At 35.1% G+C, this 118,662-nt stretch overlaps 1 protein-coding gene across 2 annotated transcripts; it reads left to right on the top strand.

The window, feature by feature from the left end:
* The first annotated feature begins 7,523 nt into the window (after positions 1-7,523).
* LOC145693317 (alpha-tocopherol transfer protein-like) lies at positions 7,524-112,564 on the top strand. Of its 2 annotated transcripts, none has more exons than XM_081769196.1 (8): positions 7,524-7,761; positions 68,174-68,340; positions 72,337-72,431; positions 101,198-101,351; positions 105,169-105,362; positions 105,777-105,887; positions 107,478-107,628; positions 111,921-112,564. In XM_081769196.1, exons 2-8 carry the CDS (start codon positions 68,181-68,183, stop codon positions 111,953-111,955), a joined length of 900 nt encoding a protein of 299 aa, XP_081625322.1. In that variant the 5' UTR covers positions 7,524-7,761; positions 68,174-68,180; the 3' UTR covers positions 111,956-112,564. The 2 variants fall into 2 exon arrangements, with proteins under 2 accessions (XP_081625322.1, XP_081625323.1); XM_081769197.1 differs by lacking the exon at positions 7,524-7,761 and adding an exon at positions 55,937-56,080.
* Positions 112,565-118,662: the final 6,098 nt, after the last annotated feature.

Here is a 118,662-nt window from a genome sequence, read left to right on the forward strand (position 1 = left end):
AAAAAGAATTCTCAGACCTCGTTTCCGCAGATTCGAAGACATGTTTCTCAAGATTTTCGATAAATACATATTTTCTGCAAACATGCCCATCTACTTGGAAAGAAGATGTGAACTTTCAACGTGGGTTGAATATATTGAAAAACATTGTGGTGGTGAATGATGTTGCAGAGAGAGGTGTGAAACTGATACAAGAACACGGGAACATTTTAAGAAAGGGCGAAAAAGAGAAACAATACATATTGCAGATAGTGAACACAGAAAAAAGTATAAAGATGCTACAAAAATTGACTTAATAATGCAGTAGAATTCGGCTAGTTATCCACAGCCTTCAGCTTTCTTTTATCATCATTTTAAACATTCATTATACTATATTATTTATGTAATTTCATTTCATATAAATAATTTCAATATAGGCTGGTGTGTATTTCGACGGGATGTAATTATATAACAACGTATATAATTATTTCCTTATTACATGTATGTAATAGTTTATTAATATTTCAGTAACCTATAAAGAAAAAAAAAACAATATTGAAACATAATAAACTATTATTTCAAAGCTAAAAAGAATTAAATGACCAGAGATAAGTTGAAAATATAGGAAGATATGTTTTTATAATGAAAGGTTACCCAAAAACAATGTCACAAAACATCATTTCCATTTAAAATTTTGGGTCCGAATACAAAATTGTGGACTTCAAAATGGCCGCCATCATGCTATTTCTCAGGGTCAGATGTGGATTACTTCCAATCCCTGTATCCAAGGTTTGGTCCCTTTCCCTTCAGCCGCTTTAAAGTAAGAAGGGTTTATTTCAGACTTTTCCTATATATTAACATATTGGATATGCATTCAAACTTTAGGTCGCTTGAGGGTCGGTTGAATATTCTTCGATTGAGCCCATTTTATTCATGGATAAATTGGGTCCGACATGGAACCAATTTAAGGGTTGGGAGCAAAGAAATTCGGGAAAAAAATTTCGCCATTTAATTAAGGACCACCCTAATATATAATGTCGGCTAATCCACAGGAAAATTCCCAAAATTAAATATTTTTTTTATTTTTTAGGGGGTTGTAAAGGGGAGATGAAGAAACTCTCCATGCTATTTAAATGGACCTTTTTTGGGGTCTATTGTATAATCTCATATTTTAGGTGCTCGGAATTGGAACAAAAACTTTAAATTCGGTATGCTTGTACGTTTTCGTTATCGTTACCTAAGTAAATCACTAAAAATTAAAGTCCAACTGTAGAGTGGTTTTATGGGAAACCGAAAAATCTTTCCCATGTTATTTATATGGGACATCTTCTACACCCCAAAATATTTAGGCACTTTCGGCAGGATTAGCGTGATGAAATTTGGCATGATTGTAACCTTCTGGAACTAACATACAAAAAAAAATTGCTAAAAGTGAATATTTTTATTTTTTAAGATGTCTAAAGAGGGATGAAGAAATTCCCATGTTATTTAAATGGGCGTTTTCTTGGGATACAAAATCTTATGTTTTAGATACTTGAAATACGAAAAGAAACTTGAAATTTGGTAGAGGTACGAGGCCATAGACCGAGTAAACGTGGAGGCAGAGCCCAATTCAAGAAATGTTAAGTGTAAATGCACGAAATTCATTCTTAATGCAAATGTTGATACATAAGATACGCGAGGCCGTAGGACGAGCAAACGCGGGGGTCTGGGGGCGGAGCCTCCAGCTAGCCAAAAGCTAGGCCTAAAATATAATTACAAATGATTTACTAAAACGTCTATGCCCATTTTAAGCATGGTGATATATAATGCAAAACAGGACTGGAATCCATTCTAAACTGTTCTTTGAAAGATAGTTCATGGTTACAAGCTTCCTTACCGGTAAAGAATGGAGGCCTTGGGATTCGTCGAGCCATGGATATCGCCATACCTTCTTTCCTCGCATCATTCTATGGCTCACGAGAACTAATTGGATCTCTTCTTCAACAGGAGGTTGACTTAGACTCGATTCGAGATGTACAAGAATGCATCGATAAATAGACTAGTCTGGTTGGAACGGATCCCCCACCTAACGACAAAAGACGTGTTCAGTCTGTTTGGGGTGAACCTATAGTCAAGCTTCGTTTATCTTCACTCCTATCATCAACCAATAACCCAGATGACAAAGCCAGGCTGTTAGCTGTCTGCTCCTCCAAAAACGGAGCATGGCTTCAAGCCCTACCTTCTCACACACTCGGCCTACACCTTTCTAATGAGAGCTTTCGTATTGCTACAGCTCTGCGCTTAGGTGCTAATATTTGTGAGCCTCACTTTTGTCCTGCTTGCAACGCGCATGTTGATAATAAAGGATTACATGGTATTTCAGGTAAAAAAAAAAAAAAAAAAAAGTGCGGGAAGACAATCTCGACATCATATTGTAAACGACATTATTTGTAGAGCCCTCGTTTCAGCGGGAGTTCCTTCAATGAAAGAACCAAATGGTTGTTGCCGCTCTGATGGTAAAAGGCCTGATGGCATGACCTTGGTACCGTGGAAAAATGGAAAAGCACTAGTCTGGGATTTCACATGTTCCGATACGTTTGCTCCTTCCAACTTATCCCATTCTTCAATTCAGGCAGGTCTCGTCGCCGCTCACAGAGAATCAGACAAAAGACTAAAATACTCAAACCTATTGGACAAATATTGGTTTGTAACAGTAGCAATAGAAACCAGTGGGTCTTGGGGTCACGAAGGATCTAATTTCATTAATGAAGTTGGTCATCGAATAGCAATCAAAACTGGTGACCCCTGAGTTACTGCATTCCTTTTCCAACCAACGTATCAGCATCGCCATCCAGCGCGGGAATGTGTCATCGATCTTAGGCACATTACCTCCTGGTAAGGAACTGGACGAGATTTTTCTTCTATAACACACAATAAGACGGAAGTAGAGACATCCTAGGAGGCTGACAACCACTTTGACTATGTTCATGAAGAATGTTTTGAATCCAGTTTGGATAAATATAAATTCTTGGAAGTTATGGCTAATACCGGTAAATTTGGGAGTGGTAGCAACATTATCTACATATTTTACTTTGTTGCTCAAAATCGTTAAAGACCCGAAAGATACTGTTGTCAAGCTGTCCGATGTTTATTTTGGAACAAATATGCTTTAACTAATGTTGAAAAATGTATTTATCACTAGTTTGAGTAATAAAAAATATATATATACGTCAAATAAAATGTATGTATAATTAAAAAAATGCAAAACTATGAAAATTGAAACAAATATTTATATTACGAAAACAGGCTGATGAATTGAAATAAATGTTGTATGGTAAATTTGAATCAAAAATTAAATATTGTGTAACGGTCTGAAAATGGAAAGCACTCGACATTTAACGGAATATTCCCATATTTTTTATAAAAAATACCTAGGTGTAAATCAAACCTGTTGTTTCGTCTACTGTAATAGGGTCTAATAAATGACTGCATGTGTAATCTCTTTAAACTAATCAAACTGTTCGGTTAGAATCAATTATTGTGCACCCAAGATACGTATATATCTTGTTCTTGTAGTACACCCAGCAAAAGGAATCCAATGGTACAAAAATATCTAAAACCGGAGATTAGGAACTTAGAAAATATTGAAAGCAAAATTTTCATTTAAAATTTACATTAAATCTGTGGTTTGCTAGCAAGCTGGGAAGGAATCCGAGAATAGGAAAGATTCCGAGAAAGATTCCGTCCCGTGCAGATCTCTAGCGTGTTGTGCTCTCTTTCGCACGCACAAATGATAAATTTTGTTGTTCTGGTTAACAAGGCCATCATCTCTCGTAGTGTGAAACAATGATGTAAAAGTTAGCCACCTGACTTTTGCCAAAGCGCATTTAAGGCATGGAAAGAATATTAGACGAGATGCGTCACAGCAGATGGAGGCTACATTGAGTAATATGATGGTATAGCCAAAGGATCAAAGTTTTCATCTAAAATTCCATAGTCATATTATCGTAACTAATAACAATATTATAACCATCTGCACAAAACTTATTGGACTCCCCTTGTAAAATCAATAAATAATTGATATTCCAGGTTATTGTATTCCCATTCCTTTTCGACTATTTGTCAAATGGTAAATACTTTGTAGATAGTTGACTATTTTCGCCTGAATCCACACTGATACCTTTCAATAATTTCAGTCTTGCTAACACAATGTTTGAGAGGATTTTATAGGATGTTAACAGAAGAGAAATGCCTCGATAATTTTTACGATCAGTTTTGTCCCTTTCTTGTGAATTGGAACAGTGATAGATTGTTTCCACTTATGTGGCAATTCCTCCATGTGCCAGATAAGGAGAATGAGTTTTGGTACCCTGTTCTACAATTCTTCCCCCTCCAACTAAAATTAACTCAGTCGGAATTTCATTTACACTGGAAGATCAGTGCTTTTTTAATTACGTTATAGCAATTTTATTTCTGTTCGGTTAATCTCTGGAATATACGGTTCTGCTGTGTGCATTTCCCTTTCTCCACGAACATTAGTCTTTGGATACATGTTAAACAAATTGTCAAAGAATTCGTTCCATCTATTCAACATGTTATTTGTATTTGTATGAATTCTTCAATGGGCTTGCTTTAATATATGATGGCGAGAACTATATTATTCCTTAAATTCATTAATAGCCTTTACTATTATCTACAAGTTCATTAATTTTAGCTTTCAAAAATTTTCACCTAAGCTGGCGTCTGTGTCTCAATTCATCTCTACCAAATTCAACCTAATTGAATCCAACACAGACACTAACACAGGTACCTCGGAAACATTAAAAAATCGACTGCACTTTAGTGGGACTAGAACTAACGATTAATTGCTTTCTCCAATAAATATCGGAACGCTTCACACCACTCGACTACGTCACCGACTAGCAATTGGATCAAGCATATATGAGTAGTATCTCTTGCTACAGAATGAAATGTGTTCCTGTATTAATTTTAAACCTAATTCGTTCTGGCGTAATAACTCTATTCTACTTTTGGTGACGAATTCTAGCTATTTGATGTTGATACCTGTTCTACTTTATACTTGTTCATCAGTGTTGCACTAATTATTATGATTATATAGAATGTCTTACTGAAATTCGCCGTTATTTAGGTGCATGCGGAGTGAAAACAGGCCACTTTACTGAGACTTCTAAACTTATACAAGCCACAATACGAAATAGCTCGCCTTAAAGGTTGTTGTAAACTGTCTACTGCTTTACGTTGAGAAATCAGAGACCGAGCCAGTTGTGTAAAAATAAATAAACTAATTAAAAATAAATAAATAAATAATAATAATATTTAATTTACTATTTTAATGCATAAAAATGATCAACTATTTTTGTATATCAATAACCTGTATGACAATGAAACCCTAAGTAGGGGGAAAAGTAATGGCATTTAGGAAATCAATTATTAATTTGGGTTATTCCATACATTGCCTAAGCTAGTAGCTATTTTTTAGAGGTACTGTACATAAAAAGCTTTATTAACTGTTGATTATGTTATGACTTTAAGATAGGGTAATTGGAATCACACAGTTCGCAAATTGAACCTTGAACAAAAATTGAACAAAAATTAAACAAAAAATGAAATAACTTAGATTCCCTCAAGGTTCACTTTGTAACTTCATAGTCAAATGGTTCTCGGGTGTTTTATTTTGTCCTAAGACAAACACTATTTTCTTCGCCATTTCGGGGCCGCGGTGGCTCAGTGGTAGAGCGTTCACCTCTGGTGCTTGGGGTCCCGGGTTCGATCCCAGCCCCGCCAAGTGAACTTTGTGGTGGACAAACACCGTGTGCGTGGGTTTTCTCGGTGGCTCTCCCGTTTCCTCCCACTTTCTTCATTCCATCATTTCATTTATTACTCATCATCACCGTCTCCTTTAGCCTAACCGGCATAATCGTGGGACGTAAATCTCAAAGATTTAATTTCATTTCATTTCGCCATTTCAATGAATGGATATTTATTACTGAATTATCAATATGTAAGATTACAAAAGAAGCGTTCTGTCATGAAGGAACTGTATTATTATTATTATTATTTAAAATATTCAACTTCGGTAATAAATTATCATCATCATAGGTATTCTGCCTTTATTGGCAGGTCACTTGCCGCAGCGGACAAGCTTCCATGCTTCACGGTCCTCCGCTAACTTCTTCGTGTGATCTTTCTGTTTTTATATCATCCATTAATTGTAGTCTCCTTCGCCCCCTCCCTCTCTTTCCCGCCATCATACCCTCTAGGATGTCCCTCATGATACAATCTCTTCTTAGGCAATGTCCCAACCAGTTTCTCTTCCCTTCCTAATAATATCTAGAAGTGTTCTTTTCTCACCCGCCATTTCTAACACTCTCTCATTCGCTTTCCGCTCTACCCAACTAATTCTTTCCATTCTTCTCCACACCCACATTCCGAAGGCTTCCAGTCGATTTTCGTCACCTTTACGTAATGTCCACGTTTCCGCCCCATACGGTATAACACTCCACAAGAAGCATTTTATGAGTCTTTTTCTCAACTCTTTATTCAAGGTCCCACAAAACAGACTTTTCTTCCTCCTAAAGGCTTCTTTCGCCATTCCTATCCTTGCTTTTATTTCACGTTCGCACTTCATGTTATTACTAAGAATACTACCTAGATATCGAAAACTATTCACTTGTTCTATTTTCTCCCCTCGTACTTTTATATTTGTCACAGACTCCTTCGTTCCAATCACCATGGCTTTTGTCCTTCTAACATTTATTTTCATCCCATATTCTTCAAACCCCTTTCTCATTCTTTCTAACATTTTATTGATTTTCTTTTCAGATTCTGCAAGAAGCGCCATATCGTCTGGAAATCTTATGCATCTAATCATTCTACCTCCTACATTCTACCTATAAATAATGATCATAAATATATCGCATTTTGAGTTCTAATTTTTCCGTTGCATTGGAGGAAACAGTGGTTCAGTACTAGAGCGCTTATCTCTGGTGCATGGGGTCCCTGGTTCGATCCCCGGCGAAGTAAGCTTGTGATGGACAACATAGGGTTTTCTGGGGGTACCTCCGCTTCCTTCCACTTTCTCATTCCACCATTTCTTTCATCAAGGTTCACTTGCTTTAATCATCGTCTCCCTTAGCCTAAAGGGCATAACGTGGGACGTTAAACTTAAATATTTCATTTGACAATGACCTGTAATAGTATTTGAAAAAAGAATTGGAAGTGATACATCGCGTAAAGAACAAGAAATTATAATCATAGTTACTGTATGTAATAGGGATTCCCAGATGAGTAATCACTGTAAAGAAAACTACTATGTTGTAGCGGAAATATGAGGAGAAGTAATTTGTCGTAGTAGGACAGGTCTTGATAAAGAATACAGATGAATAAATTTTTAAAAAATAAATACAATAATTAAAAGGGATAAAAAAAATGAAACGAGAAATAAGAAGGAAAAACACGCTGACATTACATCATTAATGACGTTGCAAGCAGGTCTAACTCTTTTTTTCCTTTCTGTGTTTATGCCTGGAAGACATGTGCTCAGTTTGCCGGGCCATGATCTTTCTTTCTCCGGCTGCGCTATGTTCCAAGGTCAGCTGGTTGAGTTTATCTGTAGCTGATTTTACTCTTTGGACGGTCAAATTGCAAACAGCTCTCACCTGAGACGGAGCGATTGGTTTTGGTTTAAAACGTGTCTATTTACTGTTGATTCTAGTTGTGAAGTTTTATTGTTGTGTTAGTTCAGCGAAGAGAAGTTGTCTCCTCAGGTTGATATCGGTACAGGTAAGTTTTTACTGAGTTATTCTTTCGAGTAATTAATGTAAAATTGATTTCATCTTTGATTAATGAAAGCTACAAAGGAAAGTACAAATAGGTTCCCGTCCCCATATGTATGGAAATGAGATGGGACTGTACTCCTCTCATGGGAAATTTACAGACAGTAAGTAAGAATAAAGTGAACGGTAAGATACGACAGATTTAAGGAAGTTCGCTTTCTCTCATACGTAAACTTTCACTTTTTCCAACTTCTTATTTTCTGTGGACTTTATCTTTTGTTTATAAAGGTATCAGCACTTTATACAACAAGAGCTGAGTTTATTTTAACACCCCTTTGAGGAGCGAGGCTATATGAGACGAGACCTACTGATTAACGTGGAATCCGTATCACATGAGCTCCCGCCGGGAATCGAACCCGCGTCTCCCCAGCAAAGGCACAATTTATATACAACAAGAGTAGTTTGATTACTATTACGAAATACAATTGACAGTCAACTTTTGAGTGTTCGTATAACCCAACTAAATTAAGTTTAGTAATTTAAGGCAGGTGGGCCCAGTGGCGGATCTAGAAGGTGAAAACTGGGGGGAGCAGCCAGAACCCAGGCTATGATAGGTATATCATGAGTTTAGTTTAACTTTCAAAAATATATAAATAACAGGGTAATAGTTAAGAACAGCTACTTCTCATCTCCCGTGCACGAGGATACATCTTACTGTTGCACTACCTAAACACCCTAAGTACAAGGGCAAGAACTCAGTCTATTACCTACTTTTTAACATCCTAGATAGTCAATGAATAATGCCTGAAAGTATGGCGTTTCTCGTCCTTCCCTAAATGGGAAGTACGGCTCCTTAACTATAACCAATAAGAGCTTAAATTATTTTTGTTACCCAAAATACTGGGGAGGCCTAGCCTCCTGGTCCGGGTCCATAATGGCTTTTATAGTTCTGTATTTTTTCTATTTATACTTTTATTGATTTATATACGCCCTTCTAACTTTTAAACTAATAGACAAAAAAGTACCTAAATTTTGTACCATGCAAATATCGTCAGGAGGACATTGATTGGCAAACGCTATGATTCCATTAGGTTAACAGTGTTGCCAACACAATATAGTTATATTTTAAAAAAAAAGTAACACTACGTCACGTTATTGTATATTTCAGATCTACATGTTAAACAGTATCGGATTAATTATTCATTGTTGCCAACTAAAGTCGCTACAATATCTTAAATTTATAAATTTTGGTGCCCTCTATAACAATAACAACCCACATGAGACGGAGGGGCAATAGTCATCAAATGTACTCTAGTGTCAGGTGCTGTGATCATGATATGACTGACTTCGAATGAATAGAAACGAAGGTACAAGGGATTCAAAATTTGACTTGTTTCAAAAGTCTTTATTTTGTAAAACTGCTTAGATAAATACTACATTCAATTGCATCGATGGCTTTCAATAGATGAGATCATAATGCTGTTTAGAGTAACTTGATATCTCAAACAGTTCTGGAGATTTAGTAAAGATATTTGTCAAGGTTTCAATGCTGCTTAAAGTTATGTAATTCCGAAAACTTATCACACCTACCAAATAATATTGTTGTAATGCCATACAAACAAAATAAATCAAAAAGATTTTTTTTTTTTTTTAGTTACAAAAATACGCTATTTTAACAAATACGTTTATCAAATTTTACCATTTTTTCTTATCCCCAGAATGGTTTGAGACAACAAATTGCTGTAAACGGCATTATGATACTTATGCTTATTGAAACCCAGCTACATAATTGGATGTGACTTTTATCTCAAACCTTTCCTGAAATTAAGCTCTCGTGCAGTTTTGCTATGCGGATCCATAGTATAAGTAGTAGTAGGAGGAAGAATAGTAGTAGTAGGAACGGGTTAGATGCTCCGCAGGGATTCGTTGAGTTCTGTTCTCGACATAAACTGGGCCAAATTAAATACTTCCTCAAATTTTTCCGCACATTTTACAATATGTGGATCTGTATAGTAAAACTGCACCGAAGCTCTTTGAAAAAGGGTCAAATTATCAATTCCTTGTAACTTTGTTTCCACTAAATACATCATATGATGACCGTAAGACTTTGGGTATGCATTATCCCGCCCATGTCACTTGGCGTGATCACTGTTGTAGAACCCTTCAAAATTTGGTTGATTCTCGATGTTTATGATAACTAGTGCCCTTAGTGTGCAACACCTTTAGTTTGCAATAAATATGAAATTGTATGGTTTCGTTTTCATGTTGGAAATATGTAATAACCTGATATAGTGCCGTTTGAAAAATACTACTTTGATTTGACAACATTGTTAATTTGGTGGTTTAGCAGGGTGTGTGAAACAAAGTCCCCTGTTGATGTTTGCTTGTACCAACTTACTTCGTTGGAGAATCACCACTTCTTTCTTCTAGTAGAAAAAGATTTATAAATAGTTTTGACCATGCATTGTTTAATACTGCTGTAAAAATTGCGTTCGGGTTGCTGTTTGTATACACCTCCGTTTGTTTTTTCTTATGCTTATTTTCATTCCTTTTACTGTGATTTATTTCTTGTTTCAATCTGTTTAAGAGATAGGCCTATAGGATGAATTTCCACTAGTTTTGTGACAGGAAGCTACTTTGTGCAGCAAAAAATTAATATGAGTACTTATAGCTACAACTGAGGAGAGTAGTAACAACGGTTTCATGCGTGTAACCTTCGTCTTCTAATGGTAAATACAGCTTCCTTACAATGTGCAGAAAGACAGCGCCATTGGATATATATATATATAATATCATACATTTCTGTTTCATACATAGCCCCTCATTCTAACGCTAAATTCTCTCTTCTAAAGACAGTAGAAATGATAAAGTTTGGTGAAGCAATTTCACATTATTTTTATGTTAGTAGCAGTTAAGTAGCTTTTGTTTTATACGTATCCTACTATTTTCACTTTTTTCATAACCCAAACTAGTTATTGATAACTGCCTACACAAGGCTAAGTCTTTTGTTCGGAAAATATATGATACACTTATTTGTTTAGTCCTTCCCGCTGGTCTTGACCCGACTACGGTAAGTCCCATAATTTTGGAGCTATGAACCTTCATATTTCATTTTCTCATGTTTTCGGTAGCCTATAACTCCGAAAGGAAGCATTTGTGGTCCCAGGTTGGTCTATTTTTTCGTCTTATCTTGGTGTCAGAAATCACCTCCCAAACGTTGTCGATGTTGTTTTGAAACACCCTATATATATATATAATTCAACACATAAGAAACCCAGATCATGTTGCATTCACACTCCAATATGGAGTGAGAATGCAACGTGATCTAGGTTTCTTATGTGTTATATTACCACTTGTACATCAAATAGAATCAATTTTGTAGCTAGTGCAACAGTAAGAAGTATCGTCGTGCACGAAATATGCGTTCAATTGCCTAAGTACAAGGGCACTACACAAACATATATTATTAAGAACAAGGGCACTACACAAACGTATATATTAAGTACAAGGGCCACATTTAGAAATGCAACGAAAAGGAGAATAACGCCCAGGAAGCATTCATTTTCACATACCTCAAATGATTGGAGGATATAATCTACCCACTTCCAACAGGAAGTTGTGAAACCGCGTTGTGGGGGGATACTTTTTTTTGAAAAGAAAGGAGGCCAGATGTCCCACGAAATGGTGTCTTTTGTTTCCATATCGCGGAATGCTGTCCTTCGCGTCTCGCCACAACCGCTCGATATTTTGCGTATGAGCGCCAGTTTCAGGATCTACGAAATTCAAGCTATGATTCACGCTGAAGTGCTGAAATCCAACCTCAGTCAACCTATCGTATGACTTCCAGCAGTCGCTATGAATGGTTGTACCAGGTTTCACCCACTGTTGAAGAACGCTTAACAGCTCTTCAGCACTTCGGTTCTTGACGACACACATGAATACATTGCCAGAACCAACCTCATAACCTCCAAAAACCCATGTGCCATCGATCACACGACCGCAGTGATTTTTGCGTTTCCCGAACTTGGACTCATCTATCTGAACTGTTATTCCTGGACCCCCAAGTTTAGTAGAGGAATCCATAGCCCAGCAAACACAAACCTCACGACAAAAGCTAAACCAATCGACACATGTGGGTTTGGAAATATTCAGATTCATAGTAGCATTACTGATGTTTGGACGACTATTCAAACACCAGTAACCCATAAGGCGCGTCACCGTTAAAAAATCGAGTTTAGCCCTAGAAAAAAACGTTCCCTTGAAAAGTGAAGAGGAAAAGGAGCACTTCGTCTTCCTCTTCGAATTTCCAATGAAACGTGTTTTCTGACAACGAAACACATTCCTTTCCTTACAAAAAACCGCATCCCTACAACATTTGGAACATAACTTACCTAAAGGAAGTACGCCATGGTGCTGCAAAAGTTTTATACACTCATCTATCCTTTGTTTGACAGTAATTTCCACTATGGCATACTCTGAGAAGGAGCATTCAGAGCACGCCGGCATGCACATGAGGATACCACCCGCCATTTCCTTTGTCTTCTTGCTCTTCTTCTTACAGACTACACCTGTCGCCACCTACATCAATGCGCACACGCACAGTTCCATTCATGACGTGGCATCGAACATTTGAAAAGCGCAAAACGCCTATGTAAACACAGAACGTTGACAACACAACGAGAGCGGAATACACACACGTCTTCTTTAATTTCAAATCACTCATTAACTAATTAAAATTGGGTATATTACCAACTTTTTAAGTAGGTAGATATTCAATGAATAATTCCTGAAAGTATGGCGTTTCTCGTCCTTCCCTAAATGGGAAGTACGGCTCCTTAACTATAACCAATTTTTCGTACGCCACTACCACATTAGGTTCCGTCTAATAAAAAATCAGTAATGAAAAGGAATGTTAAATCCAATCAGTTTAATCAAATGTAATGGTGCAGCAGACATTTGCTATTTCTGTGAGGTTCTTTGTGATTATATTCTGACCACATGATTGTATTAAGTTCTCACAAATTTAATTTTTGAGGTAAATGAAGTAGAGAATGTGTATGGGAATTGAAATGTTGTTGCAAGATTGGAAGGAAAACGGATTAATAAGAGTGAATGTAAAGTTGATTGCAAAATATGACCCCAAGTATAGAAGGGATATCATATAGTATCAAGTATACTAGTAAAGTATGAGAGGTTTAGCTTATGAATTACAAGAACATGTCTTATCAGAATTGTAAACACTTCACGTAACGCGTACAATTTAAATAATAAAATGTTTTATGGTGCATGTAATAATAAACAGTAGTCAATATTATAGAAAAAATAATGTATTATGTTTTTATTTTTATCTTACATGTTTGTAATTTGTTTTAAATGGTTTCCAAGCAAGTTGAAATACACGATAATATCAATGAAGCTAAGAAAACTACATGAAATGCTTTTCAATCATGTATGACATTTATGTTTCATGGGAAGTTTTATTGACTATATGACTATGTAGCTAGGCGTGAAAAAGTTGTGAAGACAACACATAGCTTCAAGTATGACAAAAAGTATGTCAATATTTTGTCGCCCACCATAATGCCTCAGCGAGAAAAAAATCACAATTTGCATATTAAACATTTTCATTCTGGCAATTTTCTACTTTGACGTGGTTTATTGGCCGTTATCAACAAACAATTATTGGTTTTACCAATAGATTTCATAGTGCGAATATGCAAGGGTATCCACAAGAAAATGGAGGAATATTTTATGAAATTACTAGAGGAAATACTTAAACATTAGAAAACAAAAAATTTGCATAAAAAACGTGTAATTGATCATCAATAATATGTTTTCACTAAGTCTGTACGTAGAGAGAAAGATGTAGATCAAAACCAACCTCTGAGCAAGTTTAAAGTACCATTCTGACCAGTGTAATGCGTAATGTGCATCTTGAGAGAACTTACACCCATGGCATATACCTGTTGTGTTCTCATTCTGAATAAATCAGTGCTGCTGAATAAGGTTCGGCTAAATTCATTACTTTACTCATCCCTAATTAATCTCTTCAGTGAATTTCGAATGCTGTAAATTTAAAATCTTCTCACATCTTTTTTTCTTTTTTAAGCAACCAGTTTGTAAAAATTAATAAGGAAATTTATATTTGTAACTTGTATGAAATCACTCTTACCCGGGATGTACTTGAACCTGAACCCACAAAGTGGGGGTGATGTATATATTTCTTGAAAGCTTGGAACTAGGTAAGATCAAAACCGGTTATCAAAATTAGAGAGGTCTCATGCATTCCGCTTGGGGGCAGCACTTTATTCACTTTTATTAAAATCTTTAAGCGTATCTATAAAGTCTGTTGTCACCCCGAAAAATCTGAAATAGTGAGACAGATATGAAAACTGAAAAACATATCTTTCATCATTTCAAAAGTACAGCGTTATCAAGGTAAAATAAATAAATGGTCCCAGGGTCCCCCACAGAGTCTCAGACGGGGTCCAACTCAAAATTTTTAAATGGAAAAGGGGGTCAACTTCCATATCGTATGAAAGTTGGTATTGAATGAAAGAAGATAAATCAAGTCTCCACTTTCTACGATAAGCCTGTGCAAAATAGCGGTGGGTCAAAATATCAACACAATCTTCATTGCAGTCTATGGCCACTGATATGAATCTGAAACGGTGGGATAGGTGAAAAAAACAAAAACACGGATATGTTATTATTTCAAACGTATAATTATTCAAAATAATAAAAAAAATGTTCCAGGTTCCCTCGCAGGGTCCCGGACGGGGTCCAATTCAAAATGTTGAAATGGGAAAGGGGTTCAAGTTAAGTATCGTATGAAAAGCCGATGTGAAGTGAAAGATGAAAGAAGTCTCGACTCTTGATGATAAGCCTGTGCAAAATGGCAGTGAGTCAAAATGTCAACATAAGTGTCCTTAAAAAGGCTATGCCCATTGCTATTAATCTGAAACGGTGAGACAGGTGTAAAACAAACAAACAAACTATAATGTTTCAACACGCTTGTGTTGACATTTTTCACCCACTGCCATTTTGCACAGGCTTATTATCAAGAGTCGAGACTTCTTTCACCTTTCACTCCACATCGGCTTTTCATACGATACTCAACTTGAACCCCTTTCCCATTTCAACATTTTGAGTTGGACCCCGTCTGGGACCCTGCGAGAGAACCTGGAACTTTTTTTTTTACTTTGAATCATTATACATTTTAAATAATAACATATCCGTGTTTGTTTTTTTCACCTATCCCACCGTTTCAGATTAATATCATTTGCCACAGACATTGCAATGAAAATTGTGTTGATATTTTGACCCACCGCTATTTTGCACAGCCTTATCGTAGAGAGTCGAGACTTGATTTATCTTCTTTCATTCAATACCAACTTTCATACGATATGGAAGTTGAACTCCCTTTCCATTTAAAAATTTTGAGTTGGACCCCGTCTGAGACTCTGTGGGGGACCCTGGGACCATTTATTTATTTTACCTTGATAACGTTGTACTTTTGAAATGATGAAAGATATGTTTTTCAGTTTTCATATCTGTCTCACTATTTCAGATTTTTCGGGGTGACAACGAACTTGATAGACACGCTTCAAGATCTTAATAAAAATGAATAAAGTGCTGCCCCCAAGCGGAATGCATGAGACCTCTCCAATTTTGGTAACCGGTTTTGATCTCACCATGACCCAAGCTTTCAAGAAATATATACATCACCCCCACTTTGTGGGTTCAGGTTCAAGTACATCCCTAGTTAGTGATACTTCCACTTGAAAGGAAAAGATAATAGGATAGATAGTTTACAAAAAAAAAAAAAAAAGTTAGGGCAGTGTCTGAAAATAAATTGTATTCTCTTAGATAATAATACAAGATAAAGGTGGAAACTGAAATTAAGAGAAGTAACTTGTAACTCAAAAGTGAACACCAGTAAGTAAAATGAGAGAGAGTAAAAATGAAGAAGTAAAGTGATATTAACAATAACTTATCCATTAAAGAATATTACTTTTTCAACAACACAGTGCTGTCTGAAATTGTAATGCTATCTTAGTTGAACATATTATTATTATTATTATTATTATTAATAATAATAATAATAATAATAGATGACAAGTAGTAAATATTAAAGATAGGAAGGGTTAGATTAGGAAACCCTAAGATTTGGAAGCAGAAAAGGGAACATTTAACTAGGGATGGCTACAAAGTTCCGGTTCCGACGGAACCGGTTCCGCGAGGAACCGGTTCTCGGAGATCCGGTTTTCAGAACCGGTTTCGGACCTGGATCCGAAAACCCGGTTCCGGAACCGTATCTTAGGAACCGGTTCCAGACCTGGATCCGAAAACCCGGTTCCAGAACCGGATCTTAAGAACCGGTTCCAGATCTGGATCTGAAAACCCGGTTCCAGAACCGGATCTTAGGAACCGGTTCCACATCTGGTTCTGAAAACCCGGTTCCAGAACCGGATCTTAGGAACCGGTTCCAGACCTGGATCCGAAAGCCCCCAAAGACCCGTAAAGGAGACATAAAGTTCACCTTCAAAAACAATGCAAAGAGGACCATGCGCTTGTGCCTTCCCCGCCCAGACCCGTTTGTGCCCCCAGAAAAAATTTTTGGTCCACTAGTGGGTGTTTAGCCAAATGAGTTGGCCAGTTTGCCTGTTTAACCAATGAGTTTGCCAGTTACCCAGTTTATTTAGCCAAATGAGATAAGCTGCCGCCGCCTGGGCGCCTGCCTGTCGCTTCCACCATTTCATCTAGCATACTGTTCACAGCTTGCCAGCAGCTCGGGTTTAGCGTAGGGATGGTCACAAAGTTTCTGTTCCAGCGGAACCGGTTCCACGAGGAACCGGTTCTAGACCTGGATCCGAAGAACCGGTTCTAGACCTGGATCCGAAAAACCGGTTCCAGACCTGGATCCGAAAAACCGGTTCCGGAACCGGATCTTCTAGAACCGGATTCGTTCAGACCCGAAAACCGGTTCCACCAGGAACCGGTTCTGGCCATCCCTACATTTTACACGGAACACAAGCAGAGTGTCGGGGCTACGGTGGCTCAGTGGTTGAACTTTCATCTCTGGTGCATGGGGTCCTCGGTTCGGTCCCAGATCGCACCAAGTGAACTTTGTGGTGGACAAACACCGTATACGTGGGTTTTCTCGGGGTTCTCCCGTTTCCTCCCACTTTCTTCATTCCACCATCTCATTTCTCGTCACCGTCTCCTTTGGCCTAGCCGGCATAATCGTGGGACGTGAAACTTAGTGATTTCATTTCATTTTACAAGCACTCTCTCGATTTTAAAAGTTAATTTATAGTTGGTACATTATAACCTGCAACCTAGCCAACTCTTAATCAGTACCTGACACAATCTAAGTGAAGTGTCTGCTCAACCTGACAAACCAGAAGAATTGAAATTTGAGAGGGGCTTCTGGAACCCGGCACTTCATGATTGTACATGTTTTTTTTTTTTTTTTCCCTCAACATTCGCTGTAAATTGGGACTTCAAGATAACCTAGCCTTTCTTATGAATAACGCATAAATAACGCATTGTGAAAATTGCGCAACAGTTACTGACTTGAAGTGACGGTATCGAAACTTATATATTTAAAAAAAAAGTTATTTTTTTATTTTGTATTTGTGACTGAATTTGCATTTTAAATACAAATCAAGAACAAAATGAAGCAGTTAATATAAATATAAGCAGTTTGAATATAAACATTTTGTAGATGAGTTAAAATATTCAGAGAAGTGATTTAGAACCAGGATTCTTGCATTAAGAAATAGTAGTTAATGTTTATAGACATGGTTCAAGAACTTTTCTTCGAGACAGTGGGGATTTAATATACTTTTACGTTGAGTCTATCAGCATTAAAGAGTAATACTATATTTCTTGTAGTATCTAATCGTTCAAACGCCACATTAATTTTTCTGAGAATAAAACCTCCCACTTAGACACATTTTATTATGTACAATTCAAAGGAAAATAATAATGTAAAGCATTATTTTAAATAATAGCATAACACTAAACATTAATAACGTTTAAAAAATATCCCACAACGTTTTATTCATAGTCTGCTTTTGTTTCAGGATACAACGTTTTATATTTTCATTACGTTTCCATACATAAGACGCTACTTTTTCACTCCCTTCAATGTTTAGGAAAGTTATTATTATTATCATTATTATTATTATTATTATTATTATTATTATTATTATTATTATTATTATTATTATTATTATTACAATTAGATCATGCATTTTCTATTGAATGAAAAACAAAATGCCAACTTCCGAAATAGACCGGAAGAAATATATACCTAGGTACGTATAGTATATGTAATAGCCCACATTTAAAAATACTTCATAATTATCATTTTTTCCACTGTAAATACAAGCAGTGGATTAGTGTTGCCACGAGACGAGACATTTCTCGTGTCTCGTCTCGTCTCGTAAACGAGACGAGACACGAGACGGGACAGAACCCTCTTAGACGAGACACGAGACGAGACAGACTACTTGTCCCGTCTCGAAAACGAGACGAGACGGGACGTCTCGTAAAATGTCTCGTCTCGTCTCGTGTCTCGAAAATGAAAACGCTGGCGGGAATGGCCAAGATTGAAATTGCCAATGGTCATATAGATTGCAAAAGGAAAATCCCCTTTGTGAGAAAACATGTTGAAAAGCCTTCATAGAAAAGTGTCCTCTGGCTATTGAATGAAACAATCGTGATACATGAGCTTCCAGGAATATCATCCTTAATGTCTTGTCCCCAATTCCCCTTGCTGTAAACTGAGGAATTCTCGTTTTTTTTTTTTTTTTTTCTATTTCTGGCTGGAATGATGACAAACAAAATCAAAGACAGGGAAGATTTTTATAAGGTCAAGAAACCGAACTACCACCACCATCTATTCAATTTGAAAACTGGGTAAGGTCTACACTTGTCTTTATTCTCTGGTGGCGGTATTCTTTTTGCTATATGAACCGAAAACGGCAATTGAAGTATGTCATCTTGTAACTAAAATTTTGTCTTCTCTCTCTCTCTCTCTCTCTCTCTCACACACACACACACATACACACACACACACACACACACACATAAAAACACACTTTTGCCATTTTACCAATCGCTCGCTTATTATACAGCAGTCATGTTGTAAAATTCACCTCTTCGTTTGGAAGGCGGGAGGACGACAAAGGAAGCAAAGATATTATCGACGAACCCTTCAAATTCTTTGCTTTCAGCAAATTTATGATACTAATAGTAACACTTTAGGTAAAGAAGTTTTACAGGGGGACCTTCGTTTGGTTAGGCGGAAATGTTTGATCTGACCAGAGTGCGAAATTGCCCTCTGCTTCCGTGTTGAAAGGAGGGGAATACTTCCCTTTCCTAGTGAATAATATTCATTAGGACCTGAATTATCTTCAGAAATTGTTTCTTACAGGCGCATAAAACCTCTCGAACTTGATAAGTGTAAAGAACATTTGGTATAATATTCATGGAACTCCGTTGAAAGCAGAAAATATCATGAGAATGATCAAAATTCGAACATTGAAGAACATAATTAACAGAAAAGAAATAGGATACCCAAACCATATTTTTAAACCTGCTATAAAATGTATATCCTATATTTTTACTAATTCCTTACTCCCATGAAAGTATCCTGGGGAGGATATTCTCTCCATTTTTTTCAGACTGAAATCCTTTTATCCCGTAGGCCTACGATTTCCCCCCCTGACACAGTACGAAAAAACAAATGTTGTTAAAATCCATACACATGACCCTTCCGGGACTCAACCCGGGGCCTTCAAGCCGATGGTCTATTGCCGCAGACCGCTCGGCTTGGTATAAAGATGTACGTTGTATGATTGCGAATAGATCCCGACAATATAAGGAACTTTAATCCAAAATGGCCACCCAAAAATCAACTTTTTTTTTTTTTTTTTTTTTTTTTTTTTTTTTTTTAGTCATTAGCTAATCTGGGTGTACTGTCATGAGTTTGTTACACAAACGGGGCAAGCACCACATAGTAGCACACACCCCGCGGTTATGGGAACAGATTTGAACCATGGAGGTGAAGACTGGCCCCAAGCATTCTTTCGTCCGATGTGTCGTTCAGCTCCCATTACTATGGCACTTTAAGTAGACCTTAGTGTGCAGTAACATATAAAATTTCAATCAAATACTTTCCATTACTCAAATTATTTGGTTCCGAGCTTTTTTTTTTTTTTTAAATAATAATTGCAACAAATCTAAATATGCTAAAATTGAAAGTAGTTTTTGGATTGTTATGGGTTAACACTGTGAAACCTAAAGGCTGGAATATATGAAATCAAAGTGTAGACACATATCTATCTCTGTATTTATCTATACATCTTTCCATCTCTCTCTCTGTATATATATATATATATATATATATATATATATATATACAGACAGTATAAAGCAAGTGGGCTGATAGTATACGATAGTGTCGGGGATGATGACACCTTTACATCGAACTTTGCTTGTCGTGTAAACATTATTTAACATTAGTGTCTTCATCTTCGACGTACCTATATGAGCAATTTACTGTATATTCATGTATTGAAACTGGTGAAACAAATTTCAATGTTTTAGAATGTAAAAAAAAAAGAAGCCAGGGTCGGGAAGCCTCAGACAACTAACAGCAGAGATATATTATCTTCTAAACTATTTGTCCTTGCCTTGTGAGCTTATTTGAATTTATTTTTAAGACCTTTAGGCAACTTTGGCCGAATGGATAATGATGGGAAAATTAGTGGAATGAAGAAAGTGGTAGGATACTAGACAACTTCGAGAAAACACACACATTCAAAAAATGAAATGAAATGAAATGAAGTGAAATCTTTGAGTTTTACGTCCCACGATTATGCCGGTTAGGCTAAAGGAGACAGTGATGATGAGTAATAAATGAAATGGTGGAATGAAAAAGTGGGAGGAAACGGGAGAACCCCGAGAAAACCCACGCACACGGTGTTTGTCCACCACAAAGTTCACCTGGCGGGACTGGGATCGAACCCGAGACCCCAAGCACAAGAGGTGAACGCTCTTCCACTGAGCCACCGCGGTCCCCACACACATTCAATGTTTGTCCACCACAAAGCTCCCATGGCACTAACCGAGATCGAACCGACTACCACATACACCAGAGGTGAAGGCTTCATGGTGTAGCTACCGTGACATTTCTTGTCTTGTGTGTTCTGGGTAATACTTGTAACTTACAAGGGAAGAGAGGGAGATTATATATCGAAGTGGAAGATGGTTTATATACCAATGGGAAGCACTAATGACGCCTATTACAGAACTGTAATAAAAATTTTCCGAATGCATATACTATGCGAGTTATATGGATATATAGAGTGTCCAGATAATCCGTTACCACCCCTTGAAATCGCAAACGATAAGACAGATGCCAAAATTGGAAAACATGTGTTTGATCATTTTAAAAGTACAACGTATCAAAGCAAAAATTCTTGTCACAAGTCCACCCGCAGTGTACTGGGCGGGATCCAACTCAAATATTACAAAAGGTAAGGGGGTCAAGTAGCATATCGTTCGAAACTTCTTGGGAAATGAAAGAAGACGGAACAAGTCTCAATACTCTAAAATTACCTTGTGCAAAATGGCGGCCGGTCAAACTGTCAGCAAAAACGTCATTGTAAAGTCGATGGCCACCCCCAAAAAAATGGTGAGGCAAATGTCAAAACAGGAAAACATGTGTTTCATCATTTCAAAAGTACAATGATTGGAAGTAAAAATATTTGTCTCAGGGTCCTCCACAGTGTTCCAGGCGGGGTCATGTTCAAATTGTTCAAATGGCAAGGGAGGTCAAGTAGCACATCGTTTAAAGCTGTTATTAAATGAAAGCAGATAGAACAAGCATGGACGCTCTACGATAATACTGTGCAAACATCTTGCATTTTAGTTGTTCTTTCTGTAACCGGGTTTTAGTTTATTTTCACTTTAATTCTTGTACTCAACGGAAAGAAAGGAAATGCCCCTACTGTGAGATTCTGCTCTTTGAGCCCAATAATATCTAAATAAAAAAAATAATAAAATAAAAGCAAATTAAGACATAAAGAAAAGAAACGACAACATTTGACATCTTTGAGTATAGAACTGACTAGTTAACATATAATGTACTTCCACGAACATAAATAAGTAGAGGTTGGAGCCATCAGAAGTAAAGACTCTTACCTCTACTTATTTATGTTTATGACTGCACAACAGTGGTACTTATGCTCGTTATCTGGTTTATCAATTATAAAATGATTCAAACGAAAGAATTCCTTGCACCAGGAAGAGTAAATACGTACAAATGTCTCAGAATGAAAACAAGTGCCGATTGCAAAATGGAAAGTGAACGTGCTCAGAAAATCGAAATGAAGATGTACATTTTGACCGGCCGCCATTTTACACAGGGTAATTTTAGAGGATCGAGACTTGTTCCGTATTCTTTTATTTCTCAACAGCTTTATTTGACCATATTTGCCATTTGAAAATTTTGAGTAGGACCCCGTCTGGAACCTTGTGGAGGACCCTGGGACAAACATTTTTACTTTCAATTATTGTACTTTTGAAAAGATGACACACATCTTTTTCTTTTTTGACATCTGTCTTACCGCTTCAGTTTTTTTTCTTTCTTTGAAGGGTGGCCATAGACTTTACAATGACGTTTTTGCTGACAGTTTGACCGGCCGCCATTTTGCACAGGGTAATTTTAGAGAGTTGGGACTTGTTCATCTTCTTTCATTTCCCAAGAAGTTTCGAACGATATACTAATTCACCCCCTTACCTTTTGTAATTTTTGAGTTGGATCCCGCCTGGGACTGCCTGGCCCTGGGACAACAATGTTTGCTCTGATACATTGTACTTTTATAATGATCAAAAACGTGTTTTCTAGTTTTGGCATCTGTCTCATCGTTTGCGATTTCAAGGGGTGGAAATGGATTTTCTGGACACCCTGTATATTCATATAGCTCGCACAGTATATGCATTCGGAAAATTTTTATTACAGTTTTGTAATAGGCGTCATTAGTGCTTTCGATTGGTATATAAACCATCTTCCACTTCGATATATAATCTCCCTCTCTTCCCTTGTTAGTTGTATCTTGATTAGCATGGTACAGCCTGCTACATTTTACATTCGTTCCCATGGCATGCTGCCATATTTTTACGAAACAAGACGAGACAGACGAGACGAGACGGGACGGGACGGGACAGAACCTCTCGAGACGAGACATGAGACGGGACGAGCACATTTTTTCGAGACGAGACACGAGACGGGACATGCTTTGCACGAGACGAGACAGCCTAAAGTCTCGTCTCGTCTCGTCTCGTGGCAACACTACAGTGGATCTAGAAGGTAATAACTGGGAGGCCAGCCAGAATTCAGAGTATAATAAGTATAACATGAGTACTATAAACTTTCAAAAGTATATACATAATAGCTTCAATTGTTTTCGTCACTCAAAAAAACTAGGGGAGGCTAGCCCCCTCCCCGACCCCAGGATAAATCCGCCACTGATTGTGACAAAATAGTATTATTTTCCTCGTGTGATATGAACTGCATTCCGAATAGCTGAAACTAAAGAATGAACTACTTCCAATTGTAACTTGCCGCGTAAGTAAAGACTATGTTTCACTATGTTTTTTTGAACACTACAGTTGTCCATTTTATCCTTTTCGTAGAACTATCTTTATTATTGAGCATAATTTACCCAAGCAAAAAAGATTCTTGGTGTTGTAAATACAACGTGTTTCGATTTCACAATAAAGACCATGGGTGGAGAGGTATTTTTCTTCGAATCGATTTGAAAATGTTTTTTTTTTTTTAATTATTTGCTAGTCAACATTTTCTTACTAACATTAGGTGAACTCTTTGTGTACCGGTACTCAATCACAATATATATATATATATATATATATATATATAATAACAGCACAACCAGTTTCGTTAGTGTGGTGAAATCCTTTCATTATATGGTTACAACTTGAAACCTTGAACGAGTTCAACTGGCAAGTTTTAACTTCTTTTGCTCCTAGTGCTTCCCAGGCCTTATTCTATGCAAGCCTTCGCAAGAATGAATATATATATATATATATATATATATATATATATATATATATATATATATATATATACGGATCATTACATGCTAAAATCGCTTTTAATTAGTACACCGTTTATCGCAAACTAAAACTTACATATTGTGTTGCGTTGACACAAACCACGGAATTCCCAATAGCTACTTATTTCATTGAGCTAAAAGCTAAGTTCATAACCTTTAAATGCGTTATATGACATCTCACTTGTTTCGATCACCCCGATTATGAGCTTGCTTTTCATTAGCCTTGTACTATATATAGGTTTGTTTATTTTCAATATTACGTAATCATTATTATACTATGTAAGTTCTGGAATTCGAATTTGAACTGTGTTAGTTAGATTTTACACTTGTCCTTACATAATAAAGCTAAGAATATTATTACTAGCCCAAAGAATAATAGCATTACTGAAAGACAGATGGAACAAATTTGTGTCCTCCCTGTTACGTTAGTTAAGGTGTTAGGTTGGCTATGGCAAGCAGAATCGACTACAGCGAGACAGAATCGAGTCTCGCCTCATGTTGGCCATGAGTACATTTTATTCTATAATTAATCTCATCTCATTATCATTATCTCATTATTATATACATACAGAGCCATAGCTAGAGATTTCAGCGCCCTGGGCAAAGTAGAATTCGTCGTCCACTTACACACACACACACACCAAGCATCTTCTTCCTCCTTTCTCCTCTTTGCATTTGTTATGTTATGTTGAGTTTTTATCAAGCTGCTTGGACAGACCATTGCAACAGCCGAAAGTGATCGATAGGTATTCTTTTACAAATAAGAGCTGTTATCAAGAGGCGTACTTTGGACTTTTTGTTAAACTTGACGAAACTACCTTTGGTTGGTATACAGATCCGCTTGGAAACACAATTATGAAAATTTACAGTACAACTATTTGTAACGTTTCATACTATCGATAAGAAATGAAATTTCAATACATTAAGAACTATGTGCTTTTAAAATGTTCAAAACGGGTAACAGTCTTAATTTCCAGTAATAATTGTAAACTTTTGTAATTTTATTCTATACCACACAAATAGCATTTAATTTCGATTCTTTTAATATCAACAATTTAAACGGCTTGAATTTGTTAATTATAAACTTTCTTTTATTACTCTTAAGGGTCGGTGGTGTGCTATTGTTGTTTTAAATGTACATTTCCCAATAGAAGATAAGAATGACGATATAAAAGACACTTTTTAAGAAGCATCATCACGGGTATTCGACAAAGTCCTCGCGATACCATATGCAAATTCTATTGGAGGATTTCAATGCGAAAATTGGGCGACAGGATATTTTCAAACCTGTTAGGGAAAGAAAATCTGCGTAAGGAAAGTAATGACGGCGTTATTTTTGTGAACTTTGGAACATACAAAACCCTTATCGTGAAGAACACAAAACTCCCACATTGCGACGTTCATCAATACACATGGATCACGGTAGATAGAATAACACACAATCAAATTGGTCACGTTTAGTAGATAGAAGACAGTCTAGCATTCGCGATGTTCGCTCTTTCAGAGGACCCGACTAAGACACTGATCATTATCTGGTAACAGCGATAATAAGAGAGATTGTCGTTAAATAAAGAGAATATTCAACATCTGAAAATGGAGAGAATTAGTTTAAAGAAATTAGAGGAGAATCAGGCGCGAGAAGAATATCAGATTAAAGTGTAATAGATTCTCGTTTTTGGAAGGTTTTGAGAGCACTAATGTTGAGGATACTTGGGTACAAATTAAGGATAGCATTGAAATCTCATCAAGAGAAAAATCGGGGCACGCGAAAATACGTAGGAGCAAACCACGGTTCGACCAGGAATGCAAAAAACTAACAGAGAAGGGAAAATACGCGAAACTGAGTTGGCTACAAAATCCGAACGATATAACTACGCTAAATTTCGTTGACATCAAACGAAAAACTTCCAAAATGTTTAGAAGAGAGAAACAGATTTTTTGAAAATTTAAATTAATGAACTTGAAGATCTAGTAAAAGAAAAAATTCGAGACATGTTCAAGGGCATCAACGAATTTAAGAAAGGGTATCAATCTTGCGCGTGTATATTAAAGAGCGACGACGGAACAATTCTTACTGATACAGACAACATCTTGAATAGATGGAAAAATTTCTTTGACGATTTCTTAATACACAGCCAAAAACTAACGTTCGTGGAGAAAGGGAAATGCACAGCAGAATCATGTTTAAGAACCTAGCCGAACAGAAGTAGAAATTGCTATAAAGAAATTAAAGAAACACAAATCTCCGAGAGTAGACGAAATTTCGGCTGAGTTAATTTTCGCTAGGGAACAAAATTGTGGAACGAGATACACAAACTCATTCTCCTTATCTGGAACAAGGAGGAATTACCACAAGAGTGGAAAGAATGAATTAATGTTCCAATTCACAAGAAAGGCGACAAAGCAGATTGTAGTGATTATTAACACATCTCTCAAACATTTTATTAGCAAGATTGATCTCATACGCTGACGAAATTATTGGAGATTATCAGTGTGGATTTAGACGAAATCAATCAACTATGGACCACATATTCACCATTCGACAAATTTTTAAAAATAAATGGTAATACAATACCCCGGTACATCAATTAATTATTGATTTTAGAAAGATTTATGATTTTATTAGGTAATAAATATTATAAAACATTCTTGCGGAATTTGAAATTACGAGAAAGCTTGTTAAATTAATTACAATCTGTTTAAACGAATCCTAAAATGAAGTCCGAGTAGGAAAATTGTTGTTCACGAGTTTCCTCGCCGAGAATAACCTTAAACAAGGAGATGCGTTGCTGATATTATTATTCAACTTCATTCTGGAGTACGCTATAAGGAAAATCAAAGATAGCAACGAGGGTCTAAAGCCGAATGGTATTCACCAGGCTATGGCGTATGCTGATGATGTAAATCTGATAGGAGAACATTAGAAAGAAATGCAGATATTATTAAATGGTTGCAGATTTGGAAGTAAATGCAGAAAAAACTAAATGCATGGAAGGTAATTGGGATGGTAATAATGCAAATTATGGATGCGTTAAAGTATCAAATAATGCTTTCGATAAAGTGGATACTTTCAAGCATGTAGGATCAATATTAACAGACCAAAATTATATCCACGAAGAAATTAAATTTCGACTGAAAGCAGGGAATACGTATTATACAATTCACAATCTTTTGTCGTCGCGAATTCTGTCACGGACTTTGAAGCTCAAAATATATAGAACGATAATAATGCCTGTATTGTTGCAAATATCTGAGAATAAAATCCTGAGACGAATATTCGGACCAAGAAGAACGGCAATCGGAAATGGCGGAAACTTCATAACGAGGAACTGCACGGGGCGCTGTGTTTTTTATTATTTTCCGGCACCTATTCTTTCTTGTTGCTCGTTCGGCACCCCCTTGCTATCCTACGTCCGGGGCCACCGCCCCGCTCGCCTCCCTCTAGCTACGGCTCATATATATATATATACAGTATTTATTTATTCATTTATTTATTATAGTGATTAGCGCAAGAGTCTTGCACAAGTACCGGCACTACTTGAATTCTTTTATAGAATTTAAAAAGTAAAGGGAAAAAATCACTTGAATTGCTTGGCCTCAAGATTATAATTTCTTGGCTTCAAGATTACAGAATTTCTTGGCTTCGTAATCTTTCACTTGAATTCCTTGGCTTTAGTAAAAATGCCACTGGAGTGAATGTGTTCCCAGTAGTTTATGCAATCCGTGTGAATCGATCTGCCCCTGTTTGCATATAGCTACAGTATGCCATTTTCTGAATGGGTTGTTTACGTTTTCTGTGGTTATTACTAGTTTTCAAGTCACACAGGTGTCATTTTGCGGCATTTTGTGTGTGTGTGTGTGGACAGACAGTGTGCGTGGGTTATCTCGGTGTTTTCCTGTTTCCTCCTACTTTCTTCAGTCCACCACTTCATTCATTTCCCATCATCGCCGTCTCCCTTAGCCTTGGTGCATAACTTGAAACGTTGAACTAGATATTTTCTTTTAGAAACTAAAGGGAATGTAGTATTGAACATCGGTAATTCCGGACCCGATAGGTGTCAACTACATGCCATTCTGTCATTATTGGCAGGTCACTTGCTGCAACTGAGAAGCTCCGATGTACGGTGGTCCTCAGCTAGTCTCTTCGTCTTGACGTAGCAATTTTCTGTTTTAATACCTTCCTTCAACTGCAGTCTCCTTTGTCCCCTCAATCTCTTTCCTTCCACCATGCACTCTAGCACGAGCCTCATAATGCAGTTCCTCCTCAGTTAATGTCCCAACCAGTTCCTCTTCCTCGTTTTAATTACATCTAAAATTCTTTTCTCCCCTACTGCTACTATTTCTAACAACTTTTCATTCTTTTTCCGTTCAATCCAGCTAATTCCTCCTCAGTCAATGTCCCAACCAGTTCCTTTTCCTCGTTTTAATTACATCTAAAATTCTTTTCCCCCCTACTGCTACTATTTCTAACAACTTTTCATTCTTTTTCCATTCAATCCAGCTAATTCCTCCTCAGTCAATGTCCCAACCAGTTCCTTTTCCTCGTTTTAATTACATCTAAAATTCTTTTCTCCCCTACTGCTACTATTTCTAACAACTTCTCATTCTTTTTCCATTCAATCCAGCTAATTCTCTACTTTTTCCCACCTCTATGCATACGTTTCGAAAGCGTCAGAGTTTTTCATTGCTTTTGCGTAATGTCCATGTTTCTCCCCATAGAGTGCATATTCGAATCAGTTTAATAAAATCTCAATATTTAATTGGACATTTGTACAATACAGAGATTAGCTAATCGTGTTTGAAAAGAAAAAAAAAAGTCTGACGCCTTTAGAATGTAAAAATAATTTTGCAATTCATAGTCTTTCAGTAATCTGTGCTGTCTTGATTTTCTTTCGTACGTCTGACGGGTATCCTCCTCAGTTTGGGAACAAGTGAAGTATTGGATCTGTTTAAAGATATTAAAAAATATTACGAAACGTTGTGTTTTATCTTATAAGTAGTGAAAGGTGGGCACCCATTAAAAAAAAAAAAAAAATATAGATCACCGGCTACGTTGTACACTATCATTATACTTACACGAAGGTAAACTATATTACATTTAGAAACATACATTGTCTTTCCGTTACTATTTTCGCAGAATTTGTTATCCTTATATCCAGAGTAAAATTTACCTATGAAAGCATAAAATTTCTTAAAAGCAAGACTTGCAAGACTTGCATTTGTTCATCTCTCTCTCTCTCTCTCTCTCTCTCTCTATATATATATATATATATATATATATATATATATATATATATATATATATATATATATCTTTTACACACTAGAGATCATAACTCTGACAAGGGAACATCTTATATTGATAGTAGCATTGCCCAATCAAAAAAGTCCAATCGATAGAGGAGTGAAGAAAAATGAGAAATCCAAAGCTTTACCCAGAAACACAGGAGATACAGAGGAAAGAAGAATCTAGAATCATGTGAAGATAGCAATGCAAAAGATACACTGATGTAGAAAGAACTTCAAAATGATTAAAGTAATCAAAATTACATTTACACAACAATATAGTAAACAAACATTGTACCCATAGACATGCTCAACATCATCATATGTAATGCAGTGTTGCCAACTGAACACAAAATGAAGTTTTGTTAAATGGCAAGGAACGCAAATTATAACATCTTGAAAATCGACACTGTGGTTCGTCCCTATTTTCGAACTTGATTACATTCTTGTTTGTGGGCTCATATTTTGGTTCTAACTAGTTCGAATCGTGTACTGTATGTCTCTTCTACATCCAAAATTCATATAGGAATTCATATAAGCCTATCCTCAAACGTTGGCAACACAGTACATCAAGACTTCACAAGTATGATTCTACTCGTAATTAGATTTTCCAGATGTTATAATTTGTGTTCCGCACCATTTAACAAAACTTCATTTTGTGCTCAGTTGGCAACACTACATTACATATGATGATATTGAGCATGTCTGTGCGTACAATGTTTGTTTACTATACTGTTATGTAAATGTAATTTTGATTTCTTTAATCATTTTGAAGTTCTTTCTGTGTCAGTGTATCTTTTGCGTTGCTTTCTTCACATTATTCTATATCCTTCTTTCCCCTGTATCTCCTGTGTTTCTGGGTGTTGGCCCGTAAAACTTTGGATTTCTCACTTTTCTTCATTCCTCTATCAATTGGGCAATGCTACTATCAATATAAGATGTTTCCTTGTGAGACATAAATAGCTTCATCATAAACAATTAAGGTTCCTGAACAATCCAAATGGTTTACTGTTTTGGCAATCCTCATATATCTCACAAGTCCACTTCCACTTCTTCAAGCACACATTTCCGCTCCTATTCAGATCTATTTGTCGTGTGACGCCAGCATCACTATTTATTCATTGAAACTGAGACCACAGAACTCAGATCTACCACATCATAAATATTTAGTTTTCGTCGGAAATCAAATTGGAGCAGCTTGGAAGAAATTATTTTTCGAAAATATTCTTGAAGTGAGTTTCACATGAACTACATAAACATGTTCTATATATACAGCAAATGTGATAATTGGTGTCATTTATCGTACTGTTCTGCAGGCCGGTAGCCAGCCCAAAAATATAGTGGGGTCGTTAGAAGTTATGGGACACCCGATCCAACCACATTATAGTTCATCACCATATTTTACTTCATTTGCAAGCCTACTGTCAAATTTTAGGAAGACAGTAAATTTTTAGAGGGGGTGGCCCTCTAGACCCCCGTGGATACGGACCTGCTGCTCTGCTTGTAATTGTACAGATAATTTATACTGGAATTATAAGATCATCCGTTTTTATGTATGTCCTATCGCGGCTACCTGAACTTGTGAAATTTTGGTTGGTTGATTTGGAAGTTAGTGTTCCGTTCACCATCAAGACTATGTGAGACGTTGATCTACATCTTAACAAGGAATCCCGACTACACAGATCCCATCGGGAATCGAACCCAGATCTCTCACCCCGAAAGCGCGTACGATAACTGTAAGCCACGAGGGAGATAAAATTTTGTAATATGTAAATTTTGTCTCACACAGCTTGACACTGCGCAACTCTTAATGGTAGCAAAATTCATCTATTGTGCGAATATGTGAAACCATTCCTTTTGATTCGCGACTGGTGTTAGTATGACCCTGTGGACAGATCAGTATGCTGATGAACAGGATCAGACATGTCTATCGCTAGATCTAAGCCATGTATGTTTGTTCGAACCGAGGGTTGATAGCGTGATTGAGCTCTTAATCACTTAACTACAGGGTCCCTGCAGTTCGTATACTTCTTTAAGTGAATATAAGGCATAAAGTTATGATAAATTGACACGGGAAGGTCCCACAAGTTGTCGCTAAAATCTGATTGCCACACAGCACATCTGAGAAAGCATCATGGGAAATGAAAATGAGCAAAATTTAAGGTGCTACGGACCAAAAGGATAGGAGCTCACAGGGGTTCAAAATTTGAATATCCAAAAAATTATATCATGGAATTATGTACATTTAAAGTAAATATCTTAAAAACCGTTAAAGCAATCAGAACAAAAGGTGCACAATATAATGAGAACAAAATGCCCTATCGAAAACCATAAGCAGTGTTGCAATAGGTGAAACAGTGTTGTCAATTCAGAATAAAAATATTTTGTTTGAAATAGCACTATATACAAGTGTGCACACATTTAAAATGGACTATTATCGCTAAATATAATAGTGAAGTGTAGTGGTACAGTGTTGCACACGGTTGGAGCTACATGTGCTGAAATACAATGGAGAAGTCTGATAATGGCAACAGATGGTAATAAAGGAATCTGGGTCTCATGTTATAAATTTAGTTCAAATGCATAACACCGATAGTATAACATAGTAAAATGTTAGCAGTGTCACAAAATATTGATGCATTTGAAAAACGAAATTGAGTGATGCCAATTTTACGTCAGCTACGAAGCTATTTAGGACGGGATTTATAGTGTAAAGTGGGATCCGGACCACTATGAAAGAGTAAGATAACAATAAAATGTAAGGTGAAAAGTACAACAAAAGCATGTCCGAGGCGAGATTGAAACCCGCGATCCCTAATATTTCGGTTGTCTCACCCTCTATACCACATGGCTATCTGGGCCAACTAAAATCGAAATGAGGTAATAATAAAATAATTATATTTCCAATGTGAATATGCTAATATTACAGTGTACAAACATAATCATATGGTATGTAGGAGAGGAAGTAAGAGAATATGTCACTTAACATGAAAGACATAAACCAAGAAAGTACTCTTCCAAATATTGATAAGAAAATCTGGAGAACCAGTTTACAGAATTTAAAAAAAAAAAAAAAAAAAAAAAAACACGTATCATTTTGTTATTGGGAGTTGTCTGCTTATTTACCGGGGCTACAGAATTATAATGCAAAACCCTTGCTTTTTTCTAATACATTCCCATATTACCCTCTGTTGCCATGTATCAGACTTTTCCATTATACATTTTCAGCACATGTATCTCCAACAATGTGCAACACTGTACCACTATACTTCACTGTTATGTTTAATATGGTAAGTTGGCAACACTGTTTGTAGTTTTCTATAGGATATTTTGTTCTCATTATATTCTGCAACTTTTGTTTGGATTGCTTGAACAGCTTTCAAAATATTTACTTTAAACGTACATAATTCCATGATATAATTTTTTTGGATATTCAAATTTTGAAGCCCCGTAGCTCTTATCCTTCTGGTCCGTAGTATCTTAAATTTTGCTCATTTTCATTTCTCATGATGTTCTCTCCGATGCGCTGTGTGACAATCCGATTTTAGCGACAACTTATGGGACCTTCCCGTGTGAGAATTCCTAAATTACATAATACATTTCACGTAAATTTACCAAACCTAGGAAAATAGTTATTTAAGTGTCTAAGAAAGAAGGAAGAGTACAAGCTGGTTTATGTAGTGTACTCGGCTTTAAATACCTAACAACATCGTGGCCTATCTGTCAACTAAACTTTCTGTAACAGTGTAGATCAACGTGAACCCGAAAGGAATCTTTTCTAAATACCAGTAGGTATGAGAAAAATGATTGATATTATGCTTCTGTTAGTGACTAAATTAAGCATTCATGTGTAAACTAGCTGCAATTCGTAATTGCAAAATGTGAAACAAACCCTAACATCTTAGATTATTCGAATACAAATGTAATATGAGTTACGAAATAAAGTATGTTGAAAGTGGAGAGAATAAATCACGTTAAACCAGTTTTACTTTGAAATATTTGTCGGTGTAAAACTGTTGAGGTGGCAATGTTAAGAGGAAACTCGCTTAGTTCACGGGTCATTTACCTTGGATTTGCTTCTGCGACAAGAATATTATTTCTCAAGTCTAACCTTGTTATTACGACGCATGTAATTTCATCACCGTTCCACTTCTGGTAGGTTGTTAACGGTTAAATGAAGACAGTTGATTTCGAACTCTTAGAATAGTAAACTCAATCAAATGGACTCATCACTGCCTTTTTTTCTTCGCTATATGCAAAAGTAGGCTTATTTTTTCATGTGATACACGTATATGTTATTTTGTTGTTTCCAGTTTTCACAAAATACGCGCAACGACTCCTGCTATAGAATAATATTATACATATCGGGTGTTCTGAAAATGGCGCCCACGGACCACAGAGCATTATTCTATAAGTCAAAGCAAAAAATACATATATTTGTATACCTTACGAGTACTTGTCTGGAGAGACAAATTGCAGTATGTGGCAGCGTCGTAAATAAAGAACTATAGATTACATCTACCAATTTATGAAATAGTTATATCGATTCTTTCAAGCTGGTAGCTAAAGTTGATATTGATTGACACTAGCATCACTTATTAGTGTAGCAATCGATTCAACTGCTGGTTGTATTCGTAGAATAATGCTAATTGTTCTAACAAGGAGAAAGCAGACTTTAGTAAATCAACTTCGGGACCATTTTTCACGAGGTACAGTAGTAGTGCACATTTAAAGTGTTAATATTACAAACGAGGAGAACGCAATAGCCAAAAGTAGCGGAGAAAATGGGTCTTAAAGTTTTCGACTCGCCGCATATATCGTACTGCGCGGAAAGTTATCAACTGGCAGCGTGGAAGAGTGAGGAATATCTGCGCTTTACGTGCAAAGGGTGCCGGGTTAGATTCCCGTTCGAGTGAACTTTTTTGTTGCTTCAATCAATAAAGTAGCCATTTGTAACTGCAAGTAAAATATTAATTGATCATATACTTATAATGAATAAAACAATAGAAATGTTCAAATCAATTTAAAATATGCCAATGTTCCATGTTAACTATCAACGGAATCTATCCCGTAAATATATTGGAATCAAGAGTTATATTATGATTACCATAGTCATTGTGTAAAAAATGTTTTCGACGCTTCGTGTCTATATCTGTGGAAAGTGTGCAAATTACAAGGGGAATGAGGTGGAAATCTCCTTTGGTTATAGCAACATCCAATATTACTAACGAGGATTTCCCCCTCATCCTAATTGTAATTCGCACAGTGTTCACAGATATAGACACGAAGCGTCAATAACACATTTTACACAACGATTGTGGTAACCATAATATTTATAACTCGTGATATCAAAATATTTACGGAATATATAACATTTCGTTGCTAATTAACATGGAACATTGAAAGATTTTAAACTGATCTGAACATTTATATTGTTTTATTCATTATAAACATATGGTGAATTAATTGTAATTAGAAATGGCTACTTTATTCGTTGAAAAAAAAAAGTTGACTCGAACAGGAATTGAACCCACGTGGCCGTTAGTGAAGGACCCTTTGCATGTGAGTCTCAGATTCTCTCTCTCCCATTCCGCCACTTCACAACTTTCTGCGTCGTACGATATATGTGGGAGTCGAAAACTTTGACATCTTTTCTTCGCTCTTTTTTGCTAATGCGCTCTCCCAGTTTGTAATATTAATACTTTAAATGTGCAGTACTACCTCGCGAAAAAAGCTCAGAAGTTCATTTACCAAAGTCTGCTTTCTCCTTGTAAGTTAAACTGCGACGTTGCCACATTGTGAAATTTTGATCCCTCATGGCCGCTGAAGGAGGTTCCGGAAGGCATATCATCATAAACATTTTCGCTTTATTTTGGCCGAAAGCTGTTTTTGACACAGATGCAACGTTTCGTAGAAAGTTTTGTCTATCTGTTGAAACTGCAAGTAGTGAAAAATTTCGATTATTCAGTTACAACATTGATCGCATGATGGATATTCGATTTTTCATTACAACATTGATCACATAATGAATAAAACGAATAGCAACAAACAGCTTCTTGATATGAAGTCAGTAAAAAGAAGAAATACTTTGTGTTACAATCAGTCGCGTAACTACGATTTTTTGGGCTCCCCTGCAAGAGGATATCCATGGCCCCTACCTTAATAACATTTTTGCGGAGTTATAGATAATAAATAACCATACTTCACTGTATCTGTGAATAATGAGATAAATGCATGCAACTACTAGACCTAAATATTCTTAAATGGAAACCACTTTGTTATACATACAATTTCTTCAATGAGCTTCACAATGAAAGATGGACTTTCCTCTTTGCAGTTAGTGACGTCAGTCGTCAGGAAGAGTAGCAGGAATTAATTGAATGGTTTCCTTCTTGCTTTCCTGTCAGCAAAATCCTTCACTAACTCCCGTACATCCATTTTTTCAGCTTCGTCCGCATTTATTGAGAGCAGTGCTAGATTACTTGTTATTTTGGCCCATTGTGTTTCTCAGATAGTTTATTAATTTCAATTTTGAGAACAACCGTTCCGCAGAAGTAACAGAGACAGGGAGCGTCAAAAACAACAAATACGCGACAATAAGTTCTGAAAACCTAGATGCCAATGACTTATATTTCACAATTAAAAGCCTTGTAAGTCAAACAGAATTCAGAACACTTATTTCAGATTTCAGCTGTTTCACAAAGCAAATTACTTCCATCGGAATCGAAGAACCAATATCACAACTGTAAGTTGTTGGAAGTATCTGTGCCCTTCTTAGAATTTCATCATCAGTGAGATGAATTGTATTGGCAGAAAACAAAAAGGGAAATTTGGATACTGTATCACGCAAAGATGTAAAACGACAATGGAACTGTGAATTTAGTATATCAAATAGTTTATAATAGATGTTAATTCTAAAGTTTGATTCAATATTTCCCGCCAAAGAAAAATAGAAGAGCCTATAAAAGCCGACCGAACCGAATTTCCCTCCTTTTTGTTTGCGGTCCTTGAGCTACACGTCAAACCTCCCAAAGAAAGTCCAAAAAAAAGGGGGGGAGAGTGGAGGAACATTGCCGACTAATACAAAACTGAAAAGCATGTTGATTCGACCTATTAGGAAGCTAGGGTGAAGGGCCCTCTTGAAAGTGTCGGACCCCCTCGCATTGCGGGGTTTCGCGCCATAGTAGTTACGCCACTGGTTACAGCCCTTTGTAGGCCTGAGCCGCTCAAACTTAATCTATTAGCGATAGATTGACCTTCGTCAAACATAGTGACTAATACGTGATCAGTGCCCTACGTTGCTCTATCTCTAACAGGCGTATCAGGAGCTTTCTAGACTTAATGTCCGTCGACGTTAGGTGGACGCCAAAAATTAGGAAACATCAGCTGGGAATCGAACCTGGGACCACGCGGACGTAAGTCCAGCGCTCTAATCACTAGGCAACGGTGTTTCCATGTGGATTCAGTACCAAGAATACACACTTCTGATTTAAACCTTTATTTCAACCGGAAGTGATAGACATCAATTACTACTTTTGGCTTCCAATTACCAACCCAAAAACAGTAAGAGAGAGCAAGTAATGGCTTATGCCCTTTAGGCTAATGGACACGATAATAATAATAATAATAATAATAATAATAATAATAATAATAATAATAATAATAATAATAATAATAATAATAATAATAATAATATGCTTACAGTTATTGAAATCCCAAGTAATTGTGTTGGTTGATTTGAAAAGGATATACAAAACAAGAATCCTTCCTACCCACATCTTTCCCTACAGCAAAATGGCAAAATCATTTATACAGATCATCAAAATAAATATTTTGTAACGTGTTCAATTCTCGTTAAACATAAGTGGTTTAATCATTATCGTGCAATGTTTTTTTTTATAATTATTATTATTATTTTCTTGTAATTTCATTTTAGAAAATGAATATTTAGCGCAGGTATTAGTAAACATCTTTGAGAGAAAAATCCTGGAATTGGAAACTGATAATAGATGACACTAAATTTAGATTTTTTTCAAACTTAGGATTAAGTTTTTTTTTTTTTTTTCTTATAGTATTTTCAAAAATACTTCTCACCAAGTAATATTATTGGAATGTAATATTTTAAGTGCTCCATGTCAAGCATTGGAAGTTTCTGATTTCTCTATTAAATGACAACTATAAGCGAATGGACACCTTAAATAATGGATGGCTCTAGCGAGTATCTTAAAACGGCCGCATGTGCAATAGACAGAATAACACATGGACACGTATAGCCTTCTTGACAGATTCAGCATCTACACTATTCGTATATACATACGAAGTTATACTTGTAGACTCCTGTACCTGTAGGTACTCATATAGTCTCCCCTCCACCACTACTTTCAAAAAGCATCTCCTAATACAAAAGGGAAGACAAGACTAAATGTAAGAATTATTTCTCAGAGTTGAGATGATCAACGCAAGACGACATAGATGAGATTAAAGGAAGTGATATGTACAGGACGGCGCCCTCGGAACCACTCCAACGCAGATGGAATGGAGCTGTAGAAGTCATGAATATTATAGCATTCCGCGTGCAATGCATTACTCAGTTTCATGACAGGAAATGGATGAGGAAACCGCGCCGGATTATGTCCCTCAAAACATTTCACAGATGTTCAGTCGTAATATCCCGGAAACAGTATCTATGTTAACCATAGGATCCACAGTACCCTAAAATAGCGACATAATCACGGGCACTAACGTGTCCAATAGGCATCAGAATAGGACCCACTGAAAACCAGGATATTGTCGCCCAAAACATTGCGTAGTATGAAGTTTGCTCTTACACACCACCACTAACAGCCCGGCGCTGTCTCTGTCTGACCGTTGCCAACCCAGACGTCTGAAGTGTTTGCAATCAGGGTGTTCCCATTAAATTGATAAATATTTGTAGTTTCGGTGTTTCTCTTTGAGATTTTCAGAATAACAGAGAAACAAGAGAGGTCGTACCCAAATTTGTATTTGTAGCTATTTGGCATTGCAGAGTATTATGAAAAAGATAGTCAGTACCTTTCACAAACTTCTGCTAAACAAATTAATGAGCACTAATCGATTGTTGGCAGTACACGGTGTAATTACTCAGCACTGAAAATTACATATGTCAAAGATCCTGAAAATATTGTTTCATACAGAAAGCAAAATAATTACTTACAAAATTGTAATTTTTCCACCGCTGAGACTCCTCTCAGAGCTGCCATAGGACGTGAATTGTATTGGATTATGGTATTCAGTTTAAAAGCACTTTGTTCCAGCTAAAATAAATAAATGAAAATAAGAAAATTGAATCTGATACTGCATATAAAAGTTAGCTTACTTAACGGTGCTGAGTACCTACTCCATCTTTATTTTTTTAGGCCATTGGTTTCTTTGGTGAATTTTGTTTTCTTTAAAATGAAGTGGAATTTTAATTATGTAGTTTTACTGATTTCTTCAAGTCTAGTTAAACCGTCTGGCTTTTTCAAAACGAATTAGCGTTTAATTATATATATCATATCACAAAATTTAGTTTTCACAAAATCAACTTAAAGAAGAAACAACTTAAATCAAATTATGAAAATTCCAATTCACTTGAAAGAAAACAAAAATAGTTCTCCATACAAATGAATAGACGGTAAAACAATGTATTCAGCACAGTTAAAAGCTTTTTAGAGAATGATACAAATGAAAAAGCGTTCCGAAAATACGAGGGTCATCCAGAAAGTAAAGAACGTTTTGGCATGGTTAAATAAAAACAAAAGATATCAGCACGAAACTTTATTTACAACGCCACAGGACCTTACTCTACTTTCTTATGTAATCGTCACAGTTGTCAAGAGACTTGTTATAATGTGGAACCAGTTTATCAATGCCGATGTTATACTTATCTGTCGCCAAAAAACTGAGCCAGACTGTCACAGTTTGCTTAAGTTCCTCGTTGTTTTGCAAACTCTTTTGCTCCCAAAAAATTTTTAAGATTAAGGAATAAGTTAAAATCATTTGGTGCCGAGTCAGGGCTGTACGCAGGATGACCAAAGATTTCCCACTTTAAACGTAGAAGTACCTGCTGTGTTCGTACTGATGCATGGGGCCGGGCATTGCCATGGATCAACAACACTTTTGTCAACAGAATTCCACGTCTCTTGTTTTAGATGGCGCGTCGAAGTCGTTGGAGAGTTTCACAATATACTTCTAAGTTCAGAAAACGAATGACACTTCGTACTTCATATTTGGCGAGATTTTCGGTTGGCTCTGTCATTTTGAATGGCTGCAGGAACAAGTAGCGTCACTGCACAACATTGAAACTCGGCCCACAGTGGGATGAAGGAAGAAGCTAACTGCCGCCTGCTGCGCACGTGATCGCAGTGCTAGGGGCGTCGGCGCCATGCGCGGTGCGCTATCGTTTTTTTACTTTTTGGATGGTCCTCGCACAAGGCTTATTTGGAGTGCCTTGGTACGGTATGTTAATTTAAAAGGCAGATATCTGGAAAACTTGAGGAAAGTTTGGATTAGTAAATTAAATGAAATTCTTAATGTATCAGGTTAGCCTATAGACTAAAAAAGAAAGATGATAAGCACATTTAATAATGGAACAATGAAGGATAAACTGAGAGACAATTTTATCGATTTTTAACTAATAATAATGACCTTTGTAAATCTTACGATACGACAAATACTCGCATCTTTGTCCCAATCAATTTTAGCTGTATAATTAATTGCGTCCTTGAAAGATTTTAGTTACATATCCTTGTAATGAAAATAACGTTAGTTTAGTGCATAAAACTGGAGATAGAATAGCTACCAAAAAATTTCAACTTAAACAATCCTTAAATAACAGTAGTCAACATTAATTGCGAAAGAGATTGCAGTGTTAAGATTACGTAACCCGTTAGCTGTGGTGTATTGTTTATTTCTAATATATATATATATATATATATATATATATATATATATATATATATATATATATATATATATATTATGGCAAAAACCATTAAGTGCGAAATTAATTTTGAGCACAGAGGATGGAAGGTGTTACATGTTACGGTACGTTATCTTGACATCTTGACAAGAGATAGTAATAATTAATGATTTTATTAATTGTAGTTACGGACCGTGAAGGACGTAAGAAGGATTTGCTTAATTTTTTAATGATTCTGCGTCGTAATATTCGCTTCTTTGTCTTTCTGATTGTTTCTTCAGTCATGTAGACTAATTGCTGCTAAAATTATCGAATTTTTAAGATCGTCGAAAAGTAGACTTAAACAAGTTGACTGTTAGTACGTCAGACCTGCAGGAGCAGATCCAGGGAGGGCGAACGCACCCCCTAGAAGGGGAAACTTTCTTATTTTATATATAAATTAAACCCATCCCAGAATTTGGTGCTCTTAAAATTAGCTTTAAGTAGCAGTATTACAACTCACCGCCCCCCCCCCAGAAGTCCGTCCTGGATCCGCCCCTGGTGTATAGTCTTGTACAAAACTCATGTACTTTTTTACCCATAATCAGAAGTAAACGCTGGCCAACAGTAAAATATCACGTTCTAGAAGTTTCCAGTTTCGCTCGATAGATGTCAACCGTTGGAGGATGTCTGTTGCCATCTAAGGGCGATGTGTGTTATCTGTAAAGACGTTAACGGATCAACTACATTAACGAACTTGGTAGAGACAATCGCTCCAAGATACATAAAACAGATTCAGAAATCTGCTGTCGTTGAATTATGTGGAATAACGGATGAACGTAAGTCATCGTTACCCGTTAATATGTTCAACGGCTTGACTCTATTACTGAACTTGGCCGAAATAATCGCTTAAGCTATCTATTGCAAAACAAAATTTAACAAAAAAATGCTTCCGTTCAAGAGTATAGTTTGGAATAACGGACGGGCGAACTAACATTACAATATTATAAGTCTCACTTGTGTGACCTTAGTTTCGAGTGGTTAGCTTTATTTTTCTGTTGGAAGATTTTTGTTTCAAATCAAAATACACATGTTTAATTGCCCTACACGCAGATCTAAAAGCATGCCAAAGAGAAGTAGATGGCCATTTTTTAAAACAATAGTTTACGTATTTATAGACAGCGCTAGAAATAAAGGGGAAGAGTATGTAATAGCTGTACCGTCCAGCAGTGTCTTATACACTGGGTAGTTTCTTCCAGCGAGTTCACACTTCCAGCGAGTATTTATTAGTAATATCTCGTATATAGTATATAAATGCTTACAAATAAATAAATCTTATACACTGTGTGGTTTCAAAATATATTAATATCTTTGGGAGGACTAATTATATTAAGCAGAACAAAAGAATCTTAACAAACGTAGGATGAGAAAGTGAACTGCTTCAGAACTATTCTCAGAAGAAATTAGCCCAAGAAGCGAAGTAAGCCATTGAAATTTTAGGGTAGCAACTAAAAAGTGTATAGATTACGTAAGAATATGTTTAACTACGAACGTACTTTGAGAGGAAGAGGGGATACTGGAGGTCAAAATGATTGACAAATTTTGAAAGTAGGCATAGCTTTTTTTATGAGGGATACGTTAGAGAGATAGTTTGAGAGGATTTGTCAGTGTCTTTGAATGAGGATGGGTACTCCTGCCACACCTGTAGAAAAAAAAAATGACTAAAAGCTACACTTGACAACAGTTTAACGCTTTGACATAGTTGACTATTTCTGTCGTTGTTCATTTATTTCAATTTTGAAATTTTGTTGTAACTACTGTTGGTTCTCTGCTTAAATTGATAAAAGTTTGCTGTAAATAATCTGTAATGACAATATGTAAACACGATTTAAATTATAATTGTTAACGATATAGCTAAACATCTATGGAACTTTGAAAAGTAATATTTTCGAAATTGTATATAAACTTTATATATATATATATATATATATATATATATATATATATATATATATATATATATATATATATATATATATATATATATAAAAGATTGTGAGACGGGCTTCAAAGGTGAGGTTGGTAGCGGAACCAATTTCAGTAGTATTCTCAGCTTGTTTCTAAAATTACAGTGTATGTTCGTACAGTTCTGAAATAAAACTTTAGTTAAAAGGAATGATTATTATAAATACTCAGACCTTTCTTAGTTTTCCTGCGTTCGAAAATCGAACAATACCACAATAAGGGTGCGCAATGGTACTAAAAGTTTTTCTGTAGCTATGACTAAAAGGGTCCAAACTCATGTGAGAGCATTCGTGAGTTCCTGTCTCGTGCTTACTCAAACTTATATACATGAGGGCGAGTGAACGTTTGAGCGTGGAGTTTTAAAAAAGTTCTGTTTGACTAGTGTGATCTTTGGCTAGAAATGTGACTGTCTATTGAGTAAATGTGATGTCTGTCTAGTGATGTCAAAGTGATGAGAACGTGAGGTCGGAAAAGTGAAGTGAATAAGATTAAAGAGTATGATGTAGTTATGTAAGCTTGAGGTCGAATAAACGTGGTATTGAAATAATGAGAGGAGCATGAGATTGATAGTTAAAGTGGACAGCTTTGCTTATAACAATTACAAATTCTAAACGTGCCTATTTTTTTTTCACCATATCGCTTCTCCGATCTTGAAAAATATTTGTTCTATTCGACCTCCAAATTCGTTTTCATAATTTAGAATAACATTGTAATATATAACCTGTGAACACTTAATTAACCAAAATGTGAACTGTTTTACCTTGACGAATCAATTCCACTTTTTTCTTAAAAAAAAAAAAAAAAAAAAAGTCGCGTATACCGAATGACCTTCAAGAATCGATGCTGTAAAATATCTTAACAACTTAATGATAGCTTCTAATAGGAACATAGCGATAATGCTTCAAGTTTCCAGGATGTTATATTCCTGTCTTGATCCTCCGTGATTAAAGTGGTTTGATTAAAATGATTTCATAAAGGCATATTTACACTATTTTCCCTTCTATAAATATACCTGCAGAGTCTTAACTTGAGTAAATATGCCTTAAGGATACAATTTATCATTTATTTAAAAAAAAAAAAATACGTATCTATATATAAAAAGGAATGAATCAACTGACTGTGGAGAAACTCTAATTTGTGTCATTATATAATTCGTAAAACTGACTTCTAACGCCAGAATAATTGAAAAAAAGAAATCAAGAAAGGCAACAACAACAAAAAAATATATCTGATACAATTAAAGTGTTTGGCTTTATTACATAAGCACTTGTCACTTTCTACGTAACTATATATTTTTTTTTTCTAATCTCGCCCTCCTCTACCCAGTATTCTTTATTTCTTTTTTTCTTGTTTTTACTTTTTGGGAAAGCGCAAATGGCAATGATTGTAGTATTAGACTGGTTCTTGGACTTTTTTTTTTATAATGGTGTTATAAAAAAAAATATTTTGACAAACCGGTACTAGTAATGGAATTCTTACTATTCCATAAAAATAAGAGTAGGGTTTCTTTAGTGGAAAACACTTCTTCGTTCTTAATAAGTAAGTGACGAACATGAACTAACTTACATGTTGTGATCTTGATTGAGATCTCGTTATATTTTCACGGAAACTAATTTCGACATTGTTTTACCAATGTAAATTTGGAAAGATCTCCGTTTACCAATAGAAATCAGCCAAGTGTTCATATGAGATTAGACTGAAGTCGGTACTTGTTCGTATAAAGCTTTTAAATTAGAAGCTGGTTAAGTTCAGAATCACACGCCGAGAAATTTCATAAACTCTCTTTATCCCGCTAAACTGTAATGCCTGCTCTTCATTATCGAGAATAAGCTTCACTTTGTGGATATGAACTTGAAATGTTCATACTTTGTAAAACAAGATTCGCCTGCTTAGGAAGAGGGAAATAACTTTTCCTAACCCTTTCGTGTCATTACTGGGGAGTATAAATATGTTGTTTAGAGTTTTCTATAAAGGCATAATATTCCACTTTCACACAGTGTATATTTATCCATAGGATATTTGTTACGATCTACAAATGTCTTGAATATATCTAGTAATCTTTTACGATACATCCAAGAAGTATTTAAAATATTTTCGAACGTTTTATTCAACTACATAAAAATAGTTCATCCAAGCAAGTGATTCTAATTTTTGCTTTTCTGACATAAGAAAAAGACTTTTTACATGAACGCAATGGTGAAAAAAGTTTAAACTAAAACAACATACATTAACCTCTTGAATGTCTTATTATTCTCACATCATTTTATCAAATCACTATGTATAATCAAAATGTAGGTTAAACATTTGCTTTAAATGATTGTCTCCAAACTTGTTACATTGACTACGGAAAGCGACACTTGTAATATGAAAATAACATTTTAAATTTAATTTTGTTGTGGAAATAGAGCAGATGTAGAATTCTAGGTCGCCTGAACTTCCTACATGTTGTGTCATATTTTACGTTTGAGTTTGGTTTTTCAGGTTTTACGTCCTTTGTGTAACTCCGAGGTTTTAAAAAATAAAACTTACTATTAACTTGAGCTCTGAGCATGACCGGGGTTTAAATCCGGAGCAGTTGGTGAGTGCGTAGACAATCATGGAAGATCAGCTATCACAGTATAGGTAATTTCTCATGATACTAATAATATATTGCATCGAGAAGCTGGATTGAAAGATTATACCTCATTGTTTACGACTGTTGTATTTTGCGAGTCGTAAAATTGAACGCTTTTTATAAGACAGTTGTTTAATTTGATGAATCCTATGGTAAATTTTGAATTACTCATCTCTGTATAATGTGGGACATTGTTAGTTTTCTTTCACACATCTGTTGCGTACAAATGTATGATTAAAATTATATGGAAAGCTTGCTTAGACGGGTTGTTTCATTTTCGTCATGCCTACGTCACAATATACGTTCACGCTTTGCGCACATAAATACTCTTAATTTTTATCACACACACGTGTTACATAGCTTGTATATAACGTAATATAATATTTTACGTTAATACGGTAATATATAGTGTATCGTTCTCATATTCATGTAGTTTTGCGGTAGGTCATGCACAATGATGTAACATTGTTTCCTAAATGAAAGGTAACCTTGCTTCTGCTGCCTTGGGAAGAGTTGAAAGATGAAAGCCTTGAACAAGGAGTGACACTATATTGTTCTCGGTGTATTTATGTGCTAAAACGAAGCTACGCTTGGCTTCACTTTTGTACAAGTGAAATTCTGAGAGCTATTATTATTCCCAATTTATATATAATTAGTATTTGTAAAGTGAAATTGTAGGAGAATAATTTGAAACTAGTCTTTTAAATTACCAGTGTAAACCCGACAAAGTTCATGTCAAAGTTCCATCGGAAATAAATAGATATAGAAGAGGAAAAGTCTCCTAACTTACCACGAATGCTTCCCAGCTGTAAAATACGGTTTGCATAATCTGGAAACAGATTTAGGTATCTTCTCCAAAGTTTTAGTTGCTAATGCGCATAAATAATGAAGTTGTAGCACCTTAAAGATTTGGGAAAAGTGAACCCAAACAATGGTAAATAAATTCCTTCGAATGTATTTAAGAAATTATAAGAAATTTTAGTAACATTATACATACACACTGAGAAAAACAATTGTAGGTGGCGTACTTAAAAAGGTAGGTTACATGCGCAATTCCTGTAGTTTTTGGGCTTAACGTACAGGAGATGTATAACTGAAAACGCATGTTTTATAATACTTTCCGTATAATTGTTCCACCTATACGTATTTTCCGTATGAAACAATATACGCGGTCAGAATCTCACATACAAATGGACGTAAGTCTTATATAACATAGCTGAGGAATGTAACGTAAGTGTATGCATGTGATATACGGAAAACAGTTGTCAGACATTCTGCAACGGCATGATTTAACATCTAAGGACAGTGTGTATGTAGCATATGGATAACGTATGCTCCATACTGATTTCTCTAGTAAGCAAGAGGATTCCGTATATTTGTATATACAATATACCGCTGTACGGAGAACGGATTTTTCTCAGTGCATTATAGAGACTATACAAATGTATATCATCAATGTTGTAAATAATGTGATGCTGCCAACTCGATATGTACTTGTTTATTTTCAACTGACACTGCCTCATATTATTAGATATATATCCTAATTATACAAGACTATCCTAATTACAAGGCAAAAATGTGTTGGTTGACAAAGTATTGTTATTAGAGTACAAAATTACATTTCAGTGACGGTAAAGAATCTCGATTCAATCCATTCTTGTCCACCATTAGGTAGTCACACTTCGTGTGTTATCTGGAGAAATTAATTGGAATTTTCGGACACAGCGTAACAAAGCAAATTAAGTTAGCCAGAGGCTCAAATTCAGAACATAAATCTTGTTCGTATCAGATCCGGAAAAAAACAAGGGATTAATTGATATTTAATTTACGAAATACTTTCTCCCATTCCTATGTCAAGGGAAAGCATAAGTTTCCTTCACTTGACGTGGACTTGATAATGAAATGAAGGACATTTGCGAACAGAACCTACCAAAAGATGTCAATTTACAACATTTGAAACTTGATGAGAGTTCCACTGCTACCGCATAGTTATTTGATGTTGGTTTTAATGCGATATCAAATGTCTTGAAACTGATTACAATTATATTTTTTTAAATAAGTTCCATATAAAGTATATCCATGGGAAAGAAAGTTCTTGCTTTGTTTTATATCGAATCTTAAACTTTTGAGTCTCTTATATACTCAGACTTCACACTGGTGAATTACTTCAGTTTGATATCTAAGAACGTATTACGTAATATTTCTAGAAATTGTTCATTAGTCATGTGAACACTAGAATTCATTGTTTTTACTGTGAGAAGATATTTTATTTTGTATTTTGCTCAAAACTTACGCGTAAAGTTATTACTTTAATTTTACATAATTTATTTGATGTTAGTACTTGATATCTCGAATGTATGAGAAGTCTTAAACTGTTGTTCAATGTTTTTCTTGAGTGGAAATCAAACATAGAAAGTTTGAGTCTGTAAGGTTCAAACCCTGATTGACATGTGATAATACTGTAGCGACAACTGTAGAGCGAAGTTTAGTTTGCTGATTTTCACGTTACATTCTCTTCCTTGCCTGGAACTGTAATATTCTACGGCTGTTGTGCGTAAAATGTTTTGATATGAGAAATTTGTTATATTCATTTGGAAACTATTCCATTCGGAATTTTCTTCACATTTTTATTTTATTCCGATAACACTAATGAGTCAATGCACATAGTTTTATACTTGAGGTTCAAAGAGTCCTCCTTGGAACTACTTTCGTCATAAAACAATATTTGTTCTCATGTATTTTGTAATTCGTGGATCATTGCTATAACAATAATTCTTCTCAAATAAGTATTAAAGTTTGCAACAGCGCAACGTATTAGAGATACATTTTTATTCACGATTATGCAGTCATCTTACATACCTAATAATATGAAGTAGTTCCATTGGAAAATATAGTGTATACAGAGTTGGCAGCACTATGTTACATACAGCATTAATGATAATGCCTTTGGACGGTCTCTATGGTGTGTATAATGTTGCTAACATTTCTTAAACACATTTGAAATTATTTGAATTTTCTTAAAAATTTTTTATTATCTGAGTTCAATTTTTTTTTCAAATCTTTATAGTCCCATAACTTTATTATTTTATGTCTATTAATAACTAAAATTTTGGAATATCATATACTTTTAGAGGAGCTAACTAAATCTGTTTTCAGATTAAGCAAAACCCATTTTACAGCTGGAAAGCATTCCTGGAAAAAATATTTATCGTTGTCTTTTGACTTCAGTGACATGTGCATAGGGTATGATGAGGAAAGTGTGAACTCGGTTGCATACAGTACAAGTGAAATATATGGTATTAATAAGCAGTGCATAACATGTTCTAAAAATATATGTACGGAGATATTGACTCATATCGATCCGACTTCGGTATAATTGATTTTTAGGACATATTTTATTGATTCCAATGCGGATTGACACGTCACTAAAGTCAAAACTGCGTTGCGTGTGGTGGTATATAATAACTGCATGAGGTTTTCGTACAGAAAATTATAAAATGCCTTAAAAAGGAAATTTGGGGGGCTAGGTAAAATTAAAGATTTGACGAAGTTTGAAAGCATAAGGCACAATTGATTATAAGGGATTATAGTGAATCACTGTCCTAATATCCGAATATATATATATATATAACTTTTAGTGTATTTTATAGAAGCATTGTTTTTAAATATTTTTTACGGTTATTATCTTTTAGATATAACCTGTTTTTAGATTCTATCATTCTTGGTTGAATCTTAGGGGAGGGGTGGTGTTGTAGATTCTCTATTAGTCTATATAATTATACTAATTATTCAACTGATTACCTAAATCTCTTTTGAATACTCAAACGTGTTAATATGAAACCAACAAAACACATAATCGTCTGCAATCAACCAAACATCTGTAAGGATTTGAATTGTATAGGCAACAACCGCTTCCTAGTTACTGTATTTCTAAAACAATGAAACTAAAATTATTGGGACCAATGAACTGCTGTATACAATCCGGATATCCAGAAATGTGGATAATTCAAACAACCATCAATTAAGACGTTATGAATATAAAAATATCTGAAATTCCTGAATACAAAGACATGTACTTCTCTTGTAAATAAGATCACTGTTACTACAAACAAATTTATAAAAATTCAGTATAGTACGTACTTTCGAAGTGTTAGTATAGCATGTGCAGTCAATTTAATTGCTTTGTCATAGACGGTTGTTTATGTGCTAGCAAATCCTGCAGATGGTTGACGGAGAAAAGTTGAATTATGCGGTCGCATTCAGGATGCCATTCCATCCAATTCAAGGTAGCAAATGCCTCGATTGCAGCAGTCTGTTTTCGGTTTCAGTTGAAGCCACTTCGTTACTTTCTTCATCCATCTGCTGAGACTTGAATACGTTATGAATAATTTCATCATCATTCAAAAAATTGAAATTTCGCGTACGTTGAATTGCATTATAATCACTCGGTTATCTCGTCTGCGGTACACTCGAAATAGCTAGGAATGTTTAGGTCAGGATGATATTTGCATGTCAAATTCATAATTCATGCCCTACAAATAATAAGTTTCATAGTTCTAGTTATTGTGGAAGAATGTGAAATTTAACTTGCAAGATATGTCTCTAACAAATAGAGAAGTAACCTAATAAAAGCATTGTAATAAGGTTCTACAGCAACAAACTCAAAAAAAAAAAAAAAAAAAAAAAAATATGACGCCGCAGAGAGTGTGAAGGATGCCTAGTGAATGTGAATGCAGTTATTCTTAATTCTAACACAATATATCACTATAGTTAGGCTCATGACACTGACAAGCGAATTTTCTTTATCATGATCTTAAACTGAGATGCAGTGGTTCAGTGATAGGGACATCACCGTAGGTGCATGGAATTCCTCGTTGGATCCCAAGTTTCATCAAGTGAGCTTTGTAGTGGACAAGCACCACATGTGTGGGTTTTTTTCATGATTTTTCCCGTTTCTTTACAGATTCTTCATTCCACTATTTTGTGCATTATCATAATCACCGTTTAACTTAGCCTTGAACCATGGTCGTGGGACCTTAATCAGTAAATAAATAAATAAATATAAATAAAAGTTGGAATAAAAATAAAAAATAGAATATGTAAACCTTTATTCAAAAAAGTGCCTAAAAACGAGACGAATACTTTCTTTATTCCATAAAATAATTGATCATGAGTGAAACGAGACTACAAAAATATAAATAAAAGTGGTGGGATCTGTATATATATTATTATACTATTATTTTGTGAGTACCTCACGGTGACAAGCGGTACTGCTGGGCGTGAATTAAAATACATAGTGCTGTTTTGAATTAAATCATATTTAAAATCTTGTCTACTTTCTTGTTGTTTATTTTAGACGTAATAATATTGTCTAAGGTTTGACCTTGTATCTTTTCATCAAAAACAGATTCTCCCGTCAAATGTAGAATAATGGCTAGAAACATGAAGTTGTAATATTTCTATGCATAGGAGTGTTGGGTTGATTTTTAATAATAATTATTTTGCAATATATTATCCGCTATAACTGGCATTGAATTTATCTATTACTTTTGTTGTATAAACTTAATTTTATGTAAAACGTTATGTATTTTCTAGAAATGAAACATATCTTATTCTAACTTTATTTTAAATACAGTATAACTTCTTATATCACAGACAACTTAAGTACTCGTTACAATGTTAATTTGAACATAATGATGTTTACGCGTCTCTTTCCTGAACTTTTTTTTAAAACTCAAAACAAAAGTACAAGGTCATGCACGTCAGTCTAGCTGTTAAAAGAAAAACTTGTTTACCTACTTCATGTATAAATAGTTATTTTGTAACGCATTTTATGAAAGTAAAAGTGAAATCTATTCTCCTTTTCCTTCCTTAGCTAGTATGGAAATCCCGAATTACCAAATTGATTGTGGAATTACCTTTGTGGTTTTATTGGGAAAGAAAAATACAGCAATCTTTCCTTAATAATCGGCACTTTGGTAATAATCTTAACCGGAACTACTTTCTTTTTATTCACAACAAGAAAGCAAAGATCAAAATGCTACAATAGACATGAATTTTGTCAAATGATAATATAGGCGTAATTGATTCATTACTGTAAGGTTTTTCATCTAAGCTTGTAATAAATTCTAATGATGAACAGCAAATTGAACAACATGTGCATCATGCTGTCAGGTGCCGCTACACTTGCATTATTGTGTGCTAAATTGTGCAGAAGATTTACCGATTTAAAACAATTGTGACTATTTAGTTACAACTTAAAAAAACAGTATTTAAAATATAATAAAACCGTGTTGTTTTAAAATTTAATTCTTTTAAATAATAAATTTAATTAATTAAAGCTTTTAAAATTAAGCAATATTTCGGCCTATAATGTAGAGCGGAACGAAGGTATATATGGAACAGATAGTTTTATTAAAAGAGTTGCCAACTTCGTAGTAATATGGTCTTATAGATCAACTGTCATCATTGTATAGACATACTGTGTATGTATAGTTAAGGCCAATGAGCCCTCCTGTATGTAGTTCCAGGAAATTTATTTTATTTTAATCTTTGAATTTTGAGATTAGTAATCAGTTTTCTCCAAACGGACATCTATAACTCAGTTTTTGACATGTGACTATAAAGTAATAAAATATGAATTCAAAATACATTAAATTTTTAGTTTGATCTTCCATCTTTACAAGATTTCCTTGACTGTCATTGTTGCTTGAAAGTGAAAAGAATTTAACTTGTAGCATTACGCATAGAAGTTAGCTCGCTCAAAAAGCAAATCATTCATTTTATATTTCTTTGAATGTTAGTAAAAGGCTTTATGTATATATATATATATATATATATATATATATATATGTAATTACGTCATTTCAAGTTGTTTTTATGTAATCATACATTCTACAGATGACGAAGTGAAAGGCAGAGGAAACTGTGGTCCTGTCATTAAATAAAGAATAGGCTGAAAATTGCTGATGCTTTGTGCTGGGTCAGCTTTGGAGCGAATCCGAAAGTAAGACGTTGAAATGATTAAGAGAAAAGGAAACAGCCATAAACTGTCCAAGGACTTTTTGCATTTAGGGTTGACGACTTCCATAAAATGTAATTGTCTAATGGTTACCTTGAAAAAATATTGAAATATAGTAGCCAATTTTCCCTAGTTTTTCTTTCTGATCATAAAATTAAATAATACAATATTAATGGATGTAAAATCATAAGGTTAAGAGCTTCAAAGGTTCAACATCCAATGTGTAGAATGCGCAAAATAGTGTTGCCTAGTCCCTTGCAAAACTTGTATTTCTAGGTGATGACAATCTAACATTCCTTCCTTTCAAAATGCTAGAAATATTTTATATTTGAACGTAATGTTTATTACACAACATTTTCCTTGTAAATTATTCATTGTAGGTTTGGAAAATTCAAGACTGCTAATAAAACTCCAACTAACCAAAGCAGTATATGTATATTTTAGGAGTATCGTATGTGTTTGTTACAGTTTCGGTTAAAAGAAACACACACACACATATTATACAAGTATATATTCTTAAAATATTATATATAATATTTTAAGAGTACATACTTGTATAATATAATATGTGTGTGTGTGTGTGTTTTGTTTGTTTTTGTTTTATAGCCGAAACTGTAACATACATATACGATACTCCTAAAATATATATACTGCTTTGGTCAGTTGGTTTTATTAGCAATATTTTTTTACTTGGACTAGGATTTCTTAAAGTGTATAAAAACTTTTATGCAACTTGAAACAAAAGCAAATCTTAACATCCTTTGGCAGACAGTTTATCAGAAATTGATACTTCAACGTATCGTTAACCATGCTCTATCCAGCAATTTTTAATAACTCAGTTTCTGGATTATCAGAGCTTAGTATAAGATTCCTTTGCATGCATTTGTTGTAGTAAGTCCGCTAGAGTCTCGTGAAGGACAGATTCGCATTGTAGATTAGTTATGAAGCTAAGAACTACAGTTGATTATGAAATAGCACTGGGTTTCCAGTGGTGCTATTCAGCCGGTTCGCTAGACAGGTCGTTAAAATATTTCGAGTTCTTAGAACTATTATACCCAGAAATATAAGTTTTATAAATTTTATTCAGTTATACCCAGGAACAGTAAATTTTAGTTAACTTTCTTTCTTTTTAAAAAATCTTACAGTACAGAGTTAAACATACGATCTCTCAGAAGAGGCATAAGCGTTTATTTCTTGATCTCAAAGGCTCAGATATCAAGAATGAGAACTGAAATCACATGAGTGTAGTTCTGAAGGTTATTTATATTTGAAACGGTTACCATTATCATTTCGAGGTGGCTCAGTGGTAGAGCGTTCACCTCCGGTGCTTGGGGTCCCTGGTTCGATCCCAGCTCGCGCCGTGTGGACTTTGTGGTGGACAAACACCGTGCTTGTGGGTTTTCTCGGGGTTCTCCCGTTTCCTTCCACTTTCTTTATTCCACCATTTCACTCATCGTCGCCGTCTCCTTTAGCCTAACCGGCATAACCATGGGACGTAAAACTTAAAGATTTCATTTCATTTTATAAACGCGAAAATAAACTCTGATTTTCTAAATGGCTGGAAATCGAAAGCAGATAAGTGAGTCGTGATAACGGTATTCCATGTAAAATATTGTCTAGGGCGCCCTTGTTCCACAGTTCGATTATCTTTTATCTATTTGAAGATATCACATAATTACTGTAAAATTAGCGGTATTTAAATTTCGCCATGATGGAGCCTCTTAAACCTTCACTTGGTGCACGCATTTTCTGTGTGAATTCAATAATTATGTTAGAACTGAATGTGTCAACAGTTTATTTATAATCAAAGATCATCTATCTCGAGAGAACTTCGCTTTAAATGCTATTAACCTTCCTTAAACTATAGTTTGTAGCATAACCATAGACAACAAGAAATAAAAACTATTGCTCACTGAAATTCAACAAGTCGGTAGACTATTATACTTGGAAGTCTATGATAAATTAGGTCTATTTAATATTAGTCTGTCATAGCCTTAACAAAGATTATAGCCCTCCTTTCTGATCTAGTAGCTACCATATGCCATTAGTGTGCGAGGCCCTGGGTTCGACTCCGGTAGAATAGAATTGAAATGCAGTGATTCAAATCCTTCTTTTAACAAGTTGGGTACCAAGCCCCTTTTATGAGTTCTTCCCTATAGACCATCTGTGTGTTGTTCCGATCGTTAACTTCTTTTCTGTTTTTCTGATTAAAGTTTATTAGATGTGCAGTCCAGGATATGATCAAGGGAGGGGCTAAACCATAGTTTGCAGCTTTATCCATGTAAAGCAGAATTGAAGCCCATTTTATCCAGTGTATACCTGAGCGTCAAGGGGTGGAGTTATAGCCCCTATAGTCCCCCTTGGATTCGCCACTGATAGGCTATATCGTCAGATTAGATAGTTTTTACTGAGAGGTATCACTTGTGTTCCGTTACAAAATGAATATTTAGTCATTCTCTATCGCGGAAATCACAGGTGATATCCATGGTAGCCATTGTGTTAACTTATGTCCTGTCCCGTACAGCCTCACTACTGACGAAGGATGTAAATACAAATCAATCAATGAATCAAAATAACGAGACAACGTTTCAGCTTAATACGCAATAAATACCTGTCACGTATAGGCCTATACGTGAAAAGACATCCGTTTATTTTTAAAATGGCAGGTGCTTACTACATATGGAGTTGAAACTGTATCTCTTTGTCGGAGCTTTTACAAAATACTTGATTAATAACCATTTAATACCGAGTAACACCTGTTCTGACCTGGACGAACCCTAGATCTGTTGGGAAGCAGCCCCAGGAGGTGTCGCAGGTCTACCACACTGTCATGAATCTGCTCGTTCATCCGTAGATCCCAAGACCTATTTCTCCGCTTCACCCACTGCTCCAAATAGTCCCCAGATTTTCAACTAAATTTAAGTTTGGGGATTTTGCAGGCGAAAAAAAAAAAGCGCTTCAGTAATTTACTCAAACTAAATTTATACACAAATGATTTTGAGCTCTACAAATACGGCAGTGCTCGAGTTGGGTGTTATGACTATCCAGTGGCATATAAATAATGGTGATATAAAAATGTCAACATCTGATCATTGATATGAAAATAAGGATTAACGTTCATATCCACCTGTGTGAATGGAACCAAGTTTAAGTGAAATGCTTCATTGGGATTTCGGTGCACCTGACATCGAGTGTCATTGAAACTAACAAAACGCGACTCGTTGGACCACGTTATACTTTCCAGTACAATAAAGTCCAGAATTTGCTTCTTCAAGCCATTGAAACCTTGCAGCTTTATGCATAGCAGCAGAAGTAGCATCTTTTGTGATATTCTACACTAGTGTCAGCCACGAAAAATTCCGAGATTTGAAAGTACATTTTCAAATTGGAGATGAGATGACGAGAAACAGCAGTTTTCGTCTCCTTTTCGAGACGAGACGAGAAATTTCTTCAGTCTCGTGGACAACATTAGTTCACCCAAATCTCAATCACTGTTTCAGTGTTACATGATTCATGGGATGAAAATTATAAATGGATAGAGTGACTGTAGTAACACACAATTAATAGCACTTATGAACGTTTAAAGATACGTAAGCCAGGCATGTATAACTTATACGATATAAGAGATGATAGGCACATTGGTTTGACTGTTTGCCATTGTTAAACCGCAATGTACCGTAACTGTACGTGAAAGTTAGGATGAGAGTCGCTCTTCTAGATGAAGAGAAACATGAATTCCGGTAGAAAATTTGTCATTGTATAGAGTTATTGTGTAGCAGAACACTTTTGCGTACGTGACATTATAATTATGATGCTTCGTTTGCATTGCATGCACTGTTTTCATCACAAGAAGAAGGAAAAGAGAGAGAGAGAATTACATTCAAGGATCATTGAGTTCAAAACATAATGTCGTTGACTTTGCCAGTGTTGCCAGTTAGAAATAGAAACAATGACTGGGGAAATTACGGTGACTACAATATATTTTCTTCTCAATTACATGTAAATTTGTGAAAAAATACATGGGAAGAAAAGTACAATTAAAGAGCAAAACAAGTCGGAAATGAGTAAGCATTGTGGGTACAACGTGTTTATATGAAGTAGATCTACTTTACGTTACAACATATGACGTAATATGTCTTCTAAAATGAGTGGAAAAAACTGAACAGCCAGTAAGTGCTCTTGAACGAGTTCACTTAGTAAACGCAGACTTTGTTAAGCGAAAGAAGCATTATGTGGTCAGTGCAGTGAAAGCCGCTAGGAACAAGAGACTGAAGTATTGTGTACATAATAATAGTAATAACAAATAAGGTGAGTTATTTTGAAGTAGCTATTTATTACATAATTTATTGATTTAGGTATGCTGTATAAGATCAGTATACTCAAAGTAAATCCTTTATAATAAAGGAATATTTTCATAGCCTTTATAAAGCGAATAACATATTAGTTATCTTAGGTAGTGATGTTCAGTGAATCATGCTCTTCTACAGCCTCTTACCTTACTTGAAAAGGAATTGGGCACGTAGAATTTCGGTTAACTAACGTACGTAAACATGTTAAATTTAGCATATACAGTACATTAGCGATATTATATGTTCTCTCTGACTAAAAGTCTAAATCTGTGACATCAGCAACCTCATTATTATTATTATTATAATTATATAACTATTATTGCTGTTTGATGAACTAATAGTAATTACGAATAAATACTTTTTTCATTCGTTCGCCTTTCTTTGGGCGGTATACTTCCTCTCTGCACTCAAATTTATACTTTAATGTAATTTATGTACTTTGTGTTATAATGTTAATCCGTTTTGATTGAATCTTGAGTCCGCTCAGTTTAAACTAAATTGAAATTCTTCATATGTTCTGAGATTAATGTGGAATTCGAACCCATGAGCTCCAACCGAGAATCGAACTTTAGTCTCCCACGCCGAGAGTACATAAACTAACCATATGACTACGATGGAGCTCGTGTATAATTTTATAGAATAGGGCTAATAACCAATGCTATATTAATTTATAGTGAAAATAAAAGTTGTTCCGAGCAGCTTTTCAGTCAACATGCTAACAAGAAATCAAGAAATAAAGATAAAAGTGCTAGTTGCACTGGAATTGCAAACTGACATATTGAGATGCAAGCTCTATATTGAGTTCTATAAAAAGGATTACCACCTTTCGTCTGCAGGCATGTTTGATTTATCTTTTACTAGCATAACAGGTTATTATTTTAAAAAAACGAACAAATAGACCCCTTCAAACAAGAAGTGTAATTTCAAAAATTACGATTTTGAGATATGCCGGCCACAGGTATGCCTTAACCCAGGCGCTCACCCAGAAATTTTTGTTGGGAGGGTTCATGCTTTGGAGGGGTCGATTTCTACTACAAGCCATTAGGTCTGTGTAGTATTGAACGGGTATTATTCTGCACCCGAAGAGACTATAAGTAATTGTAACATACTTTTACCTATATTTTTAGTGAAAAATGATAGAACTAGATTCTTTTTATAAGATAAAGAATATAGATGAATTGTAAGATCAAGTTTTCATATTATATCAATCATTTCTCTGTTAAATAGGTATAATTTTGTGAAGAAAGTGTAGAAATTCATATTGAGTTAGGAAGTTTTGGGAGGGTCCGGACCCATTGGACGTCCCCCGTGGGTGTGCCCCGGAAGGGCTGAGTCTGCGCCAACAGAAGTATCTGATTTCCTTAAAATATGTACATAAGGTAGCAACAGGGTCTATATACGTGTAACTTTAGTTGCTCTTAGTTCGTACGAAAAGAAGCTCATAATTTAATTTTGGTTTGTGAGACCCAGTCCGTTCTCTTGCGTTATCTTCTCGGACTTCTATGTCTATTCATACAATCTCATTTACATTTTTCGAGGAAGATTTATAGACTTTCTAAAGTATGACCATAAAGAAACTTTTAAATATGTTATTTTCATATTTTACCGAGTTCTCGTACATGCAATGACTGAAGTGCTACATAATAAAATTCAACGTCAGTAGCAATGAAAAACATGTACGCCATTCTATAACAACCTGAAAAGTGTAAAAGATAAAGTTAAGACCTATGACGAGAAAATTTATCTCTATAAAAGTGGTAATCCTGAATGAGTGGGTAAGTGACTAACTAGCCGACTGATCAACGCCTAATCCAAACCGCTGAATTTAGAAACTTGAAAGTATGACAGTGCATAGGATTCGTGACGTAAGATACCGGGAGGAAGAGGAATAAAGGTGGTAATTATTATATTAAGGATAGAGACAAGAAATTTAATATATAAACTTCCCATTTAAAGTAAATAAAGATGTATTTCAAAGAGTGGGTGTTGAAATTGTTAAGATAAGATGACCATATCTCGAAATCTCTCTTAAGGTCAGAGACTACTAGGGATATGAAACTTGGTATATGAACTCTTTATTCGAAACAAGTGGGTATATGCTACAGGATTTCCGGAAATTCCGCGTTTAACGAGAGAAAGGGGAGCAATTTCCAGTTTTATCTCTCTCTCTCTCTCTCTCTCTCTCTCTCTCTATATATATATATATATATATATATATATATATATATATATATATATATATATATATATATATATATATATATAATCTCAAATACTTAGAGATAGTCTCTTATTATCGAGGGAAATACGTGAACCATTTAAAATTAATTTTGAACAGTGCTAGGCCGATATAGGTTTTTAATCATTTCACTTTGATTGCATATTCTGAGAATGAAAGGAGTTTAAATACTAATACTACTACTACTACTACTACTACTACTAATAATAATAATAATAATAATAATAATAATAATAATAATAATAATAATAATGATAATGATGATGTCATAAACGTATTCTTGCCATGCGATGAATGAAAGTAAAGGCTGAAATATGAGATGCAATGCCGTATGCGGAGCAAATATGGAACTGTGGGCGAAATCCTCAGATAGCCGAAGGCTAGTTTGTAATATTTTAAAGAAAAGTGAGGTTATTGGTATCATAAATTGAAAGAAAGAAGACATTACGTTTTATATGTTCGATCTTCTTGACCTAGCCCGTCCTTTCCAGTACCTGTTTCTAACGAGCCCATTGTAGGGTTAATGTGCTTCATCACATCAACGAAGTGGCGTAACTAAATTTCTTGTTTCTTGTTAGCGCTTTTCTTGTTTACGCTACAATTACGTAACTTCGTTTTCTGAAGGTCTAAATGAGCTCTGACTTTATTGAAATAATGTAACCATTTCTATTCTTGCTTTATATATTTCAATCTGTCACTTTAAAAAAAAAAATGTATTTTAAACATCTCAATGCAGTTTGATACATAAATTCAGATATGTGTTGTAAACGGAACTTTAGAAGCAAAATGTGATGGATATACGATCATAATTTGTTACCGAAGTAAGCATAATTTGTGCGGAAAGAAATCATATGTTACAGCAATGCGTGCTCAAAGGCAGGGGCGGATTAAGGCTTTTGGGATCCTGGAGCCGACTATCTCAAGATGGCCCTGTGTTAAGAGTAATTCCAGCTCATAAATTTTCTTTGCTGCCTTCTACAGCCTCAGGTTTATCGAAACGCCGAGAACTATGCTGTAATATTTTAATGTGCTCCAAATTTACAATAATTAGTTTAATTACATTCATTATTAACAGTTAAATGCTCATTACTGCAGTGTAATACACAAATGCCAAATACAAGCCAAATTGTCAACAGTCTTTGTAAAGACACTAACAGAGTAAAATGAGAAAAATCGTATACAAATAGGTACCGGTAAAGCTGTACAGTACAAGGCTACATTGTTAGGAAAGTTTTCTTCCTACATTTTTGCTTTGCAAAGGCTTCTATTATGTCATTAAACGATAACTCTCTGACCAGAATATCATTCAGCAGAAAATAGGGCAAGAGCATTGAGCTTCTGCTGTGTCATGTTAGACCTCACAGGACATTTTAATCATTTAAGTTTAGAAAAGGATCTTTCGCCAGTATAATTTGTAACAAAAAGAGATCGATAAAATCTGTACACAATGCAGACATTTGGTTAAATTTGTATCTAAGTTACTTTCATATAACATCAAAAGTATGTTACTGTCTGTAAGAGAACTCGCGCTGTTATTTTGGGGTTCTCATTAGCAATAAAGAGCTTGTATATACAATAAGAAATGAAATTCTTCGCAAAAATTCGAGTCCATGTCACCATTGTACTTTAGCATAAAATTACTGATGGCTCGGTTTATATCCTCTTCGTCCATAGAGTTAAATTTGGTAAGAAACCAGAAAGTCTCGTGAAGATATTTGTACTGACAGTGAGCTGTCCTTCGCTGTAGCTCTGAAGTGAATTTATCTATGATCGGAAAGAGTGTTTCCATACGAAATTTATCACTCCCTAATAACACCGTTTCTTCTGAGTCACTTTCGTCAAAATGTTCCTTTCTACAGATTTTTCTTTCCATTTCATCACAGTACTTCTGCAGTCCACTCTCAGATTTCACAGATGTTTCCATTTCGGCATTTTGTTCTTCTAAGAGAAGAAATGTAACTAAGTAATGACAGAGATATTTGAAAGGAATTTTCACCACAAGCTAATAATTTGGTTTATAATAGAGACCCAAAATAGCTCACTCCCTCACCAGATAAGTATCGTGAAGATGCTGGTGGAAAAAGACTTAACTTCAACGATACCGCGAGCGTAGCGAGCTGTAAAAAAAAAAAAAAAAAAAAAAAAAAAAAATAGCATGGGTCTAAAGCCTATAAGATAATGGGCATTATGCAGAGTCGTTCTGACGTGTGATTAGTGCCATACTAAAGAGTTCGACTAACATTTGTTTCCTGCAATAGTACGGCTTTTAGTATGACGCTAATTATACATCAAAATGACTCTGCATAAGGCGGAATATGTTTATTGCTATATTTTGGCATTAAAGAGAGGGACTTTTTGGGGCCCCGGAGCCTGGGTTCCATTCGCTCCGCCCTTAATCCGCTCCTGCTCAAAGGGAATTTCCGGTTTAACCCTGCCCCTTGAACTAGATATTATGCAAAGATGTAAATGTTTACCAAACGTATTAAAATATCCATGCAGACACCCTAAATGAAATGAACTTGGGAGCTGGAACTCCACCCACTCCTTGATGAAACTCTGTCCTTTACTAGTCCCCAACCCCATCCATTATTACCCTCTCTTTATAGTTATTTTAAGCTCTGGTAAAAGGTCCATAAATTATACATCTAGTTATTTGATAGAATTGGCCCAGAAATCTTTTGCTATGTCCTCTAGTTTTTCATTGGAATTGCGAATGAAAGTTTGTATTCGGTTTAGAACGTCCTTTTTAATAAAAAGGAAAAACTGGATTCAGGTAGCATTCTTCTATAGAATTAATTACAAAATTAACATTTGAGTGAATAGCATCCTCTCACAGCCTCGTTGTACAGTACCAATCATTCCATTACCATTTACTTTTGTTACAAATAAATATGTTCGTAAAGGAATATTTTTCACTGCTAGGAAAAGACAAACAACAAGGCATACAATCTGCTAGTAAACAGCATATTTCGCTACTCTACCGTACATAAATAAATAACAACTTCTTCCAGCAAACTAAGAACTGTCGATTATTATTGGTAGGGATACGCACGAGTTGAGACATGTTTCGAATCTCGAGACATGTCTCGAAAATCTTTCTATTATTTTGAGAAAGTATTAACTCAGAAACAGCCTTGAAACCAATTCCAGGATTTATTACTTTAGAAAGGTACAGAACACATAAACTTAATAGTTAATCTTTCGAGATCAAGATGTAATTTTCAGCTCAATTCAGTTAATTAGTTAAGTGCTGGCTGTGTGTAGAATGGGGAAGGCGCGAGATCTATCTGAGTTTGGCCGAGGGCAGGTTGTAATGGCCCGGAGACTCGACACGAGAATTTCGGAAACTGCAAGACTTGTCGGGTGCTCGAGGAGTGCTGTAGTGAGTGTCTTCAACAATTAGTGAAACTAAGAGGAAGCGACGTTCAAACGTCAAAGGGAGGGCGCCCCCACCTCATTACAGATGTCGGACTTCGTAGGCTGGGCAGACTGGTCAAACAGGTCAGGCAGCGAACTGTGGCGGAACTAACAACAAACTTTAATGCTGGGCAAAGTACAAATGTGTCCGAACACATAGTGCACCCAACACTCCTAATGATGGGCCTCCGCAGCCGACGACTCATCCATGTGCGAATGTTAACATCGTCAACTACGACTGAAATGAACACGTGAGCGTCGCCACTGGACCTTGGCGCAATGGCAGATCGTTGCATTGTCTGATTAATCCCGATACCTTCTTCATCATGACGATGGGAGGGTGCGAATCCGTCGTGTTCCAAGGGAACAGCTCTTTGACACCTGTACTACGGGACGGAGACAAGCTGGCGACGGCTTGATTATGCTCTGGGGAACATTTACGTGAGCATCCATGTGTCTAATGGAGCACCAGCAAGGCACCATGGCGGCCGAAGCGTATCGCACACTGATTGCAGACTACGTACACCCCTTCATGACGACCAACGGAGCTGGAATTTTTCGACGAGATAATGCACCATGTCACAAGGGCAGGAGTGTGATGGAGTGGTTCGAGGAACACAGGGGCGAGTTCCAAGTGATGTGCTGGCCCCCTAACTCGCCGGATCCGACACCCAATCGAACACATCTGGGATGTGATTGAACGTGACGTCAGAGCACATCGCCACCCTCCCCGAAATTTACGGAATTAGATGACCTGTGTGTGTGTTCACACATGTGGTGACAACTCTCTGTAGCGACCTACCAAGGATCATTGCGTCCATGCCAAGATGCTCCGCCGTTGTTATCCGTGACAAAGGTGGGTATATCGACAATTAGGTAGGTAGTCATAATGTTCTGGCTGATGTGTAGGTATATTTTAACTCGTATATTTTGTCTCGACTTGAATTTTGAGATGTCTCGTCTCGAATTCGAATCGAGTCGAGACAAACTGTCGAATCGAGACAAACATATTTTTTAGTCGAGACAGGCTTAAATCTCAACTCGGTTCGACTCGTGTGCATCTCTAATTATTGGAAATGAAGGACATACTTTTTGGCGCCACAGAAGGTAGTTTTCATCGGTTTTCTGAAGAATTACTTAGTTTGAGAATTTACCTCGAAGCATGTTATTATTTTACTCTGCTCATGTCCTCTATTGATGATACGTGTTTTATATTTCAACAATATTTTAATTAGAAACAGACATGAAAATTCAAGCGTTAATGATACTTTCCGGTTATATCCCATTAATCATACTATGTACTGTTGTTTTGCTAGTGTCTGTTGATATCTTGATGAAGATATACTTCAGTATCAGTTTCATCCTCAGTAAATGGCATAATACTCGTGCAGCAATAATTTTGGGAGGGCTAGAAAAAAATTAATTTTTCATTTTCTCAAAAACTACGCACAAGCTTTTTTCACTCACTTACATAATTTTGTTCAGCTCAATCGTATGTATCGATTGATGCATCGTCGTTCGAATAACTAATAAGCGAACTTCAAAATTTGCGATTGTGAGTTATACCGTTACCCTGTATCAATTATGTGCAAGTTGAAGCAGAAGGTGGGCCAATCACTAAGGCCTTACTAGTGTCGAAGGCCGTACAAGACAATGCATAACATTTTAACAAGAACTGAATAGCCAAAATTGAGAAATTAGTTCATCGTACAGTAACACCACAGAACAGGAAAACTGCTATAACAGTGACCAAAATATTTACATACTAAAGAAAGTCAGAAAAATCTATTTACTTAGCATTGGAACCTTGATCCTTCATGTTTTAAACTAGTCTCTCAGTTGTCAATGGTAAATTGAATGTTTCAGTGCGAAGGATATTTTTAAGGTAGACATAAGATATCCAGGAAAAATTCAGTTGAAGTTCAGAGGTTACGTATAAAATATTTCCAATAAGGGATCAGGCGGGCCGAATGAAAGAGTTCAGTGGGCCGCAAGCGGCCCAAGAGCCAGTTGTTACATATGGCTGCCCTATATAATTTTACGAGAGCTGCCGATCGCTATAAAAGTCTGTAAGAATCATAGACGATCTAGGCTTTATTAGTGAAATATAGAATTGATGAGAAGGCGGAGCAATCGGTATATCTCGTAAGATCATATAAGGAACCGGTGTTAACTCAAAATCGTAAATTAGATATTCTAACGACGCGATGATATATAATCTTCGAACATTCTTTTTTATCGTTAAACACCAATAATATTGTAGAACTAGTTATCCGTTTCCTTTAACCTAAAAACCATAGTAAAAGGTTAACAGTAAAGATTTCATTTAGTTTTATTTTTAGAGTATCAGTACGATTTTAGTACCGATAACTGTTTGACTTGTACACTTCTATTATATAGATGTAATACCGTTATCAAAGGTAACATAATAGGAATGAAGCAACTGATGAGTCAGAACACTTTCCATTTCTTTAGCATTTACGAAGCAAGAAAATGGAAAAGACGGAATCGACAATCCTTGTAGAAAACTCCTTCTCAGGTGATTATGTAAGACAAAGAAGTGAAAGCAAAACACATTCCGATCTCTCAATAAGAAAAGCTGTTCCTTTTGGTCCTGCAGGCAACTAAGCAAAGAAACTACTTCAAAACAAGTAAATAACACACACGTTAGTACTAGACACTTGAGAGGCTAAATAAAAAACAACTTCTGATAAACGAGCAAAGATAATGTCGTTGCACTTGTAAATTTAGAAGCTTTTTTTTATGTGCAAGATACCCACCGATTGTTTTATGTAACAAGTTTATTTGTAACAATAAACTGGAGATAAATACGTAATCTTTTCTTTTTTTTAGATGGTAGATCTACTAAGCTTCTCAAGACCACGAGAAAAGCAGGGTTATGATTTCCGCTGCGGATAACTATTATCTGTACAAGCCATTGACTACAAGAACACCAAAAGAGCAAATATAAGGCTAGTCAAATGACTTACGTCAGAGCTTTAAAATGAGATTGGTTGGAAACAAAGAGAGAGAATGAAATTATTGTTATTCTTACTATTACAACTAACTCGCTCCATGGCGTATGGAATCAGAAGTTCAATGCCTCATTCATAAAAGCTCTTCATCGACTTCTACACTTAGCAACTCGATCCAGTTTCTACTTTGTATTACTATTTCTGCAATATTCATTTCATCTGTACCTAGGTCTTCCTAATGGTCATTTCTCGCTTTGGTTTCCAGTTTAAATTTTGAAAGCGTTTCTACTTTCTCTCATTCTGGTTACATAACCTGTCCACCTGAGCATCCTACACTGAATGGCCTTAACAATTTTTGATAAACGGTATAAATTTTAGTTTCTCGTTATGAAGTTTGTGCTATTTCCCATTTCCGTTTCTCTTAAGTCCAAATATTCTCCTTAGAATTTTATTTTCAGATGCTTTGTCTGCGTTGTTCCCTTAAAGTAAGTGACCATGTTTCACAGCCGTACAGCACAACAAGCGTAATTATCGTTTTACTGTCCTATATTTTAATTAAGATTCAAATTTTGCGATCAAGTTCGCGAAGGCAGAGAGTTTGGACTGAATAATAACACGAATTCGCTCCTTTCAGTCAACCTATGGTTTCTTCGTGGATATGGTTTGGTCTGTTAATGTTGATCCTAGATATGTGAAACTGTCATTCTTGTCAAAAGTGTTACTTGATATTTTAATGCATCCATAGTTTACAGTATTACGGACACGACGAATTTCTATGTATTTGGTTTCCTCTGCAATGCATGTTCCTGCAGGCGTTTAATGAAACCTTTCCATTTCTTTCTGTTCTTCTCATATCATCTCCTACCAAATTGACATATCAACATAACCTGTTGATGCCATTTAGCTCTATGCTTTGCTACTATCTCTAATTTTTCTTATAATATTCTAAAACAAAATTCGATACGAATGACAACAATTCATCTTGTTTCAGGCTATTTTTGATGTGAAAACTCATGAACACGTATTTCTTTACTCTGGTTACTTTGGGTTTCATTTAAAGACATCTTAATTTAACCAGCTTTTTAGTATACTAAATTTGGTAAGAATGATGTACAATACTTCCATCTTACAGTAAACATCTATGAAATCAATAAAAGGTAATTGATGTACTGGTGTGGTGTACAGTACTTCCATTTGATTTTCAAGTATTTGGCGAATGGCAAATAACTGATCGATGGGAGATAGACTTTGCGTAGATCCGCACTGATAATCTCCAACAATTTCATCTGCATATGTGATCAATCTCTAACAATGTTTTAGAGAACTTTAAAGAATGTTTACAAAAAAGAGATGTCTCTATAATTGTTACATCAATCAGTTTTGTTTCCTTTCTTATGAATTGGAACGATGATTGATTTCTTCCACTCTTGTGGTAATTTCTTCTTGTTCCATGTGAGGAGAATGATTTTGCGTATTTCGTTCCACAGTTTTTCTTCTCCAGTTAAAATTAACTCAGTGGGAATTTCATGTACACCAGAAGTTTTGCATTTCTTTTTAATTTCTTTGTAGCTATTTCTGTTCCATTAGGTTCTGGAATACACTGTTCTGTTGTATGGATTGCACTTTCCCCATGAGCATTAATTTTTGTCGCGTGTTTAGCAAATTAGCAAAGAATATTTCCGCCTGCTCAAAATACTATTCGTGCCCTTGAATAATTAATTGTTCCGTCTGCTTTCTTTAATGTATAGCGCGAGGTTGATAGCCTGTCTTAAATTCATTTGATGTTTCTATACATGTTCCGAGTATTTTTGTTTGTACTGTTATTTTCAAGTTCAAGAATTTTAGCTTTCAAAAAAATTTTTTTTGTTCTAAAAGTTTTAGAAGTTTTTCCATCTGATGCCAATGAAATTTTATGCAGTTCTATCGTTCGAATTTTGTAGCCAATGCAGTTCTGCCTGTTTTCGCGTGGTACTATGTATTCCCGCATACTGTTTTTTGCTGAAATTATAACTCTGTTCCTAATTTCAACCCAAGTATCCTCAACACCTATTGTATTTCAAACTTTCTAAAACCGAGAATCTCCTCGACACTGCAATCTGGAATTTCCCGACTTTCCTTGAATTTCTTTCCATTACCAGATGCTGGTTATTTTATTTTTTCTTTCTACAATAATCTCTCACTTACAATCGCTGCTACCAGAAATTGACCGGCCTCAAAGTCAACTATTCTAAATGATCGAATATTAATTATGGTATATTGTCTTCTTGTATCTACTAGAACATTATCAATTTGTGCTTTTGCATTTGGTGAAGTCCAAGTGTATTTATGAGTGTTGGGATGCGGGGAATTTTGTTCTATTTGCGATAAAGTATGTAGATGTTGCAGAGTTCGAGAGTCTAATACTGTTATTATAACATTCCTTACTAGGGCAAGCCTCAGGCAATTTACTGCCCCGTGCGATAGTACAATTTTCCGCCCCCGCGACCCCCATCCCGACTTATCTTAAAAGCTATGATTTTAAGTAATAAATCACTCCGTTATAATGGTAGTAGCATTAATGAAAACAAGACTCACCGAATAATAATAATAATAATAATAATAATAATAATAATAATAATAATAATAATAATAATAATATTATTATTATTATTATTATTATTATTATTATTATTATTATTATTATTATTATTATTATTATTATTATTATTATTATTATTATTATTATTATTATTATTATTATTATTATTATTATTATTATTATTATTAATTAATTAATTAATTAATTAGAAGAGCTTAGTGAGAACGTACAAGGCTACAGTGTGTTAGGAATTATCGTTGGAATAAAATGTGTATTTTAAACAATATATTTTTCAAATATTTAAATTCTGCGTATGTTATGCCAGTTTTTTGCCGGACTTCCAAAACTTGAAGCATGCAAGTGTACGTGTTGTACAAGGGCTGGCCTTGTTCCTTATGCAGACTTTCGTTTCTTACAATCGGCTTGAAGAAGTCTTATCGTCCTACTTGGAATTGAAATTCACTAATAGACTTTTCATATGGTGTGTGTGGAGATTTTAGGTGTAACTTTGTTAACATAAGTATATGTTATAGATTTGCAAGTTTTTGAACAGTGAGCACCTTGGTATTCTCATAAGAAAATGAACGATTATAATTAATGATATCTAACATCTGTATATGAGTTCGCTATATACCGATAAATTTCCCTGAATGACCGTATTGTAGAATTGATTTCCTTCGAATTAATTGTTTTTCGCTCAGTTTCACTTTTATGCATAATACAATGTTGGTTTACACAGATTTTAGAATGTTTAACAATAAATAATTAAAATTTCTATTTGTTTTCAATTGAAAAAGGCGTATGATACACTACATAAAGTTATATTCTTTCTTTCATTTCTAGTTTCACCATGACAACAAAAGCGCCAACTATAACTGTCGGAGATTTCACATTTACGTTGGAACTAGAAGAAATTTCTGGCGAAGTTGCAGAAAAAGCAAGAAAGGAACTACGGGAGAATCCAGATGTGAGAAAGGAAGCAATCATTGCACTTAGAGATTTATTACGTGGTAAGCTATGCTATTTTATGGTATGTTGAGAAAATAAACGGTCGACTGCTCCTAATGTATCAATAGAGGTATCAGAAGAAAGCGTCATTGAATCTCTTGTATCTCTGAATATATTAAAGATCTACTCTATCAATATTGGTTACTACAAACCTTGTACTGTGTAACGACGGCGCGACACGAAATGAATGAAAGATAATTTCAACATAAACTATGAAATGAGATATACCAGTAAATCTGCAACGTGCTTGTTCATCTATTAAGCGTTCAATAGTAGTATAACACAGCACTATACTCCCACCTTAGTAATTCAATAGTTAACACAATATTTCTCAGTTAAGTTATCACGGTCCACTTAAACACCAAATTAAGTTGAAATGTTCATACTACTGTATATAACTGGACCAACATGCCACCCACAGAAACCCCCGAACATGTTATGTAGAATGCTCGAAAACCTAGAGTATTATAGTGCGCGTAATTACCCCGTGTTGCCACACAGCCAGCTATTCAGGATATGATATGAAGTATATAATTGAAAGATATTCATAAATGAAAATGTATTATAAATGGCAACATATTATGCATATTACTTACAATACACACATTTATCGAATCGTATTTTGTTATGAGGAAATTCTTCTGGGTACATAAAAAGCTATAGAAATTACTACAGAAAGGCTAGTGAAAGAGAGGAGAGTAAGTGAATTGAGTTGCCTCTTCTTTCCGAGTCTTTAAAATAGTATCAGTCCCTTCCATGTACTCAATTGTCTTACATATGTTAAAGGAAACTGCCTAAATTATGTTATTCAGAGTACTGTATATTCATACAATGAAAGACATAAAAAAGAAATATTGGATTTTTGAGTTTTGCGTCTCACACTTTTGTCCTTTAGGTTAAATGATACGATGGGAAATGATAATTATGAAATGTGAAAAAGTTAATTATAATAGGTATTAAATCCTTGCGATCGACAGCTTACTGCTCATCCATGCCATCAAGCAAAAATGAAATAGAGTACTCCCCATGTCACGTTGAGTAAAAGTTATAAATATATTGGTATGACATTATACTGTGCAACAAATTTAAACTTTTATTCTGTCCTTCAATTGAAATTATGTGATTTTAACTAAATGACAGGTGCTAAATTCATTGGTGGAAACCAAAATGTTTCATTGGTGGAAACCAACCTATTACATCACGTTTTTGTTGAGCACACCACAACATATTATACGAAATGTACATATTTACATATATTTACTATCTAATGTAGACTAGGAAGGCATATTAAATTTTGTTGACTTACCCTTTATAATATTTTCTTTGGTCGTTTACGCTTGTAAACATCTTCTGGAGTCTCTCTAATAATAGACCAGCAATACTCATTTCCATTCATACTTTCAGTCCATTTTCCACTGTAACGCTTTTCAAATGTGACAATGTCCTGACGAAACTGTTCTTACTACGCCAAAGTTTTGAATAATAAAAAAGTCGAGATGTGAGTTCAAAAAGTGTAATTTTAGTGACATGTTCCATCCAATGAGTTCAAAACTGCGCACCATGTCGCTAACAATAGCTTCATAGTTGTTAGTCTTTAGATTTCCAAGAAAATCTGAACATACTGATTTAGATGACTAAATATTTCTGATATCTCAATTTCAGTTGTAGAATAACAAATAATCCTTCATTAAATTTTGCCTCACTTAAGTTTAGGACTTGATCCTTAAGGTGCGTGAAGGCAATACCTTTTCTTCTAGTGCTTTAACAAAAATCTTCACCAACCCAAACTTGATATGTAATGGTGGCAAAAATATATCTTGAGGGTTCACAATTGGTTTGCGAGACATGTTGGTGCTAGGAATGAAATATTCTCTTTGAGATCAGTATTTACGGACGTAATGATTTGTTTGTCAGGGCTATCCATAAAAAGCAACAATACTTGATGTATCCTTCTTGCATTCCTGTGAGAATACCAATAACGTTTTAGTCCCTACACACATGCCATTTGATTTTTTTTAAAAACTATCCAGTGAAGTCCAATATCGTACTCATAACTGCATACGTCTCCTTTATATGAGCCGCATATGCTACAGGGACAGATGGTTTAACATTTCCAATATGGAGAAGCACTGCCTTCAGACTTAGTTTCGAGCTGTCAATCAACAAATGCCACTCGGTGTGCTTATGTTCATGTCCCAAAGACTGAAATAAGTCATCTACATCTTTGCAATAAACAATGCATCCATTTTCAACAAAATAGTCCTCAAAATGACTGTCGTTTTCTAAATAAATTTATTTTAACTACTTGAGCTAAGAGATTCCAACTTTGAAGCCCAGAGCCCAACAAATGAAGAGCCTCCTTTTCTCTTTTCTTTTAGGAAGATTTAAATCTCGTTTAAGATCGTTAAGCTCTTTTTGTGTGATCAAATGAGGTAACGTTGACTGGGATGTAGAAGGCTGAAAGACTACATCATCTCTGCTGCTTGGAACGTCTGAAGTATCTTCTTCCGAATCAATGTTCTGGAGCTTTAGGTACTGGAACATCCTCACTGTCTGGATAACTGACTTTAAATTAGGGTACTAAATCTGATGCTTAGATTTAGATGAAAAGCCCTTTACATATGTCAGGCAAAGGTAACAGTCAGTTACATGATCTATTTTTCCGCGCCAAATCATAGGAACAGCAAATTTCATAGAATCACGTTTTCCTTGTAGCCAGTTTCTTAAATTCCTGGAACACGTAGTGCAGCGTATGTATGGGATCAAAAACTTATCCTCGTCTTCAACCCTACAGCTAAAGTACAGTTCATAAGTTTTTTTTAACGGAAGATGAAGGCTGCTTTTTTGAGTTTTAAATGTAAGTTCATCACACACATAACAAGATAAGTCAGGTTTAGTATTATACTTACGGGACATTGCACTTCACTGCACGTAGCTAAACGTTTATTCAGTCCTTCCTTGAAACTCAGATGCACTGCGCACACTACTACAAAAAGAGAAACGTGGCAAATCCGAACACTCCTAACGAAACACTACTCAGCAAATAACAATACAATCGAACCAAAAATTATCCAAATGCTAGAACATATGGTGGCAGAATTAGCAACACAAATCTGAACTCGCTTATCACTAGATGTTAATGGCTTACTACTTGGAATTAAGATGAAGAGTGAGGATAAAAATGAGAAACTAATAGTCCCTATTATAACACAGAAAAAGACTCACGCAATAGCAAAGAATTGGAGGATGAGGAAACTCCTCTTTAAATAGCATATTTCTTCTGTAAAGTAGAAAAATTGTCATTTGGATGATGTTTAAATGAGCGTATATTTTAAGATATATTACATATACAACAATGTTTGTCATAAGCACATTTCTGCCCTTCCTGTTGGTCTAGTGAGTACACGGATCTGGGGTTCGATTCCCGGTAGGAGAACATTGAACGACATGGTGGCACGGATTCCACCTTAAACTGTAAACCCACGTCTCATATAGCCTCTCTGCTGAAAAGGTACGCTAAATTTTAATAACCAAATCAAACATCAATAATACTTCATCACACTCGTAAAAATACAGTAGTTTACAGCACAAACTTTTAAACTTTTCAATTTTTCACAAAATTGGTACATGATACATAAAAAGTGATTGCAGATTTGATTTTTTCATGCAAAAAATAAATAAATAAATAAATAAAAAATAAATAAGTAAAAAATAAGTAAAACCTATTTCCATGTAAAGGTGTTTGAGAAATAGATGTTAACAGTGTATTAACCAAACTATTAATAAATAAATTTTATTTTGCTTAAGAAATGTTATTCCAAAATTTCTTTATACATAGTACGTGGAAAAGTTCATCATTGGGTGCGAAGATCTTATCAAATTTCTTAATACATTAACTTGTAGAAAGTTGTTTCATGTATAAATCTCATTTTTCTGAATTCTTACACTGCATAAAGCTAACTATTTTACTATTTTATTCTTTGTTTTTATTTTCACAGAAGAGAAGAATCTGAAAATTCCCATAGACGACGACAATTTCCTAATACAATTTCTGAGGCCATGCAAGTTTTACCCAGAAAGTGCCTTCGAACTAGTAAGTTATTTTCCATCAGGAGATTAAAATATCTTGTTAAATAAAGGGTTATTGTGTTCCAATAGTCACCATACATGCACTTTTAGCTTCTATTAGCAAATTGAGTTTATTTCAGTTTGTATTGCCCTCAATGTCAGATTGCATTTCAATAGAAGTACATATGTAATCAGACACGAGCTACCGACCTGATATCAGGCTGAGTATATGATTCAGCAAGCGACAGGTTTGATACGAGAGTAACCGCAAAATTCAAGGAAGTGATTCCCAATAGGTGTGTCGCAACACACTGATATGCCACCCAGTCCCATGAGGTGTATGGCAAAATTTTAGAATTTAAAGATAAATTTTACGCCATAGAGAAAATCTCAATGCGATGAAGCGAGAAGTAGTTTTTATTGTGTAAAATGTAGGGAAATGATATATAAAATAGAGTATTATGAATAAAATTACATTATTTGAATAGAGCTCGCGACCGCTGTTTAAAAGCCACGGTTTTCGAGTTGGGTGGCTGCTTCAGTCGTTGCTAGCTGTATCGTGGCGTAACTCACTTGAGACTGGGTCACAAAGGAGAAGGGCTAGATGATCGCAATCAATTTTTAGCTTACAGAAAAGCATAAGAAATTGTATATGAATAATTTTGACTTTTTCTTAGTGATTGATTAAAACTGATAACTTTAACATACAAATTATCACTTGTGATCCAATAAATTATTTTTTAGATAAAATAAAGTTTTTGGAACACATTAAAAGTTCGTAATATGTATTTTTAACAGAGAAACTTTGTTGTAAATTGATAAATAATTACCAATTCAGAACACACACTTAAAGAGAGCTGAACTGATCTGTACGTGAGAAAAATTGGGAGATTGCTCATGGCATTCTAACATGAAAACAATATTTATAGACCTCCAGTACAACCCTTTCGGATTTATGCACGGTTTCCAATTTCCCACAATTGCAAAGAGAACCATAAAAGTTTTGCTGCTGTTTTCAACGTCACCTGTGTGTGAATCACCATTTTCTACAATGTAATGAAAACAGTGAAATCTCAACAGATGAACTGACTAGTGCATCTTTTAAATGTTTTAGGTGGATGCCGGTGTGCTGCCCACGGTTGAAGCTATCCATGCATTACCGGGGGGTACAAGATGAGCAGCCAAAAACTACCCCCCAATAAATCATATTGACATCCGCTTTTATTCTTTCCTTCTTGTGGAACCAGATATAGTACCAAAAGGATACCGTCTTTTAAGTTGGTTTCAGGGTTGCCAGTAATATAAAGGTACGAGTAAGGGACAGGGTGATCATTCAGCGAGTTCAAGCAGTGCTTACTCAAAGATTACCCCCCAATAAATTATTTTGACAAACACATGTAGTAGCTCTTTCTTCTAAAAGGACATGACCTTCACCAACAGGTGCCGTCTATGAATACCAGTTTTAAAGAAAACCGAAGATTGACAATAAAGCAGGAGGAAAGGATAAGGAAGTTTAGTTCTTCCTACCTGCTCACGCGGTCATCGGGTCTCTAGTTGGCGTCAAAAGACATAAACAAAGCTCTTTATTCGATTCACAACCACAACCCTAAATTCTTCGAGCTTTTAGCCAATACGATTCCAGTGTCTAATGTCAAACTCTCATCAACTCCACGTGGAGTAACACTTCTTTGAGAAACTTTTGTGTATCCGTTTGTAATGAGTAACGTAAGTTACGAGGGGCAAAAGCCAACGAAGAGAATTATGAAAGTCAGCTCAAATAATTGTCATATTTCTTACCTGCTGCAATACTTACAGATTCATTGAAGCTAGTATGCCTATTCCTTCTTCCGTTTCATGTTAATTGTATTTGTCTGATTTTAAAGTAGGAAATTTTCCATAATATTATTAAAAATATATATTTGTTTTGTGGTTTTCTTTGTTTTGTTTCATTTTCAAGGCGTGTTATTTTCTAAAACATTTCTTTTACCGAGAGTTACTTTTTTTTTTTAAAAAAAATCCGACTTTAAAAAGTCAGTTATTATACAAGAATAGTTATTATTTATTACTTTATTTATCGTACTTTTTATTAATTTTTCTTTGTTTCTCTGCCTGCATTATGTTTTAAATAAATATTTTAGTAATGCTTATAAGAAAAAGAGACAAATGATTGGATAATGAACCAATTAGTTAAAATAGATACACATATTTTCCCAAGTTGTAGTTCATAAAATTACCTGTATGCTTATTCGAAGTGACTGCAAATTGCAAGGAATAACCAATGGAAATCATAACACTATTTCACTTTGAAATAAGTATAATAGGCTATCTGATTCTCGTTTTATTGGATTGGATTAGATATCTGAGTTTAGTGTCCCGTTCAGCAGCAAGGCTGTATGAGACGTGGATCTACAGCTTAACGTGGGATCTGGACCACATGAATTCCCGCTGAGAATCGAACCTGGGCCTCCCACCCCAAAGGCCCGTATGCTATACACACGAGGGAGTTATTTCTGGTATACACTAACGCATATATATATATATATATATATATATATACAGGGTGAGCCATTTTAATTAATGCACGGAAATATCTGAAAAATGATAAAACATAGAAGAAATTTTTGAAGTACACGTTATATATTGCTAAGGAAGAAAACCAATTCTGCCAAAAGTACCCCTCCCCGCCCCCAGTAAATGGGGGTAATGGGGGGTAACTTTGAAATGTCAAAGGGAACATGGGTCAGTAATACCTCGTTCGAAAGGTCTTGGAAAACTAAGTAACACTGTACCAAAAGATGTTTCATATTGTGCACCAGTTTCAAAATGGCCGCCATAATATGGTTCGGAAACTCCAGTACCCGTAGTGTGAAAACCATGGAAGGTAAATGAATGGAACAAAATTGAAATACGTAAATATCATAGGGCATATCGAATGATGTAATCCCTGTGATCCCAGTGGCCTCCCTGAAGGGGTCTTGTGGGCTAACTTCAAAATTTCAATGTCCGACCGGACAACGGTTCGGGCGTACGCTTGACCTACCCAATGCTGTTTGGAAGGCAGACTTCATGCATAGAGAATTGGTGCACTAAGTTAACGCGGATGGCTACAGTTACATTTTGATTAACTATTAGCATTCATGTCATATTGTGAGCTTGAGGGACGAAACGGTGTGTACGTATATCCCCGAAATGCTTTCTGAATAACTAGCACGCATTGCATAAAAGTTTCTCCTTTTTTAGTCACTACAGCGTCATCCTTACAAACAAATGTTTCAACCACACCATACCTATTTGTAAGGTTAGCCTTAATTTACGAATTAAAGTAGAGTTCTCGTTTGAACTTTCACTTTACTTTCCACCCCACTCACATACAGAGCGCAGGGAGAGATTATTTTGCAGGACTTGGGTTTCTCTCTATACATTATGGCAATTTTACTCTAATATTTTTATCTCTGTTGTATTATTCTCGAGCCTTGGAACGCCTCCGTGGTTTTCCTATTTAATTTTCGTTATTTTCATTTATGTCTAACCGTATTCATACTATGGGCACTAGACGTTTTCTTAGACACAGTCACCATGTCTTTGCGATCATTTTGAAAACGGTGTCTTCATGTCGAAAATTTTCTTACAGAAGCTGTTTGATATTAATTTGTCTATGTAACGTGATGTTACTCGCTTCAAGCTGCTATTTGAAATTTTCAAGTTGGCCCCGGATACCTTTCAGTTGGCCCTTGGAGTCACCCCGACAACACCTCTCGATGTGCCTTACGTCAGTTAGCTACTCCAGTTTTCCTTTTGTTGATTTATCTCCAATCGCTTTCATACTACGGATACTAAACCTTTTCTCTGACACGGATACTATGTTTCGGCGGCCTTTTGAGAACACTGCCATTTCACATCAATCGTTTTCTCCTGCAATATGTTAGATTTTGCAAGATTTATCGAACGAGGTACCACTCGACTCATGTTACTATTTGAAATTTTGAAGTTAGCCCCCAAGACCCCTTTAGGGAGGCCACTGGGATCACAGGGACCACGCCGTTCGATATGCCCTATAATATTTACGTATTTCAATTTTGTTCCATTCATTTACCTTCCATGGTTTTCACACTACGGGTACTGGAGTTTCCGAACCATATTATGGCGGCCATTTTGAAACTGGTGCACAATATGAAACATCTTTTGGTACAGTGTTACTTAGTTTTCCAAGACCTTTCGAACGAGGTATTACTGACCCATGTTCCCTTTGACATTTCAAAGTTACCCCCCATTACCCCCATTTACTGGGGGCGGGGAGGGGTACTTTTGGCTGAATTGGTTTTCCCTTTTAGCAATATATAACGTGTGCTTGAAACATTTCTTCTATGTTTTATCATTTTCAGATATTTCCGTTCATTAATTAAAATGGCCCACCCTGTATATATATATATATAAATATATATATATGGGTGTGTTATGTATCCACATAATTAAAACAATACACAACTAGATAGATAGGTATGCAGAGAAAAAATATCCTGGCGATACAAGTAGTTGATGGAGAAATCATAACAAATTCCTTCAAATTGGAAGCATTTCATATGTCAATGGAATGAAAAAAAAATCACTGATAGTGATCCGTCTTTGAAAAAGACGAAATTCGCTGGGTTAAGTTATGACCCTTAAGCTCCTATTCTACAACTGCTCCAACTTCAAAAATGTTATTATTCCCCTTGTTTACCTTCATTTTCAACGAATTTAAATAGTTTGTTACTGAATTCTCTATGTATGTGTGTCTGATATCTGCATTTTTTTTTTTTTTTTCAATTTTGAGTCGTCCATTCCATAGAGCATCAAAAACTACCTAAAAGAAGTGATGACATATTTTGCGTCACTCTTACCGTTTACAAGATATTGGAAGAAGTTCCGATTTCGGTAGATTTAAGGAGCCATATCTCGGGAACCTTAAGTGATAGTGAGATGATACTGGTGTTGTTCAGTACCTAAGAGGATTGTGAACATTTTGGTACCAAATAGTAACCGATGGCCACTGGTTATATCTGCATTTTCAGTATATATACGGTGATAAAAATGTGACAGCTCTATATAGCTAATTCAATAGATCCCCTAATACGCAGGTTCCAAATATGGAAGTGTATTATCTATCGAATTTAAACAAATAAATTAATCATTAAATTTCATATAAATTTCGGAAATAAATAATTCGTTCTAAGTTAGTTCTGGCAATACTCTTCGAGCATTCTCAACTGGTTAATGTTCCTGCGCAAACAGCAACTTGCATGTCTCTTCGCTACTCTCATTTTCATATCTTCATTCTCACCATCGTGGTTAATCTGATTGAGTAAAAAATTATGATTAACTAAGCAAATTCATCACCATCGCAATGCCGAACACGTATTTCAAACTTGGACCGTTTCTTATTTTGAAAACGCTCCTCCGTACACTATAATATATTATTATACCCTACCTTGTATATCACATCGTTATTAAAAAATCATATACAATACATTTTTTAAGTAATAAGTTAAAACTTGCAATCACTCTTATTGAAAAGTTCGAATTGCAAGCGGAGCGAGCAAATTTCTTTTTAAATCTATTTGTTTGCAAACTGACAAACATATTGATTTAATAGGACACCAATAAGTTTTTGGAATGACTCGTCATTTACTCACTTCAAGCGCTTTTTCTTGCTTGCTTGTTCGTCACCCCTTACTATCAGCGCCCGGTGCGACCGCTCTTCTTGCCCCCCTTTAGCTACGGCTCTGACAATGTACGAACTGCTTTATATATATTTGAGTTTTCAAAATAGCAGGATATTGAAGAATTTATTTCGTGTTTTCATAATTACTAACAAATTTCAGTGAAAATATATATCCTAGAACAGTGGTGAGCAAATTTTTGTGAGTCCAAAGAGAAAACTTTAGGTGGGTATATTAGTAAAACAATGTTATTAAACTCTGAAAGATTATGAACTAGATGGTGAATACATGAACATCCGAACCAAATAGAATATACTTACATTATTAATATTTATTTATAATAATTAAGGGTAAAAGTGAGGGGTAACGCGGGGAGATGTCGTCCTCCGACCTTGAAAAAATATGTATGGGGTCCCTCCAGTTCCTAAAAATTACAATGGGCAAAGATAGGCAAGGGGACGGCGCGACCTCATGCCGCTACCTACCATACCCCTACCTTTTCAGATCCGCTTTTACCCGTAATAACAATTAATACGATTTTTCACTAATACCCATGCTAAGATAATTTTATAATTAATGTCATGTATTTATGTATTGTTATAACGTATTAAATAATCGTAGTGAGTGCCTCATCATTACAAAACACTCATCCTCTGAAACACTCATCGCAGGTTTGACAACAGCGCGCTGATCACTAATTGGTTGCCAAAAGTTAGTTTAGCTGGCTCACTGTATGGTAACTAACTACATTGAATATAAGTGTTGTCTACTGTAGGGATATGTATCTTTCTTTAACTTAGAAATATTTAGACATTTCTGGTAACCGTAGGGACATATGGACGGAATTTTATAAATTGGTGCGGAAGATAGGGATTTAAATAAAAACTTTGTGAGTGAAAATAAAATGCAATTAATCCTAATATTGGTAATAGTAATTGTTCAAGGTCACAGTGTTTCATACTAGAGATGGAGTGGGTCATTGGGTCGTGGGTCAATAGCATGTGACCTACTGAGACCCACCACCCATTATGACCCACTGCAACCCACCACTCACCATGGCTCACTCTGATCCACCGACTCTCTGCATTATGGACAGTATCTTCTGAATACTGGTGAATTTGTCTACGTTTTACTTTCAAGGCCTCCATTTTCCTTTTTTTTTTTTTTCATTTCTTTCTGTTTACTTACCTGACAAAGGACGTATGCAAACTGTAACAGCTGGATATTTATCAAAACTCATACCCTGACTAATTGTGAATTGCTAATTATCGTGGTGATAATCACTCGGGGCGGAAATGCCTCGTTTACCCGTTACTAGAGGTCTGCACGGGTCGGGCCTACAAAGCATATATACCTTCGAGCCCAGCCTGGGCTCGGGCTGTAAATTTTTAAAATACAATCATATTTCCCGGGTCTTTTCGGGCCTAGCTTTGGGGAACTTTTAAAGCACAACTGCAAAATTAAACCACTAATTGCTGTAAATAAACATACAGTTTTGCGTTAATTATTAAGTTTCTGTATTTCGGGCTCATTTGATTATCACACGAGCTTGGGCCGGGCTCGGACCCAAATGGTAAAGCATATTTCGGACTCGGGTCGGGACTTACATTGTAATTCACGGGCCGGGCCGGGCTCGGGTTAAATATTCCGGCCCGTGTAGACCTCTACCCGATACGTGTAATACTTATACCAACTAATAACCGGATGAGGTTGTGCCGAGTTATACTCCAGAAACGCCAGAAAAATGCAGAAAATGAAAAATGTACGCAGGTAATCTGCTTGAGCGGGACGCGAAACCAAGAACGCGGCAGTAATGTCACACAAACAGTGCTGCCATCTCAATACAAACTTATAGTTTTTCAGGTAGAACGTATACCGTTTTAAAGCATTAAAACAATTGGCATAAGACGTGAAAGAAAATAAGCAAAAGGTAGGTTGAGGCTCTGAAGTTGAGAAATTATGGGGCCTGCACAGAGAAATGAACAATGTACAACAAAAAGAAGACTGTAGAAGGACCAAATGTACAGTAGAGAGTAAACTATAGCAGGCACAGCATCCATTGACTAACGGGCTTGATACAGGATTCACCCAAAAAGGGCACATGGTAGAGTTGCCGTAGAAAGAAGTTCCATGAGGCATTATGCAGAAACGTGAACAACAAGTCTTCCCTTAGCGAACAACTCCAGTGGCATTTGTGTGGAATCGATATCTCGAACCGTTCCCGAGAGCTATAAAACGAAGTGTCTTATGGTTACAACACAATATAAAATCCTGCATGCCTTCCAAACCATAGTAACGAAGGCGTAGCGCCTGAAAAGAGTACAGAAAAGCTGTGGCACGAAAGGAACAAATCTGTGTCAAGAAAGTACGTGAGAATCGATTCGCAAAGATTAATGAACTGTGATAGGTGTCTGTCGAGAGTATTGAAAACGTATAGTTAGCATGTGAAACAACGATGAAGATAAAACATACTACATTCAGGTTGCCAATAATGTACAGGTGAAAAATATTTTAATGCAATACAGAAAAGCAACAGAAAAGCAAGCCACAGATAATATGGCAAAATATGTAATTTCTTGCCCTAGCTAGGGCTGTTCCGATAATCGAATAATCGATAACAATCCGATAAAATTTCAAAACCGTTTCATCGATAAAGAATTTTAATTTTATCGAATTATCGAACTTTCGAGACTCCCGAAATGTTCGAGACTCCCGAAATGTTCGAGACTCTCGAAATGATCGAGACTCTCGAAATGATCGAGACTCCCGAAATGTTCGAGACTCCCGAAATGTTCAAGACTCCCGAAATGATCGAGACTCCCGAAATGTTCGAGACACTCGAAATGTTCGAGACTTGAAATGTTCGAGACTCCTGAAATGTTCGGGACTCCCAAAATGTTCGAGATTCTCGAAGTGTTCGAGGCACTCGAAATGTAAGAAACATTAGACAACTTCGAGACACTCGAACTCTTCGAGAGTCTCGAATTGTTTGAAAGCAGCGAATACAGAAATATGTCAATATGATCGCATTTGTCGAGTCGCTTGAATATTTTGAAAAGTTCGGGATTATCGGAGTGTTCGGAAGAAACAATGAATTCGAGGTTATCATAGTTGTATATAATATGTATTACATATATGCAGAGTGTTTATTTTAAAACTTCTCTCCTTAGCAATGAAGTGAAGGAAAAGTTTTTCCCCACAGATCTGTATAAGGTTTAAGCAGTCTGTCAGAAGAGAGAAAGAGAAAAATAAAACATGCATCACCTGAATGGAATTTGAATCCAAGACACCATTAGTCTACTAATAGTCACTTTGCCGATTGCGCCAATAACGGGGCAGGCAGAAAAATAATTTTAATATGATTTCGAGGGTTTAATTTAAAGTTCTGTATAGAGATAGATGCTGATATAGGTAGAGGTAAGGAAAGTAGATAAGCCTGAAGACTTATCAAACTTCCGTTTCGAAAATTTACTCTCCAACGCTCGAATGTCTTCGAGTATTTGAGATTGTCGTGAAACAAACCTTGAGAATTTTGGGTGTGGAGCTCCCTATTACAGGCCGTCCTGTCTGTCTGTTTGCATGTGGCATCCGACGATAACTTTCGAACGGATTGTCCGATTTTGATGGAACTCATTTTAAAATGCTCTCTTTTGCTTTCACCAGACACCTATTGTTTTGGTTGCCAAACCACAAGGGGATTTTTTCCGAATTGAAATATTTGTTCTTACTTTGGGCGTAGGCGTGTGAAAGCTACGATAACTTTCGAATGAATTATCCGATTTTAAAGAGGATTGGTCTAAATGCATATGTCATGTATCTGTTGCTCTTTTACGATATTTGATTTTGTGCATAAGATGCCGTGCGGCTCTGGGTATTACCAACCTCAGATTCAATGCGTACCTGGGAGGGGGGGATGCGGCCGAAGCGTGGTGCCGACAACACCACATTCATCTACGACTGAGGGCACACTTCCTACATGCCCTCATGGCATGATGCTATGCACAAGGGAGAACTTTACATATGACAGAACGAAGACTAAAGGAAAATGAAATGAAGTGAAATCTTCCAGTTTAATGACCTACTATTATGTCTGTTAGGCTAAGGGAGAAGTATGATTAAGGCAAGTGAATGATGATGGAATAATTGGTGGAATGGGAATGTGGAAGGAAAGGGAGTACGCCGAGAAAACCCACGGACACGATGTTGTCCACCACAAACTTACTTGGTCGGGGATCGAACCAGGGAGGGACAAAAGGGATGAAGGGGAAAGGAGAAAAACACACATTCTCTGACTTACATTTCAATGGCTCTGATTCAATTTCCATATCAAATTAAAATAACTTCCGATCACTTCTTAAGGAAAAATAGAAAACATTATTTCCTCAAGAGTTCTTTTAGCTGCTTCGTATATTGTTGCAAACAGACTTTCAAAGAAAGATGGTCGTGCAGTTACTTGCTTTGCAGTTGTTGAAAGAAATATTAGACCCTATCTCTCCTGTTGTGTCCTGCATACAATAGACTACTTATCATTGTTTCTTTCTTTTAAGAAACAAGAAGCCAATGTCTTTAAAACCGATTACGATTACATTGCACTTCGGTTGTAATCAGATTTCTCTATGGGAAACAAGGTTATACTACTAATTCAAGCTGAAACAGTACTGGAAAGTGTGTTCAAGTTACTGAAGTGAAAATGTCAGCGAAAAGATCATATGGGATATTTGAATCATTCTGAAACTTGGATATTTGGATAGGGCACATACTAGTTCCTAAATAAAATCTTGACCGGACTACGGTAGATCCTATAGTATTGGAGCTATGGACCTATAAAGTTCATTTATTCATGTTTTCGGCATCCTATAACTCCAAAAGGAAGCATTTGTGCACCCAGGTTGGTCTATACTTTTTGTTTTATCTTGGTCTCAGGATAGGGTTGCCATATTCTGAAATTAGAAAAGCGGGGGATTCTAAACCGTAAGTACTGATGTGAATTTGTGTATTAGAAATACTGACGATCCTTCTGACTTTTTTTTTAGTGATTTCTTTGTTAAGTGACACTTCCAATGTACTTTTCTAACAAAACTAAAGTAAAGAAAATTTAGTTTTTGCCTTTAATGTTTTATTAAGTTCAACAAATGTGAGTCTCGAATTGTAAAGTAAGTATTAAATAAGTATTACAGTAAAATATCTCTAATAAGGATTTCTCTAAGACAAGTTTTCAAAAAAAAAAAAAAAAAAAAAAAAAAAGCAAGCGATATATGGCAGATGTTGTTCATACGGTTTTCTCTCTAAGGAATACAAAATAATCTAAACTTTTATCGTAAAAAAGCTAAAACATATTTCGGAGTCTTGGTCCATCGCTTATAAAATTTCTGATCATTTTCAAAGATTTCTACTTGAAATCATACTAACATACGAAAATACCACAGTTTCACAATATATGAAATACAGTATAAACATTTTAAAAGAAAAAACACTAATAATGAATCTAATCTAAACAATATGCTAAGGATCCGTAGGTTCAATTTGCAATCATTTCTGAATATATAAAGACTAGTTGAACATATAGATTACGTAACAACATAGACGTGTTCAGTTGAACTGGATAGAATGTTATCAAAGAAATACGCACCCATGAGATCATACATTAGTATTCATGGGTTGAACCAAAATGTGTATGATTATGCCAATTTTTTTACATTTTTCTTTCCCTTTAACTTCCTTTAAAAAATCTCGATGGCAGAAAATCTTATCATAAAATTCTACGCATGATACGTCTTTTATGTTGTACAAAACCAGTAGTAATAATTTGACAGTTTTTGCGTTCATCTTATTTCTGTCATCTGTCCATTCGCGATTGAGATTGACACAGAAATGTAGCGGTTTACGTTGAATATAACAACACTTTATCAACAAAGTCGTCTTAGATTTTTCTCCAATCCGAAAAAGCGGGTGATTTTTCATGATTAAGAGATGATTAAGCGAGGGACGAATATAAGACCTGAAAATCTGGTGGTATCCGCTAAAATTTGGTAATGTGGCAACCCAAACGTTGGTGGTGTTGTTTTGAAACACTCTGTATAAAATAATGCACCACGTTATTCTAAATTGATGCAAAACTCTTACGTTTTTAAAACCTACATTATTCGTCCAGGAAGCAATCTAACGACGCCAAACGACGCTTCTGGATCCGCTAGTGTGTGGATTCATCATAATGTACAAACCAACTGTATAGAACATATGGTACACTGAATATTCACTGTCGAGGGAAATAGATTTATTTCCGTTTTTCACCTTCATTAAACTTAGTGATGATTTCAAGGTTTCCCCCGCGTAGTCTTATCATAGTCCTAGCTTCAAGCCCGATTCGGAAAATTGTCTGGGATTAACTAATGCCCGAAATTTTAGGGAAAATGGAAGACTGGGAAATTTCGCTGTGTTTGGTCAAGTGCTTGGCTTACAATTCTGTCTTGTGCTGATATTTATGAAAAAATCAATAACGATAAGGTGTTCTTCGCAAGAATACTTTACTCAGGAAAATAATTAAGACAATAATATAAAAAATATATTTTAAGTATAGAAAATGAGCATAAGCATTTTAGGAAGTTAAGATTAGACTTTTCTTAACTTCTCAATAAACAGACACACCATTCTTAAAAATATCCAGAAATTATGGTAATCCTACCCCGGGAGATTTTGAATACACGGAGGGTGGAAGTAGCAAAAATACTGGTAAACCACGGTGAACATGATCAGAGATATGTTTGTGGGGAAATATTCCTCCTAAACAACCCAGAAGTCACCACTGATTTGACTAACTTTTATTTTACTGAAAGACTAAAGGGGGAGTTTGCGCCCAAAGCATCATCATATCTGATTGCGGCAATGTGTGAAAGAGAAAACCATTAAGAGAAAGCAAACACGACAGAAGATAATACATTTGGCTTAAAAATAAAATTTTGCTATAACATTTTAGCAACACCGTGCGTCATTAATATGGTTGAGGTGTTGGGCGTATACTATATCGTATGAAGAGCAAATTACCATATTTGTACGTTTAAGACCGTATCTCTGGCAACACTACGTTTAAGACCGTATCTCTGGCAACACTAATACACTAGCTGTTAGCAAATAACAAACAAGAGATAAAATTCAGGGAAAAACGAACGCTTTCTGTGGAGGGGGTGAAGGGGACGAAAAAGCAATCCCTTTGTGCACGCTTTCCTTTCTACTCGCTTTCCTTTGCAATAACTTATCAGATAAAAAAAGGTTGTTTGACTAGTTTGGCTGCGAACCGAACTGTCCATCACTACTTTTGATAATACCCGAAACTTCGATAATACTCGAAATGTCGATAATACCCGAAACTTCGATAATTTCAAATACTCGAAAGGTTTCGAGTAACCGATGACAACTCGATAAATTTTCAGTCCCGATGTTCGATAGGTCCTCAGCCTTATCGAACACCCCTAGCCCTAGCTAGCCGCCCACTCAACATGACGTATCAAGCCCGTAGGCACTGGATGCTGTGCGTGCTGTGGTTTACTCTCTACTCTACACTTGGTCCTTCTGCAGTCGTGTTGTTATACATTTGTTCGTTTCATTGTACGGTTCCCATAATTTCTCAACTTCAGAGCCTCATATCTCCCTTATTTGACAACAATGATAATCCACTTTTTGCTTATTTTCTTTCCCGTTTTATGCCAATTGTTTTAATGCTATTAAATGATATATCTACGTTCTATTTCAAAAGCTATAAGTTTCTGTTGGGATGGCAACACTGTTTATGTGACATTATTGATGTATTATTGGTCGCGTATCTCCCTAAAGTAGCTATCAGGTTACGCGCATACATTTTTCATTTTCTGCGCTTTTCCGGCGTTTTTAGGGCATAACTCGGCACAGCCTCACCCGGTCACTGGTTGGTATATATGTATTATACACAGCGGGTAAACAAGGCATTTCCGCACAGAGTGATTATCACCACGATGATTAGCGATCCACGATTAGTCAGGGTACCAATTTTTATAAATATCTAGCTGTCACGTTTCGCATACGTCCTTTGTGAGATGAGTATACCTAAGTGGAAAAAGAACTTCAGGCACTTTTCGATACTGATATTTGTAATTGAAATAATAGCAATAGGACTTTAGCCCTACTACTTGGCTTTCGAGACACACAGCGTGTGAGTTTTCAGAGAAGCTGGTAAAAACACATTTTAGAATCACTGTAATATACAAATTATTATATAAAAATTGAATGTAACTGTTTGTGCCTGATCAGCACGGCCAAATTGCAAAATCAAATAAAATGACTTTTGGTATATATTTACGCGGTGATCCACCTGGGATGCTATCATATCGCTTTCATTATAATACACATCCTAAGGCGGTAGTGGGAATCCGAATATTTGTGACAAAAAATTGAGTATCTCGCAAGCTGTTTTACTTACGGAGCTGAAATTCAGTATATTAACTATTTATTGAAAGTAAATAGAATGTGTCCTAGCATTTTTTTAAATTCTCCTTTATGTGGGAGGGGGGGGGGGAACTTTCTATATATGGAAAATTGGTAGTGAGTTGGTTTGTAAAAATGATCGAAAACGATCGATGTTATTTAAGAAAAACAATCAGAAACAAAAAATACAGTGCTTGGCTTCATATATCCATTGCTTTCTGCTATAATAATTGCTGAAGCTTATATTTATTATATGGAGCGCTTACAGCACAGGGCAATCAACCCATAAAGTTGTGAGAAAAATAGGCATAAAATTTGTACTGTAAGCTTAATTACACGGAAATTTGAAGTTTGGATTGTACGCATAATTGTATGGAAAATTTTACACTTTTTTTCCCTTTACGTTGGTCTACTTACTTTGATTTGGAACTTTGAAATTTCATCCTCTTTTCCACTGAAAATATTGATAATTCAACAAGGAAATATTTATACTATGATAATTTAATTGAAATTCATCGTAATTTGGCACATGGCAAACAGCAGCGTGGTAATTGAAGTTGAAGAAGGAGGGAAATTCCCATTCACCTCTGAACACTTTCCAAGAATCTCGTTCCCTTTCGCTTTCTAGACGGGGGAGGGAACTTGGTAATGATATCAAACCATGTGTAATTACAAAAATTAAATTTATAAACAAATAAGGAATCATCAGTTTATCAGGCTTTAATTGATAATTTATTCACAAGGTTCCCTATTAAAGGCGTGGTAAATGAAGTTTCTGTTCTACATGGGTCGACATTGCCAACTGACATGGTCGATATGGAAAAGATGTTGTATGGTGATAGAGAGATGATAACTTCTTGCTGAGTATTTCAAACCTGACCAAGAAAAATCGTTATCACACTTAAGTCTAACAAGTAGATTGTCGATGAGAAGTTGCAGAAATCGGGTAGAAGTATTATCAATTTCCATGACAGAGTGCGAACGGGGATTTTCCCTTATGAATTTAAAGATGACTGATATTAGAAATAGACTAAGTGCTCAAACATTGTGTAACTTGTTGTTCATCAATGTTAATCGCCCACCGGTAGACAAGGTCAAAGTAGACGAGCTAGTTATTTTTTAGCTGAAGGATGGACATCATTCCGCTGCGAATGATTTACCGCCAAAAAGTTAGCAACAGGAAATAAATCCGATTTCAGATTTGTTTTAAGGTGGAAAATTACGAGTTACGGAAAATGTATACTTGTATTACTAATGGCTTATTTGTGTTATTCAACTTTGTACCTAATTTTTTAGTAAGTCTCTTCTTTGGATTAGGTAAACTACTTTGAATAAATATTCATAATAATTGCAATTATGCATATTTGTAACTTAAATTTAACGTGGTGTTTTAGTGATTACATAAATTACAATTATGAGCATGCTTTATGGAAATGCTCTCACATAGGGTACCCGAGCACCTTTATACCCTATGAACAATTGATTTTTCAAGTCTTTTGTGAGAAAAATACTGTGAACTGAGAAACCATAACCTTTTCCACATTGTACAGGGGTATTTTCCTGCGAATAGAAGTTTCTTGTGGAATGCGTTCAGAAATTAACACTTGCAAGAATACTCTCTTAGTACAAGTATATTTTAGGCACACACTAATTTCCCCCCACCTCAAACTGTTTCCATTTCCTCACTGACAAACACTTTACCATATTATATCGTAAAGGTAAGATCCACCGTTATTGTAACACAGTGTTGCTTGATCGATAGACTAGAAATTCAAACTCCGATTAGTGACAATTTCAGTCTTGTTTTATTACAAGTGTAAACTCTTTAGTCAGTTCAGAAGGGGCCGTGAATCGTGTTCAGAGTTGATGACGATGGATTTTGGTGAGTCAGAGTAGGTCAAAGTGGATGAGAGTGGTTCATGATGGGTGGTGGGTCACGGTGGGTGATGGGTCAGAGTGGGTCACGGTTGGTGGGTCACAGTGGGTCAGTGTTTCACGGTGGGTGGTGTGTCATGGGTCATGGTGGGTCAGTGGGTCGTGGGTCACGGTGGGTCAGTGGGTCGTGGGTCAAGTTTTCATTGACCCACGCCAACTCTGCTAATAACAGAGAGATTTGTTTATGAATGACTCAGTGAATGAGCCATTGGATTTATACATATTACCTTAAATATCCTTCTTCGCACGGGGAGAATGCGTTTCATGTTGGACATAAAAAGTGTCAAAACTGTCCCCAATCAACTTAGAGACCGCAAAAAATATGAATTTAACACTAATATCGGTCATTTTCAATTATTTTTATATGGTACCATCTTCTCTTAGAAGTACTAATGGGGACTGAAACGGCATCGAAGTGTCACTGTTGATCTCACCGACCCCGAAAACTATGGATTCGGCACTAATATCACTAATTTTCGCTCATTTTTACACATTTCCCCCTCCCCAAATTGCACCATCAAAATGAAATTATCAAAATCATCCCAGACCTCATTTATGTTGAAAATTTGATCGAGATCAGTCTTATTCTTGAAGAGTTAATAAGTCACAACATTGTCATTTTCATTTTTATTTATTATCTTTTTGGCGTCAATTAGATAGATAGATTTGAAAGTAAAGAAATATGTTAAGTGAATAAATAAGGAAGAGTAGTTCCCTTGGCGTTGTACTCAGGGATGAATTCAGGGGGTAGCCCGGGGGGGAATCTCCCCCCGAAGAAAATCCCCCCTTCCCGAGAACTCCCAGAATTTCAGTCACAAAATGTAGAAATTACTTCACCCAATTATTTGCTTTTCTTTCCGTGCACGTGCAGACGAAATCCTATCTCTCAATATACATATAAATGACGCAGACCCAGTCTATATAAATATTAAACATGTAACATCTAAGATAGAATACCAAATAGTCAATAAAACCTGTGTTTCTCAACGCTATGAGCGAGTTTGGCAAAACTTGAAATTGTCAACTGTTGAAGAAAGGTTTGTATTTTAGTAAGTACTATAGTCTCGCCCTATATTATATATTAGTAGGTAGCACTAGCACAGATTGAGATAGGAAAGGAAAGATAGGGAAGATCTTTCCATATGATCTCTGATGTCAGCAGACTTCAGTTCTTGAAAATGTACAGTTCTTGCATTATTTGAAATTGAGCGCCTAAATCCCATTTCTCGCATCGGAAGTAACAGACGTAAATGTGTTTTACGATTATTAAAGTAAATACACCTTTCTTTAATTAAAAATAATTCAGTTAAAGGGTGAGATTCAGAGGGCGTCATTTAGACGGATCAGGGAGGAACAGTTATCCCTCCTGGGTCAGAGATTTATATAGAATTTATCAATATAATAGTAGTATATAAGTGAAAGATTGCTATTGTAGGTGATGTAGATCCTGCTCAGTCCTCTGCCATGAGGGAGGGGCAAGCGGAGCAACGGCCCCGGAGGCCGAAGTAAGGGGCGCAAAATTCGGGAGGGAAAAAGAAAAGAAAAAAGGGAAGAAAAAGAGAGGAATGAAACACGTGTGAGTATGTGCACATATATAATATGAAAGAAAAAAATAATAAAAAGTGCTCAAAATCAAGGAAAAGCAGGGTTTACTTTTTAAAATTTTCTCACCTTTCGCAGGTGGTCTATCGACCTCACTCATATGTACGGGGATTCCGTCGTATACGCTCGCCCCAAGCGTTCATTTTCCACGACACGGCACTAATCCTACTGAAGATTTCGTAAACTAAACTATTGATGTGTATGCAGTGAAGAAACCAAGGCTAATATGCTTGATTTAGAATCAGAAGTGTGAGAAAGAATTTTTTGATTTAGAATCAGAAGTTTCTAAAAACATTTAAATTAACTCAAAAAATATTTGAGTTAATTTAAATCTTTTTAAAAACTTCTAGATTAAAATGAAAATGAAATGAAATTCTTGAGTTTTACGTCCCACGGTTATGCCGGCGAGGCTAAAGGAGACGGTGATGATGAGGAATGAATGAAATGGTGGAATGAAGAAAGTGGGAGGAAACGGGAGAACCCCGAGAAAACCCACGCACACGGAACTTCTAGATTAGTAACAAACAGTAACTACTGAATATAGGAAATAATAACAAAAGTAGCTACTGTAAATAGCAGCTAAAGTTTAGTCTAAAATATTTTTGCCAGTCTTTATTTAATGTTTTAGATAAAATTAAACGATTGATTTTTTTTAATGATAATCTCACATTGAATATTTATTAGCAATTAATCTCAGTATTAGATAAGATGTGCATGTGAATGGACTTGTTAAATGTGCTGCTATCTTGCAAAAATACAGAAAAACAACCCTTCCCAGAGGAGTTAACATTTCCCCCGGGCGAAAATGTCTGAATTCAACACTGGTTGTACCCAGGAGCGTACCAAGGGCCAGGCAACCCGGGCAACTATCCGAGGCGCAATAGTCAGGGGGTGCCAAAACGAGTCTCAAAAAGCAAATTTTATAACGTGTTTTCTACTGATTTATATATATATATATATATATATATATATATATATATATTGTTGTAAACTAGCGTCAATTAGATAATCTTTTTCCATTCCACCATGGAAGAAGAGAGTTTCATATTAGTAGGGGACTGTATCGACAAATGGAGACATGGCATGTACAAGAGAGAGTGGAGGGGGATTTAATATTGTTTATAGCGGCCCATTTTCTTTGTAACCTTTTCCCAGGCAATGAATGTTATTGGAGTTTATATGTGCTACTCATTTAAAGTGGTAGTGGAGGGTTAACAGGCACCACTTATTTTTGTTTTCTTAGATACGATGCCGCTGCGCCAAACTGTCGGCCTTTGTTGAAAGTAGTGTCTAGGATTTGTTATTGTATCGCTATGCTCAGTTCTTGCCAAATCATTCATTTCGACCTGACAACATGACCTATTTGGGTTTTTATACAGGATAAAAAAGGAAGACTAGGATTCCCTGATGAAGAAATTTGCTGACCTGAGCATTGTGATGTTGAGGATTTCCAACTTCAACAGGAACTATTGGTTTTACTTCTCCTACTACCAAATGAAAATGCTAAAAAAAAAAAAAAAAAAAAAAAAAAAAAAAAAAAAAAAGGAAGCAAGGTCGCCGATCCTGGAGAACGTGGGGGCCCGGGCCTTCCAATGCTTATGTGGCCCCCCATTACTTTTTGAATATTTTTTATTGTTATATTTTTTATGAATATACAATATTTTGCATAATTTGAATTTAATGTCTTAAAATCCTTATATATGCCTTCTTAGGCCCTTATTTGCAACCAAACACATCTTAATGCCCCCCACCCTCCCAAAGTTACAAAGAAAAATTCAGCCTTGCTTTGAAGTATTAAAATACTTGAGGAGTAACCAGCAGGCTCGTATCCAGGGGGGTCTGGGGGGCCACCCCCCTACATTTTGGCTGGCCCCTCTAAAATTTTCACGGTAGGCTGGCAAAATAACTATAATATGGTGATGAACTAGCCTATAATATGGTTGGATCGGCCCCCCCTAACTTCAGCCGGGCCCCTCCTACATTTTTGGGCTGGCTACAGGCCTGGTAACCAGCTAACTGAAAATTTCTCTAATGTATCAATTACACTCAGAATTGCCCTCACTCTTCTTGTCAGCGTGGCTTCAGGCGAAAGGAGATTCTCAAAATTAAAATTAATTAAAAATTATTTGAGATCTACCATGTGCCAGGAGCGCCTCGTGGGGATCGCCATGATGCCGAGCCGATTGAGTTCGACATTCTTCAAGACATTGACACAGATGTCATTGTTAGGTATTTTGCAGACAAAAAAGACTCGGAAAATTATATTTTAAATGTTGTGAATGCTGAAAACAAATATATTTAAAATTGTTTAATTTGTTGTTAATTTTCAGTAATAGTAAAGTTTAACTTTTTATTTAGTTTCTAAATTTTGTTACACTATTAATTATCACGCCTGAGGCTAAATGTTGCAAAATTAGGAAACTAATTTGAGTAAATTATTCTAGATTTTAAGGTTCAGTTTTTATGAAAGAAAAAGACATGGACGCTCTTTCTCATAAAGTTCCATAAATTGACATTGATATGATCTACTTACTTATCAAAGTCAGAGGATTTCTAATACTTAATAAAACCTGTTATTAAGCTTTAGTCTTGTAAGAGTGTTCAGCTTTTGTACAAATTCATGAGATATGTTTTACGAATGCTATGGACTTCAACTAGTAGGACTTACTTAAAAAGGGTGGTTTATATTGCTGTGCGTAAAAGACATTCAACATATGTGAAGTGTCTTTATTGGTATTTCACGTTATTAGAATAGATTGTTAGATAGTGGAATTTATGGTAGTGGGTGGTATTGAATACTACTACTGATGTTATTGATAACAAAACAATTGATTATATAGCACTAATCATATCAGCATTAGTAGTATTTAATAAATGGTGTTCGATATTGTTTTTGTTGTTAGATATCGATACATAAATAATAATAATAATAATAATAATAATAATAATAATAATAATAATAATAATAATAATAATAATAATAATAATAATATAAACACAATATATCTGATACCATATTCATTTTTTAAGTACTAAATATATCTACATATGTCATGTATTTGAATATTAATTTTTCTCTTTGAACAATGGGTTTAAAATATTAAAATCACTAGAATAAAATGTAAAATATATGCTAGAACTTGGAGAAAGTGACAGAAAGTCACTTTGTCCGGGTGAAAATTTTGCCTTGGTCCGCGCCTGGTTGTACCTGTCTATTTCCGGGCCAACTGACATGCCCCTTTCTGCCTAAACTTGGGCTTCAATGTCATCTTGACTAACACCAATCAGCTTGCAAATTCGATACTAATATCGGTGATTTTGGATGTACTGTTTTTCTCTCCGTCCCCCTCGATGATAATGGGTAGAGAATATAACTTGAACGGCTTCGGGAGTGTTATTATTCGTCTAAGTGACACCGAAAACTATGATTTATCCGGCTTCCCGGGAATTATTAATCTCCCTTTATGCATAAATTTCGAGTCCTCTATAATGTCTTCAGTGGCGAAATAAAAAAGAAAGTGCTTCATATAGAATTAGATCTAGTAACTTACCAAATTTGATAGCTCTAGGTCACGTCTTTCTCTGCGGAAAGCCGATGAGAGACAAACAGACACACATAAACGATATTGTATTGTATTAGTATAGATAGACAGAGAAAAGTAATTCATGTAGGTAGTAAAAAGCAAATAATAATAATAATAATAATAATAATAATAATAATAATAATAATAATAATAATAATAATAATAATAATAATAATAATAATAATAATAAAGTACCCTATGTGAGAATCAAAATTTAAATATTGTTATTAAATATTCCACGGACTAGCGGAACAAACGGTACACTCAAAACTATTTTAAAATTGAATGATACATGCATAATCACTGAAGTACGGTACCAAGTCGTAGAGTTAACCAGAAGAGTAAATTTATTGTTATGAATCAGGTGTGTAATGTTGGTTATAAAACTATAATGTCATCCTTATTATTATTATTATTATTATTATTATTATTATTATTATTATTATTATTATTATTATTATTATTATTATTATTAGTTTAGCGTCCCATGATTATGCACTGAGGTTAAGGAAGACGTTGATGATTACAGCCCGGATTTATATGAACATGTATGTGAAATGCATGTTTATAGTAACATGCAAGAACGTATGGAAAATGTTTTCTTCCTTCCGACGGACTTGCACGAATTCGTTTGAGATGCATGTAATGGTGCATGTAAGTGCATATTTTGAGTGAATTTCGATGTGTTTGCATATTTTGTAAACTTTGCAGGATACTGCATACTCCTGAATTTTATTGCTGCATACTAGCATATTTGAGAGTATATCACATGAAAGTAGACTATATTTAAAGTGAACTGACTCCGTTTGTAAACGCAATGTAGAACAAAATGTTGTACAGAATAATAGAAGAAAGCGTTGCGTAAGTGAAACAATCAAATGCTAATATCTAACAGTAGACGCGCTAGTATTAAATGTAAATAAATTATTGTGAAAGCTCCATCGCGCTTACGTATTTTTCGCGAAGTTGCGACAAATGTTTCAGTACCTTCTCATCCAATGAAGAGCTCGTGGCTGCAAGCTGTGCAGTACTATAAAGATATCTTAAAAATCAATGAAGACAGCCGTAGATTCACTAAGTCCCGATGATGCAGCCGCTATTTATGTATCTCAAAAATGTTCCTCTACAAGTGGCATTGAGAACAAAATTAAGTACATTCATAACCACTTCTCGGCAATATCTGAAGTTGTCAGACAGTTGGAATCCTGTAAGAAGGCTTTGCAGCATTCACTCTCCTTGTTGGGCGAATTATCGCAGACTTTGTCCAGTGAAACAATTCATGAGCTTGCCAAAATAGCGTCAGATAAACTTTGCAAAGTATTTGGCAAAAAAAAAAAAAAAGAAAAATCCGGGTACAAAACAATCTGTGCCATTACAAGTGTACTTAATGGTGAAAACATGGAATGGGAAGAGAATGTAACACAGGAAGACTTTCATGTATTTCACATGTACGAGTTACTTCAGCTGATGTAGAAAGAAACTTTTCGATCTACAAAACGTTTCTTACTGATAAACACAGAGTTGACAGAAAAAAAAAAAACTTCAGGAAGATATTAGTAGTTCATTGCAACAGAGATCGTTAAGATAAGATATTTTTGTAAGAACCTGATATTTTATTTTCTTAGTGTATATTTCAGTACATATGTTAAATTTTTAAATGCATATTTTAGTGCATATTTTTATACTGTATTCTTCGTGCATGTTTGCATGAATATTTTGGGGTTTGTTTATGTATGGAAATCCGGGCTCTATTGATGATAATGATTGAATAAAGAAAGCCGAAGGAAACAGAATACCGAGAAAACTCGCGCACACAACTTGTCAGTCACTAAACTCACTTGCCAAGAGCTGAGATCGAACCTCGGACACATCGCACCACTGGACACAGTATGGTCTACATGACTGAACAACTCAAAGGTCAAATTTCTTAACCTGGAAACTTTAAATTTTAACAGTGCATGGGATTTGTAATGTGGGATACCATTAAGGAGAGATTTTTAGAAAATCGATATGGAAAGAAGGAAAGGGTGCTGGCAATAATTATACTAAAATTTCCATATCTCCGAATCTCTGAAGGCAGAGAGAGACATGAAATTTGGTATATAGACTTGCCATTTAAAATAATTATACACGTGTTTCGTCGGTTTTTGGCATTTTCCCTAGAATGGAAGAAGGGGAAGGAATGGGGTTACAATTGTTATAACAAAATGAAAATATCTCAAAATCCTTTAAGGTTAGAGACATGAAATTTGATATTTAGACTTTTCATTTAAAGTTATTAAAGATGTGTTTCAGCGTTTTTAGATATTTCCCTTAGAAGGGAAGAGAAAAGCAGAAAGTGAAAAAGGCGGTAAGAAAATTGATGGATGCTGCAATTGTTAAAATAATATAGCAATATCTCGAAATTCCTAAAGCTTAGAGACATAATTTATTTTATTTAGACTTTTCATTTAAAACAGTTAAAGAATTGTTTCTGCATTTTCTGGATGTCCTTAGAAGGGGAAGAGAAAGGTAGGAGGAAAAAGGGATTGGTTTGCAACTGTTATAATAAGATGGCCCTACCTCGAAATACCGAAAAATTTGAGACATATGAGAGATATGAAAAGTGGTATTTAAACTCCTTAATCAACGAACTTCAATATGGATACAGCACAAAATCTCAAAGAGGCGAGCATTCAGAGCACTTGACTTGACAAAATTAACAACTTTAATAGCCAATGATAATGCCTACTTCAGGTTTTCTGAAAAAGTTTTTTTTTTTTTTTTTTTTTTTTTTTTTAACTAAGGCTTGTGTGTGAATTAAGTAGTGCAAACCCATAACTGTAGAATTTTTGTTCTTTGCCAGCTTTATAAATCCAGACTGAGAAGCTAACATCGCTGGAGCTGCATCAGCACATATTTCTACAACTCTGTTCCAGGACGAACCATTTTCAATAAAAAATTATTGCGAGAGGGAAAAACAACACAACCTTTTGATGATGTCTCCAATCTTTTTGAAAACAATATTTTTATGGAGTGCTCTGCTTGTGTCACCGTGTAACCTATTGCTGTGGCTATCCGAAAATCTTACATGATAAAGTATGTAATTTGATATATCATTGAAAAGATAATGACAAAAATAAAATTTATATAGGAAAAAGTTTTGTCTCGCTGTTCTTAAACAATAAGCGAGATATCAGATATATATGCCCCTTCGACAGAAACTTATAAAACTGAGAAAGAATGGGTAGGTTATTCATTTATTTATGTTTGGAAGACTTAAGTACTCGATATATTTTTAATTTAGATTATTTGAGTTGGTCATGTCAGGATAGTTGCGTGATCCTCTAATCCAACTCTCTGGAAAGTGAGACAGTGTGGTGGAAAACAGCTTATTCTGAGAAAGTTGATCTTATATGATTGTCTGTACACCTGCCGGTGGCGGTTGAAGGCCCACGTTCCGTCCTTCATAACCTTGGTGTTGCGTAATGACTAAAGAAATTGAATTTAATTGAAACATATTCTGGAGTAACATTTCTGGTTTCAATTGGAACTCTGGAGTAATGTTATCTACTAATGAACGTTTTCCATTAGTATTTCATTATACATCTCAGGCTTAGGGGGCATAAATAAATAAATGACACTCCTGATTGTTAATAAATAAATTTCAATAATAAATTTCAATAATAACTAATAAATTTCATTTCAAGTAACTTAATTTTAATATATACAAATATAATAATTGCAGTCTGGAACATAATTTGTCAACACTGATCAATTGATTTAATATATATATATATATATTATATATATATATATTGTCACGGTACGCCAAAATTCAGTAAGATTTTCAATATCAAAATTCATTCATTTTTATTAATTGGCTAAAAAGAGGAAAAGAGAAGTATTGTTTATAAATTAACTTGTAATGAAAAATTAATTAGGTTGCAGACAGACAGATTATAACACCAGATTACATAGTGCTTATGATTGTTGTTTTCATTAAGTAACAGACACGAGTCTGCAAGTGTCACAAGAATATAAACAAATACTGAAGCAACAAGAAAAATGTAAACTCTGTATAAATTTGTGTTTACAATTACACATTATCAAAATTAGGTAAAATTGTGAAAATCGCAGACGTAAACTGTCTGGAGTTTTGGTCAATGAGAGAAAATGCAGAAACTGCGGTTTCAGCACAGAGATGTATGAGCTACAGAATTTGGTAAGAGAGAACAGCAAATTCGTCATAAGAGAATTCAACATAAAAAGGTGATGTCGGACTGAATAGGGATCAGTCGCAGGAGATACGTTAGTTGATCAGTTCTTGGAAATCCATCTGTAGAACAACAGCGAGTTCCAGTGGACATCCATCCACTGTGTGATTACCATCGACGACGAACTCCGTGTCCAGGAGTTCGACTCCAGTCTACAACGAAGGTATGTAGTAATGCATCTCTGTTACTCTCGAATTGACTGAGTCGCCAACAGGTTTATTAATGTGATCAAGCAATTCTACTTAAATCGACATCACAACATTCTACACCTAACTCTACTAAAAGTAAAAGATAATAAATGCTTAATTAAAGTTAAATACTCAGATAATAATTATTTAACAACCTTCGCCTGGATTAATAAAATAGTTGTTGTTATTCCCGGGCATTCTGGAAAATGTTCGGAAGACAATCTCCTTGAGACGTTGAGCTACGTCATTGCAATATAGGCACAACAAGGGGATTTTCCATTAGTATTCATTATACATCTCAGGCTTAGGGGGTATAAATAAATAAATGACACTCCTGATTGTTAATAAATAAATTTCAATAATAAATTTCAATAATAACTAATAAATTTCATTTCAAGTAACTTAATTTTAATATATACAAAGATAATATTTGCAGTCTGGAACATAATTTGTCAACACTGATCAATTGATTTAATATATATATATATATATATATATATATATATATATATATATATATATATATATATATATGTATGTTTATGACTGATCCAATGAACAGTGACAGTTTTATTTATCTTGTGAAAACATTAATATTTTACAAAAAGTAAAATGTATTGATTGATATAGAAGATTTTTCAAGAGACCGATTCTCCGCATTGAGTGCTTGGTTTATTACCTGTCACTCAATGTGTCGCGTGCCAATTTTTCCTCTCCTAAATTTGTGGTTCAAGACGTGTGGTAGTTTTATTGCTCCGTGCCTTTTCCTTATTTTATTGGGGGTACAGAAATATTCTATCGTTGGACAAACTTCTCTCTGCAGTCCGTGCACTGGCAACCATGTATGACTACAAAACTTGTACCTCAAAAGCCTTTATTTGAAAAAGCCATCTGCTGTTTTAACACAGTGTGTTTTGACATTTTAGAACTATGATTTATGAAGGGGTAAAGATTGGGACCCCGGTATTTCGTGCGCGCCACACCGGAATGGATTTCTTGTTGGAAAATAAGTTACGAACAGTGGCGGATCGAGAAAATTAGTTTGAGAGGGGCTTCACTCAAAAAAGGTTATTTTTTTTAAATACAGAAATCACTAAACTTTGGGGGGGGGGGGGCTTGAAGCTTATATGCATGGGAATGACTAATGTTAGATTAAAAAAAAAAAGAAAAAGAAAGGAATTATGCAATTTCGGTGGGCTTCAGCTTGAAATTCCCGAACACCATACGTAAATATTCCACTGATTACGTTTGGGATGATATTCTCGGACATAAAGAGCAACCAAGGCAAATCAGTTCACGGGATTTTTTTTTTTTTTTCTATTCTTGAGTTGGCATTTTTGTGGGGAATATGGTAAACTATCAGAATGTTGTTCCTGTGCCGATACCAGAAAATACATAATTTTCTTTACAAATATCGATAATTCATACTAAGTACTGGTACCAGTACCATCATTCTAATATTAATATTAGTAGATTGAATGCAGTTTTATTAGAAAGTGAAATGTATAAGTACTGAAGGGAAAACATCGCATGTTCGTTTTTTGAATATAATTTTTAGTATGTTGTGCAAAGTATCTCCACCTATGGGATTACTTTGCACCAAAGTTTATATTTCAATAACTATGGTCGTACTAAATGTTTACTAATGCACTTGAACATATGTTTTCCTTATATATCTAGCTATTATACGTTTAAAATATAACGTTCTGAATCATTACCTTTAAAAGTTACATGCGATTTCCTTTAAAATTAGTTAATTCTTGTGCAAAATAACCCCGTCTTATGGTACTTTAAAAATGTAAAGAAACAGATTAGATTGGTAGCGAGTTAAAAGAATTGAGAGTGCGAGAAGGCATGAAGAATGGGAATATGAGTACAGTATCTCTATCATGACGTGCGTTAATTCCTGATTCCTTCTCGACGGCATTGGAAGATTGCGTCCTGGCTACGTCCCGACAGACTGCTTGTAAATTCTGAAGATAAGCTAGCATAGAATCCATTACGATCTAACAACTCAATTCGTCAACAGCCAAGGGCGACGATGACAATGTGCTCTCATGGAATTGAAGATGTGGACAAATTCTGTTCCTTTTTACTCTCACGTTGGACTTGGTTACTTTAACGGTGAAGACTTTCGTAGCTCCTGCCCGGAGACACTCACTCGTCTGCAACGGTTGGAATGTGATCCACAGCACGCTCTTATCAGCCACACACGAATCCTCCTCGATCCCATAAAACAGCTGGTTTTGTCTCATCAATCGAAGTGACGTCAGACCGATCAATCACCTTAGAATCTGTGATTGAATAAAATTGAAAGTAGGTTGTATTTGGAGTGTGGCAGTATAAAGGATTTAGTCTGTTGTTTATTTCCGTTTGTTACAAAGTAGATGCAATGAATTGACAAATTCTTAACTTTCTCTGTTAAAATGACGATAGAAGTTCAGAAAACAATGAATCTGATTCAATTTAAGAAACAAATCTTTCCTCTGTTTAAAATTTATATTTCCAGAATAAGATAGTAATGGTGGGTAGCCGAATCTATTGACAATACTAACACTAGTCTAAGCTGAATGGTTATTATACATGGACGAAGAAAAGTCTGTAAGTTTTGATGAGGATGCCTGATTCCTAATTATTTCTCCAAACGGTATTTTTTTCTTTTACCTCTGTCTTTCATTCCCATCATGCGATGGGAGGGCCATAGAAGGTGACGCCTCTGTGGCCAGAGTGATCTTTAGTATGTGAAGAATATTATTGTAGTTGGATGCAGGTTGCTAGTATATGGTAGATGCAATCAAAAAGCTTCTCAGTATTAGTGGTGTTGTGTCCAAGTATCGGAAGTGCCACGTGTCATGGGATGGTTTAGGGTGAGGTGAGGGAGAGAGGTTCTGCAGTGATGTCATGGCAACGCATTTAAATTATATTGGAGAACACGTCCAGACATAAATCTAGTAGCTAGGTAGCTAGGTGTTCTAGCGTAGTTTAGAAATAGTATACTTAGGAAAATGGAAATGTGTTAGTGGTTTATACGAGTAAAAAAGATAATTTATTTTTTTATATTGTACTCTTACAGGTTAAGAGGTATTTCGACTTCAAAGTGAAACATATCAAACATTACAAAGGCTTAACACCATCTAAGGAGAAGAATATTTTCCAGCAGAACATTCTAACAGTATTCCCGAACAGAGACCAAGAAGGCAGGCGAATGTTGTTGTTGGAACTTGGAAGTAAGTTAACTGTTGACTTGTTTTATTGTTATGACTTGCAATGCTTAGTATAAGCAAGAGTTTGTTTCAGGTATTGTTTTACTCTTTAACTTCTTTCATATCTGACTTACTATTATTTCTCTGAAGGTATACGAAAATTCTTAAATTTTATATTTAGATAAATATTTTATTTACCGTAATATTTAGTTATTACATTATTTTTTTTTAATGCATTTCTTATTTTTAAAAGGAAAACTAAGAAAATTATTAAGCTGGAAATGTAGAAAGCTGGAGATCCTTATGGTTATTTTCCTCCTAAGAGTTCCATTACTGTTTGACAAAACTTTCAGGAGTTGAATCAATCTTGGGGAAGGAGAGACTGAGGATGAAAGCAAACAAGAATTTCCATTGTGATTACATAAATTCATTAACAGAAAGAGGCATTGCTTCCTTAAATCATCTATTACTCGATGTTCGCTAGATTTTAGACTAAATTTCAGATTTCACTCTCTGTGATTGCTTGCTTTACTTATAAACTTCCATGTAAAGTGTTTCCAGAACTCATAAAAAAAAAAAAAAAAAAAAAAAAAAAAATCAGAAATATATTACAGAAATGAATAATAGCTATAGATTGTTTGCGATACCCCTCTTTAACTTTTTCAGCGTTTTATTGAAGGAACTGAAAACAAATTTCGGATCTGTAATAATACTGTGCAACCAGGCTGACGGTTAGATGAGATTACATAAAGTACAATTGTCTTCAAATTACATTTTCGTGGAAACGAGAAGCCATGCTACTAGCAGTGTTATACCTTTAAATTAAAAAGTATATTTCTGATTATATTCAAATCGTGGGAAATTTTATACACACTAAATAATAATGAATTTAATGACACGTACACACGAATATCTAGACATTTTCTGCAATAGCATATTATTTAACTTTTCATTATAGATTTAAAATTTATTAAGTCATTTTAATTACTATATGCTGTAGAATATATGGATGGCAGAAAGGCGAATAATAGCAATAATAATAATAATAATAATAATAATAATAATAATAATAATAATAATAATAATAATAAAGTACTAGCATTATGTAGTAGATACTAAATAAAGTTCCTGCCATTACTAAGTTAACGGATAATCTTAATATTGATGGTATACGTACAGAAGTACCTAGCCTGGGGTTCCCATCGAACCGTTCATTAATTAGTGATGAGGGAAAATACAATATATCGTAACCTTTGTTTAAAGTAAACAATGTGTTTGTATACAGGTGTTAATCAACTATACCGACAAACTGTAAGAGGTAATTCCTCACACCAAAATAAGAAAACAGTTCATATGGACCTATGGCGAAAAGTGCATAGTTTCAGAGCTAGGGCTGTCCAAAATCGCGAAAAAGCCAAATTTCAAGAGGCCATATTTCGAATTCGGGAAACTATAGATGGTGGTCCTTATCAGCGTAAAGGAAGTCATGCATACACAGTCCAAAAATGCACATTTCGTTTATGTTCAAGGGTGTATAGAGTATTCCATACAGGGTGAACATCCCAGACATACCATCAACCGAATTTTGAGATATGCTCTGATTTTATAATTGGTCTAAATAGGCAAACGGTAAGTCTTGATAGCAATGAATACGGAATCCTTTGGCGTGATGTCGAAAGTGTTAAGGATCGTCAGCAGCACGGTCTCTCGTATTCGGGAAAAACGCATGCTGCGATGTTTCCTTCCACGCTTATTAATGAAGAAAACGTGAAATATACCATGACGAAATACATCGCATCGCATGTTATTCTGAACAGAAGGAAACATGTAACTGCCGATTTCTAAGATTTCCAACTTTCCTCCGAAGCACTGGATATCCATTATTGTCAAGGCTTACCTCCTGCCTACTTTGGACCCACCTTGAAAACAAGATATATCTGAAAACTCTATTGAGAACATATGTGAGAATTACACCCTGTAGAGAATATCCTGTACATCTATTGAAAATTGATTAAATATGCACTTTTGGATCGTGTATGCATGGCTTCCTTTACGTTGAAAAGGATCACCATCCACAGCTTATTGAATTTGAAATAGGGCCTTTTGAAATTTAGCTTTTTCGCGATTTTGGATAGCCCTAGCTCTGAAACTATGCACTTTTAGCCGTAGGTCCATATGGACTTTTTTTTTCTTATTTTGATGTGAGGAATCACCTCTTACAGTTTGTCGGTATAGTTCATTAACACCCTGTATAATAATTAGAATTAGGTTAAAAGTTGTAATAACTTATGAACGAACAGAAATGAAATCATCTGACAACTGATTTAGTTTTATTCCCACTAATCACACTAATTACGTCAATTTTTTTTTAAAATCACTTATAGAACTTTCTTGCGAGATGATGCTAAGCGTAAGAATGAAGGTGAATAGTTATGTCTGTCAAATGAAGGGGAATAGCTATAAATCTGTGAAAAGGGTTTAACAAGGGTACAAAAGATAGGGAAGTTAGAAACTGATGATCTAGTTCTAGAATATAGGAGGACTGAGCTTTATCAATTGTTGATCTGCAGTTCATGTACAATCCAGTACCACTTAGAAATACAACTTCAATGTTAATTTCTTATATTGCTAGGCAACATTAACAAATGTGGAAATATTGGAAATATACATGTAAAGGACGTCAGGCATACACAATTTAAAAATGCATATTTCATTAATGTTCAATGGGTGTACAGAATATTCCATACAGGGTGAATTTCCTAGACATGCCATCAACCAAATTTTGAGATGTGCTCTGACTTTATTATTGGTCTAAAGTAGGGAAACGATAAGCCTAGATAGCAGTGAACACGGAATCCTTTAAGCGCGATGTCGGAAATGTTAAGGATCTCTCGTACTCGAGAAAACGCATGGTGCGATGTTTTGTTTCACGCTTATAAGTGAAGAAAACGTGAAATATACCGTGACGAAATACATATCACACGTTATTGCGAACACAAAGAAACGTGGAGCTGCCGGTTCCTAACACTTTCGCCTTTCCTCCGAAGCATTGGGTGTCCATTGTTGTCAAGGTTTACCACCTTCCTACTTTGGACCCTTCTTAAAATCAGGGTATATCTGAAAACTCTATTGAGAACATATCTGAGAATTACACCCTGTAGGGAATACCCCTTACACCTACTGACAATTGATGAAATAGGCACTTTTGGATTGTACATGTCTGGCTTCTTTTACGCTGATAAGGACCACCATCCACAATCTCTCGAATTCGAAATAGGGCCTCTTGAAATTTGGCTTTTCCGCGATTTTGGACAGCCCTAGCTCTGAAACTACGCACTTTCTGCCATAGGTCCATATGAACTTTTTCTTTTATTTTGACGTGAGAAATCGCCTTTTAAAGTCTGTCGGTATAGTTCGTTAACACCCTGTATACTTACTTTTTATTAGAAGTCTCATAATTGTTAATCATGCCTGCACTTCGTTCAGATTTAATGTGTACACGATTAAGTTGAAACTTTGTCCATGAATAATATATCAGAAATTGGACTTCATTCTTCGGAGCATTTTTTTTTAATCAATAATGAAATATTTGAATTCATTGTTTATTATGCGTAACCTAAGAGTTTATAATAAGCTTTTGACAAGTAAATCTCAAGTGATAAACGAAATTAGCTAGTATCATATTCCATTTTATATAATCGATTGGTTGTCACCAAGTGTTATTACAGATGAAATGTTTATAATATCTGATCTTTCAATAAGATACAATAAATTTTATGCGTTTAAACTTGTATTTGAGAGTACTTGCAAGTTTTGTATTTTCAAAGTTTATTTTTTCCAGCTAAATGGAAACCAAGCAAGGTGAATTTAGACGAAGTATTCAAGGGCTGTGTGTTATTAGTAGAAGCAGCATTGTTAGAACCGAAGACTCAAGTAAATGGAGGAGTTGTTATATTTGATATGGATGGTTTATCACTGTCACAAGTGTGGCAATTTACACCACCATTTGCAAAGAGAATAGTAGACTGGTTACAGGTAATTAAACACGTTTACTTAATCCTTTGCTTTTTGCTCTTTTTCCTCACTGTTATCTATCGTTTTAATCATGAAAGGAATAAGAAGTGGGTGTTGTAAAGGTATTGCAGACATGGATGGTTAATAACTTACTACTCGATATGCAGTTTAATATTACTAGAAATGAAAACAATAACTAAAGTATTTTTTTTCTTTTACTTTTTAAAATGTTATAAGATATATATTGATAAGATTTATAGTATAGTTTTCAAACAAAAATGACTATATTCTGTATTCAGAGTGAAAGACTGAATACAGAAAATTCCCTGTAAATTCCTGAAAATTCATTGTGTAATGTTTCTCATAACATTACATCGCTATGATATATATATAATTTTATTGGAATATAACGTAAGTATTATTCTGTATTTTCAGGACAGTATTCCACTTCGAGTGAAAGCAATACATATTGTGAATCAACCGTACATCTTTAATATGGTTTTTGCTCTATTTAAGCCATTCCTTAGAGAAAAGCTTAGGAGTAGGGTAAGTACGACTTCGCGTCATATTTTTTGGTAATTCAGAAACTTCGAGTTCTCAAGTTTAGATGTATATATTGAATACAAAATTTTTTATATGGTTGGTTTGGTTTCCATCAAGTTGTTCAAATATTCTCTAGAAATATATTATTTTACTCTTCCGCCAACCTTCCTCACACATTTATTTAGCAACCATTGTATTTATTTTTCCATAAGATAAATTGTTATTTCAAGGTTTAATAGAACCATAAATTCATTTTAGTATTAACTACCGACTCACTTTGTAATAGCAACAGGATAATTTCATCCTCTCGCCTGAACACACAGCACATTCATCTCAAACTATATCAGAGTTAAGGAACGGGTTTGCATTCTCGAGTTGTGTAGGGCGTTAGGCTGACAACCATAGCACATTCAGCTCATTCACATCTCTCTCGTGTGTTCGAACCCTGTTCAGGACATGGGTATTATCCTTTCACCATTCATTTCACTACCATTTCTCATTCATCGTTACCTTTAACCCAAAGATAAGAAACATGAAATGTAAAACTTATAAAGTACAATACAAAACAGAGATAAGCATTCTATCAACACAATAGATACGAGCAATTAGTTAATTACCCATCTGTTCCCTGGACCTTGTCCGCTTATTGTCGCCAGAGCGGTTCTGTTATCGGCTTATCTACGTGAGAGGTTAATGCATAAAATGAGCAAGCTTAGATGATAGAATAGGTGAAGGTACACAGTAGCCAAAAGAAACTTTAAGCAATACAATTTTATAATCTTCATTGTTCACCTTCTCATCCTGTTTTTTGTCCTCAAAAATGCCTTCCCGAGAAAAAAAATGACTTGTTTTCTTTCTAGTATTGACAAATTTATTTTTTTTCCACATTATGACCCTTCACAGACTCCATAAAATTAGTCTTTCGTTTCTTCTGTATACTACATTACCACCAGTGTTTTATATTACATACTTCCTTGAAATATTAAGTTTTCATTTAGTGTGCTGAATTAAATAACTAATGAATACGGGTAATAATTATAACATTAAAGTAGTAATTATTGTATCGATATGTTCTTCGTTGAGTTTGTTAGAGTAATACACTTAGTATTCAAGTTCGATAATGTGACCTGTATTGAGCGGGGGGAAAAATGTTCACAATGGAAATAAAGTAAAATTTAGTTAAATACATGTTTCACTAGATTTGATAATATACCAAAGGTATAAATGTAATAAATTCTTAGAGTGTGTATATTTTAGTGTTCTCCATTTGCAACTATGATGAGCCAGACTATCTACTTTCTCATCAAAAGTTTTCGGAAAAGATAAGAGTATGAGGTATTTTAATTTCGTTAGGTTATAGTTTTAAACATATTTTATCATGTAGTGTGTGTATTTAGTACCTATTATTTTGTGAAACTTCTATTTTTATTAAAGCAGTTTTAAATGTGCAATTAATACTTCTAAATTCTAGTTTTATAAGAAGTTTTATATTCAACTTTTCAGTATATTTATAGGTACAGTAACTATGTAACAATTTTTGAATCGAAATAATATTGTCAAATTTCAATAGAAAATTGTATGTTTAATTTTCAGATGTATTTCCATGGCACAGACAGAGATTCTTTACATAGTCATATCGATCCTAAATGCCTGCCCAAAGCATATGGAGGAACGTTGGAGTTGCCACGCATCGACGGACCTAAATGGCACGAACTTCTTGTGCAATTGGAAGACAACTACAATAGTAAGTGGAACAATGAGATACTAGGATACATTTTTTTTTCACGATGGTTCATTTCTTAAGCTCCAATACATACAGATTTCAGAGATGAAGTATTATTATCATCTAGGCAGCTATATAGAAGTTTCGAATTCCATCATATTCGATTAAAGTGGGTTAAATAATGATATTGACAATTAGTTATGACATCATCATGTAAGATTTACTATTCTTGACCTTTCGCTTTCCTTATATTCTAATTGTTCTAGGACAAGTGTATCTGTATTTTTTGGTTGATATCACTATCAGTCCAATCAAAATCATTTTCAACAGGGTAGAATCATTTTCAATCTGTTTTAAGGAATTGCTGACGAGCAAAACTGTGGCAAAGGGTAGACGATAATCTACATTCACAATACGATTTATATAATACATATTTTCAGAGAAAGCACTTGCCTTACGTTTATTCAGTTGTCTCATATTGCATGTATTTTTTTCTATAAGACATACACATTTTTCTGTAAGGAATAGATAGACCCTTTATTTTTTAAAAGTGGCTACATTTTAAAAATTAATTGTACAACTTGAAGAACTTTAAGTTAGGAATGTCACTGCAGAAATATAGTGTATTAAATTCGAAGGCTTTTTTATGGTATAATAAATACAATATTTCGAAATTCTTGTTGTTCTGAAAGAATTTAATTTGACTTCAAAAATATGTGAAAGGTGACACCACCTACACAGGTCCATAGCTAGAACATTAAGGCAGAAGAAGAGAAATACGTTTAAGTTGACTTGAGTTCACTTTACTTTTATACATACGTACCAAGGAACAACTGAAAGTTTCAGGGAGACTGAAAGGCCTTTGGTCACCTCCTAGCTACAGGTTTGCCCTGCTGCAGCCAAGTAGGGACAAAAAGTTGTGTATTTATTAGAGAATCATTCAGAGAAATTATTATCCTTCGATTCCTACAATATCTTAGTAAAAACCTGGAGAGAGCTGATAAACATTTTAATGCTTGACATGAAAAAAATAAATATATTTGATACAATAGAATTATAAGCGGTATTTAGAAAAATGGAGACGTGTGTAAAAACAAGCCAAAAAAGTAACAATCAATATCAAGGTTCTTATATATATATATCCAGTTTTCATACTAAGCCCGACTTTTAACAGACTTTCTCGACGACAATATAAGTCAGAATTAATCCTGAGTAATTCTGTAAAGTTCGATTGATCTTAAAAATATCTTTATGCAGTGATCGAAGTGAGACGGTATGTGATGGTATGCCATACCGGTTCTGAGTTTTCAGTGATTAAGGCATATCGCCTCTGGTTTATCAGTGATCAAGAATCGTCACTGGAAAGTAGATACCTTTAACAAATCTATACATAAAAATTGATGTATGGCTTTGCGCGTAAGAAGACTTTATTTCTTATGTAGAAATAATTTCTAAGTTGACAACACCGACATTTTTGTTATCCTTTTCCAACCTTTTGTTTTTAAAATGAGGTGTAGTTTATATGTAGATTGCCGTATTTAATTTGCGTTTTTCTTATGTATATTTGTCTTCTTGCTTTAATGCATATAAATGATGTCTTTTGAGCATGGGCGGATTGAGGGGTTGTCTGCTGTGGGGCGGCTATTCCGGGGGTTTCGAATACTCTATAATCGAGAGGAGGTCCGAGAGTTTTCTCGCAGAAAACAATATCCTTATTCGGGTTTTGAGCATTTTCGTGTATAATTCTCTGTAATACAACATAAGGAGATTTTTTTTAACTTTTTTGGAAAGTTGTTGGCGGAGGATCAAAGTCTCTCCATGTATCCAAGGGCGCCGGTCCAGGGGGCCGGGGAGCCCGGCTCCCCAAAGCTCATGTGGGCCCCCTATTGTATTTACGAATATACAATATTTGGCATAATTTGAGTGCAATTTGTCTTAAAATCCTCATATACCTTCTGCATCTGAATGCCCTCCCCCAAATTTGCAGAGAAATCTGCGCCCTTGCATGTACCTTCCCCCGTTAACTACAGAGAAGCTCTGCAGTGGATTTTAGTTATTATGTAAATTACAAATGGAATCTTTTAGGCAACATACCCTCACTGTATTTCAACATTTAGATAGCTGGTATGTCGAGTCAAAATTGTAATAAAACATACCGTCTCTCTTTTTTTTTTAATTCGAACACTGTCTTTCTGGTATTTATTGTAACGAAACTTTTTGAATTAGCTGTTACTGTAGAGCTATCCTGGCTCTTCACTAAACTCCCATCCCACTTTTTTGAATTTTAGTGAATAACTTAAAGTCAAAGAAAAATATCACAAATGTAGCAAGTGTACCATATAGCATCTACAATATGGTATTAAATGAACTAACTGTTTCCTAACCTTTTCCTATAGATCAGAAATGTGGATGTGTAGTTTATGACGTCACAATACGAAAGATCTCGAAAACCATTTTTAGCTCGTTTAATAGTACCTTGCAAATACTACCTGGCTTACTTTCTAAATTTCTGAAGTTCCTCAATGTCATTGAAGTTATTTTTTTTTAAAAAGTGAAAAACGTGGGCGTGAGCTTTAGCGAAAAGTCTTAAATCGATATGTCCTTAAATGTATGATACAAATTATACGAACAGACTTTACAGACTTTTAATTAGAATTGAAAATGAACCGAAAATTCAAAGATGATAATGATATAAAAAGCATTAAGGTAACCAGATTTTGTACTGGGGTAGATTGACACATGATAGGATCCAGTGGTGGACTTTTGTTTCTGTAGGACAAACTCCCGGGCTTCTTAAGTCATATGGAGTAGTTCCAAATGCGGTCAATATTACATTCAGTTAAATTTAACTGTACTTAGATTTGTTAGCGATCTTTGGTGGCCAACTCCTCCTAGACCGCTGCGCCAATTTTGATTATTTTTGGTTCATGAGTGGACCATGGCCCATCTTAGACTTTTGTCACATTAAATCTCTCGAGGGAGCTTTCTAGCAGAAAGAAAAGCTGCTAACAATGGTATTCAAATGCTAACATATGTAGTAAAATGTAGTAAAAGGATTCAGTTTGTTTATTTGAATTCCATAGCAACCAGTTTTCATTTTCCTTTTTAAACACATTTAAACTTTATTTCTAGGATTATAACGTCATTTATTATTTTATAATCAAAAGCAATTATGTTTATTCTTTAAATATGCTACTAAAAGATTAATAATTTAAAAAGTATTAATAATTGAGAATTTGTGTAAACGAGTTCTAAGGAAAGTGCTGTAAAGAAATAGCAATCAATCGTCTTGTGTTTGTCGCTATGAATATAGACTGTGGAAACACTTGCAAGAATTTTCATTGTCTTAAATACAAGATATTATGTTAAATTTAAAGATTATTAGATCTAATCTTAAGTAATTAGCAGAACAAGATAACCAACACTAGGATGATTCTGTAAAGAATATAGCGAGTTATCAGAAAATGTATGCTTCGTAAGGGAGTTTGTGGATCAAATTTTCACTGGGCAAGAGAACAATTGGATCATTATTACTGCACTCTCATTAAAATGTATATCCTAGGGGAAGGGAGTGTTCAAACACAAACCTATTTTTTTCCGTGTGAAGAACGATCATGTCACCTAGTAATTTAACTGTTACTAGGAACAATACCACTTAGGAAATTTCTCAAATGATTGGATTCAATATTTAGCCTATTCTTCAATCTTCAATCTTCAAATGTATCCCCTTTCAGTACTTTGAAATGGAATAGGAAGAAATAGTCAAGAATAGGACAGGTCATGCAAAATAGTAAACAGTCTTAATTATCTGGAACTGCAATTACAAATTAGAGAATATAGAACACACATTACTGTTAAACTAAGTGTTACATATACTGTAACTAGCACCAACCTGTATTACAAAATGTGCACTGAATACAAACGCGGGAACAAAAAGGAAATTGAAAAAAGCCTCAGTCCTGGTCTTGTGCAGAAAATCTCGGAGGGAAGGAGGGCTCATCTAAATGAATGTTGACGATCATTTACAGACTGAGGAAGTTATTTCTTACAAAATTTTCATCAAGATTAGAGTTTCCGTTGATTGGTTGGTTGAGTCGGTCTATTACTTTTTTTTTTTTAAGTTAGCGTCGTGAGTACATGAAACGTGGCTGTGCAGTTTAAGTAGAATCCTAAGTTATGGGTTCCCACCGGAAATCGAACTTTTCCAAATCAAGAATTGAATTAATTAGCTTGTCTTGATCATTGCCAATAGCAAGTAATAATTATTTTGTTATAAAAGTTGATTATTTAACAAATATCCTCTCTAATTTCAGAGATTAACACATATGGCTACAAAGATGGTAAATAGAAATGAAGATAATGTCAATGGAACCAGTGACTCCTAGAAAAGATAAAGCCAGTTAAATTGACAAATGTGTGTATATGATTTTATACTTTTGTTAAAGTGTATGATGTGAGCTAAGTTCTGCGTTTGTAAATAAAAGCCTATGGTGTAGGCTAATTTTGCATTTGTAAATGAAATGAAAGCCTATGGTGTAGGCTAATTCTGCATTTGTATGATATTTCATTCTTCAGTGCTTGAATTTTCATATATTTAAATTGTCTAAGTATAGATTCTACTTTTTCATAAAAGTATATTTTGTCGAAATATTAAAAAAAAGGAATTTTTTAGGTATTGAAATTTGAGCAGAGGTGTAGGTAGTGTAGTTTCTACCAATCTGTAATAAAACCAGAAGCTAACTACATGACGAAATGTTGCTAACAGCAATTATTGTTATTAAAATAGTTTGAAGTGAAGTCAAACGTTTATGCTTTTTTCATTTTTATTTATAATGTTGATAAATTTATTTTTAATATGAATATATACTGTACATTTGACTTTTATATATAAAAAAGAATTTAGAGTAAGTTCATAATAGTAAGTTATGCAAATAAAAGAAGTTTACCATTGTTCAAAGGTGTTTCATTTTAAAGATAAATGAATAAAACTTCACTCATCTGAAGTAATTTACACAAACAAAACCAATTTTCTCTCCTTAAAGTCGTCGAAAAGCGAAACACTAAAGGAGAATCTGGTCAGTCTCCCTTCTACTTCTGCAGATAATAGAAATAAAATCACTCTTTGTAACAGTGGTAACATTCGAATCACAGACTGACTATGAATAGTCGCTAATGTTCTTTTCACAGCTGATAAGAAAAATTGGTTTAGTTTTTCATTCTAGCGTTACTCAGTTTGGTTCTAAAGTTTGAAACTAATGGCTGTATAGATTTCTAGTTGTCAGTGATCAAATATATTGGACAAAGTAGTTAGATATTGTTATAATTACGTTTATTTTCATTTTTAGATCCATTCTGTATGACGTAGCCCATGAGACTAGATTTATTCCGTATGTTCGCATAAAAGTGTTGTGGGAATAAGTTCTATCAGTCTCGAAATGTGTAGCTGTTTCTATTGAAAAAGGTCTCGTCTCGTGTGTTGTCTGAAAATCGTCTCCTCGGCAACACTAATTCCTAAACCTCTGCCCCCATTGTCCATAGCTATCACTTAACTATGTCACAACACTTAGCAGCTGTCGCTTCTTTGCTTACTTTAGATTTTATTTCCGGACTTCAAATGCACATTTTGAATTTATATACCCACTATCATAGTGTAGCAACAACTTTATGACATCCAGGTTTCAAACTTTTATGTAGAAAACAGAAAAAGTGAAAGGGGTAACAAAATAGAAAAAAGATTAATTAATTCAATACAAAATAGTTTTGTGTAAACTGCTATAAACTTAACACATTATTGCCATCCAACAAAAACTTTGTGGGACCCAACAGTGTTTCAGGGGGTTTTCCTCTTCTAGTTATGCCTATGGGTGGAGCGTATGAAGAAGAGGGTTGAGGATGCTGGAGATAATATAGACCAAATCTGCTTTAAAGATAATTTGTTGTTCATCAGTTCTATCATTGACTTTCGAGTTGTGAAGATTTCAAAAATCCGATATAATTTTACTACCCTGAAATACAATTTCGGTTTTAAATTAAATAATCTAATGTTCTATATTGAGTTTCCAACCCATTTGAAGCTTCAAAAACCTTGTCATAGATAAAAATGTATTTGTTGGTAATGGTGGTACAAAGGGCATGTCGTGCAATTACAATGTTAAAGTATTACATTAGCTGGCATTTTAGGAGGTGGAGGGAATAACAGTTAGCAAATTGGTAGAAAACCAGAATATTTTCAACTGACTTTTAGAAGCGTCATTCCAAATTCAGCCACATTTCTACTGTTTCACGCAGCAACTTTGGATATGTCTGTCTTACGGGAGAGCAATCGTGTATATACACGGATTACGGTATACGAGATGCTACTCAAAATGTCCAAGAATTTCCAGGTAAAAATCAGGAAACTTACAATAGATACTAATTTCTATACTTGAAAGTATGCTATTGAGGCTTCTATGCTACAATTCCATCAATTTCTTCATTCGCTGGCTCTAACATATTCAAGAACTGTTGCAATTTCATTTGGATCTCTCCGATGGAAATTCATGAAGTTAAAACGTTCCCTTTCCAACTGGAATTTCATTTTGGGGAAGAGCTAGAATTCGCAAAGGGTTAGGTCTAGCGAAAAAGATGAGTGTAGGGCAATGATTTTTTTCTAAGCTCTATAATTTCGATCATTCTTCTAAAACTAGGAATAAACTTCGTTGCACTTCGTCTTATGTTTACTTTAATCGTTAGAATAAGTTGATATATCCCATTTAGTTGTCCAACTCTTATTATATCACGGATTTCTGCTTTCTGTTCTCAGGGTCCACTTCATGTACTTTAGCAATCGTTTTTGGATTTACATGCGATAACAGTCGACTCGAATGTTTCTAATCTTCCACAGTTCCACGCCATTTTTGGAAGTTTTAAATAAACCAAATCATCTGGTTTGTCTTTTAAAAATTTTCTCATCTTTCACAGATTCCTAGCCATCTTTGAAATGTTTAAGTCACCCAAATAATCTGTATTGTCTTTAAAAACAGGCCCACCTCTTGTAGCATTCAGTGGGTTTCAGCCTCAATTTTCTTGAGCTTTAAACAGAACTATATTTTCTCCTTCAAGTCAGTAATTTGTAAATTCGGAAATATAGTAGAACACAGTATAAGGAAAGCAGGAAAACTTAAAAGATGTATATACTCTAAACAGTGCTACTTGTGAGACTCCCAGTTGATACATACACCAAAAGACAAGTAGCAGCGAGTGCTTGTGGCGCTAGTGATTTCAGCGGATTACTAAAATTTGGGAAACTTTGAATAACACCTCGATATTATCCACTTAGTTACTTTATAGACAGCGTTTCCTTGCTTTAAATTTATAATTACAAATAATATGCGCTCATAACTTACAGTACACTATACTTATGTCATTAGTTTTCAGATCAATATTTATAAACTTCTAGGTGTGAATATTTGTAGAGTATTCTATCTCTGTAGATATACCGTCTATTGATGTTTTTTGTATTTTGATTACGTTGAAGTTGCATATGTGCTAGACGAAGTGTTGACACAAGAAGAGACACAAATCTAACGGAAATTTTGACACTTTTATTTGGAAAAACTGTACTGAAAGGAACCTTTGTTGGGCATAAAACTGTTTAAGTATTAGTCTCCTGTAAGACATCATTCTTTGTGGATGTTCTAAAAATTGCACATTCACCAAAATGGTATAAGTATTAAGATATCAAGTCGTTCTTGATGTTTTATGTTTCCCGGACGAATGAACACACAGACAGGTAGGGCGAATATACAGAGTGGCCCAAAAGTACGTATACACCCCTGCATTAATCAAGTATAACATTCTAGCTTATGGATTTGTTTACTTCGGCTATTTCGAGCTTAAGGTATAAGAAAAAAAGCATTAAGAACAAATAATAAAGAAACTAAGTATATTTGATGGCTAACACAAAGAAATTATATAAAATGCAATGAGCTGATCAGCTGATCATACCTACTTTTGGGCCATCCTGTATAAAGCAGTTTTAGATGGTAAATTAAACTCCTTAAGAATTAGGTATATCTTAATAAAACAGTGGCATTAAACTGGGATAACTTCTATGTCGAAGAAAACGATTAAGAAATAATCATAGCACACGAAAGCTTTTACAAAGCATCTAATCATGCCACTAGTAAAAAGTTACCACTAATTGCACTTTTTAGAGTAACTTTTTATACTTTCTTTATTAAGAAAAGTGTGTGTACGACTAAGTAATGATGCAATATTTAGGTTAATTGTGGGTGACATGGCCAATCGTTCTCACTAGCACAATAGTAGCCCAATTAGAGTGTAACTCAGTAAGCGAAAAGTTTTTTGTATAATAGTCAATTGTACCGCCCAAGCAGTGCTTAATGTCTAGAAATAAAATTTTCAGCGTTTTTCTTTCTAATACTGTCAATTGTTTTATAGACGGAAAGAGAAGTAAGCAGAAGTGCGACGTTTTATGCGAAGCTATAATCGAAAATGCATCGTTTGAGATAAAAGACTATTGTTTTATATGTACTGGGTAGCTTTTTCCAGATATCTCCTGCTTTTGTCACATTTCATGACAATATCACTTTTACATTTGGGAGAGCTGGTCAATATATTTTCAAGGCAAACTTTGACAATACTTGTATATTTTCAATTTTTTTGTAGTAAATTTTGTATATGTCGCTCCAAAATATACCTTCCAAATTTAAAAGAAAACAAATCCACAATGTATGAAGAAAGTAATCGTAGCATAGCTTCGTGGTCAGCACTTGTAGGAATTTCGTTTGTAGTTGCGTTTGGAAGAGTTCCTTTTAGAAGAAAATGTTTTGATTTCGCTAAATTGATCCAATTCTATCGAAGTCCTAAAATGAAATGTATCTGTAATGGAACAAAATTTTATGTCGAAGAAAAACTCTAGTAGCACCAAATTGTTAATGTGGAGCTAAGACTAATAAACTCCAGAAAGGGTCCAAAGATGTTCCAGTACTGAGTTCTTCAAAAACGGAGAAAGTATGTTAATGGTTGTATGCTGCAACGCAGGAGGGACCTTTCATCGACTAGTTTGCATCATGAAGGGGAAAAACGAATAATAGGACTTCGAGGATAAGATGTTTGCAACAACAGTTGTCTACATGTCTGAGAAATTAGTATACATAAAATCAACGCTATTCTTTGCGTGACTGAGAACGCATTTCGCTCCTCGAACGCCAGACGGAAAAATAATTCCTAGAACTCAGTAGTAGGATTTGTGGATATGGACCATATATTGATTTGTCTGTCGAACCACACGACACACTATCTTCAGCCTTTGGACAGGATAACTTTTAAGTCATTAAAGAGATATTTTTACAGTGAAGTATCAATGTGGATGAAGAATTACCTTGGGAGCAAAGTAACAAGGTTGTGATTTTTAAAATTGCTGAATGACTCTCGGAAAAATCAGCCACATCAGAAAATGTTCTGTTTCTAGATCCCTACAACCCTCACACCATTCCAGACTACGCTTTTCTGGCTCCAAATCCAGTTGCTGGTGGACCGGTTGCTTCTTTTGGTTCAAGAAACTAAACCAAAGCCGAGTACATCTGAGTTTAACATGTAACAGATTCCTAAAACAGTTTGGAAGAGATTTCCCCAGTATTATCTTTAGCCAGATTTCCTGCAAGCAAGAGACCAAAGGTTCGTGTCACTATTTTAACTTTCCCAGAGAACAAAAATAAAGATGACGTCAATAAATGCTAACAGTAAACGTAGATCTAAGTACAATCCTAGCATGTGTCAAATCAGCTGATTCTCAAAAAAAATATTTCATCTAGCAGCAGGTCCAGTTCTGAGGAAAGTTTTGAATTCGATGATCAGACCAGTAATGCTGAGTTCATGGATCTTATTAATGAATATTTTGATTGTTATGAACACTATGACAACAATAAAATGTCTATTAGATTCAGTATATTCGCTGTAAACTATGGTTTTATGAAACCTACGTACAGTACATTCATTTATGTTTGTTTTGCCTTCTGGAAAAGTGATCAGGAAAAGTTGAACAATTGCTTTGCTGACACAAGTATATGTTTTTAAAATTTATCTGTACATTATTATTATTCATGTAGTTCTAAACTTCCTAGCTATACTTCCTTAATAATGCGAAATATTTTGGTAATACTTAAACTTTCTATTGCTCGTATGATTGTAGAAGCAATAAATTATTGCTCCTTGTTTAAAAAGTAATTATCCATAATCGTAACTTCAAAAATATAACGAATTATTATCCCGGACACTTTGGGAGAGATGACCAATGTTACATTTTTTAAAACTTTGATAGTTTCTCCATGTGGTCAATGTTTTTAATCAAAAACACATTTTATTAAAATGTCTTCTACAGCTTAATTAAACTTTCTGTCACAAAAGTCTTTTAAAATCATTCATGTTTTAAGGCATCAAAAAACTATTGCACTGGAATTACTCTATATTATGTATGTATGTGATTTGTAGCACCACATATTCAATTACTTTCTTCTTTATGATCAATAAAACAAAGATGTATATCCCAAATTTACAGTCATTTTTCGAGTGACAACATGGACAGATACGTTTAAAAGTGGTTCTATAGGATTTAACATCCTTAAAGTAGTATTTAATTAAACACAATTATAAACTATCGAAGCGTGAACACATTCACTAATGACCTAACCAGTACTTCAAAAACCTCAACTTTGAAGTCATTTTTCCCGTGGCACCATAGATCGATAAGTTTAAAATTAGATTCAATCCATTCATCACCCTCAAATTGGTACTAAAAATGCGATTGCGATTACAATTTATCCAAGCAAGGATAGTTTTACTATTGACATATGTGGTATTTCAAAGACTCCACTTTGAGGTCACCTTTCTCCTGATTCCGTGGACGGATGAGTTTAAAAATAATACCGTTGGATTTGTAATCGCCTTGAGTTCGGGTCACTGTTCGGGCAGCCATTTATTTGTAACCGACTGAAGTTCGGGTCGGTGTTCGTGGCTTGTGGTACTACCAATAAGTATACTCCTGATACTTTA

The sequence above is a fragment of the Thermobia domestica genome, chromosome 8 (assembly GCF_964235325.1).
Source record: "Thermobia domestica chromosome 8, izTheDome1.hap1.1, whole genome shotgun sequence".
Lineage (NCBI taxonomy): Eukaryota > Metazoa > Arthropoda > Insecta > Zygentoma > Lepismatidae > Thermobia > Thermobia domestica.

Coding starts and splice junctions, on each gene's coding strand:
- LOC145693317 (XM_081769196.1), top strand. CDS start 68,181: ATGACAACAAAAGCGCCAACTATAACTGTCGGAGATTTCACATTTACG. Junction 101,352..105,168: donor GTTGTTGTTGGAACTTGGAA/GTAAGTTAACTG, acceptor TATTTTTTCCAG/CTAAATGGAAACCAAGCAAG. Junction 105,363..105,776: donor GAATAGTAGACTGGTTACAG/GTAATTAAACAC, acceptor CTGTATTTTCAG/GACAGTATTCCACTTCGAGT.